This window comes from Chelonia mydas, chromosome 1 (genome assembly GCF_015237465.2).
Source record: "Chelonia mydas isolate rCheMyd1 chromosome 1, rCheMyd1.pri.v2, whole genome shotgun sequence".
In the NCBI taxonomy this organism is placed as follows: Eukaryota; Metazoa; Chordata; order Testudines; family Cheloniidae; genus Chelonia; species Chelonia mydas.
In genome coordinates this window covers 102,526,200-102,670,378 of record NC_057849.1, presented here as the reverse complement: position 1 = coordinate 102,670,378, position 144,179 = coordinate 102,526,200, and positions in this window count along the sequence as shown.

Below are 144,179 nucleotides of genomic sequence, written 5' to 3'. Positions count from 1 at the left end.
CTAGTTAACTTAAATTTTGAAACAAATAGTTGTTTTGACCCAGAAACCAAAATTTTTCATTTAGAAAATGTTGAAATGATACATTGACAATTTGAAAGCCTTTTCACCCACCATTTTTTCAGAGTCAGGAAATGTGTCATACTCAACCCTGTTTCACAGACAGTTTAGATTTTGACAAATTGGCGTTTTTCAACAAAAGCTATTTATCCAAAAAAAAAAAATCCCAAACAGTGCTAGTCCTTAGACTACATCTCCCTCCTGAGCAGAAACCTTGTGGCTGTGTTTACAATAAGCTCCTTGATGCACCCATAGGTTAGTCTGGCCATTTACATTTAGGACTAGATTGTGACTTTAGGCAGAGCCCCAAGCAAGGGGTGGTACATAAAATGCACCATGCCAGGATGTGTCTACAGGAGGCATTGTAGTGACTCAAAGGCTCACCTCTGAACCTCAATTTCTCCCCACCTTCCTCCTTGCTCTTAGGGGGAGTAATACCTACTGCTAACCTATACCAGCAGCAAATTATCACACCACCTGTTCCAGCTCAACTGCACTGATCAATGAATGTGAGGCTGAAGCCAATTCTTGGCCCTATCCCATTCCAGTATTTTAATTATGACACCATACTGCTTTGCAATAACTTTCCATCAAGATTTACATGTCTTAGTCATTTTTGGGACAAAAAATCCAGGATACAAAATGAAAGTATTTGTGATACATGAGGTAACATTTTGATTTTTCTTGTGTCCCAACAATGCTGTCTACAGACAAGGATTATAAAGATGGACAGTCATGATAACTGAGCTCCATAGTTAATATGATTTTGCAGAAATGCAGTGGCCCATTTTAGATGTTGATGGACTTTCCTATTCAAAACAGCTACCTTAGATTATGCTAAATAGATCCTTTAAATGATTTATAAATATTTCAGATAATTGGCTAAATCCTTTTCGCTTTACACATATTGACTTCATTGTTAGTAAGGCAAGCAGGATTTGACGCTTCATGCAACTTTGGGATTCATGTCATTTTTACAGATTTACCTCAATGCCTGCCTTCAAAAATATGCTATAAATCTTTAGCAAGAATGTTAGTTTATATTATTAATTGAATTTAGAAGAACAATTTTTTTTAAAAAACAACAACTTTATCAATACACCAGATATAGTGGGAGAGGCACAATTCATTACAGGGTTGATATGCATAGTGACCATCTCCCTAACCACAGCAATGAAACAGTTTGAGTTGAAGATGTCACCCATTAAAAAAAAAGAGCAACAAAAAACCCCCCTAATTATGAGGCACATTTTCCTAGATGGATTCTGTTTTATAGATTGGATCATAAAATGTCTCAATTTAGGATATTCCCCTATAGATATGGAGACCATCTGTGTGAAAAAACGTGTTTGGTCTGTCCCCAAACTGTTTAAAGATATTAAGTAGTTTGGGCATGCCAGTGCCAGTATGTTACTCTCCTCTCCGTAGACCTAGAAACATGTAAAGGAAGAGCAGCAAACATGAATCAGCCTCTGGCAACTGTGGAAAAGGAGATGAAGTAATATTGTTACAGCTACTAGGGGACCTTTGAAGTGAGAGCAGTACTTGTGATTGGATAGCTTAGTGGTTAGAGGGATTGAGTCACCCCTTCCAGTTGCGTGTGGAACTAAGGCCTTAAAAAGCATGTACGCTTCCAGTGGCTGGTGAGATGAAGGCAGCTGGGAGACTTAAGACACCTGATTTAGCCAGTAGAGGGAGGCAAAGCTGTGTGTTGTTTTTTGTTTTCTTAACTTGCTGGTACTTTATAATGAAGACCCCTCCCTGGGAGGAAATTGACACATTGCCAACACCACTGCTAGCTCTTTCTTTGCCTGAACTTGTGGGGGGCTCCTGCCAGACAAGCATCCTGACCCTGAAGGCTTCCACCCAGCACCTAGCCTTGACTTCCTGGGAACGCAGCCTGCATATTCCCACTAATGAAAGCCAGGCAGGGGGAACCACCAGGTGTGAGAGGTGGCTGTTGATGGAGTCTTACAGAAGCAGGTAAGACAGCACTAGGAGGAGATGGCTCATCTGCATAGCATCTGGGAGCACAAGGATTTTATTGACAACATGGAAATATCTGGGCTGGAGGGTGCTAACTGACTACATATTATTACCACAGCACCAGAGGAGGAAGAAGAACTGGATGCTCTGTGGGGAGAAGACTGGCTACTGGCCATCTTGGGCATTAGATGGCACTCTTTCCTCCACTCGGGTCTCTTGTCCATCAGAAGAACAAATATGCCGTACTGGCAACAGAAGGAGAGGAGCAGACCCCAATAGTTGAGGAGGAGCCATTCGGCCCCAAGGCTGCGAGGCTCCTGGCCACTGCACCTGAGAGGAAGAGATGTAGAGAGTGAATGGTTACAGATTCCCTTCTGAGGGGAATGGAAGCATCAATTGCTGACCTGACATGATGTCCCAGGAGGTGTGCTGCCTGCCTAAATCCTGTGTTCAAGATATTACAGAAAGGTTGTTGAGGCTCCCCTGACCCTTTGATTATTACCCCATGTTGCTCATCTTCATGGGTACTAATCATACTGCCAGGTCTGCCCCTGAGCAGCTCAACAGTGACTACAGGGCTCTGGAAACTAGGATGAAGGGGTAAGGGGTGCAGGTTGTGTTCTCATCCAACCTCCCCATGGAGGGTAAGGGCCCAGGCAGGGATACACACCTCCTGCCAATGAATGCACGGCTTTGCAAATGATGTCAACAGGAGGACTTCAGCTTTCTTGACCATGGGATTCTCTTTCTGGGAAGAAGGTCTGTGTGAAGAGATGAGGTCCACTTGACCAAGAAGGGGAAGATCAACTTTATGCACTGATTCACCAACCTAGTTAGAAGGGCTTTAAACTAGGTTCAAATGGAACAAGTGACAAAAGCCCACAGGTAATTATGTAAAAATGGTGACCTTAACAGAGAGTTAGATATTGGGTGGGGAAATGGTAAATTACAATAGGGTCATACTAACAACAAGTTGGAAATCGGTGCGGGAATCTGTTTAACATTTTAGATGTCTATACACAAATGCAAGGAGTAAGGGGAATAAACAGGAAGAACTGGAGGTATTAGTAATAAACTAAATTATGACTTAATCAACATCACAGGGAATTGGTGGAATAAGTCTCATGACTGGAATATTGGTATGAGGGATATAGATTGTTCAAGAAGGATGGGCAAGGTAAAAGGGGAGGAGACGTTGCATTATACATCAAGAATGTATATACTTGATTTGAGTTCCAGAAAGAGGTTGGAAGCAGTCCTGCTGAGAGTCGCTGGGTAAAGATAAAAGGGATAAAAATAGAGCTGATGTCATGGTAGGGATCTACTATAGACAACCAAATGAAGAGGAGGTTGAGGCATTTCTAGAATAAATAATAGATATATCCAAAACATGAGACCTGGTAGTAATGCAGGACTTTAAATACCCTGACATCTGTTATAAATGTACTATGGCAAAACAAAAATTTCCAACAAATTCTTGGAATGTATTGGGAACAACTTTTTGTTCCAAAAAGTGGAGGAAGTAACCAGGGGACAGCCATTTTTTACTTGATTCTGACCAACAGGGAGGAATTTGTAGCGACTCTGAAGGTGGAAGGCAATTTGGCTAAAAGATTTCAAGTCTAAGGAGAGGGAGGAGTGAGAACAGCAGAATAAAGACAATGGACTTTTAAAAAGCACACTTTCACAAAGTCAGAGAACTGGTAGGCAAGGCCCTGTTGGCGGGGCGCGGGCGGGGGGAACTAAGGGGAAAAGGAGTTCAGGAGAGTGATTAGAAATTACTTTTGATAACTCCTGGAGGATGGATGAGATCTCAGAAGACTTGGAAAGCGTAAACATAGTACCTCTCTTTACAAAGAGGACCAAAAAGGACCCAGGGATTTATAAACCATTCAGCCTAACTTTGATACACAGAAAGACATTGGAACAAATTATTAAATAATGAATTTGTAAGCATCTGGAGGGAAATAGTGTTGTAAGAAATCATACCAAACCAACTAATTTCTTTCTTGACATGGGTTACTGGCCTCATGGATGTGTGTGGGGGGAGGGGGCGGGGAGCAGTAGATGTGATATATTTTGATTCTTATAAGCAAACTAGGGAGATGTGGTCTAGATGGAATTACTATAACATGGGTGCACAATTGATTGAAAAACCATACTCCAAGAGTTGTTGTCAATGTTTTGCTGTCAAACTGAGAGGGAGTATCTAGTGGGGACATGCAAGGGTCAGTCCTGGGCCTGGTACTATTCAATATTTTCATTAATGACTTGGACAATTGAGTGGAGAGTATGCTTATAACATTTGTAGATTACACCAAGATGGGAGGGGTTGCAAACAATTTGGAGGACAGGACTAGAATTCAAAATGACCTTGACAGATTGGAGAAATGGTCTGACTTCAACAAGATGAAATTCAATAAAGATAAGTGCAAAGTCCTTTACTTAGGAAGAAAAAATCCAATGTTCAAGTAGAAAATGGGAATAATTGGCTAGGTGGTAATACTGCAGAAAAGGATCTGGGGATGATAGTGCATCACAAATTGAATATGAGCCAACAATGTGACACAGCTGAGAAAAAGACAAATATAATTCTGGAGTATATTATCATATGTAAGGCATGGAGGTAATTGTCTGACTAGACTTGGCACTGGTGAGGCCTCAGATGGATTCCTGTGCCCAGCTGGGTTCTACACTTTAGAAAGGATGTGGACAAATTTGAGAGAGTCCAGAGGAAAGCAACAAAAATGATAAAAAGTTTAGAAAACCTGACCTAGGAGGAAAGGTTAATAAACTGGACATGTTCAGTCTTGAGAAAAGAAGACTGAGGGGGGACCTGATAACAGTCTTCAAATATGTTAAGGGCTGTTATAAAGATGATGGTAAATAATTAGTCTCCATGTTTCCTGAAGGTAGGACAAGAAGTCATGGGCTTAATCCGCAGCAAGGGAGATTTAGATTAGATATTAGGAAAATCTTTCTAACTATAAGGGTAGTTGTGGAATCCCCATTATTGGAGGTTTTTAAAAACAGGTTGGACAAACATCTGTCGAGGATAGTGAAATACAGTGCAGGACTGAAATCAGGAAGGCCAAATCACACCTGGAGTTGCAGCTAGCAAGAGATGTTAAGAGTAACAAGAAGGGTTTCTTCAGGTATTTTAGCAACAAGAAGGAAGTCAAGGAAAGTGTGGACCCCTTACTGAAGGAGGGAGGCAACCTAGTGACAGAGGATGTGGAAAAAGCTAATGTACTCAATGCTTTTTTTGCCTCTGTCTTCACAAACAAGGTCAGCTCCCAGACTAATGAACTGGGCAACACAGCATGGGGAGGAGGTGACCAGCCCTCTGTGGAGAAAGAAGCGGTTCGGGACTATTTAGAAAACCTGGACGTGCACAAGTCCATGGGGCCGGATATGTTGCATCCGAGAGTGCTAAAGGAGTTGGCGGATGTGATTGCAGAGCCATTGTCCATTATCTTTGAAAACTCATGGCGATCTGGGGAAGTCCCGGACGACTGGAAAAAGGCTAATGTAGTGCCCATCTTTAAAAAAGGGAAGAAGGAGGATCCGGGGAACTACAGGCCAGTCAGCCTCACCTCAGTCCCCGGAAAAATCATGGAGCAGGTCCTCAAGGAATCAATTCTGAAGCACTTAGATGAAAGGAAAATGATCAGGAACAGTCAGCATGGATTCACCAAGGGCAAGTCATGCCTGACTAATCTAATTGCCTTCTATGATGAGATAACTGGTTCTGTGGATGAAGGGAAAGCTGTGGACGTGGTGTTCCTTGACTTTAGCAAAGCTTTTGACACGGTCTCCCACAGTATTCTTGTCAGCAAGTTAAAGAAGTATGGGCTGGATGAATGCACTATAAGGTGGGTAGAAAATTGGCTAGATTGTCGGGCTCAATGGGTAGTGATCAATGGCTCCATGTCTAGTTGGCAGCCAGTATCAAGCGGAGTGCCCCAAGGGTCGGTCCTGGGGTCGGTTTTGTTCAATATCTTCATTAATGATCTGGAGGATGGTGTGGATTGCACCCTCAGCAAGTTTGCAGACGACACTAAACTGGGAGGAGTGGTAGATACGCTGGAGAGTAGGGATAGGATACAGAGGGACCTAGACAAATTAGAGGATTGGGCCAAAAGAAATCTGATGAGGTTCAACAAGGACAAGTGCAGAGTCCTGCACTTAGGACGGAAGAATCCAATGCACCGCTACAGACTAGGGACCGAATGGCTAGGCAGCAGTTCTGCAGAAAAGGACCTAGGGGTTACAGTGGACGAGAAGCTGGATATAAGTCAACAGTGTGTCCTTGTAGCCAAGAAGGCCAATGGCATTTTGGGGTGTATAAGTAGGGGCATTGCCAGCAGATCGGGGGACATGATCATTCCCCTCTATTCGACATTGGTGAGGCCTCATCTGGAGTACTGTGTCCAGTTTTGGGCCGCACACTACAAGAAGGATGTGGAAAAATCCTCTAGGCTGAGGTTTTTTGGTAAACTGGGAAACATTTTGCCCCTTTTTTTCCTTTTAATGTTTTTTAAGCATTTTTTTTTTTAAACAGAGGCTTAATTATTTGGTTTGTCCTTCCATCTGTCCAACCAAGGTTTCTGAGATCAGATAAAATAGAGACATGAAATTTTCGGAATAGATTTCTACACGACAGCTAGATGATATTTGTCTGATTTCAAATAAAAATACATTAAAAATGTTACTTATAATTATTATTACAAATCCAAAATCATCCATTATGCTATCCTGCTTTAATTGCCATTATACCACATCCAATATAGAAAGAAATAAGAAAACTCTTCAATGAACTTTAACCTGTATTTACAAAGCACTCTGAATAAAAAACACTCTGTGCTCTTAAAACATTAAGTTTTGAAAATTCAGTCACTAGTTTTTAGATCCAGTTTTCCAGCTATTTCATGCTCTAGTGACATTGTGGCAAGTCCAACAAGTCTCTCTTGCACCATTGTTGAATGCAGATATGTTTTTATCAATTTTAATTTTGAGAAGCTATATTCCCCACTAGCTACGGAAACTGGCAAAGTTAAAAAATGCGTAAAGCTATAAAAATGTTTGGAAAACTGTCTGAGAGTTTATTTTCACAAACAAACTTCAGTACTTCTTCAGAAGTGGAATGTTTCTTAAGTTGTCTTGAAAAAGCCTGAGCTTACTACACAAATCTGTAGCATCAACGTCTTTTGAATTTTTACAAGTCAATGCCGACTCCAGTTTTATACAAAATTCTCTTATCTGTTTTGCTGTTTTCTTTTGCAAGCTGTGGATATCATATAGAAAGCCAAATACTAACTCTAGCTGCTGCATCGGTTGAAATCTTTTGTCAACCGAGTGAATAGCAGTATCAAGGATTGCGAAGTAGAAATGCACTTTGAACCTTTGTTTTGGGTTCTGAATGGGTGGGTCTCATCCTTCATACAAAAACTGCTGTTTCTTTTGCAGAATGTGAACTGGCTCTGGTTCAAATTCTTTCAGAAAGTGTATTTATTCAGCAAGCTCGAGAGAATCTACCAGCGTTCTTTTGAACCCTTCATCACTTCTGAATTCCTTGAGAATATTTTTAGTTTGCTGCAGTTTTTGAATAGCAGAATGTATGTTCAAGTTCTTTTCCTGAAGCTGCTTACTAGTGAGGTTAATCTTGAAAAGGATATTATACCACAAAATGAGTGAAGTCAGAAATTTGAACTTGGAAAGGCCATTTGCAAGAGCTTCTGCATCTGAACATGCCATATTGCCAGATGATCCAGTAGAGGTAGTATCATCAGAAATTTCAATTAGGGCATCATAAATGTTTCCAAGAGGCTTCAAAGCATCAATGTGACTCTCCCACCTTGCCTGACTAAGTGGTTTCACAGTTAGAGAATTCACATGGTGAGTCAGAATTTCCCAATGGCGTGTTGAGCCTGAGAAAAAACACATAAACACATTGCACCAGGTCAAAGAAACTGCTTGCCTCCAAACAGCATCTAGCAGCATCATTGACAACCAAATTCAGAGAATGCGGACTGCAAGGAACAAAAAAGGCCCTATGATTGATTTCCATCATTCTCCTTTGCACACCATTGTCTTTACCCTTCCTATTACTCCTATTATCATAGCCTTGGCCACGTAAGTTTTCAACAGATAATGACACTATTTCAAGCTCTTGTGGAATACTTTCAGCCATAAATGCTCCCATCATCTGTTTCAGTGGTACGAAACCCAAAAAAACGTTCCTTTATGAGCACTTCAACATTATCTTCATCTGCAGACTTTTCCATATCCACAAAACAAATGATCATTGTCATTTGTTCAACATGACTCAGATCTGGTGTACAGTCCAGTATTATTGAAAAGTATTTGAAGAATGGGCAGCTTCTACAATTTTCTTTTTAATGGCATTTGCTAGGATTTGAATCAGCTCATTCTGCTTATTTTTTCCTAAGTAATGAACCTATGTTTCATGATCAGTTACTTTATGTAGATGCTCCTTCATGACTGGATCAAACAAAGCTAGGTATTCAACAAATTTTTAAAAGTTTCCATTACCTGGAGTGTATAATTTTTCATTTCTACCGCGGCCGCAGAATGCTAAATTTTGCCCACTGAGAACTCTCACTAAATCAATCAGATGCTCTGATATTTGTTGCCAATATTCTTCCTTTTCCTTGATCACACATACATTTTCTTCATTGATAGTTTTTCCTTTTTTCAATTGTAATTCAAGTTCTTTCCAATTTTGAAAACATTCCAAATGTTCTGTACTTCTTTCACATGAAGAGAGAATTGAAGATATGTTTTTCCAGTCCTTCAAACTATTTTCAGTAAGTGATGTACCAATTGCTTGATTTCTCAACAACTTGCAGCAAAAGCAAAACACAGAGTCCTTTGACACTGAATATTGTAACCAGTTTCGATGAATTTCTTCCCCATTAATGAGTTTCCTCTTGTAATGCTGATCAGAGAATTTTCTTTTATTTCCATCCTTAGAGAAGGTAAATTCATGAACTTATTCGGGTCCATGTTCCATTAGAATTTGCCACACACTGTCATCACATCTGGGCCATGAAGCTGGGCCCCCGTACTGTAAATTGTTTGTAACTTCCTCATCCTTTCTTCCTTCTACTTCATTTACTTAAATATCTGCACGTATCTCTGAAGGTGAATACATTTTCTCCACTTCCATATCAGTCTGATGTTGTGAGCTGCCTTCATCTAGGAATAAGTTTCCATCATCTTGAGTTTCCAAACTGCTTTTTTGTGGATGTGAGCTAGCCTCATCTCAAAGTAATATACCTTCATCTTGATGTTCCAAATTGCTTCCACGTGGATGTGAGCTAACCTCCTCTCCAAGTAAAATTCCTTCATCTGGATGCCGTGAACTGCTTCCATCTTGATTTGGATTAAAGAGAAGATATTCCAGGAAGGATCCCTGCTGTTTTGCTTGGTCCTTTTTCTTCTCAGCCTTTCGTTTACGATAATCAGCTCCTGAGGGTTTTCTTTTTCCTTTTTCTGCCGTGGGGCATTTGAATATTGTTATGTACTGTGCTCCCAACTGCAAGCATTATAGTGTTAAGGATGGCTGACACACCACATGGTTGGCGATATAAACCACATTGCAGCCATCCCAACATGTCTTCTCACTGCTTAAATGTTCAATGATTAGTAACATACACTTATTTACTATTAAAACAGTTAGTTACAGCATTTACACGGAAACAAAATGACCTTTTTCGACACTATAACCCAACACTGGTTGTTTGGAAAGTAATCCCCTTCCTCACGGTTACCCACTTGGAGTATGTCTATTAAATGTATGTCCATAGTCTATTAAATGTTAACACTGTTACTTTTCTTTTATGGACCTTATTTATTAAATGCGAACCAGTTATACAAAGAAAAGTTCATAATTATACAGCCTGATAATAATGCTGAAGGTTTAATAATGCTTAAAGATACTCACATTTTGAATTTATAATGCTGAAAGACATTATTCTTTATTCTTTGGCACCAAGAAACACAATTTTTCACAGTATTCGCTCGATTCTGAACCATCTACCTGAAACATGTGTTAAAATGACCGTTTGACATGTATCAACTCGTGATATCTCTGCTCTACATGAATTTCCAGCTATGCGACCTTGATGAATATTTGAGTTAGGTGTCACTAGCATTGCAGTTCTTGCCACTGGCAGATGTGTTTCATTGTGGCTGAGTTATTGCTTATCAAAATTGTGGAGTGGGTCATCTTGACCCTACATCACAAACTGAAAAAAAATTGCTAAAATATTATTTATTTTTATAGTAAATAAAAGATTTGACATATTAATACATTCTCAGAAATGTAGAGAAATGAATTATAATTTATATTCCCTCTGTACACACACGGGAATTGAAATAATAACATCTTTGTAATTTTATTTGTATTTTTTTTCTTTGAATTTTTTCCTCGAATTTGGTGCCCCATTTAACTTGGCACCCTAGGCGACCGCCTAGTTCACCTATGTGGATGGGCCGCCCCTGTCAGGACAGCATAGTTGTTATTGCTATTGAAATGTTTCACATACAATGGGACACTGGTCTGCTTCTGGTACACTACTGTGAACAGTCATACATTGTTCTGTATTTTTCTTTTTTTCAGGTTGATGTGGCAGAAATGCAATACCAGCATTTCATAAGATCACTGGGTGAAGTAGAGTAGTAGATGATATTACCATATGGAGGTGCTGATGGTTATTCTAGGAATTAGGAAGATAGCCATTCAAATGGGTTTAGACTTTGTATTAATTCTTAAATAGGTGCCATTCTTGTTAGTTGACTTCCCACTGCAATAAATCTTAGAGAATCCAGAACCCTGTCTTCTGCAAACACAAACAGTCACAAAATAAATAAACGAATAACAAAGGCTGATGTTTTAAGGATAACTTGGTGGCTAAATTAAAGTAGACTTTTCATGCCATCCTAAGTGTTGTCAGATTTTCAACTAAATGCTGAGATCAGGCCTGAAACACTTAGGCTAAAACCACATAAGCCATGTCTGAGAGATTACACTATTTGGTAGATGTACTGCGTGAGAAGAGCACTTATACGATACTTGAAGAAGACAATGTAAAATAGGAAGGCACTAATAGAAGTGTTTATCTCTTTCCAACAAAGTATGTTAGGCATCCTGATTGTAAGCACATATTATCCAGATAGTATTGTATCATACATAAAAGAGGCTTATGTTATTCAACAAAAGACTTTTCCCTCCAGGCTATTTTGTGAAGAGAGGCTTCTGTAGACATATGTTCGTTAACTTTTTCAGCCTTCCAAAACTTATACACACACACACACACACACACACACACACATTCCCAGTAATTTATTATTCAATTTTTTTAAAATTTCTACTGCATTCAGGTGTCATTAGAGAGATAAAGAACATTTTACATAACATGTACTAGTATTTATATTATAGTCATTAGAATTTTTTTAATTTTATAATTTCATTTTTGTATAATAATGCTTAGTTCCTTATATAGTTCTCAGATTTCAGAACATTTCAGGGAGAGACGTAAAGTATCATTGTCTCTGTTTCATAGATAAGGCAAGTGAATGGAAGTAGGGCTTGACAGAAAACAAGAATTCCATTTTGCAAAAAATGTCCAGCTTCTGAAATTTGTTTTTGTTCTGCATGCCACCTTTTGATTTTTTGTGTGTATGAATAAATAATTAGAGAGAGCTCCCCACCCCAGAATAGCCAATGTCCCATTGATTATGGCACTCACCCAAGGTGTAGAGATCTCAGTCAAGTCTGTGCTGTGAATCAGGCAGGGAATTGAACCTGGATCACCCACATCCCAGCTGAGTGCCCTGCCCTGCCCTCTAGTTTTGACCAGAAATTCCACGCTACACCTGAAAAACCTGGTACATTGCCGCAAAAAGTTTTTGTTTGGCAAACTGATACTTTCTGACAAAAAAAAAAAAAGAAAGAATAAAAAATTATTCCTGATCAGATCTAAAAGGACGTGACATGCACATATTCGCACATCAAGCTCCTGGCAAAGATGAGATTTGAATTCAGATCCATTGCCTTCCAGTCCTGTTGACCTATCCAGCTGAGTACTCTGCCTTTTTTGTAGTATAACACTGTACACATGTATGGAACTTTAGAGAGATTAAGAAAATAAATACCTCAGGGCAGAGATTGTAATTGAAGTGCCAGATCATGCCTGTTTGACACAGCCCAGAGCAAGGGATGGTGAAGCCACACTGCCTGGGGGACGGCGTAAAGTAAAATGCCTCTCTCAAGCTCAAAGAAAGCACAGCCATTCGTGCGTTCTTTTCTGTTTTCACTCTGCTCTCCTCTGACTCCACAGTACTGGGACCATAGCTCCTTCTCCTCCACGCTCCCTTTGGACACCCTGTGACCTGAAGGAGTAGGAACAGAGTATTCGCTGATCCACCCTGAGTATAGGAATTGCAATTCTGCCTAGCCCTAATGTGGGCTAAGCAAGTGGGAGGGAAGGCTCTTTAAGGCACCTCCAAAAGATCCAGAAACAATCTGATCCTAAGTAAGATACAACATAATTTAATACTAGGAAAGGCAGGAGGAAAATAGGTTTACATAAAATAAGATTATGGCAAAGGTATCACACCAAATTGTGTTGGTTCCTTATAGTATTTCATTAGAGCTTTTAACTCTGTGTGTGTGTGTGTGTGTAAAAGCTCCAGTAAAAGAAGATTAAGGTTGCAAAGTGAATCACTCAAAGGTTAAATTAACTTTTACCAGCACTAATAGACATGACTGTAAAATGAAGAGAGTGATACTTGTCAGATTCCTAAAGTAGGCATATGAAGCTCTATTCAGTTAAGGCAGGGGTGAGGAACCTTTTTTCTATCAGGGGCCATTGATGCACAGAAAAAATAAGTCACTGGTCACACACAGCCCCGCGGGGGAGTGTGGAGGCTCGGGGCTTCCCGCCTGTGGCAGGACAAGCCATGCTCGTGGCTCCAGCCCTGCGCGGGGGGGGGGGGGGGGGGGCGGGGTGGAGGCTCGGGGCTTCAGAGTTGCCAACTTACTGATTGCACAAAACCAAACACCCCTGCCCTGCCTCTTCCCTGAGGCCCCGCCCCACACTCACTCCAGCCCCCCTCCCTCAGTCATTCTCTCTCCCCCACCTTCATTCACTTTCACTGGGCTGAAGCAGGGGGTTGGAGTGTGGGAGGGTGTGAAGGCTCCAGATGGGGGTGCGGGCTCTGAGGTAGGGCCAGAAATGAGGGGTTCAGGATGCGGGAGGGGATTCGGGCTCTGGGGCAAGGCTTGGAATGAGGAGTTTGGGATGCAGAAGGGGGCTTCAGGCTGCGGCAGGGTGTTGGGATATGGGAGGGGGTTCAGGGCTGGGGCACAGAGTTGGGGTGCGGGAGAGTTTTGGGGTGCAAGCTCTGTCCAGGTGGCGCTTGTTTCAGCTGGCTCCCGTTTACCAGCAAAGCAGGGCTAAGGCAGGCTCCCTGCCTACCCTGTCTCTGCGCTAATCCCAGAAGTGACCAGTATGTCTGGCCCCTAAGCAGAGGCGCAGCCAGGCAGGTCTGCACAATACACGCTGCCCATGGCCAATGGGAACTGCAGAGCTGGTGCTGGTGCTGGGGGCAGCACATGGAGCTTCCCTGATTACCCCTGTGCCTAGGGGCCACAGGGACATGCTGGCCACTTCCGGGAGCTGTGCAGAGCCAGGGCAGGCAGGGAGCCTGCCTTAGCCCTGCTGTGCTGTCTATCGGTCTTTTAATGGCCAGGTCAGCAGTGCTAACCAGAACTTCCAGGGTCCCTTTTTGACTGGGCATTCTGGTGAAAAAAAACCAGACATCTGGCAACCCCTGCAACCCCAGTAGAGGGATGTGGAGGATCGGGGATTTCCCCCACAGCAGGACGAGTAGGCACTTGAGGCTCCAGCCTTGCGGGGGTGGGGGGCGGGGATGTGCTGAGGCTCAGGGCTTCTGGCTATGAAGCATTTCAGGGAGGCAGAAACGAAGCATAGAAAATTTCACCTCAAACAGTTACAGTTTAGCATAATTATAAAAGCAAGGGCTTATATGGGAAAGTAGGACAACTTTAACTTTAAGCATCACTACCAGCTTTACCTATAATATTTCATTGTTGCTGAATTGGTACTAATATTACTGATGGGTTTGAAGATTGAGGATATTAGTGGTAGTAAACATAACACCAAAGTAGCCCCTTCCAAACAAGCCTCTTTTTCAGTGACTTTCTAGTCTAGTAACTCTTCTCAGTGCAGGGTTGTCCTTTTATGAGAAACTTTTTCCCAGTCTGCTTTTCTGGCACTGTCCCTTTATATTCAACAGAGTCAAGCAGCTTCAGACCTGAAGTAGCCATTTGTAACAGATACCTGCAGATGTCTGTCTTCTAGCTGGTAAGTACCTGCTATCTTTCCCCTTTCTTATTGCTAAGGAAAACATTCTCATAGAGTCATGGGGAGAAGCTGATTTTGAAGAAGGAGAGGGGTTGAATCAATGAGAAATGTGATGTTACTTTTTGCTTTATTGAAAGAAAGCACTGAAAAGTGATTTAGAAGAGAATGGGAACTCTCCTTGCTAGATGTTTACCACTTCAGCTTTACAAGTACCCTTCTTAAACACAAACTTTTTCTGCACATGTTTGTCTCTCTTTTATGGTTATATCTACACCTAGCAACAATTTTATTATAATGGTGTCTTCCCATGTATTGTGTGGGAAAATAAACTGAAGCAAATAGACCTATTCATCCATATAAATATACTAGTGATATATTCTGTTACAGATTTTTCTCATATTTTTGAAGTTTAATTTATCATTATTCAATGTGAAGTATCCTTCTTGAACAAAACTTAGCATTTCAAAGCATTCTCCATTTATTTTTAATTTTATGCAATGCAGTATACGTATAAGCTGGAGACAGCGCTCTGTTGGTTCTGTGTATCAGTCCAGCCAAGGCAACAAGGAGCACAACTCCCCTGGAATTGGAGTTGGCCCCACCAAATGTCAGCAGCTCTGGGTCCTGGTTCAATGGGAAGATCATTCTGCCTCTCCGCAGACTCAGTCTCTGTGCTATGCCCCTTCACTTTCCCAAACAAGAATGGGGGTTACTCACAGTTCCTTCACTGCAGGCCCACTCAGTCAGCTCTAGGTACAGCAATAGTCTCTGCCCTGGCTCCAGTGAAACCACCAACCATCTCCGAAGCTCCTGGCTTGATCAAAACCCAGCAGGCTCTCAGCAGAAGTTAGCAGTAGCTCCTGGTGTTGACAGACCTCCTCACCACCCATCTTGCTGCTCTCCCAAAATGTAGGCCACCACCTGCACTCCCTGGGAGAGGAAGTCTCTCACTCTTTCCCCAAGGCATCTTGGGAGTTGTGGTCTCTAAGGCTGGATTGCAGAACACAGGATCTTCCCAACTGGATCACTGCCAATTAAGTTCAGAGCCCCCATTAGTAAGGGTGCCTACACTTAAAACGTCTGTGAATCCTGAACATTTCTTGAATTTTGTGCAAGAATTATCATTTATCTGAAAAAATTATAGCAGTAATGCATGATTCATTGTTTGCTTATTGTTTATTAATCACCATTCTCCTATTTAAAAAGTTTGTCATCCAATCAGAGAGCAGAATCACTTATTTATAGTGAAAGTGGAGAGTTTGTTGTTCACTATTCACATGAACTATTTCCCCAAATATCCCAGAAGCTGAAATTTGCTCATATAAATTTGGTTGAAATTTGGTTGAAAACTTACAAAAAACATTATACAGTCACAGAAATTGGTATCAGTTTGAGAATATTATCCAAATATATAAAAAAATAAGTTAAATGTAGGGCAAATATTATTTGTAATAAATAATTTGACTCTGCTGTTGTCAAGAAATAGAGAAGTTTCATTCGCTCTGATGTTGGTACAATATCATTAACAAAAAGAAAGAATTCTTTGTTTGTTATCCTAGAATTCATGGAAATTAAGAGATGAAAAGACTTAGCAGGGTCCATCCACCAGTGAGTGCACAATTATTCCCTGCAGCCTATTTTCTAGCTAATACTTTGCCCATTCAAATTTTAATATGTTTCAAGCAGTGTTTATAACACTGTTAGCAGAACATTCCACAGCCTCAGTGTGAAGAAGCTTTTCCTGATATTAATCTTAATTTTCCTTTTAATTTCATTACTTACCTCTTCCTTATACTCCTTGACCCATGTTAAATAGCTCCTCTTCATTGCTGGAATTTCTGTCCTCCACATATATGTGAAAAATTATCATGCACCACCCCTCACCAGTCCTTTAATCACTGTTTCACAAAGTGGATTTTTTACTATGTGTATAAGTCAAACTGAGAGAAAAAACGCGCGGCACTGAATCTCAAGATGACTCAGGCTCACAGGGCACAGCCTGTGGGGGTAAAAATTGCAGTGCAAATGTTAGAGCTCAGGCTGGAGCTTGGGCTCTGAAATCTACCCCATTCACATGGTTTTAGAACCCAAGCTCCATCCCTACCCCGAAACATCTACACTGCAGTTGTTAGCCCCTCTGAGCCCAAGTCAGCTGACCTAGATCAGCCGTGGCAGTGCCATCGGTCCTTTGTTGCAGTGTAGATGTACCCTTTCCTGTTGTGTTTTTTTTTTTTAATTGTTTAACAAAGTGAACTAAATAGAGAAGTGCTGGGTGGCGGGTTTATATGTGGTATAATAGAGTGTGCAGGAGCTTTTAAGGCAGGTTAGAGCTGGTCAGGAACTTTAATTTCTGTCCTATGGGAAATTTTGCATTTCCAAAAAAAGTAATGGATTAGGAAAAAAATCAGAAATGTAATCTTTCCTGTAAAATGGAAATTAAAAAAAGAGCTGTTGATTAATCGCAGTTAACTCACTCGATTAACTCAAAAATAATTGTGATTAAAAAAATAATCACAATTAATTGCCATTTAATCACACAGTTAAACAACAGAACACCAATTGAAATTTACTAAACATTTTGGATGTTTTTCTAAATTTTCATATATATTGTATTCTGTGTTGTAATTGAAATCAAAGTGTGTATTATTTTTTTATTACAAATATTTTCACTGTAAAAATGATAAAATAAATAGTATTTTTCAATTCACCATGTAGAAGTACTGTATTGCAATCTCTTTGTCATGAAAGTGCAACTTACTAATGTAGACTTTTTTGTTACATAACTCCACTCAAAAATAAAATAATGTAAAACTTCAGAGCCTACAAGTCCATTCAGTCCTATTTCTTGTTCAACCAATCGCTAAGACAAACAAGTTTGTTTACATTTACAGGAGATAATGCTGCCCTCTTCTTATTTACAATGTCACTAGAAAGTGAGAACAGACATATGCATGGCACTTTTGTAACCGGCATTGCATTGCATTACGCACCAGATATGCTAAACATTCGTATGTCCCTTCATGCTTCAATCATTCTAGAGGACATGCTTCCATGCTGATGACGCTCATTAAAAAAAATAATGCATTAATTAAATTTGTGACTGAACTCCTTAGGGGTGAATTGTATGTTCCCTGCTCTGTTTTACCTGAATTCTGCCATACATGTTATAGCAGTCTCAGAAGATGACCCAGAACATGTTGTTCATTTTAAGAACACTTTCACTGCAGATTTCACAAAATGCAAAGAAGGTACCAATGTGAGATTTCTAAAGATAGCTACAGCACTTGATCCAAGATTTAAGAATCTAAAGTGCCTTCCAAAATCTGAGAGGGACGAGGTGTGGGGCATGCTTTCAGAAGTCTTAAAAGAGCAACGCTCCAATTCAGAAACTACAGAACCTGAACCACCAAAAAAGAAAATCAACCTTCTGCTGGTGGCATCTGACTCAGATCATGAAAATGAGCATGCGTCTGTCAGCACTGCTTTGGATTGTTATCGAGCAGAGCCCATCATCAGCGTAGATGCATATGCCCTGGAATGGTGGCTGAAGCATGAAGGGACATATGAATCTTTAGTGCATTGGCATGTAAATATCTTGCAATGCCGGCTACAACAGTGCCATGTGAATGCCTGTTCTCACTTTCATGTGACACTGTAAAAAGAAGCAGGCAGCATTATCTCCTGAAAATGTAAATCAACTTGTTTGTCTGAGCGATTGGCTGAACAAGAAGTAGGACTGAGTGGACTTGCAGGCTCTAAAATTTTACATTTGTTTTATTTTTGAATGCTGTTTTTTTGTACATAATTCTACATTTGTAAGTTCAACTTTCATGATAAAGAGATTGCACTACAGTACTTGTATTAGGTGAATTGAAAAATACAATTTATTTTGTTTTTTTTTACAGAGCAAAAACCTGTAATCAGAAATAAATATAAAGTGAGCACTGTACACTTTGTATTCTGTGTTGTAATTGAAATCAATATATTTGAAAATGTAGAAAACATCCAAAATATTTATATAAATGCTATTCTGTTATTGTTTAACAGTGCGATTAATCACATGATTAATCACAATTATATTTTAATCATGATTAATTTTTTTAATTGCTTGTGCAGCCCTAAAAAAATCAGTTTCAGAAAAAAAACAAAACAGAATTTTAAAAAAAAATTCTAGGATGGGGAGTCAGATGTCCGGCTGGTTCCCTAGCTGACTGACTGGCTTGCCTACCAGGAGGGTTGCCTGGGGAGCTGGCCAGTCAGAGGGCACTGGGAGCTTATGTACATGCATGTAAATATATGCATTTATATAAGACTATGCATAATCAGCAAGTTTTCTGTTGGGAGGTGAGAGGTGTCAGAGATTTAAAGGGACAGTGCTTAAGATATTAGATATGGGTGGGAAGAGGGGAGGAATCCCTGTTTGTTTTTTACAGTTTGAATCACCTATATTTCACAGATTTGATGCCACCAAAAAATATAGTAAAATATGATGATCTGATTACGGCAATTTGCTAGCTGGTAAGAAGTGTGTAGCTGTATCCATGAAATGTACATTGAATGGAGCCTTGGTAGGCTCCATTCAATGTACATTTCATGGGGTATTGCCATAATATACACAAACATATTATTAATTATAATCATATAAGAATTTAGTATCGTGTTATATCAGATTAATTGCATCTCATTACCTTGGGATGTAATGTAACATAGTATTGTACAATAACTGAGCAACACATTAGCTGATAATTATCAAAGTATTGCCATTGTGGGTTTGAACAATATCACTTGTTAAATGCAATTCCTATTTTTCCTGGTTTTTGGTAGAACCATCTTACTTACTGTGCTTGTGAATGGACTGACAATGTATTTCACCAACTGAAAAATTGTTTGGATGTAGACCTGAACCTTCTACTATTTTGAAAATAGCTGAAATGAGCTATTAAAGAATGAATACATTATTCATTATATAAGGCATGTGAATATTATAGTAATGTGACTTGTTTAGAATTGTTAACTATATCAAATGCATTTACAAAAAAATATCAGGACCTAATTGTGGAATATAATCTATTTATGTGTGTGCTGGAAACATACTTCTTCAATTCATCTGGTTTCTTTCTTTCTGCCCATAAACCTTTCTCTCTCCCTTTTCCCATGAACTACATAAAGCTGCCTCTTGATTCAGGAGCAACATATATCTTTTATCATTCTGTGGTGACCATTCAGATGACAAAAGTTAACCAATGTTAACACATGGGTTAGATCTGAGTGACATAGAATAGAAAATATTCCACATATCTCTGATACCACAGTTTGGAATAAGTAGGTACTTATTGACTTTTAAAGGGTGACCACTGGAGTAGCAAAATTTAGATAAATCATTATATATCACAAAACTGCCAGTCCATGTCTGTCCCAAATTCACTCTCTGCATGTAACCCTCTCTGCTGTGTCTTGCTGGTTTCTGACACTTCTATGTGTCACATAATTTGACATCCATAATTGTTTGATATTTCGTGGCTGCATCTTTTGTCATTATTCATATCCAGCTATGTTAGCATTGTGTAATAGTTCAAAAAATGGCACTTGGGTATTTTAAGATTTTTTTTTAATTTCATCATCTAGAATTTAAGATGGTGTGTATTACATCAGAGTAATAGTAATGCTCTGACTCAGATTTGTTGAAATGTATTTTTTCTGTGAACTTGTTTAATGTAATTGCTCAGTTTACATTCCTGAGCAATAAATTTATTATGTGTTCATACATGCACATACAGACACACAATAATATTTAGTTTATTATTAATTTATGTAGCAGCAAAAGGCTGAGAGGGCTTCAATTGCCCTCTTTTTTGTAGTCTGCTTGTGACAGTAGATGCCCAAAATATTGACATTTGGCTATTATAACTATTGGTAAAACAAATTCAGACAGTGCCGGACTTCTGGTAAGTAAGCTCCAAATGCTTTTGAGAACTCCCATTCCCCGCACCATATACATCAAAGCCAACATTTTTTTTTAACGCGGTTCTTACAAGTTTTAGAAGGATTTCACTAACATGTAACAAACATATTTGTATTGTGTGTGTATATATATGCAATCTTTGTAGTTTGACTTTCATTTGCATGACAGTGATCTTTTTCTCCATACTGTTTGCTTTACTTATAACTTTCTCTTCAAGTATAAGAGGCATTGGTTCATTATTTGTGAAATGGAAAAGGCTCATTTGGAAAAAAAAATCTGTGTTGTGTCTTTAATTTAAAAACTGCCTCGGGGCCCTATGGGGTATATTAAATCTGTCTCATTGCCATATATCTTGGTGTACATTTTACTTGAAACCAGGTGTTTTGTATATTGAACTTTTTAACACTGCGGGGAGGTAAGTATTCACAGCTGGAGTTTTATGCTTCGCACATTTTCATGTTTCAGAACAAGAAGCAACCCCTAGGAAAAACTCCTCTAGCATGAAAAGATGAAGAACAAAGCGCTTCTGTATCTGGTGGCAGGACATGGATATGATGAAGTCACAGATATAGGACTTGCATATAAAATAGATGCTAGAAAAACTGAGAAAAAAAGTTGCAAGCAATCAAAGTGTGTAGGTTTGCAGATCAATCACAACCTATGAGGTTGTCACTATAGAGTGGGATTCTAAAACTGAATCATAAGTACCAAAGAAGGGAGACAGCCTTTGTATTGTAGCCTAAGTTTTGTGTGTTTGTATTCTTAAATAACACTGGAGGCTAGTATGTATTAATTGTGAGTCACTGAGTTAATCTTTTACCAGTTAGTATTGCATCCCATATCATTTAAGGGAAACAAATAAGTTGACTTAGAAAAAAAAACCTTGTTTTTTTTCCAAATGTGAGAAATGTGTAAAAATATATATAACAAAGATAACTGTCCTTCCTCTTCTTTCCCTCCCCACCCGCACAAAGCAGCAGTTTTATAGAATAGCACCCTTTCTCCGCCTCAAATACGTTAACTGTGTAGGTAGGTTGAGATGGGTCTGTTTAAAAATCAAATCAATTGTTCTTGGTGGTGTTTCTAGGAAATTGGTATACTCAAATGAAAATGGATTCCCAACAGAAAATACATTCTACCAATAGTTCATGTCCAGATGGTAATTTGACAGTTAAGGGAGAGGTTCTTAATTTTTGGTGGGCTGGGGTGTGACTCCTGGGACCCAGTAACTGATCAGTCAGTATTACAATCCGTCAGCTCGTTGCAGTAGTCTAAGCAAAGGGTGTTCTATCTGCCAAACTTAGGCATTTTTTTCCTGTGTTTGTAATAAAATATGCATATGCTTTTATCATATCAAAGACTTAAGTAAATAACTTAATGTAAATTTTAACAGTGTCAGTGTCAACAAGATTTTTCTTTATCCACTGGAACGGTAAAGGCTTCTGGCAGTGTGAAAATCAAATCTTGTGAGCTTGAGTCAAATGATGGAATTCCACTCATCAGCTATAATAGTGTACTTACTGAGATTGTGAGAAGACTGCACCCCTTGTTAAAGTGTCTTGATTTGATACATGGAATAGCTGGACACTTCATGCCAGACAGCATTAACAACAGACACTATTTGATTTCATGAAAAGAAAACATAATAAACACTTTTTAAAAAACAGACTATCAAGTAAACATCAAGCATTAAATGTCATGGTACAAAAGTGATGTAGTGGCTGGTGATAGGGAATATGAGTGAGGTCTGTAATGTTTGTCTTAATTTTAAATAATTTTATCAAACATTTGTCTCACAGACTCCGTGCTTGCATTTTCATTTGGAACCTGATCCAAAATCCATTTAAGCCCAAGGAGAGTTGGGTTAGGTCTCGGCTCTCAGGAGAAACTGATTTTTTATCAGTACCAGCTCTTCTATGGAAATACCTCCAGTGGTAGTGATGCACAGCTTTGATGCTGTCCGTGGATGTTGCAGGCCCAGCAGGAAGTTTGCACAGGGGAGGGAGAGAGCAAACACAATGATAAATAGATATGTGCAGTCAGTATTATTATTTCTGTCATGAAGTGATTTATTACCCATAATATTTTACACAAATTGAACTTTTAAAAATAGAAGTGGAGGATTTAAAATTAACAATTTGATTTTCTTATGCTAGAACAGAATTGAGTGCAACCTCACTGGATACAATGGAGCTACACCAGAGATGAATTTGAATCCATGTATAAAAGACCCTGTTCTTCCTCCAATTCAAGTCAAAAGCAGAATTCCCTGTGCCTTGAGGTTCACGAATAAGTGCAAGGGAAACAGACCCTGGTCCAATAAGGCACCTAAGCACAGGCTTAGATTTAATCACGTGAGTAGTCCCATAGACTTCAATGGATATAAGCTCAGTGTTTTTATTAGATAACATCTTCATACATAAGACTGTAAAAATAATAAGGAGAAATAAGAAGGTTACACAAGTATTTGCATTGATTGAAAATAACCTTTTTTTTGTATATCTCATAATGCCTGGATATGGTTTTGGTGTTTTGTTTTACTGTGTCTGGTTAGATGATTTTATATCAGGCTTCCCGCAAATGCAAAATTTTATTAAAGATGAAAATTACCCAAGTGATAGACTCACAAGTTAATATTTAACCTATGCAATTGTCTTGAAAGAGGCTTGGCCACAGTTCAGAATCAGTGGTCGCTATTCCAGTCCATAAGCTGAAACAACAGCTGCAGCCTCCTTGCCTACCTCTGGTTTGGAGGATGGATTTCTTACTTCCTAACCCCCACAGTGCTCTCTCCATAAAGCCCAAGTCTTCTGGCTTTGTACTGTGTGTGTGTGTGTGTGTGTGTGTGTGTGTGTTTCAGTTGGAGTTCATAGTTATTCAAGCAAATAATAGTCTAATCCTGCAGTTCTTCCTCAAGCAAACTCTCACTGAATTATATGGAAGTTTTGCTTGTGTAAGGACTGCAGGATCAAGCCCAAGTTAATTTATAGTGAGTACAGAGGCAACATAACAGCTCAGCTACACAGGTATAAATCTGGAATAATTGTGTTTGCTTCAGCAGGGTTATTCCTGACGAATACCACTGCAAATGAGAGCAGAATTTGACCCACATACTTTTCTCATCACTCCATTATCCGAAAGTGGCATATTTTGTAACAATTAAATGTCCTCTAGGAATAACTGAAGTCTGAGACACAACCCATTCTAAGCTCTTTTTATAGATTACAATGATTTGTAAGGAAGTATAATAATAAGCCCAAATGTATTTGAAATTGCAGCAGACTTGTATTTGAGTGATTCTTATACACTAGACCCTGAGAGCAAAAGTACACATGGATAGGCACTTAACAAAATCCATAGCAGGAAATAAAATTGCTTCTTTCTGACATGGGTTCAGCTCATTAAATCTCCAGCAGTCTTGTTTCTGTAGCAGAAGTGATATTTTATGTAAAAATTACTATCTCTACTTTGGTAAATATCATGGCTCTGTACAAAAGGACAGCTTCATCTGCATAAGACAATGGAATGTTTCCACAGCATCTGACCCAGAGAGCTCTGCATGTGGTTTTCTGAACAAACAAATGTTTGAACTGTCTGAGGAGCACCATTTATTAGACGCTGAACATTCTCTGTTCAAATCTTCAGATATAATAGCTTGTGTCAATCATTCACAATCAAGTAAGATTTTACCAAGATAAAATGTCTAGAGTGCTAAAATTCTTTTTTCAACTATTTTCACACATCTAAAAATGATTCCAGATCCGTCTGAATCTTGGATTCTTGCCATACGTATGTTGCTTTTTTCACTGCCAACATCTTGGGTTTTCTTTTAATTTGTTATGTATAATATATATCCACATCCATATATATGTTAAAAGTTAAAGGTAGAGCTAATTATAAAGAACAATCATGGGATCCTCTTTGGGCGGGGTGCTCATGTTGCTGCGATCACTTTTCACTTCAGTTGGAAATCATTTGAATTTTAGCCGTAGGTTGTCAGTTTCACTGGATTTTTTTCATGACTGCTTTCATTTCTGGGAAATCTGTGACATTCATAGTTCAGAGGGGCAGCTTGACCTTTTTGTATCATTGTGTCCCTGGAATTTAAGTTTTCCACTTCTTCAAAAAGGCATATTTCACCCCTGGTAAAATTTCTATTGCTGAATGCTATGGCCTGGTAAAATCCATAAAGATAGAATTTTAATAAGTACCAAATGGCACCTCCAAAATAACTTATTGTGAAGTTTTACATATGTTTATGGTGTTGATTGCTCTATGTACACATCTTTTTAAAACAGTACAGACTGTAAACGATGTATGTAATCAGCTTGCTATCTTGTAGCTGGAGCACTTTTAAAGGACAAAACAATTAAAACATGCACTAGAAGGTCTCTTCAGCTTAATCTATTAACTACACTCTGTGCCAGACTTTGGTAGAAATGGAAGGTTCCCCAGTTAATTTCTTGACTTGGGTAAATGGGTCTGGGAACAGAGTTCATGACAAAATAATGAAAGCCTGAGGGGACTTTCCAAATAGTATATGTTCTATATTGAATCTCTTCATTGTGGGCTAGAGGTCATCATTAAATATTTAGTATTGGATGCAAATGCAATCTTTTGGGGATGTGATGATTTCAACATTTCATAAATTGGTTGATGAAAGGACTGAGACGCTGTTTACTTTTTTTAAACACACTTTCTTTTTTAACACCAGAATACTATTTGCCTACATGATATGTAGGAGACAAGGTGAGTGAGGCAATATCTTTTTATTGGACCAGCTTCAGTTGGTAAGAGAGACAAGCTTTCAAACTTACACTGAGCTCATCTTCGGGTCTGGGAAACGTACACAGAATTCATTCTGAGTACATTTCCCAGACCTGAAGATGAGCAATGTGTAAGCTTGAAAGCTTGTCTCTCTCACCAACAGAAGTTGGTCTGATAAAAAAAAATATATTACCTCACGCACTTTTTCTCTCTAATATCCTGGGACCAACATGGTTATAACAACACTGTGTACATGCTATGTGATGTCTTACTGGTCCTGTAACTATACATATTGCCTGCAGTTGATTGCAAAAAAGACTTCAGTTGAAATGTATTTTGGGAATCTCCATGGCTACAAATATGAAATGCCCTAATTTAATACATTTTATGAGCAGAAAAAGGCTCCTTCCTCCCCTCCCCAATCTTGGTGTATGACATTGTGTTTGTTAACATGAGATATTTTCCCTCATAATGATGTGAAATCTGAAATGGGGAGCATCCACTGATTTAATCACATATCCTCTAATTTATTAACAATATAACAAAATAGGTTTGATTTGCTTCATGTTGGCTCTTTCAATACATTAAATTGAATGACAGTCTTAACAACATTTAAGGGAAACGTAAAGATCTATGAAACCGAATTCTTAAATTATTGATAGGAAATAATTATGTTTGATATGATATAATCTGTATTCTGAAGGTGGGGCACTCATGATTTTTTCCCATCTGAAAATTTACACTGTTATTTGTCCAGGTAGTTTAAGCTAATTTTGAAAATGCCTTTCAGATTTAAAATAAAAAATCTTCTAAAGCAAAAATTACAGGCTAAAACCTCAGCTGGTGAAAATCAGCATAGCTCCAGTGAAATCAATGAAGCTATATTGATTTATGATTCATGATTTGGTTCTATTTCTCTTATAACCATAGTTACAATATGCATCATTGTAATCATAACAGACAGTATTTATTCAGTTAAGCCAACAGCTGGTGCAAAGCACTGACTGGCAGCGGTAATTAACTCCCTTTTTAATTTTTTTTACACAAATGTATATTAGACTGCAGTGTGTCTTAAAAATACAGTGACAGGTTATGATGCTCTAAAACAGTGGTTCTCAAACTAGGGCCGCCGCTTGTTCAGGGAAAGCCCCTGGCAGGCCGGTCCGGTTTGTTTACCTGCTGCGTCCTCAGGTTCGGCCGATTGCGGCTCCCACTGGCCGCGGTTCACCGCTCCAGGCCAATGGGGGCTGTGGGAAGTGACGCGGGCCAAGGGATGTGCTGGCCGCCCTTCCCGCAGCCCCCATTGGCCTGGAGCGGCGAACTGCGGCCAGTGGGAGCCGCAATCGGCCGAACCTGAGGACGCAGCAGGTAAACAAACCGGACCGGCCTGCCAGGGGCTTTCCCTGAACAAGCGGCAGCCCTAGTTTGAGAACCACTGCTCTAAAGTAATTCACTGTCTTTTACATTCTTAACAAGGATCAGTTAACTTCTTGTAATTGTGGCTTGTTTTGTTTTGGAATGAAAAATATGTTAAGGTTCAATTCAGTCATGGGCTTAGCTGCCTTCCAAAAGAGAGAACCTTGATGGTGCGTCTCTGGTGGTAGAAAGACTTCCTGGAAATAAGGTGTTTGAAGGTTCCCACAACCCCTGCTCTGCTCAGTTGTCTTAGTACCAGTCAGTTCAGCACAGAAAGTAGGTGGAGCCCACCAGAGAGGAAACCTAGGTACTGAAGCTGGGAGATGTGCTATCAGTCTCCCCAGGCAGACTCTCTCCATCTTTCTGTCCTTCTCTTCCACCACCACTTTACTTCAGCCCTCATCTTTCTTTCTCACCCAGTTTGGCTACATGATCCCTGTCACAGTCCAGGGCAATTTCACCAATATCCCATGCCCTACCCCCTTGATTCAGCAAGATTACCCACATTGAGGCACCGGCTCCTAAGCCATCACAACTCTTAGGTGGGAACGCGAATCGATCTTCTCCTGAGTGGAGGTATTCCAGGCTGCTTACCTCCACACTTCCCTGCCTACACTTTGAGTTCCCCAGCAAGTCAGACTACTTAATATTACTTTTTCTCCTCAGGGGCTATAATTACCTACAGTTATAAGGTACCGACAGCTTTTCCTAAACAAGCATGTTTATTCTTAAGGTGAAAGCATTACAGAGAAACCATAAAAAAACAATAAAAGAACCTACAGACATGCTACTAAGCTTGCCAGAAATTACCCCAACTCCAAGAGCTCAGGTAAGAGGAGTCAGTCCTTCAAACTCCACCAAGGTGGTTTTGCCTTGGCTCAGAACAAGAACACCTATGAATAGGAGAGTCTCCCCTTTATACAGCTTGAGCCTCTGATCTTGTCTCATGTAAGAGGTGATCAGCAGACATAGGTGGTCTCCTCCTCAAGGTGGAGCTTCAAAAGGCTGAGTTCTTAAATAATCAGAGGGGGGTACATTTGCATATACATCCTCCTAGAAATTTCCTTGGAAACCCACTTAAAATTAAGTGTTCATTTTTGTCTGGCACATTGTTTGAAATAGTCCTTTGGACCTCATAACACTTCCCTGGGTTTACATTATTCAAGTCTACAGACATTACATACAATCCCATAATAACACATAAACATTTGCATTTTAAAAACAATAAACTCCGATGATACTTATACTGAATTCAGTAAGGTTTACCAGGATATTACAGGAAATTGCCATGTCTGTCACAATCCCAGGTTTCTAAGGTCAGGTGTATGCTACCACTCACTTCAGTATCACTTATGTTCCTCAGGGGTGTGAATAAGCCACTCCGCTGAGTGATTTAAGTTACTCCAACCTGAGCACCAGTATGGACAGCACTACGTAGGTGGGAGAGTTTCTCCCCCTGACATAGCTACTGCCTCTCACAGAGATGGATTTATTATGTTGATGGGAGAGCTCTCTCCTGTTGGCATAGAGCATATTCACCAGATGCTCTACAGTGGTGCAGCTGCATCAGTGCAGCTGAGCCAATGTCTACACTAGTCTTAATTCTCCGTCTCTTTCCCTCCACGTCACGAAGATCCTCCCACGCATTCCTCTCTCAATAGTTTCATGACATGTTGGTGTGGTTCATATTCTGCTCTTTTGCCCACCCCCAACATCTCTCTCCCATCCCACTTTCAGCCATCCCAGCCTTGCCAGCATTCCCATTCTTTTTCTTACCGTTCTTTCCCACTACCTTCTTGAGAGATGGATCTCTGCACTCCTTGATTCTTGTGATATTCTTATCCTTGACTCCACTTTCATTAGAGCTGAATTGTCTGAGAAAGTTGGGGTTTCATTTAGAGAAATCTTCAGTATAGAATCTCCTCAGCAGAGAAGGCAACTCAGGGACAGTCCTAGTGATGGTGCTTAGCATGATAGGGAGCATCACAGCCTGTCTTAAACAGGTGACTTGTGTTCAAGAAAATGGCTGTAACTACAGTCAGATTCCTTATTCCTTGAACTTCAGTCTTGTCTCGCTTGTTTACCAGGGATTCTAGTGGCTGGATAGTGTATTGTAAGTAAACATAGCAATGAGTGATCACCCACAGAACAAAATTCAGAGTGAGGAGTTCTACTTCCCTGTGGGCTGGACAGTGAGTGGGAGTGTCCTTCACTTATTAGTGGTCCCCAAAGTTATTGGTTGTGGGGGTCACCAAACGAGCACTGTCAAAAAATACCACCTTTTTTTAATAAAGAGAGAAATCCTCATTCTCTCAATGAGAACATCCTCTCAGGTATACAGATTGAGGCAGATGTTTAACCAGTAAAATTATGCCTGAAAAAATATTGGGCCAGATTTGCCAGAATGCTGTAATGACTTTATGCTGCTGTACTACTGCAAAGCCAGCCTCCCATAAGCATAGTTTATGCTGTTCTGCCTCACCGGGGGGGACACAAAGAAGTTGGAGCATGCAGCTGGAGCATGGCACAGTAGCAACAGGATAAAAGTTCATTGTATATAGACATAACCCAATTAAATTATGACAATTGTTGTGAGAGCTGACAACTGCTGATTTCTTGGCAGAGCACATTTTATAGCTGTCAAAGCACCAGTAGCCCATTTGATTGTAGAAATATTATGTCACTGAGTTTGCTTGGTTGGTGATTCTAGAGTAAAAAAAAAGACTTTCTCTGAGTCTCTTTAAAAATATATATATATTTGTATATATGTATATGTAAGCAGTGTCAGGATGAGCTCCACCCTGACATCCGGTGGTGAGGTGTGGCAAGTTGTGGAAAAAAACTTCAGGGGCCAATCTCATTTGCATAGGCACACCCGCCTAGACTGAGGCCATAGCTGCCCAAATGGTCACTTTGGCTGCTGTGGGATCCCCAGTGTCTCTGTTATTGGGGCAGGAAGAATAAATTGTTATTACCCTGATTATGGGAACTGTGCTTGGAACTGTACTTGGCCTTTTGTTATGATGGAGCGACTCACCATCAACTAAGTAGCACTCGCTAGGCAAGGGTCATGGGTTCCAAAACTGTGTGAGGGGAGAGAGGCTGGGGACAAGTATTAATACTTGGTAGCATGGGCCCCTTGGTGAGGGCCCTACATGCTAATTGCACTTCCTCCTCTCTCCACTGTGGAATATCAGGGCTAATTTTGATTTCATTAGAAGTCTAGTTACAGGCTGCTGAGCTCACTTTGGGCTAATAGTGCACCAGCACTGAGGCTCCCCTACTACAAGCTGAATTCACCAAAGAGCTGAACTGACTAAGAGCTGAAATCACTGAGCATTGTGTTAAGTAGTGGGGGAGCCTGAAGATATACCGTGGAGCAGTTCGTGGGATGGCGGGAGCTGCTTGTGGGCCGCGGAGCTGAGCGAAGGAGTTCGTGGGGCGGCTGGCGGAGCGGAGCGAAGGCCTATGGAGCTGTGGGGCGGTCAGCTTCAGATCATGTAAGGTGCCTCTTACCCCCGTCCCATCTCCACCCAGGTAAAGGTAAAGCTCCGCAGATAAACTTTCGAACTCTGGGGCTGCCCTGACCAGGGACAGAGACTTTTGGGTCATTGGACTTTTGGGACTTTGGGTGATTTGGGGTTGCTGGACTCAAGAACCAAAGGGAAAGGGGCATGCCCCAATTTGCTTGGGGTGGGTTTTTTTGCTCATGGGTTGTGTTATGAATCCTGTTGGTGGTGTTTCCCCAACATAATGCCACATTGTTTCTCTCTGTTATTAAAAGGCTTTTTGCTACACTCAGACTATGTGCTTGCGAGAGGGGAAGTATTGCCTCTTGGAGGCGCCCAGCGGGGGTGGTATATATTTGTCCCAGGTCACTGGGTGGGGGCTCGAGCCGGTTTGCATTGTGTTATTGGAATGGATCCCCTAGATATTGAACCCGGCCCTTGTTGCTGCCAACTCTGACGGGCAGAAGGGTTACATATATATAGTCAACCATGGTTATAAATGCTTGAACTTTCAGCTAAACAACTATTTCTGCTGAAGCTGTTGTGGCTGTTACTATAGCTGTAATCTCTTACACCATGGGCTATTCCAGAAACATTTGTATCTTTTCTCTCTGAGGATGAACTTTGACTTTCAGTTGCTGGGAACAAAGGAGAAAGAAGACAAGGATGAGGATGATGGAATGTCCTCTCACCCTTTTGTTTGTGATAAAATCTTTCTGATGATATATGTTCACTCAGTGTAGAGTGTCAATTAGTGCCTGAGGATGGCTGAGAAGCCTGGGTTTTTGTCAGAACAACTGAATCGTTATGCAATTTTCTTGCTAGAGGTGTAAGTTCCAGATAAGTTGCAGCACAAGGCTCAGACAGTATTTGCATGCAAAGTACAATGAAGGAGAATCCGCTGTTCTCTTCCCATACATTTTCTGAAGGTGCTAGAAATAACATCCAATATTCAGGTACCACTAGCACATTTGCTCACCTAACCCAGTAGGCACACAAGTTTCTGCTGGGGTATGTACTTAGCCACCTAAATCCTGATGCTGCCCCACAACCAACAAGCAGTTTAGAGCCCTAGCACAAGCCAAAGCCCTAGCACCATTTTCAAACCATGTTCTCCAATGTATTTTGCTAGGGGGGCCCAATGCAATAGGTGTGCTGAGGCCCCACATAGAAGTCAGGTTAGGGTGTTTTCGGCTGTCTTCCAGAATACCCAATAGCACTGTGGTTTCAGGAACTCACCTGACATGGGGGAGACCCAGTTTTGAATCCTTCCTCTTCCTGATTTGGAGAAGAATTTCTAAGCTAGGTCTCCCCCATCTCAGCTGAGTACCATAACCACCAGGCTATAGAGGCATTCTCCCTCTCTCTGGCCCAATGAATATTTAAGGCGGAAGACCTGAGTATAAGTCCCTTTTCCAGAACAGGGAGTCACACCTCAGTATTCCATCCCAGGTGAGCTCCCTAAACATTGGACTATTGAGCATATTGGAAGTAGCATTCCTTCTCTTCCATGGTTTTATGAATGGCTCCTAAATGTTGGAGTTCTTTCTTTCAAAGTCCCCTTGAGAATCCAGCCCTTTTTTCCCAAATTTCTTTTGCATTTAGTGAAAAAAAAAAAAGTTGATATGCCTGAAATGGAAATGAAATATTTCATTTTGGGTCAAATGAAATGTTTTATTTGATCCAAAACATTTTTTCTGACTTCTCTGTTGTGGAAAATTCCAATTTTTTTGTTTCTGGTTGACCAGAAATGTGGTGGGTTTTTTTTGCTTGGTTGGTTGTTTTTTTAATTTTTCAGAACTGCCAGCAAACCAAAAGAATCAATCATTTATACAGCTCCAGAGATCACTGCATCTCTTTCTTTAATTGATGTTTGGTTACTACATTATGCTGACATTTTGTGTAACTCTAAATTTAGGAAAAGCTTGATGGTTTTTTTTTTTCTGGTGGTATCTGAATACTTCTGTTTCTGGCCATGATGCAGTATATATTTTCAGCACTTTCATTTCACTTTGGAAAACAATGCATACCAAAATAATGGAGCATGTATTAAAATATCTGGAGGTCGCTGAACTCATGTTCAGTCATAGCCAAATCTTCATTGATATACTCTACTCCTCTCTCATTTCTAAAGGATAATTGTTCAGTAATGCGGTCCAAATGCATTCTAATTCTTCCAGTAGGGAGATAGAATTCTCTGAACAAATAAAAAGAGCTGTCAAAAATGTGATTGCTTCTAATTTTACAGCCATATAATGGTTTGAATGAAAACATAAGTACCTGTCTATGTGAAGTATCAGAGGGGTAGTCGTGTTAGTCTGGATCTGTAAAAGCGGCAAAGAGTCCTGTGACTAACAGACGTATCAGAGCATAAGTTTTCGTGGGTGAATACCCTCTTTGTCGGATGCCAAAGTGTCTATGTGAGTGGATTTTCTTTAGACACTAAAGCTGAGAGTTATTTTCTGATCCACAGGGAACTTTATCAATCGATTTAGGTTGTTTAAAACAAGTAGATATTTTATAAGAGTCATAGCTATGGTGCCAAAGTACATGTGTGATATCTATTTATCTTAACCCTAATTTTAGAGTTAATGCGATTATGAAGGAAACTCTTTATTTCAAATAGCATAAGACACATCAGTGGCAATTGGAGGTCTGCTCTCATAATGGCAGCAATCAAAAATTATCAGGAAAGGTGAACAAAGCAATCAACTGAACTTTTCATACCAGGACAGAGAGCCACAGATGGAAAGCTCAGTCTGAAACTAGTTGGTGAAACAGAGCTACTGTACCTATGGTTTCCCTTTGCAAATCAATTTTCTTGTCAGGCACTTTTTTCATTAATTTTTTGTATTTAGAAATAACATTGATAGTTTACTTTTTATTTGTCCTTTGTTATCACTACATACTCAATTGACCGTGTTATTCACCATTCCTTGCACTGAAAGGATGACACTGTTATAGGACCAGATAATTCAGCTGTTTTAATACAACACATAATCAAAACATTTAACTGACGATGTTTGCTTTTTTTGGTTGGTTTTTGTTTTTGTTGTTTTTGATGATATAATGATATTCATTTAAGTGAGAATATATTGATAGGAATATCACACAGGTTGCTCTGAGGTCATTAATGTAACAAGAAACCAAAAAAAAATCTCTTAAAATGTAAAGCAATGAAAATTAAACAAAATCATCAGGTACATTAAAACATTAATTTATTCATGAATGAGTCAAGTGAGCTGCTCCTCAGGGCATAATTTGTGATGTCACTTTAATTCCAAAAAGCATGGAGAGAAAAGTTCAAGAAATTATGCACAGCATAACAGAAAACAAAGAATTCATTCAAAGGCAATGCTATGGGTGAAATTCATTCCAGAAGAAAGGGTTAGGACCCTGGTTGAGTATGGAATGCTCTACATACACAATGTTTTGTAACCAAAAATAAGTGGCTTCATGCTATATCAGAGTTTTGGGGAAAGGAAACTTACTGAAAACTGAGAAGAAGGGTACATGCTGCAGGCATAAACCTCTTACCTTTTAAATCTTTTTCCCCCTATTCTTCACCTTTTACATTTTTTTTTTTTTTTTTTTTTTATCTCCTTCCTGTCTCTGGTCTTCCATGCTTTTTTCTTCCATTCTCCACACTGCTTTTCTTTTTCCATGTTCTAAATTGTATACTTTTATTATTTCTGTCATTTCCACTCTCACAGGTCTGTTGCCTTGTTCTCTTCCCTGTGGTGAATCTGCTTTTCTACTCCTAAGTGGTCTAGAGGTGCTAAATCTAGCAACTATAGTTAAAAGGAGCAGGACTGATTGGATCAGTGATGAGTCTCATGACCATAATTTCTCTAACTTCCTCTTAATTCCTGACTCCTGTCTCCTTTTCCAAATTTTTCATCTCTCTCAACCACACCAATGGTTATACTGTGATCTTATCCTCACCTCCTGGTCCTTTTCCTCTTGTCAAACTTTTGCCTACACTGACCATTCCCCAGCTCTTCCTAGATGCTCTTCATAATCTATCAATCTTCAGAATATTACCCTACCTGATTCATCTTTCATCCCTCTTACGTTAGAGAATCAGGCTGGAGAGTATTTCTTGATCTTTACTCTGCTGCCCTATTCCCTCAAGACACTTATATTGACACCTACCATTCTCCCGCCCCCCAACTCGCTTTTGTGTCATTACACAAAGTAAAACTATTTCCCCATGTTTATTTTCCCTCACCCCCACCCCCCATCCCTCCTCGGACATTCCTGTTAACTGCTGGAAATGGCCCACCTTGATTATCACTACAAAAGGTTTTCTCCCCCCAGCTCTCCTGCTGGTAATAGCTCATCTTAAGTGATCACTCTCCTTACAGTGTGTATGGTAACACCCATTTTTTCATGTTCTGTGTGTATATAAATCTCCTCACTGTATTTTTCACTGAATGCATCCGATGAAGTGAGCTGTAGCTCATGAAAGCTTATGCTCAAATAAATTGGTTAGTCTCTAAGGTGCCACTAGTACTCCTTTTCTTTTTAGTTAATATTGCTTCCTGTGTTTTAAGTTCCCCATATAAATCAGCTATGGAGTCTTTATTTTGTATCTCACCAATTGTCCACCTATTTTTCCAAACTAATCGTAAAACATCTCTCCACTTCCTATGCATATCTCCCCCATTTCTTTTTAATTTTAAGTTAAAACGCTATACAGTTACAATGAAAGCCAGTACTCAAAATGCAATTGTATGGACTGTTTTACCGAAGATACAAAATATCACTAAATCCAATTGACCTCATAGAATTTGTGAGTTCTCAGCCACTCTGAAAATCATGCTACTATTATATATTAAAATTGCTGCTGCACTAGCTGGCTGCAGATGTGGTGTCCATTGCTTCAGTGTACCACAACCTAGTAGGAACATTTCGGTATTCTGCAGTGAAACTGTCTTTCCATAAATTTGTTTTTATATTGCTTTTTTGCTATATCTCTTTTTCAGTGATATTTTTGTTGTCTGTTGGAATATGGAAGGGTCATTTTCGTATAGTCCCTCTCAAATCATTACTGACATATAATGTTGACCTCCAGCAGAACTAATCTACCAAATATTATATTGCAGTGATAATGTAAAAGATTTAGGGTAAATTTTTCCAAATTCCCTACATCCCATTTTCAAAAGAGACGTAGTCACTTAGCTCTCAGTTTCATTGAAGGTCACTGGGATTTAGGAATTTAAGAGCCCAGGCCACTTAAGCTGCTCACTGAGGTGCTTTTGAAAATTTTACACTGAGTGATTTCATTGGAAATGTGAATATGCCATATGACAAAATCAGGGGGTACTATGCCAGTGATATATATAGACACTAATATAAAGAGGCCTAAAGGAAACAGAACATTTACTGTAGGCTGACAAACATCCAGCAATGAAAACACTATTTGATGACAGATTGCATATATTACCATGTTTCACCTTATAACAGTAACAGATGTCATTTGCCATGCAATCTGAATCATACTCAGTACCTTTTCCTGTCCAGGAAACAACAATTTATTATAAGATAAGCATCTATATAATGGGTCTGATTCTTCTCTGATGCCAGTTTTACACTGATTTAGCTGCACTGATTTAAATGCTGTTGCTTTTGATTTTTACCATTTTGAATGAGAGAACAATCCGGTTTCATTATATTTAAAATTACATTTATTTATTTCGTCTCCACTATGTACAGTCTGACATAATGTTTGATTTTATCAGATAGGTACTATGCAATCTTTGTTTAACTTGAATTTCACAATGGGAGCAAAACAATATAGATCCAGTATTTGTGGTCATGTTGACATAGTAATCCTCCAATAACCCTCCCCTCTTGACCTAAAGTTGTTATTTATTTTTTTTAAAAAATCCTATTTGGAAATAAATTCAAAGGACAGACATAGCTCCAGGTCATTCTAATACAGGGATTGGCAATGTTTGGCATGCGGCCCCTCAGGGAAATCCTCTGGCAGGCCGAGATGGTTTGTTTACCTGCAGCGTCAGCAGGTTCGGCCGATCGCAGTCCCATTGACTGCGGTTCACCATTCCAGGCCAATGGGGGCTGCAGGAAGTGGCAGCCAGCACATCCCTTGGCCCCCGCCGCTTCCCACAGCCCCCATTGGCTTGGAACGACAAACTGCAGCCAGTGGGAGCTGCGATCGGCTGAACCTGAGGATGCTGCAGGTAAACAAATCATCTCGGCCCGCCATCAGATTTCCCTGCCGGGCCTCATGCAAAGGGTTGCAGATCCCTTTTCCAATATAACCACATATTATGCATTTTGTAGAAAATGTATCAGTTCAGATTTGCATTTATCATGGGACAATACATGTTTAGACAGAGCTAATCACATCCAACTCATATAAAAATATTGGTACACTTGCAATTCATTGACTCATTCATGTGACATCACAGCTTGGAATTAGGAGTTGCAGCTAATCACATCAAGCAGTTCTCAGATTGTTGTCAAGGCCTCCTGCATACAGTATGGAGAGCTGCTTGGGAAACAGAAGGAGGAAGAGTAGTGAAGGTAGTACTTAAGAGGGAAGCCATTGGAAGTACTGGATGGCTCAGAGATATGATAACAGGATATAAAAATAGTGAATCTCCACTGCCCAGAACTAGTGTAGTCATTTATTGCAATGCAGAGGAAGAGTAAAATGGGTGTAAAACGCCACCATTTTGGTCTGGTAGCATTGTGCACCCACTTTACACAGGCGTAAATGACCACACAAAGTGCAAAGCAATAAAAAATGTGGCTCTCGGCCTGAGATGGACCACGCATACCCATGGTGCTGTACAAATAATAGTTATAGTGAAATCTATCACCACTAGGTCACCAATATGAATTCAGTCTAGGGATATAGGGTCAATACTATCCCAAGAACTATGGTCTTAAATGGGATTCTACTCAGGGTTGGGTATCCTCTCCCATAGCTCATGTCACCTCAGCTACCTTTCTATTTTTACCATGCTAGATGGATCAGAGATAGCATGGGCATGTCTCCTCAAGCTGAAAGTTACATCTTCCAGCTCTGGTGTAGACATAGCCTTAGAGAGGTAAAAAATTAAATTATAGACAATGAATGATCCACCTTTTCACTCCCAGAAGAGAGAGCCTCTTCAGAATAAGGTTATGTGCATATTGGCAAGAAGTGAAGTGAAAAGTTTATGCTGTTGCTGCCTCTACTAAATCTATGGATGAATTGGGGCCTTTGATGCATTGTGCGGCCAATGCAGCACCTTTCTGAGCACTAAAATTGAGTTTAAAAGTAAAAGCAGAAGCAGCATTTAATTACGAAGGGAGGCTATTCTCGAGGGATTTGTCTAGATGAGAATTTTCCATCTTGTAACTTGAGTTAATTTACTGCCTTGGCTGAGCCATGACCAGGAACATATAAATAATTGTGTCCTGGAACAAATGTTAGTGGAGTGTCTAGAGAAGCATTTTAGTTAATTTGAGTTAATGGGCAATCAATTAACTCTAATTATTATAAGACTAAAAATGATAGACAAAGCCAAGAGGATTAAAACAGATTTGAATGGTAGTCACCATTTTTGCAGGAGGTATGGGGAGGCAGCAATTGTGAAAATAGGAATAGGAGACACTGGGAACCAGGCTGAGACATAGCTCTGGGGCTTAGAGAACAGGATTATATCAAACTAAAAGTGCCAAATGTGTAATTTGAAGGCTCTCTAATTTTCGATTCTGGAGTTTTTTGATGATTGCAACAGAACCTCTCAGTGGAATGTTTGTACCATTATTTCATGTTACTTGTTGTTTGTGCTACATAATTTGCTACTAAAATCTGGATAATTTTACCTTTTGCCTAATTAATGTTGCCTAAGTATGCTATGTGTAACAGCACAAATACTGTGGTAACATTAATTACTTGCAAACAGCAATTATAAAGATTTTAATAGTAACACTGTCATCAGAAAGAGGGTGCACACAGTTCACATTTGGCATATAGATAATTTTGTAAAAATAATTATAATAATAAGTGTCATTTCACAATGCTGTTATCCCAAGTTTAAGTGCTGCATTTGTACATTTCAATTTCAGCCTCAGCAGCCATTTTATATATTGGCCATTTGTGAGGCATTTCCTCATGGAATACAATAAAATTAAATAAATCACAACTAATTTTACATAATTTAGAATATATCTTTTAGCATTATCTTTGTTGATGTATTATTGAAATGGCAAAAAAAAAAAAAAATCTTGTTCCCATATCTGTCTTCAAATTAATGCTTAACTGCTTTAGGGTCTTGTTTTGTTTTTCTTTCGCGTTTGCTTTGGTTTTTGTTTGTTTGTTTGTGTGGGTTTTTGTGTTATTTTGGGATTTTCTTCCTATCTGTGTCAGTGCTATTTTCCTGTTAATCTCTAATAAATTAAAGTGTTTCATGTTATTTTCTGTATTTGTAAAATAATACTATTTCAAGGGAGTGGTGAAATATAATCTTCCACACACAGGAAGAAGATAAGAAAAATGGAAGAACTCAGTTTCTTTATCTCAGTCATTTTGCTCGAGGTGTTAATTTGCCAAGGTATATCTAAATTACTTCTCATACTCTTAAGTATTGTACTCTATTATTGGATAAGCATTTATGAAGAGCTTTAAAAATATCACTAGTAAATGTTTACTCAGTGTTTCATGTTTGATCTTTTTTTGTACAATCTTTATACCAAAGCTGGAATCTATTTTCAATGACTACATATAAATGCAGCACACGCTCTGCGGCCTAACAGATGCCATCTGTAAAAGCATTTACTTTAAATTAGTGGAATAAGTAATCAAAAGGGCTTTGTACTTAATGCAGAACTTTTGGTGGCTATTAAATGCTCATTAGAGGGTGTTTTTGCTGTATGACTGTCAAAATCAGCAGGACGTTTATGTTAGATTTCCTGAGTGGGTCAAGATTGAATATGATTTTACAACTTAAATAACATAAATGAATGCAGGTTATTTCAGCATATCCAGATGTTCTTTAAACTCCCTACCCGTAAAAGCAAAATTTACAGCCAATTTAAATTATGCTGCAATATTACAGTGCAGATTTTTGCTTCAAACATTTAATAACTCCCTTATAATGTTCTACTGGTTTGTACCTTGAACCATTTACAAATAAAGAAGATGAACAGTACTGTATGGTAGGCATGTTTCTTTTAAAACATATTAAAAATCTGATGGTTGAACTAATCCTGTCACAAAAAGGCTTCTGCCAGGTCTCTCTTGTTTTTTTACAGAAGCAGGGTATCCGGTAACATGATAAGTATTCTAAATCATCTCACTGTGTTTCATTTAAATTCAAAAGCTATTTAACTATTGAACACATACTTTGAATATATATAAGTTTGATAGTTTGTGTAGAAATATATTACAACTTTGTTGTACCTCAAATGTCCTTGTAATCGCTTTGACTTAAATTAAGATACAACAATTGTGTCTTCCATAAGCTATATAATCAGTTGTACAGTTATGTTGATTTGAACACAGTGGAAGCTGGCAACCTCTGAAAGCAGGCTCAGAAGCTGTTTATAAAGTTAAATAAATACCCCCCCATTATCTGCCTTAAAACCAGGTCCACAGAGCTCCCCCCCCCTCCCCAGCCCTGCTTTCCTTGAGAAATGTCCATTGGTAAAGTGATCATGGAAAAACATTTGCAACATACGGAGCCTTTACAAGTATGTAAATGAAACTTCCTAAAGGGCTGTTAGGAAACCTCAGTGGATGTCTTAACTGCTCTTATGAAAACATTAAAAACAGCGGGCCGCCTTGACAATGAAGTAATTTTTTTCATATAACATCTTCACTCAGAGCCAAAATATACTCTGTTACATCCAGGCAATGCAACTAAAGTCAGTGGTAGTGGGCCAAATTCAACAGTACTATTGAAAGCCCATTGACCTCACTTAAGTGGGTGCCTTGCACCAGGGAGGAATTTAGTCCAGTGCCTTTTACATAGAATCATTGTCTGTTTGCTTCAACTTATAACTATGCCTTTATATTAAGGAGACAGTTATAAATGTTAATTAAACATCCCATGGTTATTGTCAAGGTTCCTTCCCCACTCTGAACTCTAGGGTATGTGAGGGATGTGGGGACCTGCATGAAAACCTCCTAAGCTTACTTTTACCAGCTTTGGTTAAAACTTCCCCAAGGTACAAACTATTTTACCTTTTGCCATTTAAAAAAATCAGAATCTAACGCATATCTAACTAGATTACTTACTAAGTTCTAAGACTCCATTCCTGTCCTGTTCCCTGCAAAAGCATCACACAGAGAGAGAAAGAGCCTTTGTTTCTCCCCCACTCCAGCTTTTGAAAGTATCTTGTCTCCTCATTGGTCATTTTGGTCAGGTGCCAGCGAGGTTATCCTAGCTTCTTAACCCCTTACAGGTGAAAGGGTTTTTCCTCTGGCCAGGAGGAATTTTAAAGGTGTTTACCCTTCCCTTTATATTTATGACAGTTATAAATACACATTTCCTAATGTTCCACATATTGGTAATGCATCTCTTTCTACATAGAGGTGGTCCCTTCGGGAGCACTCTGAAATCCCAATTAAGGTAAAATCTACCTCCTCCTCCTTCCTTAGTGATTCTGTATCCCACCTTGGGATCAGTGGGCCCAGTAGTCTCTGTGATCCCTGGCTTTCATTACTAGAAGTATACTGGATTCTCAGTGTGAAGTGCCTCCCCCTAGGGCCAGGTGAATAAATTATTAATATATACCCCAATTGTCCATAAAGAATTTCCAGGGTACAGGACCAACTGATTTTAAGGAGGAACAAATACTTCATTAGGGGAAAAGATTTGATTAAATTAAAGAAAGGGTAGAGATAGGAATTGGGGTAAGAGGAGCAGGCAGAGAGGAATCAAGGGAAACAGGTAAATGAAGGGTATGGGTATATCCACACTAATGATCACACTGTCTCACTAATAACTACCCCCACTAATAACTTGATGCAATTAAAATCCCCCACCAAAAATAAATAAATAAATAAAGCAAAACAATCCTAGTCCACGTGTTCAGGCTGGTTAATATGGACACTCTTCTCTTTGTTGGAGATCTGTAGGGTAGACTGAACATAGATAAACTGGAACTATAAAAATAATTAAATAAACATGGAAGGCCTGACCATCATTTGTGTGTCATGTGGAGCCAAAATACTCCTTCAGCTGCAAGTGTGCCTTCATCTGATTGTGCAACCTCTGACTGGGACTATTCTCAAACCTAGAGGCTTTCCTAGTTACCTCGCTATGGAGAGCAAATATCATGGTCTCATTGTCAAGGCATCCCACTGTAAGACAGATTTTTTTCTATGTGGAACAAACCCTGGATTTCCCTTAGCTTCTGGACTAAAGGATGTCTAATGAGTGAGGCAACAGACAATCCTCTCCCTCTGAATATGGAGTCTGGAAACTCCTCTCCTTGCTGAGTCCAGCTTGTACCAGGTGATTGTTTGGGTACCTTCTCTCCCTCTTGGATGTTTTCAGTAGCTAAGCTGTTTCAGAGACAGCTAGCTGATGTGAGCAATCTTTGAGAAGCTGGGTGTTTCTGGCTGAGCTGGGCCCCACTGGGGTAAGAGGCAAAATGGAGCTCATTCCACTATGCTCCAGACAGCAACTCAGAAACAGACCTCTTTCTGAAGTTCCAAGCTGACACTCTCCCCCAAATGCACTGTGAGTCCATGCTCATTGCATGGTAAGCCCTGAGGTAAGTGGGGAGGAAGCACAAGAGGAGACTGCAAATGGGGAGGCCTCCTGCCTCATACTGAGAAAGAGGGATGACTAGCGAGTTACCTTGAGTGCCTAGACACAACTGCAAGAAGCCTGGGAAATGAGCACAGAGAACTGGATGTCCTGGCACAGTCAAGGACTGATGATGTGATTGGAATAACAGAGATTTGGTGGGATAACTCACATGACTGGAGTACTGTCATGGATGGTTATAAACTGTTCAGGAAGGACAGGCAGTGCAGAAAAGGTGGGGGAGTTGCATTGTATGTAACGGAGCAGTATGACTGCTCAGAGCTCCAGTATGAAACTGCAGAAAAACCTGAGAGTCTCTGGATTAAGTTTAGAAGTGTGAGCAACAAGGGTGATGTTGTGGTGGAGTCTGCTGTAGACCACGAGACCAGGGGGATGAGGTGGACAAGGCTTTCTTCTGGCAACTAACGGAAGTTACTAATCGCAGGCCCTGGTTCTCATGAGAGACTTCAATCACCCTGATATCTGCTGGGAGAGCAATACAGCTGTGCACAGACAATCCAAGAAGTTTTTGGAAAGCGTAGGGGACAATTTCCTGGTGCAAGTGCTGGAGGAACCAACTAGGGGCAGAGCTCTTCTTGATCTGCTGCTCACAAACCGGGAAGAATTAGTAGGGGAAGCAAAAGTGGATGGGAACCTGGGAGGCAGTGACCATGAGATGGTCGAGTTCAGGATCCTGACACAAGGAAGAAAGGAGAGCAGCAAAATATGGACCCTGGACTTCAGAAAAGCAGACTTTGACTCCCTCAGGGAACTGATGGGCAGGATCCCCTGGAAGAATAACATGAGGGGGAAAGGAGTCCAGGAGAGCTGGCTGTATTTTAAAGAATCCTTATTGAGATTACAGGGACAAACCATCCCGATGTGTAGAAAGCATAGTAAATATGGCAGGTGACCAGCTTGGCTTAACAGTGAAATCCTTGCTGAACTTAAACACAAAAAAGAAGCTTACAAGAAGTGGAAGATTGGACAAATGACTAGGGGGGAGTATAAAAATATTGCTCAGGCATGCAGGAGTGAAATCAGGAATGCCAAGTCACACTTGGAATTGCAGCTAGCAAGAGATGTTAAGAGTAACAAGAAGGGTTTCTTCTGGAACAAGAAGAAAGTCAAGGAAATTGTGGGCCCCTTACTGAATGAGGGAGGCAACCTAGTGACAGAGAATGTGGAAAGCGCTAATGTACTCAATGCTTTTTTTGCCTCTGTCTTGACGAACAAGGTCAGCTCCCAGACTACTACACGGGGCAGCACAGCATGGGAGGAGGTGACCAGCCCTCTGTGAAGAAAGAAATGGTTTGGGACTATTTAGAAAAGCTGGACAAGCACAAGTCCATGGGGCCGGATGCACTGCACCTGAGAGTGCTGAAGGAGTTGGCGGATGTGATTGCAGAGCCATTGGCCATTATCTCTGAAAACTCATGGAGATCGGGGGAGGTCCCGGATGACTGGAAAAAGACTACTGTAGTGCCCATCTTTAAAAAAGGGAAGAAGGAGGATCCGGGGAACTATAGGCCAGTTGGCCTCACCTCACTCCCTGGAAAAATCATGGAGCAGGTCCTCAAGGAATCACTTCTGAAGCACTTATTAGAGGAGAGGAAAGTGATCAGGAACAGTCAGCATGGATTCACCAAGGCCAAGTCATGCCTGACTAATCTAATTGCCTTCTATGATGAGATAACTGGCTCTGCAGATGAAGGGAAAGCAGTGGATGTGTTGTTCCTTGACTTTAGCAAAGCTTTTGACACGGTCTCCCACAGTATGCTTGCCAGAAAGTTAAAGAAGTATGGGCTGGATGAATGGACTATAAGATGGATAGAAAGCTGGCTAGATCGTTGGGGTCAGCGGGTAGTGATCAACGGCTCCATGTCTAGTTGGCAGCCGGTATCAAGCGGAGCACCCCAAGGGTCGGTCCTTGGGCCAGTTTTGTTCAATATCTTCATTAATGATCTGGAGGATGGTGTGGAAGTTTGCAGATGACACTAAACTGAGAGGAGTGGTAGATACGCTGCAGGGTAGGGATAGGATACAGAGGGACCTAGACAAATTAGAGGATTGGGCCAAAAGAAATCTGATGGGGTTCAACAAGGACAAGTGCGGAGTCCTGCACTTAGGATGGAAGAATCCCATGCACTGCTGCAGACTAAGGACCGAATGGCTAGGCAGCAGTTCTGTGGAAAAGGACCTCGGGGTTACAGTGGACGAGAAGCTGGATATGAGTCAACAGTGTGCTCTTGTTGCCAAGAAGGTTAACGGCATTTGGGGCTATATAAGTAGGGGCATTGCCAGCAGATCGAGGGATGTGATCGTTCCTTTCTATTCAACATTGGTGAGGCCTCATCTGGAGTACTGTGTCCAGTTTTGGGCCCCACACAATAAGAAGGATGTGGAAAACTTGGAAAGCGTCCAGCGGAGGGCAACAAAAATGGTTAGGGGACTGGAACACATGACTTATGAGGAGAGGCTGAGGGAAATGGGATTGTTTAGTCTGCAGAAGAGAAGAATGAGGGGGGATTTGATAGCTGCTTTCAACTACCTGAAAGGGGGTTCCAAAGAGGATGGATCTAGACTGTTCTCAGTGGTAGCAGATGACAGAACAAGGAGTAGTGGGGGAAGTTTAGGTTGGATATTAGGAAAAACTTTTTCACTAGGAGGGTGGTGAAACACTGGAATGCATTACCTAAGGAGGTGGTGGAATCTCCTTCCTTTGAGGTTTTTAAGGTCAGGCTTGACAAAGCCCTGTCTGGGATGATTTAGTTAGGGATTAGTCCTGCTTTGAGCAGGGGGTTGGACTAGATGACCTCCTGAGGTCCCTTCCAACCCTAATGTTCTATGATTCTATGTCTCTGAGGTCTGTTGTGTTAATTTAGATGGAATATGTGGGGTAACAGTGTTTACTGTTAACTCAGTCACTGTCCAACATTAAACAGTGTTAAACGAGGCCTAGGGTTTAGTATACAAACACCTCCGCCTGCTAGTGCCCTGGCAAACAGACCAAAACATCATTTGAACCTATTATTAAAGATACAGAGAAGAAGGGAAAACAGCTAAAATATCTGAAATGTAAAATATTAAGTAAGGCTTTCATGGTAACAACATCCTTTTTTCTCTTTCTCTTTAGCTAGGGAGAGTTTTTAGCAGGGGGAAAAAACGCTCTTGTTTGACAGTCTCTTAGATGATATTAAAATGACAATAGCTGGCCCTTTGGGGAAAAGAGAAGAAGTTAGTTGAGATCATCTGGGAATGTTGATGCTGCTGTTAAAGTCTGATGCCGTTTCCTATAAGACAAACACAACATACAAAAGGGGAGATAAAAGTACAGCAAAGATAGAAAATAAAGTTTCTGTCTCTGGTGTGGACTCTCACTTGCAACCTCACTGCTGAAAAACAAAGGCCCAATACGGTCTGATCAGCCACTCTGAGACATGGCAAACTCATACCAGCATTGGGCTGTTTAGGGAATTGCTTTTAGTTGCCTCTTTCTGGTCACAGACTTACAGCTGTGATGCAAAACATGCAGTCTTGGCTTGCTAAGCCACTTTTGTTAGACAGAAAGAAAATGAGGAGGTATAGGATAGAGAAGAAATAAGGTGGAAAAGCAAAAGGCCACATGGGAGGAGAGCGAGACAAAGTCTCACATCCCAGGTGGTATTCAGAATTCAGCCAGAGCTGATAGAGATGGCAATATCATCTGTGTCCCTCTTTTTGGCAGGGTCTGGTCAGGACAAGACATCCCTCAGGATCAGATGACAAAGACCTGGAATCCCAGGGGCAGCCATGATAGTGAAGCTTGTTCCGATAGCCAGCTTTTCTCCCCAAAGCCTCTTTGTTTAAAAGGATCCTAAAAGGGAATGACGGGCAGAATAGCCCATCCCCTCATTAATTTGTCCACCAATTAGGTATATTTCTGACATACCAATTTTGGTTCACTGATTTCTGGTTCTACACCTTCTCTTGTTTACCAGACATGATCTTAACATAGTTCTGGAGTTATACCAGTAAGTTTTTTGGTTTAGATTAATTCAGTCTTTCCATCTCCCTTTTATACCTTTTACCATCAACGTTTGTAGTTGCAGGTGATTGTGACATCTGATGAACTTACCTTCACTTTTTACATTTGAACTCAGAATCAGGGTAAATTTTTAAGCCCAGTTATCACAACAGGTCTGACTAGAGTTGGTTGGGAATTTTTCGATAAATTGTTTTTCATTGAAAAATGCTGATTTGTCAAAATTAAATATTTTCATGGAAAGTTCCCTCAGGAGAGTTACTGAAGTCTAGCATGGAACTTCTGGAAGGAGAGAGATCTGAGAATAGCCAATATCCCTGTGGTTAAGGCACTCATTATTCTCTGTCTGATTCAGAACAGGGTCATGAACCTGTTTTTCCCACATCCCAGGTGACTGTCCTCCCTGTCAGGCTGTTCAGGAGTGGGTGTCTCTCATGTATGGCTTTTCTTGTGGTGGGGGGGATTAAATTTTTGGGTTTTGTTCCTATTGGGAACAACACCTTATGGTGAAACCTTAAATCTTTTAGTGAAAAATAATTTTTGTTTTCTGGTCAATCCTAGTCCTGACCATGTAGGCTACCTGGGTATGCAATTGGCTGTGTTTGCATGCCAATCGCATTCTGATATAGGAACTCCTCCTTTTCTTCTCAGCCCCAGTCCCCATTCCTGGTCTGAATCTGAGAACCAGGCTAGGCAGGCTGTTTCCATTTCTCAGCCTCTGTCTCTCAGCTCTTCCTGGTCTAAGGGAAATGTTTCTCTCAAGACCCCCAAATGGCAAGGTGGTTACATAGGTCTTCTTAAAATGCCCACCATCATGGTGTCTGTGCATAAGTGTCTGTCAAATTATTGCCGTTTAATGGCATAGTATGGGGTAGCTGAGATCAGATTTTTATCCTTCTAAGGCTTTGTCTGCATACGACTTGAACCTGTTAAACTAAAAGTACGTGTTTAAGCTTATTTTGTTAAACAAGTACAAATGTATGCGTAGACTCTCTTATTTCAGTTTAGCAGTTGTTTTATTTTAATTTAACTTAATCCAGTACAAAACAAATAAAACAAAACAAAACAAAACCCCAAAAGATTAAGTTAAACTGAAATAAACCAGTCTTATTCTAAAATAAGAATGTCTACATGGGATTTTGCATTAGTTTAATTAGTTGCATTAGTGCAACTTTTGTGTGTAGACAAGATCTAAGTGGAGGCTCACTATAACTGGGACTATAGTTTGCACACTACAGTGTATTCAACCAATTCAAGCCTTGTATTCTTCTTCACTATTATGATCTAAGTTCACATGAAGTGAATTTATTTGAGACATATTTTCGAGTGTGTTTGGTTATTTGAACTAGTTGCTGTACTGTCATATGTGAAATGTTTTGTTTGGGGAGGCAAGAGGGGCTTGTGCTTATGGCACTGACTTGTGAACTGGGAAAGGTGGATTCAGTTCCTAGGTGTGCTGCACACATCCTGTGCTATCTTGCGTGAGAATGCAAACCACTTAAGTCCTGATCCAAAGCCCTTTGTAGTCAATGGAAAGACTCCCACTGACTTCAGTGGACTTTGGATCTTTGATATCTCTGTGCACCAGTTCCTCATCTATAAAATGGGAAGAATCATGTAACTTTGCCTCACAGGGTTGCTGTGAAAATAAATTAATTTGTATTTGTGAGACTTTCAGATCCTACAGTCATGGGGGTGAGGGAAGTTTCATATAAATAGATAGGGTGGGATGTTAAATTGCCTATCTTTTACAAGTTTAATATGTGAATGATAAAAATGTGTGAGTTGTACGTTAGCATCAGATGCAACTTTTACATAAAGATGTGATGAGGAACTAGAGAAGTCCTAACTGAATATATTGTAAGAAAGAACAATTCTTATAAAAAACTGTTATAGGAATGTGAGCACGGAAGTGATAAATAGACCAGAATATTTAAAACTAACAAACAGACAAACAAAAAGAGTTCTCTTTGACATTTCAAATCCCTAAAATAAAGTTAGGAGTTATGTATGAGGCGGGTCTTGATCTAGTGAAATAACCAAGAGGAAAATGAGAGTAGAAAACAGCCCATTAAAATAAGATTCCAGAAAGAAGAAACACAATAATGATGAAGTAGGGTGCAACCCTTTCTTTAAAACAGAATAAATCAAGACAGAAAAATCTTATCTTTTCCACAGTAGTTGCTGTCCAAAAGTGTTAAAATGCAAAACCATTTGTTCAAGGCTAATAAAGAGAAGCAGCATACTTTGAAAAGTCCAGTCAGTGTCTATTAGTTCCTCGTGGGCTGATTGGTTTTGATCAATTTGCCTTCATAAGCAGCTCCACAGTTTGTTATTGCCTGTCAGTTAGTTTGTCATTCCATCGAATATTCAATATCAACATTGAAAATAAACTCTATCAATATAAATTTTCCTTTCTCTCAACATTATTCAATGTTGATATTGTTCAATGTTCATACTGAAATGTGGCAGTATCATCACATAATTTCCTTTACTGAATTATTTAAATTGCATTCAGACTCTTTTAATGCTTCAAACAGGCGACAATGAGTATTTTTATGAAATAAAGTCCTTCCATTTTATTTCAGAGGTATAATAAGCAAATTCTTTATGTGCCATTCCAGAGTGAAAATAGTTAATTAGTGCAGTAAATCTCCAAACCTCATAGCCATTGTGCCTAAACCATCTCCCACTAGCAATATAATAATTACATAAGAAGTTCAAATTTGAATGCATTGACATTCTACAAGCAGGACATTTGATGTTTATACAGCTTAGTAGTCTTTACCTCATTATGAACCAGATTCTGATATCCTTGCTTATGTTGAATAGCACCTTTTTCCAGGACTAATCACGCTAATTTCAGTGGGTCTATTTGTAGAGCAATGAATTACTCTACATGAGCAACGGCATCAGAATCCAATACGAACTGAAGAGTATGCAATGTGCTGTCCCTTATAAATGGAAAAAGAGCACACCTTACATAATCTTTTGAGTCCCTTTTCCCCCAAAGACTTATCAGGCCTAGCAAGGGAAAGGGGAAGTTAAGGCCTGATTAATACATTTTAAAAAACTGTTATTTAATTTGATTCCTATAAGTGTCACATAGTTCAGATGCTGATCCAACTCTTCTGAGCCTATAAACCTCTCTGTAAAAAGATAATGCTTGATATTAAATAACAAGTAATGTATGGAAGCAGGGGAGGTCTTTAAATAAATGTTCAATCATCTCTGATATGAGGCAAGGCCTATCCAAAATCTGGATTTGTTCCTCTCATTTTTTTTCCTCAGGTTAGTGTGTGGAATACCAATGACATTGCTATCAACCTTCAGTGTGTGATAGGAGGGTGGTGAAGCACTGGAATGGGTTACTTAGGGAGGTGGTGGAATCTCCATCCTTAGAGGTTTTTAAGGACTGGCTTGACAAAGCCCTGGCTGGGATGATTTAGTTGGTGTTGGTCCTGCTTTGAGCAGGGGGTTGGACTAGATGACCTCCTAAGGTCTTTTCCAACTCTAATATTCTATGTTTCTATGAAAATGTCATATTCCACTGGACAGAATGAAGAACCATGCCCTCCCTGATATCACTGAACATAATGCTTCTTTCTGACAAACATTTGTGTGATATGAAGGCTTGTTGCTTGCTTGCTTGCTTTTATTTTGCTAGACACTAGCAAAAGTCTCTCAAATTTTGGTAAAGTAACTGAAATGGGTGATAATCCTTATCCATGCCAGGAGAATCAGCTAGGAATGAAAGTGATGAATTAAAAACTATAGCTAAATGCAGTTAAATTTGTGATTTCTACAGAGGGTAATTAAGGTGCAGTATTGGATAATACAAAAAGAATAGTAGGGTAGGTATGGGGGATGTGGGCGAGAGAGACAGAGAGACCACACCTCTATAGTCAATAGTTCTGGCAGATCCTAGGGGAGTGCTAGAAAGTAGAAGGGGATGGTGGAGAAGGTTGAGGATCCTGCATGTCTGTTTTTGTGATGTACCTCAGGCAGGGCCGGCTCCAGGCACCAGCTTTCCAAGCAGGTGCTTGGGGTGGCATTCAGAATGGGGCGGCAGTCCGTGTCCCATGGTAGCAATTTGGCGGCAGCTCCACCGTTCTTCTGGGTGCGGCAGCAATTCGGGGGCAGCTCCGGTGCTGTTGTGGCAGCGGCAATTCGGCAGCAACTGCTTGGGGCAGCAAAACTGGTAGAGCCGCCCCTGACCTGAGGAGAATAAGTGCACTGTGCTGGGTGGGGCGGGGGGGGGAATGGGGGTGTCAACATACAAAACTCAGGCAAGCCCCCACATTTCTATTACAACTTTCCATGTGAGAGATAGTATGGTTGGATTATCTTAACGCTTTTTTTTTTTAATTGGGAAACCAAAAATGTCTGCCTGTGTTTTTTATTCCCCATCGCCTTTAGCTTTTGCCTGTGCTGGGTGTAATGGAAGTAAGATTACCAATGTGCTTGATTTTAAATAGAACTGTGTAAAAATGCAAGTAGACCATGTAGGTTTAGCATGTCTGTGCATGCAGCCCATGTTATTTGTTGGCATTGAGCTTACAACGTAAGTAAAGCTTCAGGATTTTGCCACTGCCCCCCATCTTCCTGTCTTACTGATAATCCTCATTACTGGATCTTGAGGCACAGGGCCGGCCTTAGGGGTGGGCCACCTGGGTGACCACCCAAGGTGCTGTGGTCATTGGGATCTGTGTGGCAGCGCAGAGGTACGCTCTACCAACTGGCAGGGAAACACCACAAACCCGCAGAGGCGAATGTGTGTGGAGTGCCCAGATTTCTCCCTGATTCCTCCTGGAACGGGGCGAAGGGGAGGATGAGCAATGACACTTCCACCCCATCGTTCCTCTGCACCCCCTAGGGGGCTATGCTGGGGTAAATGAGGAGCTACACCAGGGCTCCCTGCATCCAGGTCACTTTCCTCACCTGGGCTGTGCTGTAAGGCATCAAGAGCTGCTGTTCTCCTGCCCTCCCCTTGTGCAGCTCAAGTAGGGAAAGTGACTTGGATGCAGGGAGCCCTGATGTAGCACCTCGCTCCTCCCCCCCACTACCCCTTAGGGGGGCATGGAGGAGCAGCAATCTGGGGGGCAGCGAGCAGCAATGCCATCTGCTCCATGCATCCAGATCAGTTTCCCCACATGAGTGCAGAAGGGGAATGTAGGAGTTAGGGGTGCAGGAGGGTGGTGCAGGGGGCACAGTGCAGCACAAAGTAAGGGTGCCAATACACCACATGCCATGCTAGCATTACTTCTCTGCTGCTTCTGGTGGTGGCACTGCCTTCAGAGCTAGGCGCCCAGCCAGAAGCCACCACTGTCTGGCCACCTAATGTTTAATTTGGGTTGAGCCCCAGCACCTCTTTCAATATAAATTAAACATGGGCGGAGGCAGCGGGACCCTGGGGTCCAGGGGTGATGGGCAGGATGGGGCCCCTGCAGGGGCTGGAGCAATGATGGGACGCTCTGCCTGCAGTGGCCTGAGGCACCAAAATACGAGTTCACCCAGGGGGCCATTTTCCCTAAGGCTGGCCCTGTTGATGCGCCATGGTGAGACAGCCCAAGCTCCATTCTCGGTTAGAGTATGCACAACTGAGGGCACTGCTTTTACTGTTAGTTTTATTATTTTTATGGTATATGAGACTTACATGGAGCATTAATGAGATATAAGAAGACAAGGTCACTACATGAAGGAGATTGCAGTCTAGTTATGATGGGTAAAGACATCAAACCACTGTGGGTGAAGGCAAAAGTAGTGTGACAAAATGTGGGAAGAGTTAGAAATGTTCTTCAGTATCCATTCTCTGGGTAAATAAACACACAGGGAGCAATCACTTGACCTGTCTTACTGTGGTTTTTTTTTTTTTCCTTTCAATTTTCAAGGAAGAACTTACTCAGTGAAATCTAAAGCAATTAATGGGGAAAGAATGAGAAGTTTTACCATTTGTACTGGAAAAGGGAACTCAGAGAGGCCAAATCCTGCCCCAATTTACATAACATGAAAAAACACTGAATCACTGCAAATTTTGGCCCACCGCCTCTAGCCTGAGCATAAGAGAGAAAGGAAAAATTATATTGATAAAGTTTATTTTTAGTCCTCTTGACTCTGCACATAGAAAGTTCTGAAAAGCCAATTTGGATATATTCCTCTAAAGCAGTCCAGGTCAATTTTGAGTAGAGCACAGCAGTTAGGAAAGCACTTCCTTTTTCTGGAAGCGGGGATTTCAAAGTATGTTGAGATGGTTCCTAAATTGATCCTCTCCAGAGGAAAACAGGCTTCAATTACCAGCAAAATTGGTCCTCCAGGGCAAGATTAAGATGGTAGTTGAGGGAGTGTGGGGAAGTGCTATACTTGGCCTGTATTAATGAAAGGCTTCATGTTGCACAGTTAACTGTTCTTAACCTCTATCGGGTCAAAATGACAAAGAAGAAATAACTGCAGAAAGATGACATAGTATTTAGGTTCCAGGAAAACTGAATCCAAAGAGTAATTTTGCATTATTCTTCCAGTTAATGTCACTAATCTCCCATTTTTCTCTTTCCCAGACCTCAGTGAACATTTCATCAAGTCTCATATGCAGTGAAAGTGGAGTTAGTTAAGATGAGTTTGTCACTTCAGGATGCACTTTTTTGCAGATATTACCTATCTGCAAATTCACTTTTTGAAATAGTTTTGAAAAGGAAAAAAAAGTTTCTAAAATTTTATGCCTTAAAACTATTAATTGATTTTCCTGACAGACCAGACTATCAATGTATATAATTTTGTTGATAGGCCATTATGGGAAGTTTGACAGTCTTTCATGTAAATACTTGTAAATCTATATTAAATCTATATTAGGAACATTTTATAGTTTGTTATTTCAATCCATTGCAAGGTGTTGTTATTAAAAAGTGTTTTTTTCCTCAACTGACTTTCTAATGGTTCACTATATGAATCTATATTCACTATATGAATCTATAGTGTGAAGCAACTATCATGACAACCCACACAAGGATTTTTGGGGGGTGGGGGAGAAGTCAGGGAAAGGATTAATGAAAAATATTATGTAAACCACTATTCAGTGTTTGTTATGTGTCCCCCTCTGTGCCCAATCAACAGGGGATGTGAGTCTGTTACAGCCCCCAGTTAAAGCCGGGTTCTGCATCTCAAGCTATGGAGGCTCCTGCTCTTTCCTCTGGAAGTGCTCAGACAGCCTATCATAATTACACATAGGTAGGAACAAATTTTAAATTGTTCCAAGCCATGTTCCATGGCGTGGCCCAAACATCTCTGAATGCCATCTGGCAGGGCGTTACAAGAAAATCCTGATCCTGGTATGTACATTCTGATTCACCAAAGAGTGTTATGTAAGATCTTAAATGAAAGCCAAGAACATGCTGGCCTTTAATATCATTATGAAATGTATGTACAGATGTGTCATGCTGCCTGGACCATAGGTGCTAGAACAAGGGGTGCTGCTGGCGTGAAGTAGTAATAACAACCCAAATACATGGTTTCGGCCTTCAGCATCCCCACTATAAATATTGCTCCAGCACCACTTGTCTGGAGTGTGAAAACCAACCTCAAGGCAGACTGTTAAGAAGCAGGGCACAAACGCTAAACTGGTTGTAAGTTCTATACTTAGACTTCACCAACCAACAAGTGTAAACTAGTGTAAGTGTAAAGCACTACGTAGCCTTCTCCCGGAGTCAAAGGCAGTCCCCTTGGGCATTCCAATCTATCTGGCCACCCAGGAAAGCTTGACTCTGTGATAAGTGGTCACTTTACATGAAAAATAAAATATTCAGGTTACTCCCAGTCCAAAAGGATAAGTCACTCCAGGCCGATATGCACCTTAGATCTCAAACCAAAGACAATGCTTGTAGCCAATCCTGTAGCAAACGAACTAAGGATTTATTAACTAAGAAATAAGAGTTATTTACAAGGTTAAAACAGATAAGCATACACACCAATGAGTTGTAGTTTTAGGTTTCAGATGATGATAGAGCTGCTGAAATGTGACAGCTCTATATGCCCGTAAGGGCTAACCTAGATTAGTTCCGGGAATCTCTTGCTTGTGTTCGGGAATCTTTGACCCTTAGGGCACGTCTTCACTAGCAATGTTAAAGCGCCGGCCGCGGCAGCGCTTTAACGTGACTGTGTGGTCGCGGCACCAGCGCTGGGAGAGAGCTCTCCCAGCATTATAAAAAAACCACCTCCATGAGGGGAATAGGTACCAGCACTGGGAGCATGGCTCCCAGCGCTGGTGCACTATCTACACTGGTGCTTCACAGCGCTGAAACGTGCAGTGCTCAGGCGGGTGTTTTTTCACCCCTTGAACGAGAAAGTTGCAGTGCTGTGAAGTGCCAGTGTAGACAAGCCCTTAGAGTCCAAACAACATAAAGACTCTAATTCATTCTGTTTAGGGATTTTTATCCCCACCTCCCTAGAGTCCAAGCTGATGGGATAAGCGCTTCTGCATGTAATCTCTTCATGGGTGGGATGGGGGAGCAATCAACAAAGTCTTTGTTCCATAATGGCCCATTTGGATTCAATAGTCCTTCCTGATGGACAGGAGATAACACCTTCTGTAGAAATCCAGCATTTTGCATTAGGTGAAGTCTCCGCCCTCCCCCACCCCCACCCCCATTTGCTGAGTTACACAGTTTCAGAAGAAACATTTTATAATTATAAACACCTTACAGCATGGGGTACAAATATTATAAGTATGATTAACACATGCAGCATCCCACAAGCACTGCATGAAGTCTAAACACATTCTTATAACATTAATATCTATTTTAACTGTATTAACCCACAGGTAACCAGACTGATTTCCAGCCATGCATTTGTCAGTGTTCCGTGGCACCTAGGGCTTTGGCTTGGGCTGTCACAGGGTCTGCCAGTGTCACAGTATGCAAGGAGTTATGTATGACAATATATTCCTAAAGTCAAGGCAGAGTTGACCAACAGGTTTCAGCTAGGCAAAGAATGCATACTCACCTGTTTCTCTCAGGCTACATGTAAATTAATCATTGTAAGGCGACAAAATGGAAGTCCTATTTACATACAAACTCAGTAGGGTGATGTGAAGTCAGCAGAAAGACAGGATAACAGAGAATGAACCACAGGGGGTTGTCCTGTCTCTGGGAGCGGACAATGAGATTTGGAGACTATATGGGAAGTCAAGGAAGACATTCCTTTATCCTATACCTCAGAACTAAACAGTGCTTTTATGTTCATGAAAATGGGATCTCAACCGGACTTGGTTGAAAAATGCTGCAGAAGACATTTGGGGTGAGAGAAAATTATTTAGACTGGAGGTTAGCATGTTAAGTAAAGTTTAACTTCCAGAAAGTGTGTTATCATTTTGTTATCAAGTGATATCCATACTCACTATCTCCTAAATCTTTATCTTTCATAATAAGTGTATGATAGTTTTCACTATAAATATATCTCAGTGCTGTCGTATTAAGTTAAGTGCTGATCCTGAGTTGAATCACACAAGTTGGTGTGTACATTCTCACCTTGGCTGGACACCACAGGGGAAGCTTCAAAGATGCACCTTTTGTTAACTTGCAAGGCAAAGCAAGAACTGGCATAGTGCAGAGAAGATTGTCTGAGTGGTTAACAGGCTGGTGGTGTCAGGGAGCTGACACCCAATTAGGCACAAGGATGTCACACTCTTGCTGGAGGCAGAGGTGTAACAAAGTGACTCACGGCTTTGGTACTCCAAGAACTGCTACACCTGGACGTTGGACTGAACTACAAATTTCAGATCTTGATAAAGGAGGAGATTGTGTTTGAACACCATAGCTCTGAAATTCAGAGTTCATTTTTTTTAAACCAACTTCTCCAAAAGCTTTGGGGGTAGAGTGGAATTTGATTTTCCTGTGGTTACTTAGGCTATGTCTACACAGGGATTAAAAATTCATGGCTGGCCATGTCAGCTGACTCAAGCTTGCGGGACTCGGGCCCAGGGACTGAAAAAATCACTGTGTAGATGCTCAGGCTTGGGCTGGAGCCTGAGCTCCGGGACCCTGAAAAAGTGAAAGGTTCCAGAGTTCAGGTTCCAGCCCGAGCCTGAAGGTCTACAGTGATTTTTAGCACTAAGAGCCTGAGTCAGCTGACCTGGGCCAGTCACAGGTCTTTTATCCCTGTCTAGATGTACCCTAACATGCCAGGGTCCCTGCTCACTTTTTGGTGCAGGCTGTGGCAGGACTCAGTGCAGCTCTGCTGTCTCAGAGTCGTGATGTATCACAAAGATACCTTCGGGGACACCTTCAGTCAGGATTGCTTTTGTAAAATCCATGTTCTCCTCCTGCATCTGTCAGCTAGCTGGATAATATTGATTTAGTTGGGGATTGGTCCTGCTTTGATCAGGGGGTTGGACTAGATGACCTCCTGAGGTCCCTTCCAACCCTGATATTCTATGATTCTATTATTCTAATATAAATCTTGCTGTGATGGTCATAAATCAAAAGGAGTAGCTGGGTCACAGCTTCTCAGACACAGTTCTGAATCAATCAAATCCAATGGATTTGTTAAACGAAATCCAAATACTGCTTCCCATTTGGAGAAACCCTATTCTACTAGATGATGCTGTGTTGTTTGAGAGGTCCTTTGCTTGAATGGTAATGACCTTTTTTGGGAAGAGGTTGGAAGGGGAAAAAAGGATGTTGACTCTTCATTGCAACAGCAATTGATTTTAGTGGGTTTTCTGTCCCTCCAAGTTTTTGAGGACGTGTACATAATAAGTGCCATACTGTCTCTGAGAGGTCGTATAGTGTACTGTGTAGTTTGCACAATGCTGCCAAAAATCAGCATGTCTACTTATTTGCATAGTCATTTACACATATGTGAAATGCAACTTGTTTCTATTATGGCAGATATTTATGTGCAACTCTGAGCAAAATCTGGCCAATGGAAATTATATAAAAAAAAGTGGTTTGGGAATTTTTTTAGCTAACAAACAGCTTTTCTTTTAGCTGTGTTAGGATTTTAGTTTTATGTTCTAAGTTTTGGGGATGAGTCAAGATAGAGGTCAAAAATGAAACAAAACTCTTAACAATATAATAATCCCTCTAACCATCTGGATTTCTTCTCAACCTGCTTGTCCATGGATAGTTGCTCTGATGGTCTACTGGTGTCAAAATGTACAGTTCAGAACTAAAAAACTGTATCTTATGTGAACATTTATAGTCCTTTAAATCTACCTTACTGTGGATCTAGGATTATGTTTGGGAGCCAAAGACAGACTGGTTAATTTTAACTGAGTTTTGCACACTACAGGTTTACATAATTTACATGTTTATTAGAAATTAATCTGAACCTAAATGTTTATTCTGAACACTCTCTTCACAACTGGGAGAAATAAATCTAAAAATACCAACATGAGTACTTTGCAAGTCACAATAAATTATTTTGTAGCGTATTAATATTATTTTTTTAAATATAGATTGTTCAAATCATATACATATCTCTAATATGAGATGTAAGCCTTAGGTTTGATTGGCAACCTAGATCATAATTTACTGTTTCTGTTCTGTGATTGGATGAATGTAACTCTAGGGATCAGATTTCTGGTGCAAATTCTTATGATTACACATTTAAAATTCACTTTCTATAAATATTCTCTAACATTCGTTTAATACTGTTTATTTGAACATATATGCAAATTAATTTATTGCCTAGAGTTTTCATAGAAAGCAAAATTCATGCAAATACAGGCAAAGCAAAATCAACCTTGTAATTGGGGGAGGGGGGAAATTCAGAGAAGAGTTCAGTTATTTGCCAGATTCTAATAAAGTTATTTTTATTAAAGAAGATATAAAAGATACAAAAGAAGCTGTTTTTAACATAAAGGACATTGCTGAACCTAGAGAATTCCACTATGTTATACCTGAATATTATTTCATTCATATGTTACTGGTGAGCACTTTTTTAACACATGCAGGCTTGCTTTTTGATTACTGTCTGTATTTGCACAGTACATGTTCTTTTGCATTTTTAATTTCTGTCCAGTTATTTGAAGATTTTATTTAATGTCTGTCTTTAATCACTTTGAATTTAAGATGTTTATATTATAGGACCAAATTACTGATCCCTGGCAAAACTCCCATTGAATTCAAGGGAATAAGGATTTGACCCCCTATGAACAATAAAAGCCACTTTTGTAAAGGGACTCATTTAAAATGCTTTGTGAAGTTACTTTGAAATGCCATATATAGAATTATGTTATAAATTAACAAAATAGCAGTTATTTAAAGATTTATGAGTTAGTCCTTGAGGAGGCACTGGAGAAGTAGTATTATTGAGACTTTGATTTTTTCTCAGTGAAACACTATACTATACCTCTCATGATCATCAAAATAAATGGTGCATATATACAACAATGTAACCAGTGCTTCTATGAAACAATTTGTAGTTTCTTATTTTATGAGAGTGCATCCCCATTTCTTTCTTTATGGGTGATATGTTCTGACCAGAGATAGGTGGGTTACACCATACCTTTGCTTACTATAGCAAGAACTCATTTAGACAGTAATAATTTCCACCATACTTCCAGCTTTAGGAATTTAACAGATGTGCAGCATCAATGAAACAATAAATAAATAAAATCCACATTTTTTAAATCTCCTTGAATGGACTTGATTTCATGTTCCATTGCCAATGTCTAACCCAGGTGTTGATTTTAAAATTCAGTGGCAAAAAAAAGAGAAAGAAATCTGACTATTATGCAATTCTGAATTATCTTATTTTTCATAATTGTTGATTCTTCTCAGACAGCAGACGCCTGAACGTTTCCTTTCCAATTGACCATGCAGCACATGTAGCCTTCAAAGGCCCTAGCTTCATTTAGAATTTCATTCTAAACAAAGATTTCTAAGTGTATGTTTCAGCAGCTGTCTTGTCAGGTTTCTGAAAGGGAAAAATTAAAGCTACTATATTTATTCCAAGTCATCTTTGCAACTGATCTTGCATGAGAGTTAATTTTATTTTCTGTTTATCAGGAATAAGGCTTATCAAAGACACCGTATGTAAGTAATTATGAGACGCTATCACACAGATGGTGGATAATAACAAGTAGCTGTGGAGGATAATTTCTTCCTTTTGACAAGCAAAGAAAAATGGTATATGACTCTTCACTTCAAAAAGGATAAGACTCAGTGCTTGGAAGTCCTGTAGGCTGCTTCTACTTTCCTATGGAAAGAAGACCCAATGTCCATATTCAACTTATCCTTCCTAACACTAGAGATTGCCCATCTTCAATGTAATATTTTATTAACGGTTCCAAACTCCTGGATGATTCCTTTAATTTTATGACATCATCTTGTCAAGTTGAGTTTGGGATAGGACTGACAATCCCTGACCTACCCATTTTTCCATTGTTTTCATTGAGAGAGGGAGAAAGAGGAGATATGAACTTACCTTTTCTGTTGCTTAAATATCTACTTTCTTATACTCGGTTTACTGTGGACCTACTGTACGATTTGCAATCCTTCAAGCTGTTTGTATAATTTTATGTTTCCTGAATGCTATCATTGCCAAATGTTGGAAAGTTAAAACCGAGTCAGCAGAAGTGACCACATGTCTAAGGTAATCTATATGACTGGAGTGTGCTCAGTAATTATGGAGAGATGCTAGTCTCTTCCATAATTAAGGTTGAGACAAGTCTTCCATTGACACCCCCCCTCCACTTCACCCCCAAAAGAACCTAATCTGGCCAAACCAAAAACAAACTGCATGAATTTTCACATGTATCATTTTAAAACAGTACAGGAAATTTCTGCCAAGTTTTAAGTCAAATCAGACAAAGCATTTGGGAAATACAGGGGTTCAAAAAGAAGGTGTTCTTTCTAAAAAAAAAAAAAACAACTTTTTTAGATATTATAACTCAAATGCAGTTTAGATATGTATTTGACTTTGATTTCCCTGGTGATCAAAGTTGCCTTTGAAATGTGGTGGGGGCTTGGGATGGAGAATTATTTATCAGTTGTGGTTTCCACATACGTATGGAATTCCAGAGTTGCTAGATACTCATTCTAGTCTTATTCTTCCTTTACAAAGTTTGCATAGCCTTGATGTTGAGGGCAAACTTTACAATGTCTGTATGGCACCTTTGCGGACTGTACAAACTCTCAAATGAGCCAACTCAAAATCTGTGAAAAGTCACAAGGCACTTCATAAATTCCACATGGCCTTGATGCCTGAAGAAGACTTTAAAATATTTTAAATTACTTCCATTAAAATCAACATGGCCCTCGTGCAAAGGGTTCCAATGGAGGCACACATATCAGGAAGGTCCATGGGCTCACTTAAAGGCAGGCAGGAGTGACAGAGACACATGCCTCAGAGGTTTATTAGTGCTTTACAAACAAATAAGTGACAAGCACCTGCCTTAAAGAGTTTTCTGCATATATCTAGAACAAATGTAATAAGGAAAGATTGTTAACAAGGGTAGGTGTATGACAGGGATCGGCAACCTTTGGCACGTGGCCCATCAGGAATATCTGTTGGCGGGCCGGGCCGGTTTGTTTACCAGCAGCATCCACAGGTTTTGGCGATCACAGCTCCCACTGGCCACAATTCACCGTTCCAGGCCAATGGGGGCTGTGGGAAGTGGCGTGGGCTGAGGGATGTGCTGGCTGCCACTTCCCGCAGCCCCCGTTGGCCTGGAACGGTGAACTGCAGCCAGTGGGAGCTGTGATTGGTTGAACCTGTGGACACTGCAAGTACCAGCCCACCAGTGGATTTCCCTGATGGGCTGCGTGCCAAAGGCTGCCGATCTCTGGTGTATGAGTACAGTATCATTTCTGAATTACATCACCACCTCTTCACCATACTCCCTAAACTTTGGTTCACACCCTAGCCAGCTCTTTCTCTATTACTTCTATTCTCTCTTCTTTGCTTTTCCTGATCCTTACATTGCACTGACATGCTACCACTGAAACTTTTCCTCAGCCACAGCTGTGATTATCATACATATGCCTCATGGAGTCCCTACATGGGGTTTCAGTCTCATTATTAGCACATTTAGTACCTGTATTATCACATTCAACATCTTCCAGAGCTCCACACCTGCCTACATTTTTTTGTTGCTGCTTCATACCCTGGGTTATGACAACTCAGTTTGTCTGGATGGGCCCCTTGTTTCTTCATTTTTTCTACACTGCCCTTTGCATGGGTCAATTCTCCCTGGCCCTGTGTGCCACACAGCCTCTCTATTTTTTTTTAAATCTCTCCTCAGAATTTCCTTTTATCCATTAGTCTTCTATTAGTGACATCCGCCCCAGCTCCCTTTCCAGACACGATCCGCAAATATTTGATAAAACCTGACAAAGGTTAGGCTGCTGGTGTGCTGAGATCACTCCCTATCATGCTGCCCATTACTGTTCCATTGCTTCCTTCAACTACCCCATTTGTCAGTCTGTATTCATCTTTTGTTTCTTGTTTTATACTTAGATTTTAAGCTCATTGGGGCACAGACTGTCTTTTTTGTTCTGTGTTTGAACAGCATCTACCACAGGGGGTCATGGTCCATGACTATGGCTCCTGGATTCCACAGTAATTCAATAAATAATAATGATATTAATATAGAATTAATAATATACTTGGAAAAAAATCTACCTGCATAATAATAAGCTGATCTCATGATCTCTTGCTTTTGCAATGTTTGTCCTCCCATGGCCTTGCTGTTTATTACCATCACTTTCTGTGTTAAGTGTATTTGTGACTAAAATCCCTTGAGAGAGGAATTTGTCAGTTTTCAGCGCCATCCAAATGGCACAATATGTAAATACCCGTGATTTTTATTAGAAGAGATTCTGAAGTGACTCAATAGAAGGGAATACTACAGAAGAACAATGGAATGTATTCATGATGGCAATGGGTCCAAACACCAGGAATGACAATCTCTGGTAAAATATAGTGAATTAAGAATATTCAAAAAATCTAGGTAGATGTTTATTTAAAACAGCATATAATGCACATATAGGATAAATTTCTAAGTAAGGTGATCAAAGAAAATAGTTCTGAAGAAAAAAAATTAAATAGTTCAGTATAATAAATATAAATAGCTCTTAGTGTGCCTGTCCTTAGAGTTACTTTGACATTTTTACATTGTGGAGAGAGAACCAAGTGGTAGAAAAATGGAAAAAACAGGAAGACAAATAATATTTTCCTGTTCACCAATAGCACACTGATATATATGCATAAATTAGAACATTACTTAAATGTAAATTTTGGGGGGCTGAGACCATCTTTTCATTATATATATACTGTGCTTAACACAATAGGAACCTGCCCCCCCGTTTTGGGCCTTTAGGCCCCATTGCAATACAACACAAAAATGATGAAGAACTCTATCCTGGGAAGCAATGACTCTCAAAAAAACTGGAGGTCATGGTGGATAATCAGCTGAATACGAGCTTCCAGTGTGATGTTGTGCTCAAAAGGGCTAACCCTATCCTTGGATGCATAATCAGGGGAATCTCAAATAGGAGGAGAAAAGTTTATTTTACCTCTGTATTTGGCCCTGGTACAACCACTTCTGGAATACTGTGTCCAGTTCTGCTGTCCACAATTCAAAAAGGGTGTGGAGAAATTCAGAGAAGAGTCACAAGAATGATTAAAGTTTTCAGAACATGTCTTACTGTGATAGACTCAAGGAGTTCAATCTTTTTAACTTAACAAAGAGAAGGTGAAGGGGTTACTTGATTATAGTCTAGAAGTTCCCTACATGGGGAACACATATTTAATAATGGAGTATTCAGTGTAGAAGAGAAAGGTATAACACAATCCAATAGCTGGAAGTTGAAGCTAGACCAATTCAGACTGGAAATAAGGCATAATTAACCACTGGAAAAACATACCAAGGGTTGTGGTGGATTCTGCATCACTGACCATTTTAAAATCAAGAGTGGATGTTTTTCTAAAATATATGCTCTAGGAATTATCTTGTGGGAGTTCTGCCGCCTGTGTTATATAGGAGGTCAGACTAGATGAACACAATGGTCCCTTCTGGCCTTGGAATCTATGAATAATGCAAACAATAATATCAGGAAAGGCAAATGTTTAGACTTATGCCAAATATGCTTAGAATTAAGCCTAAATTGTATTGTATGCTGAAGGAACAAGCATGACATATATACTGTGATGGGGCTGCTAAACAGAAGACTATAACACCCATTAGCCTCCTCTCCACTGCACATCCCCTTCCTTCTGGCAAGGTAAGGGGATGGGTCCTGAACCAGGAAGTGGCCTGGCTCTTTGAGAGGCAGTAGGTGCGGGGAGGGATAGCTCAGTGGTTTGAGCATTGGCCTGCTAAACCCAGGGTTGTGAGTTCAGTCCTTGAGGGGTCCATTTGGGGATCTGGGGAGTTGGGGATTGGCCCTGCTTTGAGCAGGGGGTTGGACTAGATGACCTCCTGAGGTCCCTTCCAACCCAGAGCTAGGAGCTGCACAGAAGCTGGAGTCAAGGAGGAAACCCCAGGTATTGTGGACATAGCCATGTGCACAACAGGCTATGACTACTGACATTACAGCAGGGTGCAAGTCTGGGTGGGACTTATGGGGCAGCAGCAGAGGGGCCCCAATGAGAGACACTCAGTGTATGTCTAAGCTGCAATTAGACACCCATGACTGGCCAATGCCAGCTGACTTGGGCTCGTGGGGTGAGGCCTGTGGCGCTGTTTAATTGCCATGTAGACGTTCAGGCTTGAACTGGAGCCTGGGTTCTAGGACTTTGCAAGGGGGCTCAGGCTGCAGCCTGAGCCAGAACCTCTACACCACAATTAAACAGCCCCTTAGCCTGATCCCTACATCCCTGAGTCAACTGGCACAGGCCAGCCGCGGGTGTCTAATTACATACATCTTGACATACCCTAACTCAGTCAATGCTAGAAACCCGGAAGCTCCTATTTGCTTGACTTTATGAGCCCTGACTCTTGATTTGACTGCCCCCTTGGACCCAAACAAAAGCCACTACTGCTCACTTTGAACCATAACTGTTTAAGATTCATGTACCTAAGGTATTTGCAATGTTTCCCTCTCCTACCAGCAAAACACTTTTTGACTTAGCCATGTGTCTGAATGGCTAAAGGGACCCACCAGAGTAAGTGCCTACAGGGCCTGGCTGTTGAAGCACCTACAGTGCTTGCCTCCAATTTAAATGTACACCTGATACACTGCTGGCACCATAAGAGGTTTGGTGTACTCCAGCCCTGAGCATCCCCAATAACTATAATACATTTTAAAAGTGCTTTCTATGCCCATCTTTGATTTAGCCACCAAGCTTAGTGCAACGGTACTGTAGTCATGTTCTAGAATAACCATAAGAGACAGAAAAGCTGAGTGATGGAGGAAGGTGCTTCCAGAGTCATAAACAGGTTCTCTCATTGTGGACTGTAGCCAACTTCTAATAAAAAAAAAAGTTACAATATTCATCTTACTTTAAATGTTTTGAATCAGATATAAACCACAGGTACACAGCCGGGGGTCATACACAGAAACACAGAAAACTTGTGATTCACAAAAGCCAGTGCACTAGGTGGGGAGCCACATAACCTAGCCAATGGGAGATGCCAACAAGAGGGGTGTGCTAAGCCCTGCCTCTCTCATGTCAATATGCACCTAAATCCAGGCTGCAGGGTGGTGTCTATTATTGCTTGAGATTTTCAGCTATGAACCCTTTTATGGATTTCAGCAACCATGATCTCTGAGGAGGAGGAGGTGGTTGTGGTGCTCACCTTATAACATTTAGCCCAGTTTAGTTCCCCCTTCTCTGGCAGAGGCGACGATAGGATTTGAACAGGGCTCTCCCACCATGTTTCTTGTAAGTGGTATTATTTGTTCATATGCAATGCTGTGTCACATTTGCTGGTACATTACTATTACAAAAATATATTTTTCAGCCACTTCAGACATAGTTGATTTCATAATTTTACTAAGTTGTCTGTCTAACAGCTAATAATAGATGTTTCTAATGCTTTTAAAACTCATTGTCAAGCTACAACAATACCACTTTGGGCCATGACCTAGTTAGATTTCACAAACTAAGCAGAGTCCTTTTATCAGAATAATTCTTGGGTATTTGTTCTTGATTGGCTTTATACAGCAGAGGTATGTAATGCCAAATCCCCATAGCCATGCTCTATGACTTTATTCCAGGTGTTTAAAAACTTCCAAGAGTTACTACTGATCTGATGCATCCAGGTTAATCATGGACAACCATGTGACTGCCACCAGTCGTGACCGGGCAGTACCCACTCCTGACCTCAAGTCTGATCTTCAGAACTTAATGTGCAAGGAGGCAAGGACTGTGTCTCCGAGAAGGGAAACGTGACCAAAAAGGGCCAGCCAATGGCCAATGATTGCTTCAATCTTCTCAAGGCCAGTTCTCAAAGATACATCCTATTATTGATAAAGTCAAACCATCTTATACCAATTAGTCATGGCTGGCAACACATATGGAATGCATCCAGCCACCTGATGTCTTGTTTAAGCATCATTCATATTTCAGATCCATATAATAGGAAGGGGAGCACACAGGTTTAGTAAATCCATACGTTTGTATACAGTTTCAACTTCTTCTAAACCAATTTTCCTTAGGATGTCTGCTTGGCTGTGCCCAACTAATGACAGTTTACTGACTAGATCAGTGGTGGGCAACCTGCGGCCCGTGGGCTGCATGCAGCCTATCAGACAATCTGATTGCGGGCCGCGAGACATTTTGCTGATATTGACCATCGGCAGGCACAGCCCCCCCCCCCACAGCCCTCAATGGCCACGGTTCACTGTCCCCAGCCAATGGGAGTTTCAGGAAGCGGCGGCCATCATGTCCCTGAGGCGCGCCACTTCCCACAGCTCTCATTGGCCAGGAATGGTGAACCGTAGCTACTGGGAGCTGCGGGTGACCATGCCTGCAGACAGTCTACATCAGAAAAATATCTCACGGCCTGCAATCAAATTACCCTGACGGGCTGCATGCGGCCCACAGGTTGCCCACCACTGGACTAGATAGATAAAGTCATCCATTACTTCCACAGTTTGCCTGGAAGCACAAATCTCTTATATAACATCATTTATGCCAACACTTTAGATTTTTGTTTTTGCCCAAGAAATCCTTAGCCCAAGGATAGCTGCCTCATGTTGGAAACTATAGTGCATCTTTGAGGTTGTTATGATCCTGACTTAAGCAGACAACATCATCCACACAACCCAGGTCGGTAAAATATGTTAAACTGACCGTTCTACCAATATTTGTGGAGATATGTTCAAGGAGCCAATCTGTTGTGTGGTACAACAGGGCTGAGGCCAGGATATATCCCTGCTTCACCACAGATCAAGTGTGAAACCAGTCAGAACTATAGGTCCCCCAATGCACCATAATTAATGAGTCTCACCTCGGTTATTCCAGCAATTGCAGCATTGCATCTTTCCAACTCACAGATTAATGAAACCTTGTACCTGGATCAGACCTTGATTAGGGTCAGTACATTCCAGGTGGCAAATCTGGTGGATTTTCTCAAACCAATAATGGGCATTATGGAGTTTGGCCGAAAGCATGGATCATGTTTTATTGGATGTCCCTTAATTCACTCTATCTCGTTGGGACAAGGAAGATGTAGAGTGGTGATAGTGGGTGTGGGGGGGACCTCTAACCCCCTTCCTAGAAACCCTTCTGTGCATAGCAGATGGTTTCTGAGATAGTAACTCATCAGCTTTTACTACCGTTTGTGGATATTTTCCCCTTCTCCATTAGGTCCACCATTGGCCCTTACTCGTAACCCTGAGCAGGCAATTCCTTGTCAGATACTACTGATTGGAGCCAGACAGAACCAAGGCTCACTTTGGTAGGGGTGACCACACCCTGAAGTAGCACAGCAAATACTGCTGCCGTACCTGCTACTTCAGCCGACCTGCGTAAGCCAATAGTCCACTGTGAACCTAGAGCTCTTTATGCTGTTGGAAGCGCTGTCTCTGATGAGGTATATAGCCAAGGTCCTCATCGTTTGTGGCACTTTTCCAAGAGTAAAGACATTATCCCCCAAGTCCTGGCCAAATTTGAGAATTTATTTTTCCTTTTTTATTACAGAACTTTGACATACTGCCACTTTGGGCTGGCCAGAAAACAAGTGTTCCATTTCATGAAAAATTTAGAGGTTTTAAAGTTTGTTTTTGTTCCAATGCTGAACTGCCATTGAAGCCAATAGGATTTTCCCCAGATTATGAAGTAAGGATGACCAGAAGTGGCAGATGAAATACCATTACAGAACTGATTTCTCTTAATATAGCATGTCTAAATCGGTTGGGTTTTTTTTACTGTTCCAGTAAATTCAGAAGACTTAGCACTGTATGTTATTTGCAGCTGAGAGATGGTGCGAAGAAATTCAACACATGCTACAACAGCAAACTTCAGTTCATTTGAGCTGTTAGATATTTGTGATTTATCTGAGTAACAGAAGCAAAAATTCTGAACAGATTTGTTTGAACTAAAGTGAGGAACCTTTCTGCTACTCAGGGGCTTTTTGTGGATTGTGTTCAAGTCTGCTATACTGATCCCTGGTAAATTAGCAACTGTGACAAGCCAAGTCACTTATATTTTGAAAACATATCTGTTCAATAAATAGGTATTTAACTATTTATGCTTCCTAGTCTATGAGCCCACAGTATAATAGGATAGCCCGGCTTCTTACAACTACAAAAATCCAATTGTGAATAATCAATTTGTCACCAAAAACGCAAGACAAAACCTAACATTGACCTTGAAGGTATAATGAGCCAAGCAAGCCTGCATGCCAGTTTGCCACATAAGGAACGAGATGGAGGGGGTGGACTTAGAACACCGCAAAGTATAAGGTTTTATGCTTTACAATTTTGATGCAATTTTTAAATGATGCAGAGCAATAGAGGAATCAATAACATGTTGGCTCACCTGATTGACTCCTTGGCAAACAATTCCATGTTTCAAGAGAAGCTTTTATGGAAATAAATGAGGCAGTCTTACAAATGTGCAGTTTACTATCTGAATATACAATTTATGAGATTTATTATTTCAGTTTAAAAAAATAGCTTGTAGGACAGAAGGCAGCATTACCTATCCAAAATACATCCTATTATTCACAGTGAAATCAATATAAGCAATAAAACAAGCAGTTTACCTTTTACACTTCAAAAGCCTCTCAATCCTAAACATAAAAGATTTAGCAAGGAAGGGAAGTATTACTCTGACTGTACCACAGTACTTCAGACACAGACCAATGCATGAGTTGTTCAGATCATCTGCAGTGATAGAGCCACATTCAGTTGCAACAATATAATAATAGAATAGCATACATTAATGTAGGCCCTTTCATACTGAAGGTTGTCAAAGTGCCTGACGAAATATCAGCCTGAGGCTGTGTGGTGTTGAGTTCCTAAGGGCAGAAAGTATGGTGTAGTCACATGTATGTTAGTGACCGGGAAATCATGACATTTTGGGTTTTATACCTGGTTCTGCCACTGACCTGTTGTGTGAGCTTGAACAAGTCACTCTCCTCTGTGTTTCTCCTCCCACCCGTGGCCTGCCTAACCTATTTAGGGCTAGATTCACAAAGGGGACTTAGGCATTGCAATGCCTAACTTTTGGACATCCTGATGCCAATTAGAATTCACAGCTGTTAGGGGGCTTATTCCTTCACAACTTACTTCCCTGGTCCTTCTCTCATGAACAGAGAACAACAATACCCAAAGTCGAAAGGTGCAAACAATCTGATGTTTATTGGGGTGAACTTCCAGCAAGCATGATTCCAGTTACCTTCCTTAGTGTCCCCCTTCCCAGCTCTGACACCACAGAGCCTTACCTGTGGCCCTGTTCCCATTCCTGCCCTTAGCAAAACATGATTCCAATTTCTCCACCCCCATTCCCTGTTCCCATTTCCCCCCCTTACTTCCTGATTGACTGCAGACTATATAGTAAAACTTGAGTTCTGCTCAGCTATACCTTAACCAATCATTTTCCTGAAATTTAACTAACCAATCCTAACATATTGTAACATGATTATTTAACCAATTATATCCCACCACCTTAATTAGTTTACATCCAGCAAAATTAACTATACAGCAGAGAGAAACAATCACAGAACCAGACAGAGATTATACAGACAAACAATAGGGAAATGGGGACTACAGTGATAGAACAACAAAGAAATGAGGATTTCACATCCCAGCTATTGATAAGTGAGTTCTTGCCAGACAGGATGCTATCAAACTAAGTTTCCTTTTACATCTTCTAGGCACTTCCCTTTCTCTGGAGGTGATAGGCACTAGCAGGACAGGATTGTATTCCTAACAGCCCAATAGCACCTTATTTCAATGTGACTAGTTTGGAATGTGAGGATCTGACAATTCGCTTCCCAGCTTATGGCTGCCTCTGCTGCTTAGCCAAAGATCTTAGCCTAAGCACAGGGCCTCAGACTGTTATAGTAAGAGAAGGCCCTTACACCAGCAGACAGTGGTTTTTATTCTCTCTTTTATACCTCTATAACTAGCTAAGTGATAAGAATACACCTACATTCTTAGAGTATTGGCCTTTACAGACAAGCCTGAATATCTATATCCTAACAACTGCCCTTAGGGGTCAACTGCCTAGACCCCCTATACAATGCATGGGGAGAGTTAGGTGCCTAACAATGGGACTCACAAACACCAACAAGTTCATCAGGAAGCTGTATAAAAGATTTAGCAAGCAAAGGAAGTCAAAAGAAAATGCCAAAATGCCATGGTCTAAGCCTCACCCCTTAAAGGGAGTTAGGTTCCTAGCTCCATGTGAGATTCACAGCAATTAATCCTTTCCTGGAGTTAGGCAGAGGCAGAGGTGATGCCTCCCCTTATAACTTTTATCCCATACGGTAGGGTACTCACGCAGGGTATGGGAGACCTGGATTCACTTTCTCCATCTACCTGATGTGGAAAAGGATTTGAATGTGGGTCTCCATCTCCCAGTCCTCTCCGCTGGATTATGGTATGTGGTTCTCTCAATCTCTCCTGTTGAATGTATTCCACTTTGCTGTAAATAAATACTCATTGCAGCAGAGACTGGAATCTGGATCTCCTAGGTGAGTTCACTAACCATGGTGATAGTCATTCTAATGAACACTTTGATCCAATCAACATTTATTTATACACAGTGGAATAGTTTTCACTGGAGAGACTAAGAGAGTCCTGCCCCAGAATAGCCCAGAACCCAGTGGTGCCTCCTAGTGAGTGCTCTAACCACTTGTCTAGAAGTTACAGAGGGACCTAGACAAATTAGAGGATTGGGCCAAAAGAAATCTGATGAGGTTCAACAAGGACAAATGCAGAGCCTGCACTTAGGATGGAAGAATCCCATGCACCGCTACAGACTAGGGACCGAATGGCTAGGCAGCAGTTCTGCAGAAAAGGACCTCGGGGTTACAGTGGACGAGAAGCTGGATATGAGCCAACAGTGTGCCCTTGTTGCCAAGAAGGCCAATGGCATTTGGGGATGTATAAGTAGGTGCATTGCCAGCAGATCGATGGATGTGATCGTTCCCCTCTATTCGACATTGGTGAGGCCTCATCTGGAGAACTGTGTCCAGTTTTGGGCCCCACACAACAAGAAGGATGTGGAAAAATTGGAAAACATCCAGTGGAGGGCAACACAAATGATTAGGGGACTGGAACACATGACTTATGAGGAGAGGCTGAGGGAACTGGGATTGTTTAGTCTGCAGAAGAAAAGAATGAGGGGGGATTTGATAGCTGCTTTCAAGCACCTGAAAGGGGGCTCCAAAGAGGATGGATCTAGACTGTTCTCAGTGGTAGCAGATGACAGAACAAGGAGTAGTGGGGGAGGTTTAGGTTGGATATTAGGAAAAACTTTTTCAGTAGGAGGGTGGTGAAACACTGGAATGTGTTACCTAGGGAGGTGGTGGAATCTCCTCCCTTAGAAGTTTTTAAGGTCAGGCTTGACAAAGCCCTGTCTGGGATGATTTAGTTGGGGATTAGTCCTGCTTTGAGCAGGGGGTTGGACTAGATGACCTCCTGAGGTCCCTTCCAACCCTGATATTCTATGATTCTATGATTTATATATGGAGGGGGGTGGGTAGCACTACTACTACCTCTTCCACCAGCCATCTTGTATCAGTTTAGATGTGCTCTTAGCACACTTACCAGATTGGGCCTCAAAGACAAGATAGGTAGGGAAATGTATACTTTGTGAATCCTGCTGGGACTTTGGAATGAATTAGGCAGATGGTGTCAGGACTGAGGCAGCTGTACACACACCCAGCTGCCCAAATGTAGGCACCCTGGGGAAATTAGTGGCACAAACATAGGTGCTTTAGGGACTTTAGGCACCTACAGGTTTAGATGGCAGCTAAGTGGGGGTTCCGTGAATGCCAGTGGTGACTAAATGTTGGAGATGGGGACCTAACGTGATGTCAATTGCCTAAATCCCTTTGTGAGTTCCACCCCTAGGTTGTAAACTCCTCAGGGCAGAGATTGTCTCTTACTGCATGTTTATACAACACCTAGCATAATGAGGTCCCAATTCACTGTGCCTCTAGGCACAATAAGTAACTCTGGATGTACTTAGCACTATGTGAGGTTCTCAAACAGAAGAATCACTGAAACTGAAGCACTTCTTAGGTGGGGCACAGCAAGTCTTTAACAGCGAACAATACTATGTCACAGAAAGTAAAGAAAAATACATATTGAAACTGCTGAGAAAGTAAAATATGATCAAATAATTTCAGGAAAATGTTAGCATTTGATTTGGAGGTGAAAAACTCCCACAGTATTCAGTGAGTGAAGAAACAAAATAGATTAAGGTAAAGATACAAATTAAGGAAAAGCATCTGCTCCATGAATGGAAATCAAGGGCTAGCTTCAATGAGAGCATCGCAGGAGGCACAGCACAGAAGTTGAAGCATATGGTATGTGCAGAGAGGAGCAAGGTGGCTTTAAGACATAATGTATGTCTACACTTAAACCACTACTGCAGCACAGTTACAGAGCTGCAGTGCTGTAGTGCTTCAGCGTAGACACTCTGCCCTCAACATAGGTAATCCATCTCCTCAAGAGGCAGTAACTAGATCGATGAAAGAATTCTTCTGTTAACCTAATGCTGGTCTACACTGGGGGTTAGGTAGCTATAGCTACCTCTCTTAGGGCTGTGGATTTTTCATAGCCCTGAGAGATGGAGTTATGCTTTTGTAAATTCCCAGTGTAGACCAGCCCTTAGACATGGTTCCCAGAGTCGAGTCTGCTTCAGGGGCCAGTGTAGCCTCTGTGCCGTATAAATTAGCTGCACACACACACTTTATACTCTGTATATAGCTCCTCAAGTATAAAAAAAGTTACACTTGCGACATTGAGGCATAGTTGGCATTAAAGTGGCAGCTGTGGGGTCACATTGGCTTCCAGAACAAGTTACAGCAGCTTTGGGGACGCTCTAACTTGCGTCAGCAGTAATGGCCTACAACAGTCATATCCTTTACAACCGCAAGGATGACTTCACGGCTGGAGGCTATTGGAGTGTGTGGCATAAAGTCAGCTATCATAGCTCTGTGCCACACAGGAAATTCTGCTACACAAGAGAAGTGGACAGCTGACTATTTAAACAAACTTTTCATCCTTTTTGAATTGCCAGAGCAGGAGCCAGGATGTGGCCCATTTTGTACAAGTATAAATGGCTACACAAGATGAAAGTTACCTCTGCAACAGGGAGGGGGGTACAGGAAGGGAATTTTCTACATCTATCAAAACTGCCATACACAGAAAACAAACAAAAACTAATACAAGTTACAGAACATGCACCATATGAAGCAAGAGAGATGATACCCCAATTTGATTGTCATCAAATCATTGCATTACTTGTCTGTGAATGAAAAACAAAATGCGTAAGATTTTAAGGAGAAAGGGAGAGAGGTAGAAACTAATAAAGAATAGGTAGAGTATTTCTTTATAATTTTAAACAATTGTCTATTTTTTAGCATTTGGGGTTTTATAAGTCAAGATATATTGGACAGCCTGAAAAGGTAGCAGCGTCTTTTAAGACTGCCATTAGATTGTTAAAATTAGCTCAAAATTATTTCAAAGACTATTAAATTCATATGCTTTTTTTGGTTCAGTTCCTTATGATCTGTAAGAGATAAAACATCTTAATTTTCTACATAGGATGGTTGACTTTATGTAAAAGATTAGAGGAAATTGTTTTCTCTTGGGGAGGGAATGTTTAATAAATGTGTTTAGAGATTACTTCATGGTGTGCAAAAACAGAAAATTGAATGAATAATATATAGGAATGAGAAAGATTGTAGATATATAGTGACATCCTGTGAGATGATTGAACTGGTAGAATGAAGCATTGGACTCACCCATTGAATCGATTATTAGAAATGTAGACATAAGTAGCCTATAACATAACTGTGTCAATAAAACATGAAAAGGAAATAAAACATGTTCCCCTCCTCTCATGTGAAACAAGAATCTGTTCAAAGTAGTTATTCAGTACTCAGCTCCTGCCTAGACAGGTGATGGGAGGAGAAGAATACTCTCACATATGTGTTATTTCATATCTTATACGTTTGCCACTTTGATTGTGATTTGAAGTATAGTATCAAAGTGTGGCCCAGCGTAACCCCATGCAACAAAGCACAATGACAGTTTACAGTATGCTCTCTTTTCACCTTTTTACCCATTATAGGTTAAGATAGAAATTTGCATTCATGAGCAATAGGTAATGTCTGTTTTGCAGCTGCAAACAATTGACAAGTACAGATAGTATAATACCTGCAATATCTATGACTGCCCAGCAATCAGTGAGTCACAAACTCACTGACACCCAAAAGAAGGCTGCTGTAAATATGAATCAGATAACATATTAATACTGCTACACTTAGTACATTTTAATTTCAACCACATTTTTTAGAAAGTCTGGGCCTACATATAACTCTTAAATAAATTATACTGTAAAATTTAAACAAAGAACTTTCCAGTCCAAGTAATGTTAGGGGAAAAACAGGCTTGGGAATGTGGCACAGTCTTGCATGAGTACAGCTGTCACTTCTGACAAAAAGGACTTATGTATAAGTTTCAAGCACACCAGTACTGAAGTACAAGTATGGTGCGGAATAGTACTTATGTACTTATAGGTAAAAGTAGAAGTATAAGCACATGTACTTTCAACTCCCATATTCTCTTCAACTGTCTGGTCAATATATGGACAACAACCTAAATAATAGTGAATAGTGAAAAAGCAAATAGTGAAAAAGAAAGAAAGAAAGAAAGAAAGAAAGAAAGAAAGAAAGAAAGAAAGAAAGAAAGAAAGAAAGAAATTGCTTAGGCTCCAATTTCCCAAAAGCCCCTTCACCATAGGAGTGTGCCTAGTGACTGATAAGTTGTTTCCTACCCCAAACTTCCCCAGATGCAGCTACTGGGCTTGTTCAATGCAAGACACTGAGAGGTATGTGTCTTCCTGTTCTCCCTCATCCCACTGCCCATTTCCCACCCCTCCGCTGGGCCAGGCTGGGCAGGGAGTCTTCCCCCTGCCAGTTGCAGTAACCAATCACAAGTGAAGGGGTCAGGGCAGCCACCCTCCTGGACTGGTGGAATAGCAGAGGCAAAAAAAAAAAAAAAAGTCCAGAAGCTGGAGCTCAGGGCCTGAAGCTCTCAAGCCAGGGCAATGAGTTCCAGGGGGCCAGTCAGAATCCGGGACACTTGGGAGAGATGTGATAGTTTAAAAAAAACTATTTTGAAAAAAAAACTACTAGCTGAAAAAATAGTTACTTATGCTTTGAGTGCCTTTAAAATGTACTTAAAGTATGGAAAAAATCAAGTACTGAAGTACAAGTATATAGAGTGCTTCAACGTGCTTAAGTACATAAGTACATGGGATCACTGATGTGAGAGAATCCCTGGACTGGGATTTTGGCACCCAAATATAGATTTATGTGCTTATGTGCAAAAGGGATTTACATATCCAAGCAACTTTTCAAAAGTTGATTGATCAAAGTGCCTGGTGGCTGCTGGCTTTTGGGAGGTGCACATTTTTGTGGCTATAGCCTTGGGATTAGGCACCCTACAGGGATGATCAAATTATGTAGGTGGAGCATAAGAAACATTGAGCAATGAAAGATGAGGACATCATAGAGTCTGTTTAAATAAACAGGTGCAGGACTGCTTTGCTCCAGACAGTGCTGGAGTCTACCTGTGAGAAACTGCACCAATATAGCTACAGATGAAGCAGAGTGTTAGAGTAAGAAAACACAGGCAAACGTATGTGGTATAAACATTATTTTAAAACTATTATAAACAGCAGAACTACAGAAAAGAAGAAAAGCAAAGTGCAACTGTAACCCACACACCTCATGAGTGTGGTGTTCTGTCCCATCTAGTGGCACCAAGACCGCTTAAAGAGAGGGAGATTCATGAGTCTGCTCTATAACCTTAGCTGAGAGCCATATGGATTTTAGCTCACGCAGTAGAGGCTGATGCACTAAGCTCCAGAAGTCCCAGGTTTGATCCCGCCCGCTGACGACTGGGTGTTACAAGTGGGGACTCATCTGGGATTTCAGCAGGGAAGTCTCTGAAACTCGGGATGTGTTTCCTCAGCTAGGGAAAGTATATAACCAATACACCTCATCGGTGTGGTGGTCTGTCCCATCTAGTGGCATCGAGACCACTTAAAGAGAGAGAGATTCATGAGTCTGCACTACAGCCTTAGCTAAGAGCCATGTGGCTTTTAGCTAATGTAGCAGAGGCTCATGCAATAAACTCCAGAGACCCCAGGTTCGATCCCACCCGCCAATGACCGGGGTTTGATGATTGTTGGTGTTACACAACTAATTTTAATTTCTCATTGATATTAATGGGAGCTTCTGGGTGCTCAGCTCTTTAGAAAATAAGGCCACTAGCTAAGGCAGTCAAATAAGGAACTGAGGGCCTATTTCCCCTCTCCCACAACTTGTGCTTTTGCAGAATCAGCCACACTAATTTGGGACCTCCACCACTGTACGTACAGAGCTAGAGACCCTTGCTAATGCTTTACAGTCACACAGGCCCTGCTCACCAGTTTCTCGCTTCCGAATGCCCTCCATTTCTTCTCAGTATCCTTCAGTCCGCTCTTGCATCAGCTTCCACCACATCAAGAATTTCCATTCACAGTATCTCCTTATAATGTAACCAGACTTGTCATCAAAGTGCTCCTTGGTCATATGAGTCAGTATTTTCATCTCCCTTTGGGAAAAAAAATTGCCTTCCACTTCTAGGCTGAGTCTGAGGAGTTGCCCTCCCTGAAACTTCCCATAGCATTAGGTTCCACCAGCTGACATAGCCACTGAGCATCAGCTAACAGCCTGTAAAATTCTGGGTTGGACTGACAGGTAGTTAGCGTATGCTAATAGATCTAATTAAAATATGTTCATAATGACATATTGTGTTGGATCTACACTTATATCCTAGGTATATGTGATTAATTTTTTTTTAAATACCAAGAGAGACTGTATGCTGAACTATTATGCTCCTGGATAAAAACCTCTTGTACCGTGTCAACCTGCTTGGAGGGATTCTTGACTCAGTTCCTATACAGAATGGCCACAGCAACTATCATGATGGAGTGGACAGAGTTGATGAACTGCAGTTAAACTCTTGGCTTTGAAGTTTGTGTGTCCTTGAAGCCCCATATTTATCCTGATCATCCATAATCAGTGCAGCCTCCACAAGTCCTCCCTTCCTCTGTTTGGAACTGAAACTACCTCCTCCCCCTTCCATTCCTTTTCCCTCTGGAGAGTTACCTGCTCCTGCAATAACCTCTTTTTGACGATGCCAGGTTGAAGATGTAAAGGGCTACAGCATGTAAATGCTAAGTATTATTGTTATAGACTCACACTGTACATATACTCATCTCTTTGGTATAATTACCTTTTTATGTTTATTGCTTAGGATGTTAAAAGTGATGTAGAGCTAGTATCAAAACAAGCAGGTACATGAATACAATATTAGCACTGAGGGGAGCACAACATAATTCTCCCTCCAGGAGGGAAACTGAAGCTTGAGAGGACATTTTCTTAACACAGTAAAACTGAATGAGTAGGGGTAAATGATGAGGTATTATTTTTTCCATAAATACATTCTCATATATGCTTGCCAGAGTACTTTTTTTAATGGAATAGCAACAAAATCCATGTTTACACATGGATTCTTTGAGTTGAGTCCACTCTACACCTTCTGAGTAAAAACTTAACCCTTTGAAGTCAATGGGAGCATTGCCACTGACTTCAATGAAGCCAGGATTTCCAACCTATGAGTGCATTTCTGAATGCCTAAATAAATATGGTTCTGTCTGAGAGAAAGGCGGTGGGAAGAGAAACTAAAAATAAAATTCTAAATATTTCTTTCTCTAACTGCTGAAATGATTGATCACAAGTAAACTCTTTTTTCGATTTTATTAAGAATGTATATGCATTAAACTATTTATGAGCTTCAGTACAATTGCACAGAAGACAATTTAGACTCCCCAGTGCTATTTAAAAAAATAAACTCATACATTTCCATTAAACTAATAATTTCCATTGAAAACAACAGATTTTGACAAAGCACTGACTTTCAAAGGAAACTCATTATTATTGTGCCCAATAGGCTAGTTCCTGAAATCAAAAGATAATCCATAATTTTTTTTGTACAATGTAAGCTTGCATTGCATTGCATTGCATATTATAAAAAGCCAGTCAGCTGCGAACCAGCTGAGCGGCGAACAACAAAGAGGCTAACAGAGGGAGTTTGCCGGGGATCTGTCCGAGAGGAGGTAAGCTAAGTGCTGCATTAGGAGGGCTGTGTTGGTGAGTATCTGAGTGTCTGTTGCGGGGACAGTTTGCCAGTCTGACTGTGTGCTTGATTGTTTGAAAAGTGTGAATCGGGAGTGCTTTGTTCCAGGTGAGCCTTGAGTGTGCCAGTCAGCTGCGAACAGCAGAGAGACTAACAGAGGGAGTTTGCCCCGGAGTTCGCCTGGGGAGAGCCCACTGAGGCTTTCATCTTGCAGGCTTCTCTGAGTAGTTACTACGACAGCTGAGAAAGCTCTTAGAAGGAATATGGATGGTGAGCGTTCAGCTGTTGTTACCTACACAGGATGTGCCATGTTTGTCTTTCTTCCACAGGACAGAAGCGACTTTGTCTGTACAAAGTGCAAGCTGGTCTTCATATTGGAAGAGAAGGTTCAAGGTCTGGAGAAACAAGTATCGACCCTGCATTGCATAAGAGAAACTGAATATTTCCTGGACAGATGTCAGGATATGCTTCTTTCAGAGTAGCAGCCGTGTTAGTCTGTATCCGCAAAAAGAACAGGAGTACTTGTGGCACCTTAGAGAGTGTTAGGATATAGATATTCAGGCCTGTCTGTAAAGGCCTATACTCTAAGAATTTTGGTGTATTCTTATCACTTGGCTAGTTATAGAGGTACAAAAGAGAATCAAAATCACTGTCTGCCGGTGTAAGGGCCTTCTCTTACTGTGACAGTCTGAGGCCCTGTTCTTAAGCTAAGTCCTTTGGCTAAGCAGCAGAGGCAGCCATAAGCTAGGAAGCGACAGGTCACATCCTCACATTCCAAACTAGTCACATTGAAAGAAGGTGCTATTGGGCTGTTAGGAATACAATCCTGTCCTGATAATGCCTATCACCTCCAGAGAAAGGGAAGTGCCTAGAAAATGTAAAAGGAAACAGCATCCTGTCTGGCACGAACTCACTTATCAATACTGGGATGTGAAATCCTCACTTCTGTATTGTTTTGTCATTGTAGTTCCCACTTTGTTATTGTTTGTCTGTATAATCTCTGTCTGGTTCTGTGATTGTTCCTGTCTGCTGTATAATTAATTTTGCTGGGTGTAAACTAATTAAGGTGGTGGGATATAATTGGTTACATAATCATGTTACAATACGTTAGGATTGGTTAGTTAAATTTCAGGAAAATGATTGGTTAAGGTATAGCTAAGCAGAACTCAAGTTTTACTATATAGTCTGCAGTCAATCAGGAAGTAGAGGAGGGGGCCTTGGTGGGAGGGGGTGGGCGTGGGAGAGATGGGAACAGGGAATGGGGGTGGAGAAATTGGAATCATGTTTTGCTAAAGGGGGAAATGGGAACAGGGAATGGGAGTAAGGAAATTGGAATCATGTTTGGCTAAGGGCAGGAATGGGAACAGGGACACAGGTGTAAGGCTCTGTGGTGTCAGAGCTGGGAAGGAGGATACTAAGGAAGGAAACTGGAATCATGCTTGCTGGAAGTTCACCCCAATAAACATCGAATTGTTTGCACCTTTGGACTTCGGGTATTGTTGCTCTCTGTTCATGCGAGAAGGACCAGGGAAGTGAGTGGGTGAAGGAATAAGCCCCCTAACAGAGACTAACAAGTTTATTTGAGCATAAGCTTTCATGGGCTACAGCCCACTTCATCAGATGCATAGAATGGAACATACAGTAAGAAGATATCTATATATATACATACATACAGAGAACATGAAAAGGTGGAGTATGAGGCTAATTAATTAAGATGAGCTATTATCAGCAGGAGAAAAAAAAAACTTTTGTAGTGATAATCAAGATGGCCCATTTAGACATTTGACAAGAAGGTGTGAGGATACTTAACATGGGGAAATAGATTCAATAGATGTGTAATGACCCAGCCACTCCCAGTCTCTATTCAAACCCAAGTTAATGGTATCTAGTTTGCATATTAATTCAAGCTCAGCAGTTTCTCCTTGGCATCTGTTTTTGAGGCTTTTCTGTTGCAAAATTGCCACCTTTAAATCTGTTACTGAGTGGCCAGAGAGGTTGAAGTGTTCTCATACTGGTTTTTGAATGTTATGATTCCTGATGTCAGATTTGTGTCCATTTATTCTTTTGCATACAGGCTGCCAGGTTTGGCCAATGTACATGGCAGAGGGGCATTGCTGGAACATGATGGCATATATCACATTGGTAGATGTGCAGGTGAATGAGCCCCTGATGGCATGGCTATTGTGATTAGGTCCTATGATGGTGTCACTTGAATAAATATGTGGACAAAGATGGCATCAGGCTTTGTTGCAAGGATAGGTTCCTGGGTTAGTGTTTTTGTTGTGTGGTTGCTGGAGAGTATTTGCTTCAGGTTGGGGGGCTGTCTGTAAGCAAGGACTGGTCTGTCTCTCAAGATCTGTGAGAGCAAGGGATCGTTTTTCAGGATAGGTTGTAGATCTTTGATGGTGCACTGGAGAAGTTTTAGTTGGGGGCTGAAGGTGACAGCTAGTGGCGTTCTTTTATTTTCTTTGTTGGGCCTGTCCTGTAGTAGGTGACTTCTGGGTACTCTTCTGGCTCTGTTAATCTTCACTTTTCAATCTTGTCAATCACTTGTCAATCTTCAATTTTCACTTCAGCAGGTGGGTATTGTAGTTTTAAGAATGCTTGATAGAAATCTTATAGGTGTTTGTCTATGTCTGAGGGATGAGAGCAAATGCAGTTGTATCTTAGAACTTGCCTGTATCTTAGAGCTTGGCTGTAGACAATGGATCATGTGGTGTGTCCTGGATGGAAGCTGGAGGCATGTAGGTAATTATAGCAGTCAGTAGGTTTCTGGTATAGGGTGGTGTTTATGTGACCATCGCTTAAGCAGATACATCTGAGGGAAGGGAGCAGAAGGAGACTCCGCCAATTGGAAGACATGAGATTCACTGTCCTAGGGATGGGAGTTCCATGACCACCACTCCCAAGAGAAGGAGGTGGGTGGTGCTGGTCGGGGACTCCGTCCTCAGGGGGACTGAGTCATCTATCTGCCGCCCCAACCAGGACAACCGAGATGTCTGCTGCTTGCCAGGAGCTAGGATTCACAATGTGATGGAGAGACTTCTGAGACTCATCAAGCCCTCAGATTGCTACCCCTTCCTACTTATCCATGTGGGCATCAATGATACTGCCAAGAATGACCTTGAGCAGATCACTGCAGACTACATGGCTCTGGGAAGAAGGATAAAGGAGTCTGAGGCACAAGTGGTGTTCTCGTCCATCCTCCTTGTGGAAGGAAAAGGCCTGGGGAGAGACAATTGAATCATAGAAGTCAATGAATGGCTACACAGGTGGTGTCGGAGAGAAGGCTTTGGATTCTTTGACCATAGGATGGTGTTCCAAGAAGGAGGAGTGCTAGGAAGAGATGGGCTCCACCTAACGAAGAGAGGGAAGAGCATCTTTGCAAGCAGCCTGGCTAACCTAGTGAGGAAGACTTTAAACTAGGTTCACCAGGGGAAGGAGACCAAAGCCCTGAGGGAAGTGGGGAACTGGGATACCAGGAGGAAGCACGCGCAGGAGAGGGCAAGAGGGGAGGGCTCCTGCCTCACACTGAGAAAGCGGGATGATCAGTGAGTTATCTTAAGTGCCTAGACACAAATGCAAGAAGCCTGGGAAAGAAGCAGGGAGAACTGGAAGTCCTGGCACAGTCAAGGAATGATGATCTGATTGGAATAACAGAGAATTGATGGGATAACTCACATGACTGGAGTACTGTCAAGGATGGATATAAACTGTTCAGGAAGGACAGGCAGGGCAGAAAAAGTGGGGGAGTTGCATTGTATGTGAGAGAGCAGTATGACTGCTCAGTGCTCCAGTATGAAACTGCAGAAAAATGTGAGAGTCTCTGGATTAAGTTTAGAAGTGTGAGCAACAAGGGTGATGTCATGGTGGGAGTCTGCTGTAGACTCCCAGACCAGGGGGATGAGGTGGTCAAGGCTTTCTTCCGGGAGACTTCAATCACCCTGATTTCTGGAAGAACAATACAGCAGTGCACAGACAATCCAAGACGTTTTTGGAAAGTGTAGGGGAACAACTTTTTGGAAAGTGTAGGGGACAAGTGCAAGTGCTGGAGGAACCAACTAGGGGCAGAGCTCTTCTTGACCTGCTGCTCACAAACCGGGAAGAATTAGTAGGGAAAGCAAAAGTGGATGGGAACCTGGGAGGCAGTGACCATGAGATGGTCGAGTTCAGGATCCTGACACAAGGAAGAAAGGAGAGCAGCAGAATATGGACCCTGGACTTCAGAAAAGCAGACTTTGACTCCCTCAGGGAACTGATGGGCAGGATCCCCTGGAAGAATAACATGAGGGGGAAAGGAGTCCAGGAGAGCTGTCTGTATTGTAAAGAATCCTTTTTGAGGTTACAGGAACAAACCATCCCAATGTGTAGAAAGAATAGTAAATATGGCAGGCAACCAGCTTGGCTTAACAGTGAAATCCTTGCTGATCTTGAACACAAAAAAAGGAGCTTACAAGAAGTGGAAGACTGGATAAATGACCAGGGAGGAGTATAAAAATATTGCTTGGGCATTCAGGAGTGAAATCAGGAAGGCCAAATCACACTTGGAGTTGCAGCTAGCAAGAGATGTTAAGAGTAACAAGAAGGGTTTCTTCAGGTATGTTAGCAACAAGAAGAAAGTCAAGGAAAGTGTGGGCCCCTTACTGAATGAGGGAGGCAACCTAGTGACAGAGGATGTGGAAAAAGCTAATGTACTCAATGCTTTTTTTTGCCTCTGTCTTCAAGAACAAGGTCAGCTCCCAGACTACTACACTGGGCAGCACAGCATGGGGAGGAGGTGACCAGCCCTCTGTGGAGAAAGAAGTGGTTTGGGACTATTTAGAAAAGCTGGACGAGCACAAGTTCATGGGGCTGGTTGTGCTGCATCCGAGAGTGCTAAGGGAGTTGGCGGATGTGATTGCAGAGCCATTGGCACTATCTTTGAAAACTCATGGCGATCAGGGGAGGTCCCGGATGACTGGAAAAAGGCTACTGTAGTGCCCGTCTTTAAAAAAGGGAAGAAGGAGGATCCTGGGAACTACAGGCCAGTCAGCCTCACCTCAGTCCCTGGAAAAATCATGGAGCAGGTCCTCAAGGAATCAATTCTGAAGCACTTAGATGAGAGGAAAGTGATGAGGAACAGTCAGCATGGATTCACCAAGGCCAAGTCATGCCTGATTAATCTAATTGCCTTCTGTGACGACATAACCAGCTCTGTGGATGGGGGAAAAGCAATGGACGTGTTATTCCTTGACTCTAGCAAAGCTTTTGATATTGTCTCCCACAGTATTCTTGCCAGCAAGTTAAAGAAGTATGGGCTGGATGAATGGACTAGAAGGTGGATAGAAAGCTGGCTAGCTCGTCGGGCTCAATGGGTAGTGATCAATGGCTCCATGTCCAGTTGGCAGCCAGTATCAAGCAGAGTACCCCCAAGGGTAGGTCCTGGGGCCGGTTTTGTTCAATATCTTCATTGATGATCTGGAGGATGGTGTGGACTGCACCCTCAGCAAGTTTGCAGATGACACTAAACTGGGAGGAGTGGTAGATATACTGGAGGGTAGGGATAGGATACAGAGAGCCCTAGACAAATTAGAGGATTGGGCCAAAAGAAATCTGATGAGGTTCAACAAGGACAAGTGCGGAGTCTTGCACTTAGGACGGAAGAATTCCATGCACTGCTGCAGACTAAGAACCGAATGGCTAGGCAGCAGTTCTGCAGAAAAGGACCTAGGGGTTACAGTGGACGAGAAGCTGGATATGAGTCAACAGTGTGCTCTTGTTGCCAAGAAGGTTAATGGCATTTGGGGCTATATAAGTAGGGGCATTGCCAGCAGATCGAGGGATGTGATCGTTCCTTTCTATTCAACATTGGTGAGGCCTCATATGGAGTACTGTGTCCAGTTTTGGGCCCCACACAATAAGAAGGATGTGGAAAACTTGGAAAGCGTCCAGCGGAGGGCAACAAAAATGGTTAGGGGACTGGAACACATGACTTATGAGGAGAGGCTGAGGGAAATGGGATTGTTTAGTCTGCAGAAGAGAAGAATGAGGGGGGATTTGATAGCTGCTTTCAACTACCTGAAAGGGGGTTCCAAAGAGGATGGATCTAGACTGTTCTCAGTGGTAGCAGATGACAGAACAAGGAGTAGTGGGGGAAGTTTAGGTTGGATATTAGGAAAAACTTTTTCACTAGGAGGGTGGTGAAACACTGGAATGTGTTACCTAAGGAGGTGGTGGAATCTCCTTCCTTTGTGGTTTTTAATGTCAGGCTTGACAAAGCCCTGTCTGGGATGATTTAGTTGGGGATTGGCCCTGCTTAGAGCAGGGGGTTGGACTAGATGACCTTCTGACGTCCCTTCCAACCCTGATATTCTATTTTATGTTTAGCTTGCCTTTTTAAATTGTAGATCTTTTTCATCTTTCTGCAGTGGTGATTCATCAAAATGATTTGTCTCAAGGTTGCTTCATAATTTGATTCTTTCCCCCTATATATTCATCTCTTGTTATCAGTGTCTTGTTTAAAAATATCATTTTTTCTGTACTATAAATCATATGTCACAATATGGTGTAGAATGAGAGGTATTGTGCAGAATCCGTGTATTGTAAGGTGTCATGACCAGCCCAGAAATATGGGCATCTCTCAAGTATCAGAGGGGCAGCCGTGTTAGTCGGGATCTGTAAAAGCAGCAAAGAGTCCTGTAGCACTTTATAGACTAACAGATGTATTGGAACATGAGCTTTCGTGGGTGAATACCCACTGCATTGGATGCATGTAGTGGAAGTTTCCACTACATGCATCCGACGAAGTGGGTATTCACCCACGAAAACTTATGCTCCAATACGTCCCTTTGTCTATAAGATGCCACAGGACTCTTTGCTGCATGGGCATCTCTGTGTATCAGGATACTTTGAAATAAGAGATTTATCGTGTAAAATGTGTTTTAAAATAAATTTACTGGAAAGTAAGTGGGTTATTTCACCAACTTTCACTTCAAATGAAAAGTATTTTGTGGTTTTCTTCTAATTCATGTTGCAAAATCATTATGGTCATGATCCAAAGCTCACTGAAGTCAATGGGTGACTTCCCCATACTTCCATGGACTTTGGATCAAGCACTACATTATTTGATGCAAGCTTCTCAGTTGAGGCCATGATTAGTGATGCAAATCAACATTAAAGTGCATTGGCAGAGCTATATGAGGAAGCTTGTACTGTACATCACTTACTCACCTTACATAATTATTATCACTCCAACTAGCACTATTAGAGTCTTACTCAAAGACTCCCATTAACTTCAGCTTTGGAACATACCTTTATTACCTCAACTTCATGAGTACTTAATTCACTAACAAGAAAAAATTAAAAATAATGTAGGAAAATTAAATCTGGTAAGTCCCTGGTAAGATTTATTTTACCTTAGGGTTTAATAATATTCAACACTGAACATTTTTAAGTGCTATAAATATTAACTCATACTCGTAATGTCCCTATGTTATGTATGTAAACATTATTGTCCCCATTGTATAGATGATTAACTGAGGAATAAAGAGGAAGTGATTTGCCAAGTGATGTAGCTGGCATCGATATTCATTGGCATAATTGGGATTAGCATTTGGGTGAATTGGAACATATTTTAGCCCACACGGCCTCTCTGAGGTATTTGTATATAGCATTTCAAATCCCATTCAGTTACTATGCAATTACATTTACTTCACTGGGGTTTCCCAGATGTAATTGAAAGCATAAAATACCTCAATATGATGAAAGCAAAGGGCCAAATGATATGGAGAGTAAATCAGTGTGTAATTCATTAGGATTAATGGGACTGTGTGACAGGGTCCCTGGGGTGCAACTTGGATTATGGGAACACTAAGCCCTCTGTCCCACCAATCTGGGTTGCTCCTCACTGTGATACTGATGTCAAGCTACAAATCTCTGACAGGTACTGCACTTACACAGACATCCACAGGCAGGGATACACCCAACTGAGTGACATGAATGACCTTCCAGCCACTCATGAACCCACAATAGAGAAGCTCCAGCCAATTGCCCCCAGCTTCCCAGTCTCACATCCTAGGACTGTAGCTTCTTACTGTGCTCAAGGCTCCTTTGGACAGTGCAAGTTCAATAAATAGTTTTCCACTCCCTCAGTGTGGAGCGGACACACACTAGCCTTTCTAAACTGACCTGAGATTTCTCAAGCACTTCAACCAAAACACACAGTTTTAGGTAAAATATAAAACAGATTTATTAACTAAAGAAAGATAGCTTGTAAGTGATTATAAGTGGTAGGCATAAAGGTCAGTGATAGTTACCTTAAGAAAATGAAAAGTAAACACACTTTCTAAATCCCAAATTTTAGTCTAAGCAGGAGTTGAATCATGCAGCTTTTCTCACCCTGACAGATGGTACAAACAGGTTACAGTTCCTCAACACACGGGCTGGGACTGCTTTCCAGCCTGGGACCACACTTCCCCAGTTCAAAGTCTTTGTCCTCCAGACATTCTTCCAGGTACTGAGTTGCGGGTGGGGGAGAGGCCAAATGGTGATGTCATTTCCCCTCTTTTATATTTTCTTCCAGCTTGCTGGAAAGATCTTTGCTGTGAGGTGGGAATCAGGGAGTCCCCATTGGTCAAGCAGTCTCCATTGCATATATGCTTTCTCTGAGAAGTCTCTGGGATGGCCATTGGGAGAGTGGATTCTTTTCAATGAGCCATCAGCACACGTCTGGCTGGTCCTTCGTTGCAACTGAAAGATTGGCGGTGGGCATCTCCTAAGCTCACAACATATTTCAGTAACACATATAGTAATACTTCATAACTTCACATACAATGATTGCACATACAATGCAACAGGATACTAATATTCAGCACATCAGCACTTTTTAAATGATACCTCACATGGCATACTATGTACAAAACATATCATCACCACCATCACCGCGGTGAATATGGGGGTCCCAGGGAGCTACTTTGAGGTACAGAGTGTCACAGACTGTATGGCTGTTTCCACAAGATGTAAATTAATTATTTGGCCCTGAAAATCTATAGGCCAAATTAAGCCCTTCTCTCTTACCCTCCACTGCCTTGCAGGACCACACTCCCAGCCACACGCTGTCTCAAACATACTGCCTTTGGTAGGTCCTGCAGGGAGGACTGTGATTTGAAGCCACTGTTTAACCTCATAGCAGGCTTTCAGAAAGTCACCCCCTCAAAGTAGAGTGCCAGGTCACTCCCCCGACAGAAAAACCCACAAGGAGGAGTGATTATTGGAGAGGGGAGAGGAAATCCTTGAGGTTTCCCTTGTGGACTTTCCCCCAAATTATTCATCAGGGGCTGGGATTTATCTTCCTTTTCCTGTGGAATGCCTCCCCCCCAACATGGCAGAAGGATCTCGGGAAGCTAGAAATGGAGGACTGTTTTTAGCAGAGAGATATCCATATACAGGAAACCGTCTTGGTGCATCTCTTGGGGCCACGACCAGGGAGCCAAAAATTTTGTCTATGCAGGAACATATGCATTGCTAAAATGTAGGGAGAGGCCAAATGCAACTGAGCTGTCCACTTTTAACAGTATGGGAATTCTGCACCAGAGAAGAGCATTTTACTGAAGTTATGAATTTTCTGAACACTATGGCTCCCCTTCCAAAATATAGTAAACTACATATCAGCTGTGCCATGACTGAGGGTACATTCAGCTGAATAAATTGTTTCCCTTGTGTTTTCTGTGAACTTTGTTTCCTCAGGTTTCAGAGTAGCAGACCTGTTAGTCTATATCCGCAAAAAGAAAAGGAGTTCTTGTGGCACCTTAGAGACTAACAAATTTATTTGAGCATAAGCTTTCGTGAGCTACAGCTCACTTCATCAGATGCATAAGTGCATAAGTTCATCAGATGCATAGCTCACGAAATGCTCAAATAAATTTGTTAGTCTCTAAGGTGCCACAAGTCCTCCTTTTCTTTTTGTTTCCTCAATGTTTTTTTTAAATAAAACAACAAGATTTCTTTCTCAGTCTCTTCCCTCCCCCTCCACCATTCTTTCAAATTTCATTGTTTATTTACAGTGTGAGCGAGATGGTCAGTGAGTCCCATGGAAATATGTTGAAGAGGGTGGAACCAAAAAGATAGTTTCATCTCTTCCTCTGTACTAGTATTTTATGAAGATTCTCATGCCATTGTATAGCAGATTGATGAACATGAAGCATGAGTCAGAAAAATAGTCCTGTTCTTTCTTCAGTGTCCTAGAATCCAGTGTCATCGAACCAAGTATACTCTTTACAAATACAACTAGGAATGCTCTGAGGCACCTACTATAATATTAGGGTACCTTCAGTATTCCAAATGCTGATGGAGTTAAATTCTCTGGATTGAAGCATCAGTAAAATGATGAATTAGACCTTATTATATCAGGGATATCTTTCCAGCTGTATGCTCAAAAACCTGTATTCTCATAATCCTTATCAGATTACCATGTACAGCTTGCCTAAAGAGGCATTTAGTTGTTGAGGCAACCAACTGGTTGATGTCAGACACTGGAAGCCCACCCTGTTAAATGTTTGTTATCATAGGCATTGTAACCACTTAGTGTCAACGCTAGTTTGCCCAAAGTTCATTTATCCAAACACCTGGAGTTCATCCTCCCTTCTTCTGAAAGCAGTTCTCATGGGGTACACTTTGGCTGCTAAAACTATAAGCTTGAGGCTTTGCATCTCAAGGCTTCTGGCAAATAAATACTGCTTTTACTCTATAATTGTCCTTTTGTTTTATTTAAGTAAGCAGGAATCACTGGTTAATTTATTTCTATCAGCTAAAAATCAGATAAAAGTCGTTTAAGGTTTAAGGCAAAGCTGAGAGAGCTTAAAACTAATTGATCCTCAAATAAATAATAAAATAAAAACAGTAATAATATCACTTTTGCTATTATAAATATTAATTTAAAATAAATTTAAATATATTTTTAAAAGTATAGCAGTTTTACTTGGAGATCAAAGAGGTTTCTTAAGAGTTTTACAAAGACCTGTGTTGATTTGTAGGGGTAGAATTCTGGGGATTAGGATATTGTCAGTCGCTCACAATGGGAACCATTTGATGGAAGCCAATAGCAACGATATTCATCCCTCATTATCCTACCTACATCAAAAAGGCTGATTTTGTAATAAGCGTTTGTTGCAAGTAGAAGTTCATTACTGGGTACCATTATGGATGCTCTCACTTCATAAAGATTGTAATAATTTATACACTGAAATTATTGTCTAAATTTAAATTGAACAATATAGTGTGATCACTACAGGTTGTATCAGTTGTTACAACTCAAACACATTTACACTGAATGATTGCTCATATCTGAGAGCAATCCAAAGCCAAAATCTGATATAAAGCCAAATTCTGCCCTCAGGCAGTCCCATGCAAGAGAGATTGTAGGTGATTGAATTGGGTGGAATGGGTTGTAGAGCTCTTTTTCTGGTCTGAGAGTTGAGGGTGGGTTTTGTGGGACAGGAGAGGTGGGGGCAATCCTGTGGCAGATGGCACTTTAAGACTGCCTTGATGATCTATTTGGGAATCCAGCAGAGGCTGTTCTACTTTGGTGGTTGCCTCTGTTTGACCAAAGCACTTGGACAATGTTGATGTGAATTGGGATATGGCAGTTTCTTGGGGGAATGGTTGTAGGAGCTTGAGTCTTTCATTTCCCTGTCTTGAGAGGAAGGAAAGGAGTAGGCAGAAATAGACTATTAGGCATTCGCCAACCACGACTGTGACATTTTATACTGGTCCTATTGGTGATGTTTTCTTTCATGAATGCTGGGATTTGTCAACAGTGATGATGAGCTCTTTAGTTCATCTTGTGGAAATCAAGGCCAGACGCTAATGTTATGAGTTGATTAAAGAAGAGAACATGACCTCACCTGTATAACAGAGACCAGATTGGATGGTGCAGTGGGTCCAGTTTGGAGTCAGCTAACTACAGCTTGTAATTGGTCAGCATGAACCAAGGGAGGGTTTAGGCAGGTGACATTTCTGTGATATTTATATTTGTCCCTAAAGGAAGGTGATCTCCCACCCAGAACTAGAGCTGCTAAAGCATGGCCATCTTGTGATTGAGCCCAAGGATATAGTTTATATTGGCACACTGCAAAGCTCTTCTTTTTTCTCCCAGGCTTTCCCTGAGGTGAAGGAGGGAACTTACTAAGAGGAGCCAGCCAGGTATTGAGCAGATAGTTAGAAAGTTTTTGCTGGCATTTGGCCACTCTATTTTTCTTTAATGTCTTGAGATTTTGAATATAGTCTTAGAGACTTGTGATCAGCACTGAGAAGACATTCAAAGAAATAATAAATTCATCAATTTTTGCAAGTCTTTGGCAGCAACTACTGGGCAGCCATCTACAAAGCAAAGCCTGTAGAGTGATCATGTCCTTACAACATAGTGACTTTCTATATAGGGAGAAGCAGTCACATTAATTATAAAATGGCACTGGCCTGTGGACTCTAAAAAGTGAATAAGAAAAGCATTACATTAATCTTGTTGAGACATGACAGGATAGATTTAATGGCTAGTATCTGACATCTGATTATATCAAAATGATCCCTCTTAGAGATTTAGTTAAAATATAGAAATATGATGACATCAATACAAAATGACAATGGAAAAGGCCTTGCTCTAACCACTGGAGGAGTTAAGCACCTTTTTGCTATGGGCCAGAGAGAGCTTGTTTAATGTGTTTTTATGATCTGAGTATCACATTCAGATTCTGGAGATTCTAAACTTCCATGTAAAAAAAAGTTGTGAAGATAACCTGGAAAACATGAACTAACTATAAACCCAAAGCTATGTTTTTTTTTCCTGAGTCTACAGCCAGCCTGAAACAATGTTTCAGGAAAGTGTTAACTCCCATATCCCTATTAGTCTCACTGGGGCATTGACTTTACGAATTAATGATAAAAAAACTTTAAATGTTTGTATTAACTATTTAATTGCTGGTTGATTAAGCTGGTGGAATATAAGAGGGAATAGAGAATCAAGCCCCTGAAGGTGGAAACATGGAGCTGCTTCAGAGATGAAAATGAAGAGGGAAAAAAGGAAGACAGAAATAAAGAAAGGAGTGGGGGGTGGAGGGGAGAAATAGAAAGGAGGATGGGCAAGAGGGAATGAACAGAAGTAGTGATGGTCTTAATCAGAAATATACTTTCCATTGAGTGATGCTGAATGCAGCAATAACATATAATAAATAACTAAAGTTTATTTACTATATGAGGATCCTATTCCACGTTGATATTTCTGCATTGGCATCATCAGGAGTTCAACCATGGACTGAGGGGAGTATGTAATTCTGAATATATACCCCAATTCCTGGACTAAGATTAAAAATAGTATATGGCCCCTTTTTGACACCGCAGCTCTATAACTTTCCAAGGTAGCCATAAATCACAAGAATCCTGAATTGGGAAATCTGTGTCAGTAGCTGTAGCTTTTGTGAGCCTTAAACTAACTAAACAAAGGAAATCTGATAAAGGACTGTATCTAGGGACCCTCAGAAGAATGCCAGGTTTCCTTTAGGGGTTTATGACTTCAGTGAACACTGGGACTGATGCATTTCTCCTTTGGAAATGTCATTGTCATGGCTAATTGATAGCTATAACCTACTGCAGAGAAGCATATAATTTTTAATGGGAAAGTCTTAGCTAGAGACCAATTAGAACCATGGCAAATGATGAGCAATTTCAAAATCAAATGCCATTCAGAGTCTCATTATGTCCCTGTCCATTTTTTATGTCTTTTAATGCTATAAAAATAGCATTATTTTAAAGACTTGTATATCATTAAAAATAGGTTAAAATTCTGGTTATTCATATTAAGGTAAGTGAAGGGACTATTAATATCAACATGAGGCAGGACTCAATACACAATTGTGACATCACAATCACAAGTTTGCATGGAAGTTTGTGAATATAACAAAATAAAAAAGTGTTAGGGCAACATTACCCTTCTCATAACACCTACTGAAAACTAGAAAATTGCCATTTGGGGACAAATCTTCAGCTAGTATACATTACATTAGGTGTATTGACTTCAATGAAGAAACAATGATTTGACCCCGAACCATGGAACTGGCCTGTTGTGCAACTGCATTCTAATTAGCCATATCTTGCTGTACTTTTTGTTGTGCAATCAGCTCCTTGTGTAAGCACGCTCCTGCCCATGCAGGTCTCCACTGGGCTCTGTGGGGTTTCTGGGATCCACTCCTGTGGATCCAGCGGTGGGATTGGGGCTCTAGCTTATAGATGTAAATTGGTGATGGTTAATGACTCACAAATAGGCATTTCACTGACATTTAATCAAGCAGTATGCAAGTGTTTATTAAATACCAATTAATTAAAAATACAAAAATTGTATGGTGTGTAAAATGAATAAGTGCATTTTAGATGAAATTTAATTGCCGATTTAGTAAACTCTATATGCACGAGTACTTTATTACCAGCATGTTACTTTTCAAAATAAAGGTTGTATTAGCTAGAAGTTTAATTGTTACCTGTTATATGATAATAGAGAATGGGTCTGATCCTGTATTGCTGCAACAAAACAAAACACGGGGGGCTTGGGTAATGCAAAGAATGCCGCATTTGACCTATGTGTTGTATTTATCTTGACTTACTTTTGGGACCAACTAAATGCATTTTACACAGCAATGAAAATCTTCATAAATCTAGAATACTGATACTTTTTATTTAATTCCCAATTTTCCTTTCTCAGGATGTATTCATTATGTTCAAACTGTTTGTTAACATTTATTATAACAAAACAAACAATAATATAGAACAGGTGGGCATAATTTAACAAAAGAATGACATAAGAATGGAAGGAAATAGCTTATACTACTTCAACTTGGTATAACTTGACCATTGACTATAGCTACATTTATCCCCTGGCAACTTTTTTATGCCAAATTCTTCATTCATTAAGCCTCTTAACTTTTATAGTAAGGACACAAGGATTGATGGATCAGAAACTATATAGCTAGCTAACTAACATACTTCAAATTAGAAGCCAGGCAAAACAGCAGAATCCAATCCATCCCTATGACAACCTCTGCCATTATACCAATAAGTCACAAAAGGGTGTTTTTTAGTAGTCTATTGGTGTCCCTTTTATATACTGTGGGGTTTAAGGCCTCACAATCTTGTTCTTCTGCCAACTCACATCTCCCCTTTGGTCTTTTGGATTCTCTCCTATATTTATCTGCTACAGCCCTCTGTGATACACATTAATGGGAGATACATCTCTGTACATTCCCTCTCTGACTGAGACCATAACTGAGGGACTTGGCTCAGGAACTCCTTACCTGTTAGCTCTTTTCCTGAAGGATTTTCGTCTCTTTTGAGGCAGTCTGTGTGAAAATACCCAACACAAGAATAGATTTCTTAAAATAAAGAGAAAACTAGTAAAATAAAATGAATTATTTGCATAACATACCCCTTCTGCGTACTTTGTAAAGATGAGTGAAGTAGGCTCCCCTTAGTTTCAGAGAAAAGAAAAATCTCACATCTCCAGAAATCAAGTCCCTTTCCGGTCATTCCCTGGTCAATCTGACAGTTCTTTTCCACTTTCCTTCCCTGACCCAGCCTCCTTATGAAAGCTGTTTTATTAGAGTTCATTTTCATATTAGAGTAAGCTTCCATCAACATTTCCACTATGTATTGTTTTATCAGCACCATCTGGAGTAAATGCCATTATCTTTGTCCTCCGGACAAGATTAATGACTCCCACTTACCCCTGGGAGATTCACTCACTTTCTTGTCTCCAAGTCCAGCATTTAATAGGCCATTTGATCTCTACTTCTCTAGATGCTCCTCTCCAGTCCAGGAGATTGACTTCTGATATGAATGTGCATACTCTTAATTATAGGACTTAGATCATGCCCCCACACTGGATATATTCAGTTTCTATTTTAGTGGTTACACAGATAATATAGATTCATCAGTTTTCTCTCATCATGAAACAGAAACAGTCCTCAAGCCCTCTGTCACACTTTCTACCCTTGAAGTTGGCACTTGTGGGAGACAGGGGAGCAGTCACTTTTCTTTTTCAGATTCTGCTTCTTCTCCCTCCCCCAAAAATCTTGCTTCTCATCAATGTTTACCTCCACAGGCTACCCTTAATCCACTTTGTTCCTGTCTCCCCTCATTTACTTGTTTTCCTCACATGATTAATATAATACACATTGGGATTTGGTGTGTGTGTTTCAATGCTGAGGTCTCATTTGTTCAGTGCTGGGACTAGGTTCATCATCCTGAAAAACCCAACTACCCAATCAGAGCAATCAGGGTTCACAGCCATATTCTAATATACCCAAGTCACCCTCTGCTGGAAGTGAAAAACCTTTCAGTAAAGGGAGCTGCAATAGGCAGGAACAAGTCAACATTTGAATTCCCTGCAATTCCTAATGTAAAATAACTGATATGTAAAAAAAATACATGCTTGCCCTCATTAGGATTAATTAAATTCTCTTTAGAAAAATATAATGCATAATGTCAATATCTGGATATTGGATAGACAACACTGCCATATTCTATTACAGTATCCTAATTAGTCCAATATTTACATTCATTTTCCAAAAAATGAATAATGAAACATCTGAAAAGCTTTAGTTACACCATTTAACTGGCTTCAAGTGTGGCAAGTTCATATATAGTGTTGTGTGTACTTTTGTGATATAGCAATACATTTGAATTTATTGCCTTCATTTCAAATGAAAAGCCCACACTGATAAGCCATTTGTTACTTTTACCTACATATGGTGGAATAATTTCACTGGCATTGGTTTAAATTCACTGTGTCTATTGGACTTTCATAAAATCACAAGGTGTCAAACAGGAATGTTTATAAACTAATTTGCATTACACATGATTTATGACTGTGTGAGAAAGAACTAATATAGCCATATTTAGTGGTCGGGTAGTAGAATGGGAAAAACTGGAAGTAGGCATTATTATTGGCTCCATTCCATACATACCAAATGTGCATACCTATATTTTTCCCACAAAATATTAATTTCTTCACATACAGTAGACTTTATTCTTTCACCATGTTTCAAATAGCAGACAGCTCTTGTTTTTCACTTATGTTTCCCTTAACAACAGTCATTAATTTACTGATATGCTGTCTATCAGGCCTACATCATCTTGATTAGAGCTGTTATCCTAATCAAAAGGCTGATAATTAAGACCATCCATCTGTAGAGTTCCAAGTGCTAAGATGAGCTGAAGATCCTAATTAAGATTATTTAGGTGTTACTTAAATGCCATCATTTGATTCAGCTAATCATACCAGCAGGTACATTAGATTTGCATTAATGTTCTGCTGAAGCCAGCAGCTATTTAAGCAGATCAAAAATGTAGATTAAAGACACCATTTCAAAGATGTTTATATCAGTGAGGTACTGAGACAATGCATTCAGGTAAACTGAATGTTGGAGGAGAGAGGCTATTTCAGTGTGCCTCAAGCTATGTTACGGTAATAAGAGAAGTATTTAAAATAAACAGTTTATTTATTGAATTTATTTATTGTTATTACTTATTGATTGATACTTACACTCACTTTTTTGGTATGAACCCCACACTTTGATTCTCACTGTTATTTGGAATTCTCACATTACTGATGCTTTCCAGCATAATATATACTGTAGAATAACTGTGTTTCTTATTTCCTCTACAATGACACTTTGTGCATTTTTGGGTTAGTTATCACAACTGAATTGTGATTTAAGTATTACAGGAGCCCTTTACTGGAAGACTCACAATGCACATCTCTTTGGAAATACACGTGACCTAAAGCGACAGAAGGGTTAAAATCATAGAATCATAGGACTGGAAGGGACCTCGAGAGATCATCTAGTCCAGTCCCCTGTACACATGATAGGACTAAGTATGATATGCTTTATAAATGATTTACTACTTAAAGAAAAGCTGTGTTAAACTCAAGTTTAAATTTCAAGCTTAAACAGAAACAAAATCTCATGAAACTGGACCCAAGATCACTCTAAAGATTTGTGGCAAAAATGGCATGAAGTTTGAGTCTGAAATACCAAATCTGAATTTTGAAACTGTTTTTGAGTTTGTGGGTTGGGGTTCCAGGAAGAATATTTAAAATACTTTTAATCTGTCACATTTGAATGTGCTATATATGGTATCTATTTCATCACTGTTCTGTCCTCCCCAGTCCCCATCCCTTGTAAGCTTTGAACACTTGTCTGGAGAAAGGGGAGGGTTACTTCAGACTCCATTATGGGGTAAGGCAGGTTACTGAACCAGATGAACCTCTGATTTGTTCTGACATATCATTGTGTTTGTTCCTTAAAAGACCATAATTCCCTCATTAAAGGCCAGGTCCAAAGCCCACTTAAAACTGTAGAAAGACTACTGACTTTGGTGGGTTTTGAATTAAGTTCCAAGTCTCTGATTCAGCAAAATACTTAAGCATGTGCCTAACTTTGAGCACATGCTTTCCATTTAAGTAAATATAGTTTAAGGATGTGCTTAAATGCTTTATTGACTCAGGGCATAAATTTCAATCATGAGAAGTCCTGGGGATGTTTAGGACCTCTCAAGATACACTCTATGATTATGTATGCAAAACAATAGCCCAGTTGTCATTTGACTAGGTCTGGGCAACATTTTTTGACAATTTTTTTAACTGAAAAAAATGGAGATTCGGGTTGACCAAAACATGTCATGAATTTATGTTGAATTCACCAAACTGTTAAGTCAGGAAAAGCAATACCAACAAAATTGAAATGTTTTGTTTTGACATTTTCACAGCAAAACATTGATTTTTTTTTTAATTTGAAATGGCTTTTCACTGAGAATTTTGTTCAGCTTTATTTTTCAAAATAGGATCCCTCAAATGCAATGAAATGTTTCATTTCTGGTCAGATAAAATATTTATTTTGCCCAGAAACATTTTTTAACCTTTTTATTTCAACAACAACAAATTGTTTGGGGTTGAACCAAAACTATTTGTTTTTTTTTTTCAGTTCAGCCACTGAACCAATAATAATAACAATAATAATAATAATAATAATAAAATCATGTATTTGCACAGCTCCCTGTTTGACTCACAGCTAGCATGTCTACAGTGGAGACATGAAACCCAGTATAAACCTATGCTCTGTGGTGCACATTTTTGATGTTTCACTAGAAAGCTATACAAGCACAGTTGCTGTTCAAGGCATAAGCTGCACACTTCTTAAAGTTCTAGAATCCTACAGAGGAGCAAAAAACAGTAACAAAGGAAGGAATATGGGAAGCTGGGAACTCTAAGGAGGCAGAGTTAAGGTAGTTTGGGAATTTTAACTGTGAGTTTTCATATTTTGAAATGTTTAGGTTTCTTGTAAGTTTAACCTTTAACACAGTGCTTCCTGGCTTCCGCCCAGCTACAGTGTTCGTGTAAGAAATTTTACCCTCAAGCTACTTATATGTACTGCCAACCTTAAATTCACCTTTACAGAATTTGTCATCTGGGATATATCCTGCACCAAAACGGAAGATGAATGGAAATGTTAATATAAAAATAGAGTGGTTGCATCAGAAGAACAAAGACTAACGCAAAAAGAAAAGGAGGACTTGTGGCACCTTAGAGAATAACAAATTTATTTGAGCATAAGCTTTCGTGAGCTACAGCTCACTGCATCGGATGCATAAGTGAGCTGTAGCTCACGAAAGCTTATGCTCAAATAAATTTGTTAGTCTCTAAGGTGCCACAAGTCCTCCTTTTCTTTTTGCGAATACAGACTAACACGGCTGCTACTCTGAAAGACTAATACAGTGTATTTTAATGGTTACACATTTAAAAAGTAAATCTTAAAAATGCCTCCTATTTTATAATCTAGTTTATTTGCATATCAACAGATATTCATACTACATTTGCATAGAAATAAGCACATTCAGAATGACTTTGCAACAATCATGGAATCACAGATGTAACAGATATATTTGTTTTGATTTTTCAAAGTGGCCATCCATTTTCTGAGACTGACTCTGAGCCAATCACCCTGCAGTTTTACATTTGCCCCATTGATGCCATCATTGAGATGTTTTGTTTAGATTCTGCCCACAAATTAGGTAGTTGATGACAAATTTTATTAAGTGTCTATGAAGTTTTGGGTGCTTTGGTTTTTGAAGTGCCCAATTTAAGACATCTAAAGTCGTAATTCCAGAATTTCTGAGCACTCTGAACTCCATGTGAAGTCAATGGAAAATAGAAACACTCAGCATCCTTGTACAACTGGCTGTGGCTGGCTAAAAGTTGGACACCCCAAAATAAAGGCATCGAAAATTAGGAAAACACTTCTGAAAATGTTGCCTTAAATATCTGTATGGTAATATTTGCCATTCATTAGAGACACACTATTGCAAGTGGATTCCTGTTCTGAAAATGAAGCCCACAATCTTTTCTCCTTACTGGCGACTTCTATACTAAAGAAGGGGAAGAGAGATGCCATCTATACAATCAGAATTTTTTCTCCAATAAAATACTTTCTAAAGTTTTCCAAAATATATCTTTAAGACTTGTATGTATTAGATGCCACTATCACTGCTGGTTTGATATAAACTCTTCCTAACTTTTCTTCACTGTTAGTGTTCTAAAACTCTATCTATCTTTATAATGAATGGAAGCCATGAAAGAAACATTAATTAGATGGAAGCATTTGAGAAGAAAACACTTTCTTCCAGTTTGTGATTGAGGGTGATAATGTCAGTGATTAGTTGTAAAATATTTCTGATGATGATATACTGTCCTCAGTCTCAGTTCAGTTCTTACTCTTTCTTCAGACTGCATCAACTGTAAGCAATTCTTTGACTGCCCATATAGATTCAAAGGAGAAATCACCCTACAAAGCAGATTACCAGGTAGGGGGCAGTAAAAGAATAATCTGATAATATATGACATTGCTTTGTAAGGTTTTAGGAATGTAAGTGACAACTGATAAATCATCTTATTGGCTGTAGAACAGGTGTGACATTGCTTCAGATAAGAACTAGCTAGAAGAATGGTTAACATGCAGATGCTCCTCAGATTCAATATATTGGTCAGTGGAAATATAGTACTACGATTTCTCCTACTAGCTTTACTTTTGTGATGATAGTGGCCTCTGGGCACATTTACTATTGTCCTGTATCTAGGTAGATTGAGAACAGCTCAACTGAGTGCCCTAAGACCCACACTGCTAACAGCTTAGCATTTCATACAGTTCCATTTATACTATCCATACCAACCCAGGAAGGCAATATGTTCCAGAATAGGACTGGCAATGAATAAACAATGGAATAAAAGGTATTATCTCTACCAGTGCTTAATATCCTTGATGCTGGCTAGTAGTGATGATGGAAACCCCTCTCTCATCATGGTTGTCTGCCAGGGATATATGGAAATATTACACTGTTAATAGAATCAAAAGACATGGTTGGACACAAGGAATTGGTAAGATTTACAAGTCAGAAATCTTTACAATTGTATGTTTAATAGAAATTCTTTATTTTAGTATAGGGAATGTGTTCTACAATATTACCTATAACAATACAAAAGTGCTTTAAAGTGTTGTAGACATTAAAGTACTATTCTTGCACTCCATTTATACCTAAAACCAAAACAGAGCAGACTTCCCTTTTAAATAGGGAAGCGAGACAACCAGAAGATTCTACTAATAGACATTATAAAAGTTCCTAAAATAGAAAAACTGTCTATCAACTGTACCTGGCTATTTCCTAGTAAATGCCTAAAATGCCTTTAATATTTCACTTCCAGGCTGTGGCTCTTGACAGCGTTTCCTATTCTGATAATTTATTCATGCTGCTATTGTTGAGTTGGTTAGCTGTTACTATGGACCTTCTTATTGCGATTTTGTTTTATTTTCTTCTTCTTTCTTGCTGTCTTCAACTTTAGACAGTCTCAGCCCTGAACCTGCAATTTTCAATGTGTGGGTGAACTGTTATGCCTGCTTGGAGTTCCATTGACTTCAGAGGAACTCCCTGTGGGTGCAGAAGTCCATCGTCATTTTTTAAACTACCGGATTGAGGCCGTAGGTTGTAAACTGTTTAAATCAGGGATCATATATTCCTTTTTTGTTTGTACAGCATCTAACCAACTGGAGGTTGAAACCTCTAAGAGGTAGCATAATTGAAGTATTGAATAATAATGAAAAGAAAATTGGAACTGCCCTCGAAAGCCTGGGAGAAAAGAATGAGAGACAATCTTTGAAAAGCCAACTAGTCAAATAAGAAACAGCTCTACATGTAATTGATTTTAAACTACCATCACATGGGTACTTTCAAATTTTGAAGTAATTTGCCTGTTTGTTCCTTCTTAGGGACTTGAATTTCAATCTTGAATTGAGGAGGAAGAAGCAGAATGTTAGATCCGAATTCCGATAAGTTCTTGATAATTCAGAAAGAGTTGAATGATAGAGTTTTGACATAACATTCTATGAACTGTGAATTGATGTGAAACGGAAAAAAAAAAGTGTCCGTTTCTATGACTTGAGGTATGCCATAAATATGTTGTCAAGTTTGGGAAAGATAGTGAATTGAACATTTCATAATGAGTTAAATGACTAATGGAAAAAATCAAAATAGTTTAAAATATATTTACTAGGATTCACAACTGGTTAAATTAATTGATTTCAGGGCAAAGTGTTGTAACAGGAGCTTTAGGCTATCGTCTGAAAGCTGACAAGTGCAACTGCTTTACATACACTATAAACCTCTCCAGGGGAAAGTGATTACTTAGAACAACATAGGTCATATAGTGACTTCAACAACAACTCTGATTACTTAGAACAACATAGGTCACATAGTGACTTCAGTGGAGTCACTCAAGACTTGCATTGTGCAACTATGAACAGAATTTGCCCTGTATTAGCCAAATAGCCTGGGGTTAATTCTCCTTTTACTGATACTGCTGTAAATCAGGAGTAACTTTGGTGTAACCTTTGGAAGTGAGAGGAGAATTCAACCCCCTTTATTATTACCTGTGCAGCACAATTAGAACACAGTCAATCTATGACCAGCCTCATTATGCACTTAAGCACCACCTCCGCTATTGCCGGTCATGATTTGGACTCATTGTCTAAATTAATTCGGATGTGTGTCAGGCATCCACTGACAGCTCATGATATTCTATGAAAGTTTAAGGTTCAAGTACCAGGCATAAAAATACAAAAAAGGGTTTTGTAGTTATTCTTACCCACACATTTTTGTCTTAGCAACAACATGCAACACAGTATTACCATTATTACACACTCATCACACATAAAACAAATAGATTCAATACAATTGAGATAGTCCTTTTTTCTGCTATTCAGATGCTTTCTGGCAAATATTCATAGTGCTGTTTTATTTGCAGAAAGAAAAGCATCTAAATTTGAGATCTCCACTAAATGAATTCTTCCAGTACTTGGTTATCCAATTCTAACAAAGGAATGCTTGTACGGGGAGAAAAAAAATGCTTCAATGAGTTTGAAATAGGCTAGATTTAGGGCACCAGGACCATCTGCACTAAACACTGACATTGCAGTGACCTGATATTTTGCAGCATTTGTGATGTGGCTTTTCCTCTGCTCTTTCTCAGGTCAAAATAAAGATGAATTTCAATATTTCACTTCCTTGCATAATCTAGTATCATTTTCCAGACTCTTACCTTTCCCACATGTTCCCCATTGATCTATCACTTCGCAAAATCTGGTATGTTGATATTTTTAGCATTTCCGGCTTCTTCATATGCTTCTCCATGATGGTATTGCAATTACAAAACCCATTAGAGAGAATATAATTGCTGTTAGTGCACAATATTTGTAATATATATATTAGGGATCAGATTATCAAAAGGCATGCATATTTAATGAACCAAGTTTGAATGCAAGGTTACTTATGTTTAATAGCTCAAAAAGACGTGAAAAGCAATGTGCATTTCCCCCACATCATTATATACTACTGAAAATAATTAAGAAAGCATGGGGAGGGGAGGAAGAAATATCACAGGGGACAGGAAAAGAAAATAAGATAGAATCATGGCATTCTGTGATATTATACACACAAAAAGAAATTCAGTAGGGCCCAGTTTCAACAATAGATTAGACAGATCCTTCCAGCAACTGCAGTACAACCCTTTTCGTCATGCTTGTGAGAGATGGCCATATGTTCTTGAAGAGATTTCATCAGGGGCCTGATCACGTATTTCAATATGTATAGAGCAGCACCAACTTTTATTGACATTAGTGGGATTTGAGGATACTCATCATGAGGGACTCCTCACTTTGTGGATTCAGTCCTGATACGGTTACATTTTTATCTGAGAAGGGTTCTTTGGGAATCCCCATATTTTCCCAATCCAAAAGGCTGCATGTCAGGGCAGCCAGTCCATCGAGGAAAGGACTGGGTTTGACTTTAGCAGGGGGTTACTCAAGTGCGATATCCTCAATTCCTAACCAGCAACAGAGCACCTTACCTCTGAAAAACACCAGCACTGGAGGTGAGGAACCAATCTTAGACCCACATTGGGACCCCTCAGCTGCCATTAGTTATTGGTCCAGCCCTATAAGAGTATATTTTAATAGGCATTTTTATCCTTTTCCATATGTTCTACATTTGTGTTCTTGAAAAGAGTCTCGGGAAGAGATATTTACAGTGCAACAAGACCAAAATAACGTATTCAGTATGTTTTGACTAAACATACACATTTGTGCACTAAGAACTAAGATTATCTTGAGCAGACCTAATGGTTTGATGGATCGTGCAGCATATTACCTTGTCAGATACTGAGATTAAAAATGAACCTTGGTTCTTACACACAAGCCCCTATTATACTGTGCTGGGCTGTGAGTGCTTCAACGTGCCTTACCACTAACACTTACCCATTAATGACTGTCTGGAGGAATCTTACCCACTGCAGCTGTGTCCAGAGTGAAGCTTTAGTAAAAGGAGGAAAAATGGTGGGCATTAAATATACAGAACTGAAAGAAGGCCCCATTACATCACCCCTCCATTCAAACCAGCCTAAATGTTTTAAGTACATGTAATATCCCAGGCTTGCTTTAAGTAGGGTGGGAGAGATCTGACATCCAAACATACAGGGAAACTTCACAAAACTTTTATAAAGCAAGAAGAAAGAGACCTAAGATGATCTTGATACTCCTTATGAAAATGTCTATTATTTTCTAACAACTGTCATTAATAGATTTGTTTATCTATTTATTGTAGCACCCACTATGTCCAAACATTCCAGAAGAAATTTACTTCCAGTCTAAGAGAGAACAGCAGTACCGTATCTATCATTATTATGGAAAATCCCCAAAAGGATATGGCTTCCTTCCAAACTGAGCATCACCCAAGTCAGTCTCTGGCAAGGTGCTTAATGTGGTCTGGTTTTATATTCAGTTTATGTCCACTACTGGCAATCTGGTCATGACACCAAAGCTTTTGGTGCCCCGGTGATCTCCAGTCTTGTAATGGCATTTCTTTGTACAAGTTTTGGAATTTATTGATCTTCGATTCTTATCATATGCCCAGATCAAGAAAGCTGCTGAAATCAAGCCACTTCTGCTGGAGGTGGTTGCTGGGTTCAGCTTCCAATATTCTTGTTTCTGATCTTGCTCTGACACCTGATATGGAGCAGATGACAAAGAAAATAAGAATTGAAAACATTAATTTGGTACTCTTCTGCCTTCTTCAGAGCCCACATGTCACTTCCATGCAAAAGAGTTGGTATAACTGCGGTTCTATAAATCTGCAGCTTCAGAGCAAGCTTGATGTCACAACATCCCCACAGAGGCAGCCGAAGGTCCCAAAACATGGCAGTATCTGTTACTATTTGAACATCCACATCTTTTGAGCATCCTCCAGCACTGTCTGTAACATGACCCAAATATTCAACAGCTGCAACCTGCTCAATGTCCCATCTGGACAGATTACTACTGAGCTGGTTGTAATCTGGAGCTGGAGGCTGTTCAGTAGTAATGGTCAGGGACTTAGTTTTATCCAGATTAATAACCAGACCAATATATTCTGTTTCTTGCCCAACCAGATTGTCCATCTGCTGCAGCAGCTCACCAAACTGGGTCAACAAGGCAATGGCATGTATTCAACATCTCAAAGCATAATGGTGTTCTGCTCAGTGTCACTGACAGCTGCCTCATCAAGATTATCCATCCATCAATGTTCAATATTGACCAACAATGGAGACAGCACATGGGCTTTCCAAACCCCCCTGGAGATGGGAAACCATACTATGTATCTGTCATTGATGCAAATGCAGCTTTCAGTTCTAGTATAGAACTCTATCAAAAGCGCTATCTTCCCAGGGATGCCTAGATGCCTCATAAGATCCCACAAACTTGATTGATGCACTGAATCAAAGGCCTGATGAAAGTTTATAAAAAGTGCTGCATGTTTCTTATTACATTCAGACATCTTCTCAAAAAGCTGTCCAAGATAAAGATCTGGTTGACAGTGGAATAACCAGGTCTAAAACTGCACTTAGATTCCCACCTTTTCCATGAAGTGAGTTGTTGATTAGAAACTTTAACCCAGAAGTAAAGACTTTCCCTGGGACCAATAGCATAATACCTCTATCGTTGCTACATTCAGCCTTACCACCCTTTTGGAAAAGAGGCAGAATAACCTCCTTCTTCCAGTCATCAGGGATGATACTAGTAAGTCAGATGATCTGGGAGAACCTATGCAGCCACCATCCAAGAATACTGTCACATGTCTTCAGCAGCTCACAAGTAATGTTACAAACCCCTGGTGCCTTCCCAGACTTCAGCTTATGAACTTCGATCCTGATCTCTTCTTGATTGAAGAACGCTGGCTCTATCAGAATATCCTGTCCCTCTTCAAGTGGAATAAGAACAGCAAACGATGAACAATCGAGAAGCATCTTGAAATAATTTTCCCATTGATGCAACGGATCCTGCAGGTATTGGCTGATGATGGTATCCCAACCCTTTACTGGACAAGCTGGTACTGCCTTCCCCTGCAAAGACCACAAAATTTAGTAGATGGTGTGGAGATTGTACCCGGCAGCAGCCTGCCTGGGTCAACCATCAGGATTCCATATCCACAATGACTTGACAACATTTCAAAGTCAAACTCATTTACTTTTATTTTTGCTCTTGACAAATGTGCCTTGGAAGACTCAAATTGTAACCCTCTGTTTTTTCTTAGCTCCAATTGCCATGAGCATTTCCTCATTGATCCAAGCATGACGTCTGAAGGGCTGAGGCCCCAGCATTCAACTGGCTGTGGCCAGCACTGATAACATGAAATGACACCATTCCTCATCAGATGACAGAGTGAGACTTCAGTCCCTAATCCTTCAATGGCCCTATGCAATCCATAAAGAAAGCCATCTGATAACTTGGCTGTAATAAGAGCTTTTGGTTGAATCGGACTAATTTTGCCCAATGAAGTGGCTATCTTTGAAGACAAAGGTGCCCTTTTATCTACATAAGCCAATGGTCAGTGTCAAATTCAGCACCTATGCAAATTCATACATTCATGAACTAAACTGGGAGGAGAGGTAGATACGCTGGAGGGTAGGGATAGGATACAGAGGGACCTAGACAAATTAGAGGATTGGGCCAAAAGAAATCTGAGGAGGTTCAACAAGGATACGTGCAGAGTCCTGCACTTAGGATAGAAGAATCCCATGCACCGCTACAGACTAGGGACTGAATGGCTAGGCAGCAGTTCTGCAGAAAAGGACCTAGTGGTTACAGTGGACGAGAAGCTGAATATGAGTCAACAGTGTGCCCTTGTTGCCAAGAAGGCCAATGGCATTTTGGGATATATACGTAGGGGCATTGTCAGCAGATCGAGGGACGTGATCATTCCTCTCTATTCGACATTGGTGAGGCCTCATCTGGAGAACTGTGTCCAGTTTTGGGCCCCACACTACAAGAAGGATGTGGAAAAATTGGAAAGAGTCCAGCGGAGGGCAACAAAAATGATTAGGGACTGGAACACATGACTTATGAGGAGAGGCTGAGGGAACTGGGATTGTTTAGTCTGCGGAAGAGAAGAATGAGGGGGGATTTGATAGCTGCTTTCAACTACCTGAGAGGTGGTTCCAAAGAGGATGGATCTAGACTGTTCTCAGTGGTAGTTGATGACAGAACAAGGAGTAATGGTCTCATGTTGCAGTGGGGGAGGTTTAGGTTGGATATTAGGAAAAAAAATTTCACTAGGAGGGTGGTGAAGCACTGGAATACGTTACCTAGGGAGGTGGTGGAATCTCCTTCCATAGATATTTTTAAGGTCAGGCTTGACAAAGCCCTGTCTGGGATGATTTAATTGGGGATTGGTCCTGCTTTGAGCAGGAGGTTGGACTAAATGATCTCCTGAGGTCCCTTCCAACCCTGATATTCTATGATTCTATGACTGTTGGACACCAAGGATTGTTAATGAGTATATGATCAATAGCAATCCTGGTGAAACCATCTGGGTTGTACCAGATTGGTTTGTGAATCTCTGGCTGATGGAAGAGTGAGGCAGTGATCACCATGCTCCACGTTCCAGCATTTGCTTTCCATTCCTTTTCTTCTGTCTGATACAAAATTTCCTGAGTGTACTTGTCCAGGTGTCATTGTCCTTTCCTATCTGTTCATTAAAGTCACCCAGGATCATGATGATATCTCTTCACAAAGTTTTATTAAACACTGAAGTTGGAGTACAAAATATCTTCAGCCACATTGTTGGCCTTGGTGTTGGTGGGACCATATAATGCAATGATGGTAAAATGTTCATGGCTGGTATGGAATTCAACACTGATAAGTCACTCATTAATCTGCCATCAACTCTGCAGTGCCTGTTGGGCATTGAATGAAAGTACGATGGCCACCCCTTGCTGGAGCAACCTATTGGAGTGGCCTTAGAACAAAAATATATAGTCCACAATTTTCTTTTCATCGCTTCCTGGAGAGCACATTTCAGATAAAGCAGGTCTCAGTGTTAAGTCTTTTTAATTACTTGACAAGGAGGACGGCTTTACATCAATAGTAAAAATAAACAAGAAGTTCGGCCGTTTGGTTGTGTGCAACCATTTACATGTGTGCAACACTGTAACTGTGGTGAGATGAAGCAAAGATTATAAAGCAATTAATAACTGTGACTTGAGAAAACAGCAACCCAGCCAGGTTGCCAAAGCTACAAATTAGCTTTCTGCACAAAGGAAGGGGTTCTGTCATGTGATCTCTTAATCAAAGTGGCAGGTCCTGCTTCACTTCTCTTCATTGACATTAATGTTGATGCATTTCTATTTTGATTTTCTATGTGCTTCTGCGTTCCATAGATAAGAGTTTGCCCACAAATATGGAGCTTTACTCACATATCATCTGGGTGATAAGCAGCTAGGTTTTTGCAGGGGAGAAAGCTGGTTCTTGTTGATGGTATTTGAGATAAATGGAAAAAAGTAAGCACAAGTGAAAGTTCCTTTGTTTTTAAGCAGACATTCCATTAAACATGTAGCCAGATATAAATAAACAAATTGTAAATTCTTCCATTTGCCACCATGTCAGTTTTAAAGACAGAGGGATATTTAACATTTACCTTCATGTGATATCAGCATTCAATTAATCACCAACTTATTCAAAGCTGCTGTAACATTTCAAAACATAGCAATTATTATATTTTTAGGCTTTCCTATTTTATCTTTGCTCACTTGTAGGTGCACATGTACAACACACATAAGCAAATAAGATTTAGGGGTAAGATAAAAGAGAATGAAATGTCAAAAAATGAAGTATTACAATGATTATGATGTAGGAAACTGTCTAAAAAGTCATTTATGGCACAGCAGAACAATAGAACACCAAGTATTATAAATTACTGTTTGAAGTATGAACATTGGAATAAAATGTGATTATATGTGGCAGACTGTTTATATTTGCAGCATGGCAGGTGTTCTGTTCTTTCTTTTTTGAATGCTGGTTACTTAGCCAACCAATAACCACAGCTACCTATTGACTATTTCATTTGTTTCATTTTTCACATGAAAACACACACAATACAGTAAATAAAGGCCTGGGAAATGAAAACTTAACCCAAATAGCTTGGCTGTGATGTGTTATATGTATCATAGAGTCACAGAAGTTAGAGATGGAAAAACCTGTTAGGCCAATGAATCCATTTCCTTGCAAATCCAAGATTGTTTCCTATTGTACATTTTGTAGTGCTTTGTCACAGTATCCTATTTTCAGTTCACTGTCTAAAAGTTTCAGGAAGTAAATTAAATTAGGCAAAATAAATATGTTTTTCCAATGCATTTGCTTACACCAAAATATAAAGTTTTTGCATTGACTAACCCCCAGATCCTTTCATCATCTGGGCCTAGATGCCTGCTAAAATCCTCAACTAAAAGAGCATTAAGTAAAAAAAATATGAAATGGATAAAAGTGCATTATGAGACAAAATATAAGATATTGCGGTCCTTACACTTGCAAAGTAAGTAAATGATGGAAGACTCCCTGACTTGATATGCACCGGAAGTGAATAAATTCGGCGTGAATTGTTAATCTCAAAAAGTACAATATTCTCAAATTTTTTGATTGTATGGACCCCAATTAACTATCTCATGAACTCCTCCTTTCTTAGCTGTTATAACATAAGTTTCCTGTGGGAACAGGAGTTGTTTACATATAGGTAGAATTAGAACAAAATATTATGTATGTTCACCTCTCCTTTAAATAGAGCAGCTGGAAGCAAAGAGAAGATCCATAACCATGTGACCTACCAGCTCTCCCCAGATCACCAAGTAATGTGCCGTAGACAACAGTTGGAGAACCTCTACAATGAGATCCTAATATGAAGTGATGAAGGAATACTTAATTACTAGCCACAGGTACATGTTAGCCAATAACACACGACAGTAAAATCTGTTTTTTTTTAAATGGGTAATATAGGAGGTGCTCTATTTCGGTAATTCCATATTCAGCTGCCCCACTGTATGGGAGTAAGATACCACAGATGGACATGTGCATGTTCTTTAGAAACTATTATGTCATAAATATAAAGGGAAGGGTAAACACCTTTAAAATCCCTCCTGGCCAGAGGAAACATCCTTTCACCTGTAAAGGGTTAAGAAGCTAGGATAACCTCACTGGCACCTGACCAAAATGACCAATGAGGAGACAAGATACTTTCAAAAGCTGGGAGGAGGGAGTAAAACAAAGGGTCTGGGTCTGTCTTTGTGATGCTTTTGCCGGGGACAGAACAGGAATGGAGTCTTAGAATTTAGTAAGTAATCTAGCTAGATATGCGTTAGATTATGATTTCTTTAAATGGCTGAGAAATTAATCTGTGCTGAATAGAATGGATATTCCTGTCTGTGTGTCTTTGTTGTAACTTAAGGTTTTGCCTAGAAGGATTCTCTATGTTTTGAATCTAATTACCCTGTAAGGTATTTACCATCCTGATTTTACAGAGGTGATTCTTTTTTACTTTTTACTTCTATTAAAATTCTTCTTTTCAGAAACTGAATGCTTTTTCATTGTTTTTAAGATCCAAGGGTTTGGGTCTGTGTTCACCTATGCAAATTGGTGAGGATTTTTACCAAACCTTTCCCAGGAAGTGGGGTGCAAGGGTTGGGAGGATTTTGGGGGAAAAGACGTTTCCAAACAATGCTTTCCTAATAAATAAACCCAGATAAAGTTTGGTGGTGGCAGTGGAAGTCCAAGGGCAAAGTGTAAAATAGTTTGTACCTTGGGGAAGTTTTAGCCTAAGCTGGTAAAAATAAGTTTAGGAGGTTTACATGCAGGTACCCACATCTGTACCCTAGAGTGCAGAGTGGGGAAAGAACCTTGACATATGACCTTTCCTATTGTGTAGTGCTATGTAGCCATGCCCATGTATGTTGGACAGTGGGCTTTGCAGAGGCCCTACACCTCTCCCCTTGTGCAGCTGAGTAAAAAGGGGAGGAGAGTGGGTGGAGTCTTGGAGAGTGTAGCTACTCCAGTGGATTGGGGAGCATAAACTGCACCATGTGTAAATCTGATCTCATATTAGGACTCATGCATTCTCTCTTATATAGTGGCGAAACAGTGAAGGAGATTGTGACTCCTAAAGTCACAATCACCCTCTGTCTGCTCCAGGGGAAGAGTAACCATATTCTATTCAGAAGGGGTAGACCGTAATGTCGCCCTGCATAAAAGAGATTCTACATTTAATAACAATGATAATAATTGTCATTTCTTATATAGTGCTTGACATATTTTCTCAATGCTTTACAAACTAAATCATTATGAACACTGATCCATAGAGTAGATAGAGAAGATAAAAAAATTATTAAACTGGAAAATCTGGGTTCAAAAGGTGTTCTGCCTTCATCTCTCTTTCCACTCCAACAAATGGCTAGTTCTCGTATCTCGATGATAGGATTTGCCTTTTTGACCTTTATGGCAAATTATTCCATGAGTTTATTGCTATTTAAGTGAAATATTTCTGGTTCAGGCCTTTGTTTACTTTTAGTTTCCTGTTTAGACTATGTCCTCTGGATGTTTAATCCCTAACTGGTATGAGCATTTTATCAAGTTGCACTTTATAACTCCTTTATCAGACAGAATACTTCCCTCACATTCCTTCAAAGTCTCTCTCTTCTCCATTGAGATGACTTCTCATAACACAAACTCTTGACATTTGAATGCAGAATTCTTTAGTTGTCCTTGGGTCCAATCTTGTGATCTCTTATTACATGAGTAAAGGGTTAGTGCCTGTTTTATAGCTTCCTTTTCCTGATGGATGCAGATTGCTCTTGCTGAACCAGTGCCCTTCTTGGGGAAATTCTGCTTGGAACCTTCTCACAGAGTCCAGGGAAGGTAGTTTCCAGAAGGGTCAGTTGTGGTTTCTTTTTCTTTTAATCCAAGTCTCTTCATCAAAACAAGATCAAAACTTCCCCAAGTCTGTCCCTCACCCCCATAAAATTCCTCAGCCCAAATGTTCCTGGCTCTTAGCTCAGAGCCTTTGTGATAATAAGACTTCCCACAGTCTCCATTCTGTCCATTTTGTTTCTGGATGCAGTTCCTCCCAGCAGTAGTTCCAGCCTTTGGCAGGTATTGCAGCCCTCTCTCTCTCTCTCTCTCCATTTCCTGCTTCTCTTTTTATAAGATTCAGCCTTAAGCTGCAAGTTTTTCCCCAAGGGCAGCAGGTAGAGCTAATCAGTGAGCCAGCTAAGTGCTGGCCTCTGATCCCAGATAAATGCTATCCCTTGTACCTTCATAGAATGCAAGTAGTCCCATTGAAATAAATGTTTTCCTGATCAAGCCCTTAAAGACAAGACTAGACTGTGTAACAATCAGGGTCATCAAAACACCACAGTCTTCACATGAAAAGTGGCCAAAACTAGAGCTGTGAGAATAAATGATTTATTTTGGTTAGATGGCAAATCTGAAAAGTAAAAAAAAATGTTTCAGATTGAATGAAATGTTTCATTCCACCCAAAACACAATTTTTCATTTTGATTGTGAGAGGGTTTTTTTTTTTAAATAAAACTGCAGGAAATTTCTAAACAAAAAGCTTTGAATTAAAAACAATAAACATTTGTTTTTGAAAATGTTGAAAAAAACTTTCAACTTTTTCAGAGTTTTTTAAAAAACACAAATAGTTTGGTCAAACAGACACAAATTTGTGAAATGTTTGGATAGGACCAAAACTGCATATATTGCCCAAAAATGTTTTGATTGAAAAATTTCACCGAGCTCTAGCCAAAACTCAGTATTTTAGATTAGATATACCAGTGCCTAAAAATAATTAACTATTATTTCTTTTGATTCTGCATTTGAAAGTACTGTTACTTCTCAATTAGATGCTGGAGCTCAAATCCAACATTGGAACTGTACCTTTACGGAAAGGTAAAGCACACTTCTCACAGGATGCTACATTATTCAAGTTGTAATCTTTTTTACAAGACTGTAAAAGAACACCTGCTCTGTAGCTCCCTCTTCTGGCCAAGCATGCCTCTGCATTGGCCTTGTTGCCTCATTTTCCCCACAATTTAGAGCTTCCATATCAGAAATACACCAAGATTATCTGTGTTTATGCCCAGCTAGACTTCTTTATTGGTACAACGTCACCTTATCATGCCCCCAAATAGGAGTTCACCTTGCTCTAAATCCCAAAGTCCAGTAACAATATCAATCTTTCCTTCTCCTTACAATTCTTCCAGTTCACCCATTTCTGGCATCCTCTTTCTTGAAACCCTCTTAAGCCATGGTTCTCAATGCTTAGACATCCCACAGGCCTCTTGGCAGGGGGGGGATCTCTCCAGGCTCTCTTTCTGAAGATAAACTTCTTCTCTAAGTATATTATGTATTCTGCCATCTTTCCCCAAATGGTGCCTTCTCTGGGCTCTCTCCCTGGAGATAATAAACTTCTTCTAGCCCAGGACTCCAGGTGACTCTTACCAGGCTCACCCTCTTCCTTTTCTTTTTTGTGTTTCCTGTCAGGGCCCCCCTTCATAAGGTCCAGATGGCTTCTCTTAAACCCAGATGGGAATCAAGTAATCAGTCACTGGACCCCATTCCTTCTTAAAGGGGCCAGGCACCCTATCACAGAGACATTTAAGTTAGTCAAAACTGTTCACATTTCAATGACATTTTTAAAGTTGAAGAAGAGAAAATTTTACAAGTCCATGATCCCCCTCTCTGCCTGTCCTCTCCCTCCCTGGTTATCAAGTACAGTAGAACCATTTGAAAATTTTGAAATTTGAAAAACCATGCAACAAATATGTCTGTATTTCTACCAGTTCTAATTTAAACAAGGTTCCGTTTCCTCATCAAAGCAGTGTGCACAAGTATAAGTTAACAAACCCATGCCACTTTTCAGAATGGAAAAATAACACCCACATTTTGGCTTTGTTCAGTAAATTCTGTCCTCCAAGCCTGTCTATAGATTACTATTGAGTGCATAATGGCTGTCCCCCATCACAATAATTATACTACCAGCAGTATTTAATTTATAATCTTATAAAGTATTTTCAAGTGAGGTAACCATGAGACTGTAGTTATTCTTCCTGCAATCTCCTTTTCAGATCTGCCTCCCCTTCCTTCATCCCATCCCCTACCCCAAATCCTAATCCACCTAGTCCCAGTGTCCTCCTTCCGGCCAGCTCCTTATCCAATCTCAGTGCTTCCCCCAGACAGCTGGTTCTCAGTCTCCCCTGCCCCCCATTTCCCTCACTGGCTTTCAGTCCCAGTCTCCCCCTCAAACTTCCAGTTATCTCCCTGCCTTCTCCAGTCCCCTTATCACCAATCTATTCCTTTCCTTCTCTCCTGGTCTAGCTCTTGTCCCTTCTGCATTTGAGTCTGGTGGCTTCTGTCACAGTGACATGGTTAACTGTTTCAGAGTAACAGCCGAGTTAGTCTGTATTCACAAAAACAAAAGGAGTACTTGTGGCACCTTAGAGACTAACCAATTTATTTGAGCATAAGCTTTCATAGCTCACGAAAGCTTATGCTCAAATAAACTGGTTAGTCTCTAAGGTGCCACAAGTACTCCTTTTCTTTTTATGGTTAACTGTACCTTTGACTCACCTACATGACCTATTTGAAGGTATTCACTTAAAGTTTCAGGTTCCCTAGCTGTTACCTCTCTTGGGCAGAGAGATCCATGTCTCTCTCCTTCCAGACAGGGAATTTAGCATGGAAGCCTGTGACAGGTTGTGTCACAGAAACCCCCTTGGGACTGTCACCTGATGTGCTGAGACTACCTCTGAGCCTATTTTCTCTGCCAGTTTGGGCCTCCAGATCCCTCCCTTGTTGAGCCAGACATGCCAGTCTGCTCCAACACAGACCCAAGGTCTGAACCATGTGCCCAAAGTTGTAGACTTAACTGAAAACAGCTTAAGAAGTGCTCCTGTCTCTAGCACCCAGACACCCAGCTCGCAATGGGATCCAAACCCCAAATAAATCCGTTTTACTCTGTATAAAGCTTATACAGGATAAATTCATAAATTGTCCTCCGTCTATAACACTGATAGAGAGATATGCACAGTGGTTTGCTCCCCCAAGTATTAATTACTTAATCTGGGTTAATTAATTTTATTAAGTATAAAAAGTAGGATTTCAGTGGTTCCAAGTAATAACAGGCAGAACAAAGTAAGTCACCAAGTAAAATAAAGCAAAACACACAAGTCTAAGCCTAATACATGTAAGAAACTTATTACAGATGAAATCTTACCCTCAGAGATGTTCCAATAAGCTTCTTTCATAGACTAGACTCCTTCATAGTCTGGGCCCAATCCGTTCCCCTGATACAGATCTTGTTAGTTCCAGCAGGCATCTTAGGTGAAAAGCAAGGGATTTCACATGACTGGAACCTCCTTTGTTCTGTTCCACCCCTTTTTATAGCTTTGGCACAAGGAGGGAATTTTTTGTCTCTCTGGGTCCCCACCCTTCCTTCTAAATGGAAAAGCACCAGGTTTAAGATGGATTCTAGTACCAGGTGACATGGTCACATGTCCTGTAAGACCCCAAGCCTTCATTCTTCCCAGCCTGACTCACAGGAAGGCTTGCAAGTAAACAGAGCCATCTACAGTCAATTGTCCTAGTTAATGGGAGCCATCAAGATTCTAAACCACCATTAATGGCCCACACTTTGCATAACTACAGTAGGACCTCAGAGTTATATTTTATATTCTTAGTTTCAAATACAAGAATGATACATTCATACAGATAGGATGAACACACTCAGTAGATTATAAGCTTTGTAATGAAACTTTACAAGAGACCTTTTACATGAAGCATACTCCAGTTACATTATATTCACACTCATTAGCATATTTTCATAAAATCATATGGAGTGCAACATCACACAGCTCATCTGTACCTCACTGTAATTTCCCCAGCAGATGTGACCAAGGTCCAGTAACCGTGCTTCGCTCTTTCTCTAGGGTTTACAGCAGTGTACACCAGCCTTCACAAAACAAAGTACATTTATTCTTAGGGCAAAAATTATCACAGAAAAGCATATAAAACAATAAACAGCATACTACGAGCTTACCAGAGGTCAGCCTAACTTCAGCATAGGACTCTTGGAGGTGTCTTTCAGACCTATCTCAATTGGGTTTGTTATTTTGGTTACACATTTATGTCAAATTTCAGATCAAGAACTAGAACCCCCTTTGGACACTTCAGCTGTCTCTTTTTAAACTTTGATCTCTGGCTTCCTGTAACAGGTAATCACCAGTCACTGACCCCCCCTCCCCCCCCACCTCAGGAGACAGTGGTTCAAATGCTGTGTTTTTGCATAACTGCTGTTGGAGAATTCACTGTAACCACTCCCCTCAGGAAAGCAACTCAGACTGAAAACACATTTGATGCTTATTGTCCCAAAAGTCTATGCCTTCTGGCACACTTCAATATAATAGTCTTTCAAATACTTTAAGATTCCCAGGTCTCACATCTGTCACATCTTCCTTCACTGCACTGTCTGGTACCATGTAGACTGGAAACCAATGACTGCATGAAGAATATACAGGAAGTGTGGCATCTCTACATTTCCTGGAGGACTTACAGGCACCAGCTGGGGGTCATTGGGAGCACAGGAGAGACAGACTTCCTGCTGTCAAGTCCAGTGCCTCACTCCACCCTTTGCCTGGAGTAGCCAGGAGCAGAAGTGTGTTTTCATCCTTGTAACTCTGGGCTGGAGCACAATCAGTGTTGTCATCACTAGGGGCTGTGAGAGGCTGGAGCATGTTCAGTGAGTACTGAACTTTCAAAGATTTTACTTGCTAAATTCTAAGAAGCCTCTCCTGAGCATGTGCAAACAGTGATTTTTCAGAAGATTTATAACTTAGCCACAACAATGGGAAAAGACACATCTTGACACAAAGGCCATGCCCCTGCCAAATTTCAAGTCCCTGTTACAAAGCATAGGTGTAATATAATTTTTGAAAGAAAAGATCACCAACATTTTCTAACATGGGCCAAGCAATGTATTTTCCCCTAGTCTTTTTTTCAGATATGGCTAATCCATTTTGGCTGAAATTAGTATATATTGGCTGCAATTAATATATAACTGTTTAGGCTGAAATTTTTCTGCTGGGCATCTGCCTCTGAACAGTTATATTTGGGAAGTTAAGCAACTGAAAACCCGGGTCCTTTTAATGATAAGTGTCAAGCAATCTTAATAATAGGGAGTGTGACTAGCTCTGCCTACACTAATAAACCAAATCCTAGGCTAAACTCTTGTTGATTTCAATAGGAGTTTTGCATGAGTAACGACTGCAAGATTTCCCCAGTCAAAACACATTAGACTCCTCAGTTTATTCCTTTTCCACTATGTTGTTTGCTTTATTCATTCAAACCATATATTAGGCAGACATTTTCAATACTTGTTTGCACTATAAAACTGTTAAATCTCTTAGATCTCAACTCAGTATCTCTGATCAGTATACATGCATGATTTTAATTTAAATAGGCAGTCTAGGCTAATTACTAGTTACCTGTAAACTTAACAATATACTTGAGATATATCCTATACCTGAATATCCACCCATATTGTATGATGTTCTCATTCAAATTCTTACATATATTCAGAATGAGGAGGCCTCCAGTCTGATCCCTTGCACACTGCACTGATAACATTTCCATGGCTAGAGAAGCTACCATAGTGAGCACTCATTTCTTGTTTTAAATCCATTTTATACTCTAAATTATTATAGCTTTAGTCTGTGAATCTTCACTGTGAACCTCTATCAGGTCCCTTTTTAATCTATACACATAGAATAACTTTGTCATAGTCTTCTCTGAGATTGTTTTATTCTTAAAATAATTAAATAATTGTGTTTAGTACTTGAGAAAAGTTATTGAACTCACAAGGGTACAAGGGTAAAACTCACAAGCTGTACAAGTTTCCCCACTTTGCCCTGACAATGTACCTCAGTCTTGATCTGGAAAGATCATCTCTACAGGCCAGAGAGTAGTTCAATCTCCATGCCCATTCAATCCATGATCTCTGTTTAGACTGACAACAACAGTGTCAATTGTGATAATGTCTTTTGTGATGTGGGCACCGTCCACTAGCACTGGAAAGAGACGTCCAACCTATTTCACATAGGTCACTAAACAGCCATAAAATAGTAATAACTTTTGGTTACTGCTGACCAGGCCAAATTTGAAATGGTGACCCAGAGGTGAAACAATCTATATCATATTACCAATGCCTGAGCTATTCAGAACTCCATGACAATAATATCTTTGAAGAGTGTTTTAATTTGCTTGAACACAAGTTTCCTCTCTTAAACCTGTGTTGACTCTCTCTAATCAAATTATGTTTTTTCACTCTGTTACTTCAATAACTTCTTAAAATCTCCAAGAACTCTTTCTGACGTTTTTTTCTTCCCCTTCTCCAACTGATATTGAACTAACTAGTATATAATTGGTAGCTATTTTTGTGACCCTTTTTAGAAGGTTGATATTTTGGTTTCCTAGTTCTCTTCTTTGAGAATTAGACTTGTAATTGGAGAAGGTGTAAGAATACCAGTCAACTGCTAGTTTTTATTCAGAATTATTTTAATTTTTCCACTTTCTGAGGTAATTAAACCACATGAATTTTATATAAACAATAGGGGAATGGGAAACCCATAAACTTTATTGTCACTGTCTGAGTTGGTTTAGTGATGTATGGCAATTTTATTATTTTATCATATTTAAAAGTATTTATTCTGTGCTGTAGATTGGGCTTCATTTCTTTTGAGCTTTAGGAACAAAATTAAAGTTGTTTCTAGTGGTTTAGTGGAAAATTAGATTCTGGATGTCTCAATCCTTGACTCCCTGGAGCCTTATAGCAGCTTCCATTTGTTGTCACTTTTCCTTGAAATACGAAGGCCTTTAGCATCTCTCTGACAAAAAATACAGTAAGCATTCTTTTTCACAAAAAATAGACACCTTAGATGGAGTCACATGTGAGATCTCTGAGAAACAGTGGCAAAACTGGTCCTGATTAAGCAGTCTTCATGTTATGTCTGCAATGAGTGATTGGGATAACCCACAATTGCAGGGCATTTTTTAAAAACCCCTGAAATTTACTCATCCAATAAAATATTAGGAAAAAAGAGTAGGATTCATTCCTGAATGATGTGGTGGTGGTCTGTAGCTGGGTAAGGGGAGCATTCTGGATCTGTTCTGATACAGTGTACCTTTCCAGCCCTGCTGCAGTTGTAAGAAATATTGGCTGATTTTCCTGTTAGGATGGTCCTTCAGTTTAGTATTCAATTATATAAGAAAACAATGAAAATTAAATTATATTTAAACAAACAAAAACATTAAAACTTGGCTTTAATTTACTGCTGATGACAAATGGGAGGTGGCAAAAGGCAGCTTACTACTCTGAAAATGTTGTCAGTGAATTAAGAACATTAGACTTACCAGCTAGTCCATTTAAAATTCTAGATTGAGGGAGGAAATGATACTAGATGACTGCCCATAAAACATACACACAAGGTGAGCAGAGTTGCTCTCAAAAAGGCAACTTGAAGGTAAGTAATGTCTATTGCAGAGAAGAATGGTAGGAGGAAGTGAGAGTCCAGAAGCTAGCTGGAGAGAGGGAGTTCGTCTGGTAGAGCAGAGGTAAAACTTGATACGTTTTGTCACAAGACCAGCCAATTTAGCAGGGTTTGCTCCAAGTTTACTTGGAGTTTTTTGATTAATGAGAACCTTGAACCCCAAGGGATGCAAACCTCAGCAAACAGAACCCACCAGTTTGGATTTGTCCAAACCTTGTGAATGCTCATGGATGGGTTTCAGATATCCTGAGTCAGAAGAGGAAGTGGTTCAGGCAGCCAGACTAACCAAGGAGACAGAAACGCATCCTGTCTAACTTCAGTGCTTACTTCATCCTTTTACTACATTTCCTCCCATAGCTGCTGTTTTCTACTCACTTCTCTTTACATTTATATGTTTGTCCTGTGCAGTATCTCTTACACACTTATCTTGTAACTGCATAACTGGTTCTACACTGTGCTCTACATTCTAAGTCAAAACCCTGGCATCTGTAATGAACTAACCTCTCACAGGCATTAACTTTAATGAGTTCATCAACCCATTTCTGTAGATTTGCTAAACAATCCCTTGCCGTGATGAACTGAGAGATAATGTATACATTTTTCTTCTCAGCAGTGACAATCAAAGGTTCCTTACACTCTAGTAATGTCTGCACTGATTGTTAAACACTTACGTTTATTTATTTAGTATTAAGGGCTGGTATTATTCTAGCTTCTGAAAAGCTAGAATAAGTCCTTGGATACATTGGTTTTTTGACTCCAGTGCAAACCCCTTACTGTTCATGCAATTTACAAGGATGCCACATGATTTCTACCAGTGCAGCTTAGCCCAGATTCAAAGTGGCACAGATGTAAATTGTGCTGCACTGAGGTAAATCATGTTTACACAAGGGATTTACACCAGTGTAGCTAAAAAGGTTATTGTCACCCTACACCCATGTCACAGAGAGCCCAAAAGCAGGAAGTCCACCTGAGAGGTGAAGGAGGTGTGACAGTTCAAAGTAATCACACAACTTTTGCTGCAGTAGAGGGCTACAGGAAGCCAGCATAGACTGAAAAGTAGATGGCTGGCCAGGGGGCCCAAAAGGCTGAGTGAATTCAGTACATACTGACTGCTTTCTCCAGAAATGGGGAACTAATTTGGTTTACAATACCAAGTTCACTATAGCTAAGTGAAAGTCTCTGCATTTTAAAAGAATACATTTCCTCACGTTTTTGTTAAAAATCCCTCCCCACTACAGTGCCATTATTTTATATTTGGTATTAATTTCTGATTTACCGAGTTATCATCGACCATTTCAGTTTTTTAATCAGCAGCTCCTTTTATTGCTCCCATTCCTGAATGATTCTGACAAAAAGATCCTCACTGTTCCATTCCCTTACAAGAGCCTCTTAGACTGATTCACAAAAGCCAGCACAGTAGGCAGGGGGCCACCTAAGCTAGCCCTTGGGAGATCTGATGAGAGGGATATGTCCCAAACCTTTCCCCTCTCACACATGGAGGCATCTCTCTCTGCTTGTGATTCACAACCAAGAACCCTCTTTTTAGCAATAAGCCAGGAACAGGAGGAATTGCCCCATAACTTTTAGCCCAGTGGTTAGCGTACTCACCTGGGATGTGGGAGTCATTTGGGGCAGAGAGAGAGACAACTAGTATGAAACTGTTTCTATAGCCTAGTGACACTCACCCAGGATATGGGAGATAAAGAGTCATTGGGGCAGAGGGACTGTATCTCCCATATCCTGGGTGAGTGTCACTAGGCTATAGAAACAGTTTCATACTAGTTGTCTCTCTCTCTGCCCCAATGACTCTTTATTTATCCAAAGTGTAACAACTTCAACAGGATAAATGGGGGACAACCACAGGAGAATATCCCATAGTTCAGTGGTTGGAGCAGTCTCCTTAAAGATGGGAGACTCCTGTTCAAATCTTTTCTCCCTCTCAAGTGAAGGGGGATTAGGCACCTAAGTATCTTTGTGAATCTAGCTCATGGTCTCTACAAGGTCAAATAAAGACTGCACATTTGTCCTTGTAGTAGGTAATATATTCAAGCACCATATACTTAACATTCAGTTTTTGCTGTAAAGCTGAATACATGTTTTTCCTTGTACTTCCTGTGGCTGATCCCTTCGGGTTGGAGACAGGCATGCAAGATATATTATTTTGGGCCCTTCTCTAATAAATGGATCATTGGAGGACATAACTGACATAGTGCTCCTACACTCTTTCTGCAGCTGCATGCTTAAATACTGCTTGAGACAGTCTTTCCCAAACGCTAGTACATTTTATGTGTATTCCCTTCATTCTCAGCATGAGCGCACAGAAGAATTTTTTTCATCTACCCACATGGAAAAGTTACATAAATATGAAAATAGGCATAATAAAATATCTAAATAGTAAAATATTAATGAATAGAGCCCTAAATAATTGGGTTAGCACTATTTCTGGTGCAGAAGAATAATATATTTATGCAAACTTTAGGGTAACAACTTTAGATATGCTTGAAAATCTGAATCCTTTAATACTGGGCAAGCATTACTTTTCTTTAGAAAAAAGATAGATTCCAAAATGACTTTAATTAAACAGAGACAGTAACAGAATGGGAAAGATTAGGATTATCTCTTTAATGGATGCATTATTTCTAATGAGATTTACACCATTATTTGTCTTAATTTATCAAGCCACAGTATTATTCCTTCTAGGCTAGCCCTCTTGCAGTGAGGCTTCAGACATAGCTGGAACACTGGGAAGATAGCACAGCCTATTTTGCACATCCATATGCACAAAGTAATAAATACAGAGGCAAATGGTTCAGTAGAAGAGTTTGTCATCAATGCACCTAAGAGCTGCTGCTGCTACTATTTCTAAAAAAACCCTGTTTTCTAAGCTCTGGCTCTTATAAGGATTTAACTAAAAGAGCTATAGGACCTATTTTTGCAATGCTTACTCATACAAGTAGTCCCACCAAAATCAATGGGAATACTTATATTAGTAAATTCTGACCAGTGTCAGCAAGGGCTGTACAATCTGGTCCCAAATGCATTCGTATTTGTTCAGTCTTCTTTAAAAATGTTCTATTTCTTTTATTGATTAATATGTTACGGGTATCCCCTATTGTAGGAAACATTTAATAGTGTGATTATTTATTTCTGATGGGGAAATGGGTCATAGATTCTATGGGATCTGTGAAAGTACTGAAGAAGAATGCATCCTCCATGCAGAATCTATTACTGAACTGGCTGCAGATCTTGGCTTAGTAGTTTTATTTCTTATAAAATAAAGAGCTTTTTTCTAAGCTCACTGCTCTTATTTTATCTACTTCACATAGTCCTTTGCTGTTAGAAGTGAGCATAATAGACACTGATGTCTTGGTAGATGGAACTGCCAGTACAAGGATGCTACGCTTATGCTTTTTCACAATATTTTGTGTTGAATACATTAAGAGAGAAAATATTAGAATGAAATCACCTTTGATTTATCCGACTCATGCTTCATATTAAAATAAAATAGAATTCAAGGTAGATGAAGGGGAGTTTATGCATCATGCTCAGAGTTGACCAGATACAAAGTAGAATACCATAAAAGTATTTTTTCTTATTTATTTTTTTAGTGCTCAGAATGCCTCAAAGTTTGTGAAATAAGGGCTGCAAATTCTAATCTGACCCATAGGAATTGTATTTATTTCCAATCCAAGTGTGTAAGCTACTCAGCATTCTTCCCACTGCAGCCAAAAGGGAAAGGGGTTCTGCAGCCAGGAAGGAGAAGAGAACTGGGTGTGAGGGTTCTTCACTCCATTTCACCTTCCTGAAGACTGGGGGAAGGGATCTCGCTCCACTCCTCAAGGCTAGTGAGGTAGAGCATTTGCCAAGATCTTAATTGTACGTCCTCTGACAAGAGGAAAAAGGAAGCAGCTTATTGAATTGTGGCTCTTCATTCAACTCTTCCTTGAAGATCAGAAGGAGGAGACCATTGATCCAACATCCAGTCAAGGATCCTTGATTCCACCTCACCCAGATTCACTGTCTGGGAAGTTCACCTCTTAACGACACAGTCCCCAGTGGGCCAGGTGAATGATAGATGAAAATTCTTAACTGCATGGAGTTATCCTTCCACACCCTGAGGTCATCTGAAGGGGAGCTAAAGGAATCACTTACTCTCTTCTCTGAGGCCAAGAAATTCAGAAGGATAGGGGATGGCAGCTGCTTCAGGAGGACTTTTCATTCTTTTTCCTTGGGGACTGCAGTGAGAGGAACATCAAGAAGGGGAAGGAGTCCTTCACTTCCCTTTTAGAGCCAGGAGAGGAGATTTCCAGTGGAAGGGGAAGCTGAGGAAAGATTCCTCACTTTATGTCTCATGGCTCAAATGGGAGGGAAGCGTGGGACATGGTATTCAGTCTTTGCCCCAGTGCCAGCGGGAAGGGAAAATAGTTTGTCACTGCCCCTCCTGGATGACTAAGGTGTAGTTAGCAGCATACCCCACCTCTCTACATTTTAAGGGTGGTGTCTGAGATCCCCAATTCCCCCTTCATTATTTTCAGGGAGTGGTTAGTGGTCCTGATTTCCACTAAGTCTCCTTTGCTACTAAATTGTCCATGTGCTCCTCCATTCTAGAGTTATGGGTCCCAGAAACTTCCTTCCTGGGCCATGTGCTGTTCTGGTCCTTTGAACATATCTGGAGTTAGCATATTCCAGGTTGCATTGAATGTTACTCCCTCAAGAGACCCCCCCCCCAGAGTGGTCTGCCTAGTCTAGTAACTTACTTGTCTGTTTTGGTAGGTGAAAGGAGATGGCTTGTCCTAGAAGAATTGCCAGGATTATACCACGGGTTCCCCTATTCCCTTCAGGAAACTCCCGAGAACAGAATAACCCTGTTTACCCTTGGGAGGACATGGATATAGCCTTCTGCTCAAAGGACTGATTCAGGCAGTAATCTTCGAAAACTAAATGTTCTTTATCTAACATACCAATGTTCCTTAATACAATAGATCTTAAAAGGGTACATTAAGAAACAGAAACACAAATCCTATTAGCACAAACATACATATTAAAGTACCCAATATCGTAGTGTCATACAGTTGGAGGTGGCTTAAGTGATCATGTTCTACATGTGGTGATCAATCACATGTAGGACACTGACAGCAATTTTAATTGAACACTAAACTTTATACATAGTAACAAATACACATATGCAGAAATCCAACTTTATTATCCCAAGCATACACAACCCTGAATCTTATTTCCATTTTCTATTTTATAGTATAGTTGTTATACTTACTTTGCACAGGCATCTTTCCCCTCTGATCTGTCAGAAGGGGTTCTTCTCTTCTATTTCAGCAGCAGGGATGCTTCTCAGCTGCTGCTGCTTCTCTGTCACTGCTGTTGCAGCTTGTGGTGGTTTCTTGGGCCATTGCAACAACCTAACCCTCTTCTTCCCTTATCAGTGATTTGGCTCTTCCTTCTTCTTCTCCTGCTTCTCCTTCTATTCCTGATTTCTTGCTTTTACTGACTCAAGCCTGCCAGGTGTCTGCCTTATATACAGTTTTTGGCCTATTTTGATGGGTTATTCCTTCAGTCCTTATTATTAGCATACTTATCCTCCAATCATCTTTAAGCTCTTTCTGATTGGTCTGCTTTTATAAAGCAATCACAGCCATTAGATCTGTCTGTCAATCAAAGCCAGACCTAGTTGAAAATCTGCGCTATGCCTGACTGACCCCTTCCTTCAGGGTTAGTGACCTCTGTCTAACCTCAGTCTGCTTGCTAGCTATAGGCTGAATTACGCCAAGACCGCAATCTTAGTGTTCCTGGCTGTGATCAACCAAGACCGCCATTTTACTATTCCTAGCTTTAACTGCTTGAAACTGCCTTTATACATTATTAAATCCGTATGACTATAAACAATTATCTTATTTCCTTAATATATAACTGATGATGATTTACGTCACCCTATTTATTACCAATTTAATTAATTTTATTTTTATATTTTCCTTGCTTCAGCTAATGGTGACAGGGCACTGTTCTTACAATACAGAGTAGAGCAGCTCAAAAATCTCTCATATCATGGAGAATACAGAAACTTATGATCCTATACGATCAAGCTGCAGAGAGTACTCACCCACAAAGAAAAGGGGTGCTAGGACACAGAGATGTGAGCCATTCCCTGGCCCACCCCAGACAGGGTGAAAGCGTTCCCTACCTATTTATTTATATTTTTATAATGTACTTAACCATATCATCATATTTAGCTCACAGGGATTGCTCACATGTGTTTGCATGATAGGGGCATAAGTTAGAAGTCAAACTAGTGTAAAACCTAAAAATACTTACCTGCTGGAAAGGAAGAAGATGCCGTCTGCAGTAGACAGATGCAAAATGGCTACAGCGGTTGATCCTTTACACCTTTAAAGGGCCAGCTATTGGAAGACTGAGCTCTCATAAAAGAGTGAACCTTTTGGAGATCTGAGCCATCACAGAAACAATAAATTCTAGGCAGGATGCCAAATCCTCATCTTTGTTAAAGTCAAGGATCTGCATGGAAAACATTCCTAGTGTGTTTGAGATAATGGTAATGATGTCCTTATGTTTCCTATCACATTTTGTTTCTATAAGTAAAATCTAGATTCACTCTGAAAATCCGGTGCTTCCAGAATTCAGTTTCCCACCACTGCAGTCACACTAAATCCTACATCTCCATCTGTTTTCCTCTTCAAGTCCCCACCCCTTTTCTCTGGTCAGGAAAAAGTCCTCACATACAGTATATCTAAATCCAGTGTACGAATTCAGTAAAGTGGTATTTCAATCCCCAATCCTTCAAGCTATTTACATGTGGTAGACCCCTGCATCCAGGCAGAACAGATTGCAGGTTTAAAGCCTTAGCTAATAACTTCTTATTAGAAGACAAACCGGACTGTTGACAGTATGAATTATTTTCTTACAAAAATATTAAAGAACAAATGTAAAAGCAAGGAAATATGGAAGAGTTATAAGGGAGCAAGCAAGATAGGATTTAAGTGACTCTCTCTCTTTAATTAACTTGAAGCACATGGATAAAATGCTTATTCAGTCCTTACTCAGACTAACTCCCACTGAATAAAATTGAATTAAAATTGAGAAAGGAATTCAGGATTTGGACACATTTATTTAGGGGTAGATGAGGTTCTTTTGTTTTAGTGCAGGTCTTCTCCAAAACTCGAAAGAGAACGTATAACTTAAAAGGCTGTTTTTAACTATAACACCAAATATAAGAGGCCTGATTCTGAGCTCAGTTACCCTGGTTTTAATGAGTGTCTCTACACTGACTTCATTGGAGTTAATCCTTCATAACAGTGTAATTGGAAGGAAAATCTGTCCCTTTATCATTGGAACCAAGAAAAACATCTACCACATTTTACCCTCAGTCTATGATAGACTCTGTATTAACATCAATGGGGATTTCATATGTGTGGATTAAGGGCAATGTGACCCTAAATTTGCAGCTGCCTGTCTTTTTGGCCAAATACAACAAATGCTATTGCGGTATCACAAGGGAAAATCAGGTTATTTTACCATCATGTTCTATTCAGATTCCCTGAATACTTCCAGTGTTTGAGGATGCTCATGAAGTGCTATACTACATTCAACTTGTTTCACAATTTAAATTTAAAAAGCCGGAGGCACATCAGACTTCAGTCTGTTAATTCTAATTATTACAAAATTACACTGTTATCCTTAAACATGTAGAAAAGTGACAGAGAGAAATTCACACACTTTAAGAAAGGAAGCGTGAATTGTTTTAATCAGGTATAGTAGCCTGTTTCAGTTTTTATTAGCATGATACATGAGAGTAATCAGTGCTGTCCTGGATTATCTAGGTACACTTCTTATGATAAAACTTACTGATGCCTCCAGTGGTCTTCTAGAAGTACCCAACGTTAACATGCTAAAACAACATTATATTAGCTAAATAAAATAATGCCAACAACAGAGTTTTCAGATTCCTTAGCTCTTAAAATATCTAATCAAGAGTCCTGCATTAATGAATTTTGGCACTAGAGTTATAAATTATACATAACACGGCATAACGTTAAACTATTAACATAATTTAACAATACCAATCTATCACTTTCTAAATAAAAAAACAATGAAAGGTGTTGAATCTGAGTGCCCGGACTTGGCCCACATGGCTTGTTTAAATTCACGGTAACAAGAATAAGAATTTAACTGTTTTAAACCTTTCTTTCCTTTTTAAACTATATACTAAAATGTTTTATGTACAAACCCTCATTTTGTTTATTATTTTTGTTCCAGTGCTCCAAAAGGGGATTTCCTTATTTTTCTATATGGGAGCGAAGACGTTAGGCTAAAACTAGTCTCCCCAAATACAAAAGGTATTGGAAGCAGGAGATCATATCAAATTTTGCCCTGTTCTTTGTGCCTAGAGATTGGAGCACATATAGATTATAAGGCCAGAAGGGATCACTGTGATCATCTAGTCTGACCTCCTTTTCACGTTTGTCCAACTCTAGCTATTAGTTACCAATATACCCTGGGAAAATTATTTCTCTAGTATGGACTTAGACATAATAAATATGTGCATTTTTGCACTATAGCATTACAACATACTTACAAATGATCCCTCAGGATTTGTAGTATCATCTTATGTTGTGATACTCTCAGAAAGAGAACCATATGTACTCCTATTCCGGGGAACAGCTGGGTTCAGGTGAAGGTTATATGCTTGCCTTTACCTAGAAATTCTTTGTTTCCCTGGGTGGTCCTTAATATCAGTGCTATCCAAGGGTAGTGTTATGCTAAATACATACCTATCAAACATAAGGTGTGGATTCTAATTTTAATTATGTATAAAACAAATATAGGAAACCCTTGGTCATAACCCAGGATATTTTATATTCTTATATCTGTCTATAATAACATTGATTTCAGAAGAAGGAAAATAAAAATAAACAGTGTTTATGTTTCTTCTCTGTAACAGGCTGCAGCAGCAAGGAGAACGACTCTGCAGACTGGCTGCATTAAAGGTACAGTAAATCTCAAGCTACATGCCTCACAGATATGCATTTATAATCATTAATTGGTAATGATCATGATCATTTACTCACATGTCATTCCATTGACTCATAGGATTATTCAGGAGGTTAAGGAATGCATATCTATTTCATCACACAATTCTGCTGTTCTGCTTGCTATGCTCACAGACATACCAATTTTCTTTTTAAAAATTGCTCAGTAAAAATACATCAGCATAGAACATATTATGCCTCAACATTTCAAGTAGAAATATACCTTCACAATGTTACAAGAAAAAAGAGATGAGGGTCTGAATCCTGTATACAATTGCCCAAATGCCTAACTTCATGCACAGGAGTAGTCTTGTTGACTTCATGATGTTAAGCATATGCCTAAATGCTGGCAGGACTGGGGCCTCAATTCTGTAACAAAAATCATCCTAGGATCTTGCTCTGCAACAACATTCTAGGTTGCAAAGTCATTTAATGACAAAAGCAAAATTGGTAAGTGTCAAGGGTCCTTCCCCACTCTGAACTCTAGGGTACAGATGTGGGGACCTGCATGAAAGACCCCCTAAGCTTATTCTTACCAGCTTAGGTTAAAAGCTGCCACCACCAAAGTGTTACACAAAGAACAGGGGAAGTGCTCACTTGGAAATATCTCTCCCCCAAATATCCCCCCAAGCCCTACACCCCCTTTCCTGGAGAAGGCTTGATAAAAATCCTCACCAATTTGCATAGGTGAACACAGACCCAAACCCTTGGATCTTAAGAACAATGAAAAAGCAATCAGGTTCTTAAAAGAAGAATTTTAATTGAAGAAAAAGTAAAAGAGTCACCTCTGTAAAATCAGGATGGTAAATACCTTACAGGGCAATCAGATTCAAAACATAGAGAATCCCTCTAGGCAAAACCTTAAGTTACAAAAAGATACAAAAACAGGAATATACATTCCATTCAGCACAACTTATGTTATCAGCCATTTGAACAAAATAGAATCTAACGCATATCTAACTAGATTGCTTACTGACTTTTTACAGGAGTTCTGACCTGCATTCCTGCTCTGGTCCCGGCAAAAGCATCACACAGACAGAGAGAACCTTTGTTTCTCCCCCTCCCAGCTTTGAAAGTATCTTGTCTCCTCATTGGTCATTTTGGTCAGGTGCCAGTGAGGTTATCTTAGCTTCTTAACCCTTTACAAGTGAAAGGGTTTTTCCTCTGGCCAGGAGGGATTTAAAGGTGTTTTCCCTTCCCTTTATATTTATGACAGTAAGATTATTTAAATCAAAGCTAAAATTGCCACAAAAGTCAATTCTCATATAAGCACCAGAGAGAATGTCTGGTGGAGTAGCATGCTTATGGTAACTAGCCACTTATTTTAACCAGAATACAATATAGTCAATAAATGTTTGGACTAAGCATCTTAAAAATACATAAAGGTATGTTAGCAGGTCTTACCTCACCGAGGCATCTAGATGGAGCTGTGCCTCAGTTTCCCTTCTTCAGTGTGTCAGTATCCTTCAGTTGATCAGTAAACTATTCAGGTTTAGGCAATAGGGTCCTATTTCCAAATCAAAACTCCTCCTTTCACAGGGTAAACAGAAGACCAGTGAACAAAAAAGTCCAAGGCACCAGGTCCTTTAAGCCAAACAATCCTCTGTACTCCACAGGCTAAACAATTCAATAGTCTTGTCTTCAAAATTCACCCTCATCTTCTTCCATGTTGCCGAGGACTAAAGAGGGCTTCCTGCCATCCTCTCTGGAAACTCTGAAATGAAGGATAGGTTTAAACAGCAGGTCCAAAGCCCACACCCCTACTAGGTTGTACTGCTTTTCCTTCACTTGTTTTATATATATATATCCTGCCTCAAGGCTTCCTTCCAGACTCTTTCATCACCCAGACTTCCCTGATGGACTCTAATAAACCCCACACAGGCCCCAGGTCTGGAAAGATCATACAATCAGTGCTGTTCATTCAACCCTCTTCCTCCTTTCAGATTTGCCACCAAACAAAAAAGATCATAGCTGTACAGGTAACATATGAAGGATTTATTTGTATGAATATGGGATGTCTTCCTTACTCGCCTGTGGCAAAGCTATTAATGAGTTCTGCATATCATTTCAAAAGAGGGTCAGTAAAAACTTTATACCACATCATCATGTACTTCATGTAGCTTCATTGATTTTGATGGAAGCAGTGGTAGGTAAACTGTATGTACACAGAGAAAGATTATATATGTGTGTGAAATGTGCATGTTTGCATTCATACACCTCAAAAGGCATACAAAAGAATACATTAAAAGAATGTTATGGTTGCAAAATCAAGCACTCAGAAGGTAGAAATTCCAAAATTAAAATTATCCATGCAACCTCAATTTTCCCACCTTACATGTACATTATGATATAGTTTTAACTTCATGGTTATATGCTATTTTTCCATAGGACTGCTGCCTCATTCTGTGCACAGAACAGACTTGCTCTGGAGTTGAATTAGGGCTGTGTAGTGAATGAGGCTGTGATCTATATGATTCCTGCTTCATTTACTGCAGACACATGAAGGCATGTAATGAACAAGTCAGGGAACTGTAGGAAGGGAAAGATTAGTCTCAGAGTTAAGGCAGTTGAATGCCACCTGAGTATTGGATTCTATCTCTGCCTCTGTCTGAAAGTTTCTGTCTGATGATGGGCAAGTTATATGAATCAAACTTTTCACAGGCAGTCACTAATTGTGTGCTCTTCATTTTCCAAGCACCCCAACTTGAGACATCTAGGATCTAATTTGCAGAAGTGCTGAGGACTAAGCTGCAACTGAGATCAATGGGAGCTGTGCTCAAATATATAAAATATGATATATTAGTAAATACTCTGAAAAATCTGATTTTATGAGTCTCAATTTGGTCATGCAAAATTAACGGACACTTTTGCCTTTAATTCGTTATCTCATTCCCCCATGCATAAAACATGGGTGTTGTGAAGATAAACTCATTAATGTTTTTACAGAACTAAGATATTATGATGTGAGCCTCACAGAAAAACCCAGAAGGACATTAATAATTCCATACTCAGTAAAGGGTTTTATAATTATATATAATTAAATAATTCATGGGGCCACATACTGAAAGATGAGAATAAAAACAGATAAAAGGAATATCTATTCACCCATTCAGTGAGTACTGTCCTGTGCACTGAATAAGACAATGGCCCCGAAAAAAAAAAAAAGCGTGTGATCATGTAATTAAAGACTGTATCATAATGCATATACACAAGGGGGGCAAATTAAGATTACATGGACAACCTTTCTGGCATTTCTTAACTTTCGAGTATTTGTTCTTAACTTTGGAATATTAATGTTCTTTTAACATAGTTTTATTTAATGTAATAATATACACAGAGATTTAGATAGATTACATATTGTCTATGCACACTAGCATACTAAACTGTTTCTACAAAGATTCATGTCACATCTTTCTATATATGCTTCTGATATAAAACTTTTATTACGTTTCTTGGAAAGAAAAAAGGCCTATTTTTTGTCAATGAATCAAGCTTGCTTAAGAAAGAAATATGGCTAATGGGAGCTACTGTAACTGAGGCCTCAAACGGGAGAATTAAGTAATGCAATTCCTTTCCCTAAAGACAGTTTTCTGGCTGTTTCTTTAGATCCACTTGGCATGAAAACTAAACAGCGATATTAATTTTTTTCATTCTATGTTCACAGCAGCTTTTTTATCATCTTGAAATTAACTTCTAACTTAATTTTCCATTACCAGTTTGGCATCCAAACCATACAATTTCAAGGAAATGTGGTTTTAGTTCAATCTCCAATTTTCTGAAATGAGTTTGGTGGCCTGAGCTTACTCTTGAGTGGACAACAGTTGATGTTAAAACAGCATTGCATTATAATTCAGCAAAGTCCTTTAGAAATGGAAGCCTCAACACTGGAATAAGCTGCCATGGAGACTGAATTACTTAACACTACTAGTGCTGATATTGCAGCCGTTTCCAATATAACTTGTAATACAAAATTTAATAGGAGTTCCAAATATAGCTAACTGATTTGTGGTAAAGCATGGGGACATTTGAATTGTAGCTTCTTGTCTGTACCTGGGTGTGGGGCTGATTAAGCAATGTGGATTTTTTTGTAGCTGCTGTACTAGCTGTACACTATACTAGCTAAGTGTTATGAGTAGACACATCAGCCACCCTAATTTTCCTAGAATGTTTCTGAATTCAAAAAATGTCTTCTTATGTTTAGTCTAATACTTTAGGGCGGGGTGGGCAAACTTTTTGGCCTGAGGACCACATTGGGTATGGAAATTGTATGGCGGGCCATGAATGATCATGACATTTGGTGTTGGGGTATGGGGGTGAGGGCTCCGACTGGGGGTGCAGGCTCTGGGGTGGGGCTGGGGATAAAGGGTTGGGGGTGCAGGAGGGTGCTCCAGGCTGGGACCGCGGGGTTTGGAGGGCAGGAGAGGGATCAGGGCTGGGGCGGGGGGTTGGGGCACAGGAGGGGCACAGGCTCCAGGCAGCACTTACCTCAAGCAGCTCCCGGAAGCAGCAGCATGTCCCCCCAGCTCCTATGCAGAGGCATGGCCAGGCAGCTCTGCGTGTTGCCCCATCCACAGGCGCTACCTGTGCAGATCCCATTGGCCGTGGTTCCTGGCCAATGGGAGCTGTGGGGGCCACAGCACGCATGGAGCGGGGCCAACCCCTGACCCTGCTCCCCAGCGGGAGCTCGAGGGACAGATTAAAACATCTGAAGGGCCAGATGCGGTCCCTGGGCCGTAGTTTGCTCACCCTTTGTTTAGGGAGACAGCTCACACAAGAGCATAACCATGTACAAACCCTCAGTTTGTATAAACTGGTGTAGTTTCACTGATGACAATGTATCTTTACCACTATACATGAGCAGAGGATCTGTTCCAGATCATAAACAGTATCAGAACAAAGAGTCCTGAAAGAAATACATAAAGAACAGACCACTGAGCCTTAGTTAATGGAACCTAAAACTGGCGTTAACATACAGAGAACAGAAGGTTGTTTCAAAAGAGGAAGCATGAGGGAGAGAGAGAAATGGATAGAAAGGCTTCTGTTCTTGTAGTAACCCTAAGGTCTTCTTCACATGCTTAGACTGTCTCTACTGTAGAACTTTCTCACCTAGAGAGAGTGAGCATATCTGTTAAATATGGAGGGCAGGTTATCAGTATTGGAATAAAGAATGCCCTCCTCCTACACACACACACTTTAAATAAGTATTAGTTGTTAATATTTATAGAATGTTATGTGTTTTACAAACTCATATGGAAATACTGAAATTCTAATTATTGAAGGGAGCTAAATATAAATTAGATTTTCTTCATATTTAGAGACTTCTCCAGAAAACACCAAAGTCTTAAAAAAAAACATGTCAACACTTCCCTGATAAAAAAGAGCTTTCAGGAGTCATTATTTATATGAAGGGAAGGATACAGTTGTTGAAGGAGAAATTCAGCTCTGAGAACATTAGAACCCAGGTGCATTAGCAGGCCCACTGGTAGGCCAAGGACTATCACACCCCACTTCTAGAGCTTGTGCCACATCACACTAAATGTGATCTCTAGCGGAATTACCCATCTACAAAGATACAAGGCTTCATGGCACTACAATATGACAAAAAAAAATGTTCATGATCAATTTATCCCTGTGAAATCAGGACCCTAGAAATATTGCTATGACAGCTGTGACTGAGTAATGCCACTCATGGCATCAAAATGCCTGGAGGCAGCCTTAGAATAGTAACCCAATTTTCCTCAGTCAAATCATGTGAAAATCTGAGCTATATTAAGCATCTGTAAAGGTAGGTCAGAGGCCTATGGGTACTAGTGCACAATGGCAGCAAGGTATCTGAGAAAGCAAGCCATTACAATATAATAATTTAATATTGCCAGTCCCAAGTGTTCGGATATCATGAGTCAGGCCCTCCGAATATCATGAGATGGGCTTAAAAATCATAAATACAAAAAAACAATAAAGTTTGTGTTCTTTTTATTTGCCTTCTGGCATGGGTGCCTTTATGAATCATGTTTTCAAGATTTTCTCCACAACCATAAGGGTTAGAAACTTTTGTTGTTGTTTTTTTTTTAAATAAAAGCTGAGATTCTCACATAATTATAGGTTTCAGAGTAACAGCCGTGTTAGTCTGTATTCGTAAAAAGAAAAGGAGTACTTGTGGCACCTTAGAGACTAACCCCCCACACCCCCCCCTTTTCCAAAAACCACACACACAAACTCATGAGAAAACCTGGATTAGTGCTGGAGGTGACCCACCTTGATTATCATGCGCATTATAAAGAGGAGTTTCAAAGGGGGATGGGCTGTTGCCAGCAGGAGAGTGAGTTTGTATGTGTATGTGTGTGTGTGTGGGGGGGGGGGGGGGTGGAAGGGTGAGAAAACCTGGATTTGTGCTGGAAATGGCTCTACTTGAGGATCACTTTAGATAAGCTGTTGCCAGCGGGGGAGTGAGGTGGGAGGAAGTTTTGTTTCATGGTCTCTGTGTGTATATAATGTCTTCTGCAGTTTCCACGATATGCTATGCATCCGATGAAGTGAGCTGTAGCTCACGAAAGCTCATGCTCAAATAAACTGGTTAGTCTCTAAGGTGCCACAAGTACTCCTTTTCTTTTCACATAATTATATAACTCCAGGAGTTGGAGCTTTAAGAAGAACATGAAATATCATGAGATTCATGACAAAATCTGGCATGATCTGATACTGATCATTTTTGTTCCATATCAGGTAAATAATGCAGATGTCCAGCATTAAAATAAACCCACAAAACTAATGTTATACGAAGTGAAATGTAAGTAAACGTGTCAAAGCATAGCTCCCACCATCACCTCTATATAAAACTAACAGAAGCTGAGATCATAAAAGGCTCGTAGGCCTCACTTATTGACATAAAATGAAAAGTGGGTCTTGTGCACCCTATGATGGTAGCTTACCACCCCAGGAACCTACCTGTTTAATTATTCTCATCCTTGGTAGTGTGGTCCCCAGGTGCATGGAATTGCTCAGCCTCAACAAATTCTAAAGCATGGTAGATTTTGCCCGAGTGAGTTGCTACAGCTGAAAATAGTTTTCACATTAGCATACCATGCTTTGTTGTTTTCTGGTGCAAAGCCATGATTTCTGCATTCTTATCAAACTACACATAGGACATCACATTTGCATTTCGCGTGACATGTTTTTAATTTGCTTTTCATTCTCATAGTGAACTTCTCAACCAAGACATGTCTAATTGAGCTATTCCATGCTATCAGTTTCTGAGGCACTGTTCAAGCTTCTGTCACATACCAAAGCACCGGTCACTTGCAAAGCCGTGGCTGGTCCAGCCCTGGGAATCTCCTCATCAGAAAATTTTAACTGTGATGATCTGTTTTAAATAATGCATTTATGTGGTGTCTACAACAATATGTTTCTTGTTACAATATGTGGAATTTGAACCCAAGCTCACTCATTTTAATGTTTAGCGTGTCAGTGCATTATTTTAGAAGTTATTTGTTATAGCTGCAGCTCTGTTGTTTCTAGTTCCAGAATAGAACATTATTCAAAATGTAGATGGCTAGTTTCTATTCTGCACCTCCTGCGTATGGGTGATCACTGTAATGGCCCCTGATGCAACCTTATGCAGTCTCCAGCTGCCTATGGACTGCTCTGTAAGCCAAGAATCCCTGAAAAGCTGAATACTATGAGCACACCCATTTCCTACCCTGATTCTCCTGCTCAGGTTGAGGCCTGGACTGCAGGGCAGCATAAAGCCCCTTATATCAGCCACGTACAACTTCTTTGTCAAGAGAATTCTCCCCTGGACAACTGTGGCCCCTATTTATCCCATACATTGCTGGGGTGTTGTGTCATTGCTAGAGTGTGGGCTAAAATCTAGCTCAGATTGTGGAGACAATTTTACATTAGGTACCAAAAATATTAGATAAACATTCTTCTTTTACACTGATTCTGCACCAAACTCTATTAACTTCAATGGAATTATTCCTGATTTGATTTACACCAATGGACCAAATTCTGCCCTTAGATATGTTGATATAAAGCTATAGTAATTCCATTGACTTCAGAGGAGTAACTCTGTGTTAACATCACTATAGGCAAGATCAGAATTTGGCCAAATAGTCTCAGAAATGCACCCTGTAAATTGGTATCATCTTTAATTTCCAAATTTACTAGTTAACTGAAAAAATAAATGCTAAATTAAGTAGATCAAAATTGCTGGCAAATCATTCAGAAAGAGAAGCAGTAAGGTTTAGATGAGTTTGGTCTTGAATCTGATGCCCTCTTGTACCAACTTGTGGCCGGACAAGGGAATAGACTCGTAGAATCCTCTACCAGGTGCCTGGACTCACTAAGGAGCCAATCCAATCCCCATTAAAGTCAATGGAAAACTTGCCATTGATTTCAGTGGGTGTTGTATCATGCATGACAACCCAACCCTGAAACTCCCTCAGATGAACTCTAAATTACTTCTGTGGGAATTCAGTCAGTGCAGGGGAGTGAGTGCAGAGGAGTGAGGAGGGGAAAGCTGTTCTAAGTATGATTATGGCATGCCACCAAAATCAAGATAAAAATGAGGATCCTTCTGGTCCATATACTAAAGAGTTCTATTTTCAATTAGGGCCCATCCGGAAATTTTGAGTACATAATCACAGAATTGGGAGGAAGTCGACAGTATTTTGATCAGAAGTAGCTATTTCTTTGTTGGTTTTATTTTAAGAATTATGTGATCTCAGATAAAATACTGTTGTCAAGGTCTAAACTATAAACAAAGGAAATAAACATTTGAAGAAACAGATACCTTCAGTTTATAGGATGTAATGGAATAGACTTGCTATTTAATATAAAAACAGACTCTCATAAAATATTGTTTATTACTTCCTGATTTTGGTGCGGTCTGAAGTGTCACCAGAATAGCTCCTCTTGCTGCATTTCCCCTTCTGTTCCCAACTTAAATCATTAAGGAGGAGCACCAAATAAAATACATAGTGCTGTAAAAGTTTCCTAAATTGTCCAGACCTTAGGAAAGGATTGAGCCAGTTCCTGAGACAGGCACAGACACACAATCCTGGACCAGTAATAATGTATGTGCTGCTCATTTTATCTGGGATTATACATCTCCGTTCATTTAATTTACTGTTCATGAAAAAACAAACACAAAAATTTAGCAACTGTCACATCATGTTACTTATGCTATGTATGAAAACACTGAGAAGACATAGATAGGATTATGATTTTAGCATAGGGGTTTTTGTGCTACTTGAAGAGAAAAGTTTGGCGATGTAACAGATCACGGTTTTCCAAAGTTTAATCACAAAGGGATTTGTGCAGTTCTAATAAGTTTTTAGCATTTTAAAATATGATTCAAAACACTTTTTAAAAAGAAAAAGTAAAAAGTACTGCTGTGCCTGTGGTGTGGAGGGGACAGCTCGCGTGTATGTATCTCATGCAGCAGGTGTCTGACGGACTATTTTTTAATCTTTGCTTTGGGAAAGAGCAATCGAACGGTAGCTGTTGGTATTTGTTTAATAAAAACTCCAGATGTTGACAATGTTTCCCTGTGGTTATTGCTAGATAATAATTTGCACACAGCTATTGAACCCCGCCAACATGATTCATATGTGCAGCTTACAATAGGATTCTCTTTTTGTGAGCAAGACTCAAAGACTTTTCAAGTATTAACCTGAGCCAGCCGCACAGTATTTATTCAAGAGGCACTGGATGCTGTGACAGGCTGGGGCCAGATGGCTACAGGAGAGTATTTTGAAGCAAAAGATATTTTTTATTTGCATAACACACTTACAAAGTAAAAACAGCAGCATATGCAATGTGTAACACAGCAACCAATCACAATTGTTTTCTCATTAGCTTCAGGGGAGGGAAGTGTTCAAGCTTGCCTGGGCCCAGAGAGGGAGGCTTTCTCGACTCTCGTGGTATTCCACCCTTCCGAATTACCTGGTGGCCCACAGCGAGGGGACTTCATCGACTCTTGTGGTATTCCACCCCTTCAAGTTACCTGGCGCCACGCCCAAGTGTCACCAACAATTCCCTCCTCTGAAAGCACCCCACAAGAGGGGCAGGCTGTGGGGTTGACAATCCAGGGGTGGGAGCACGTGCACCCACGTGTGAAAGGACCCTTCTAAGGTGGTGGTGTCCGCAGCAGCAATGGCTGGGGTTGGAGTCCCTTACTCTCTTCCCCAATCAAAGGGTCAGACAAAGGGACCCAGATGGGGACACCAAGCAGAGAACCTCGGACAGCGCCCACCGCTCCTCAAAAGCATCAAGGGAGTCAGTGGACGCCGCCCAGAGGAACTCTGCCCGGATACGTGAACGGACCGAGGATCGGAAAACGGCCCCACAGTCACAGGAAACTCCATCGGCCAACCTCCTCTCTCTGGTTTTATAGATGGCTGTTTTAGCCAGGGCCAGGAGGAGGTTAACTAGGAGATCCCACGACTTTGTGAGGCCACAGATGGGGAGTGCATAAATAAAAAAGTGAGGGGAAAAATGCAACCAAAAACGTAATAGGAGATTTGTGAGGAGCTGGAACAGGGGCTGCAGCCTGGCGCACTCCAAATATACGTGCGCCAGGGTTTCCCTCACACCACAAAAAAGGACAAGTATCTGGGACGGGGGTGAACGGCGCCAAATACGTGCCTGTGCTCACAGCTCCAGGAAGGAGCCGCCAACTGATGTCCCCGATAGGCCTCGGAACCAAGGTGGAATAAAGGCTGGCCCAGCGGGGCTGCTCACCCTCCAAAGGTGGCAAAAGGTCTCGCCACTTTGTGTCGGGGCGGGACACTAGGGTGAGGGCATGAAGGGTGTGGAGCACGAGCGTGTATAGATGTTTCCTTGGCACGGTTTGGAAGTGTACCGGCTGCAGTTCATGCAGCTGGCTCGCAGTGAAGGGGTGAGGGGGTCGATTGGGTCTGCGGGGCAGGGGTCCAATTAAAAGGTCTGGGGGGCCTGGGGTAGAGGGTGGGTGGGGCGTGCTCTTGAGCAGGACCTGGTCGAGGTAAGCTCGAGCAGCAGGCAGCAAAGCGGCCTTCGCCTCCTGAAGTACCCGCCGGGGGGTGCGAGGTCTGGAGAGCCCCATGCGCCGGGCAAGCGTCAGGGGATCCAGCCAGTCTCCCCGGTCGTAGTCCAGGAGGTCTCCAACTTTCGTGACTTCTGCCAGGACCAAACTCTGGCGCACCGAGCAGGACTCCGCCACCTGCACATGGAGCTGGGGGTTGTGTAGCAGGGGCTCCGCGAGGAGATCTACCCCCTCGGTGGCCACCACAGACCTGGTCGTTAAAAACAGTTTCCAAGTCCGGAGGAGGTCCTGGTAGAAGACCGGCAGCCCCGAGAGGTCACGCGGAAGACCTCCCGGACGGAGATAAAAGAGCTGCCGGTCATATCGGAGCCCACGGATGCGGCACAGCATGGCATGCGCCAGTGTGCTTCACGCCGAACTGCCTGCAGCATAGAGGAGCCTCTGTACGGCCTGGAGGCGGAAGACACAGACCTGAGTGTGTAGACACTTCAGGCCCTGTCCTCCTTCCTTCAGGGGTAGATGAAGAACCCCTAAAGGGGCCCAGTGCCTTCCTGACCAAAAGAACCCCAGAATCGATGTCCGGAGGTTGGTCAGGAAACCCGGGGCCGGGACCAGGGTGTTGAGCCGGTACCAGAGCATGGACAGGACTAGTTGATTAAGCACCAGTGCTCTCCCTTGGAGGGAGAGACATCGGAGTAGTCCCATCCATTTCCGGAGCCGCTCTATCACCCCGCCCTCTAAATTTTCCCAGTTTCCGGTGGAGAGGGATGTGTGGCAGAAAGGTAAAAGCCGAGGTAGAGCAGCGGACCCGCACTCCACCGGATGGTCTGAAGTGCGGGTGGGAGGGAGTTCGCCTGCCACCAGTCTCCTACCGCCAAGCCAGAGCTCTTGACCCAGTTGACCCGGGCAGAGGAGGCTGCCGAATAGATGGCCTGGCAAGCCTCCACCCGCGCCAAGTCACCGGGGTCCTGGATCACGAGGAGCACATCATCAGCGTACGCTGACAGGACCAGTTGCAGCTCCGGCTCCCGCAGCTCCAACCCTGTCAACCTCCTGCGGAGGAGACAGAGGAAGGGTTCGATCTTCAGAGCGTACAGTTGCCTGAGAGGGGGCACCCCTGCCGTACTCCTCGCCCGAAGCTGACCGGTTCAGTCAGGGTCCGGTTGAACTTAACCAGACACGCTGCGGAAGTGTACAGCACCCGGAGAAAACCCACAAACTGGGGTCTGAAGTCAAGCGCCCGCAGAGTGCTCAGGAGGTACCCGTGGTCCACCCTATCGAACGCCTTCTCCTGATCTAGGGACACAAGGGTGAACGACAGACCGTCTCTAAGCCCGAGTTCCAAAAGGTCCCAAACCATAAATAGGTTATCAAAGATACTGCAGTCCAGGACGGTGTAGGTCTGGTCTGGGTGGATCACATCCGCCAGCATAGACCCTAGCCAGCGAGATTGCTTTCGCTATGATTTTGTAGTCCGTGCTGAGGAGCGAGACGGGACACCACTTTCGTAAATCGCAGAGGTCCCCCTTCTTCGGCAATAAGGCGAGCACAGCTTGCCTGCACGAAAGAGGGAGGACCCCGCTCTGCAAAGACTTGGCCCAGACGGTGACTAGGTCTGGGCCGAGGACGTCCCAAAACACATGGTAGAACTCCACGGTCAGCCCGTCCATGCCTGGAGACCTATTAGTGGGCATACGACGGAGGGCTTCCGAGAACTCGGCCAGAGTGAGAGGCAATTCTAGCCGGTCTCGGTCGCTCGCGCTGACTGTAGGGAGCTCCTCCCAGAGCACTCTGCAAGCGCTAGGGTCGGTCGGATCCGGGGAGAAAAGACTTGCGTAGAAGGCTCGGGCCCTCCCGCACATCTCCGCCGGTTCCGTGAGGGGGGTGCCGTCTTCTGCCAGGAGGCAGGTGACATGTTTCTTAGCCCTCCTCATTTTCTCCAGGGCATAGAAGAAGCGGGAGCCGTGATCCATCTCCTGAAGGAGGGAGATGCGGGATCGAACAAAGGCGCCCCGGGCCCGATGGTCCTCGAGGGCCCAGAGCTCCTCCTTCTTCTCCCGGCACGCTCCACAGAGGAGCGGGTCTTCGGGGCTGGTGGCCAAACGCCTCTCCAGCTCTAAGACCTCCCGTTCCAACTGCTTTATTGCCGCATTTCTCCATTGGCTGGTGCCCTGGGTGTAGTCGCGGCAGAAAAGCCGGGCGCGCACCTTCCCCAGGTCCCACCATCGCCGCGCCGAGGGAAAGGCACGCTGCTGCCCTCGCCAGGCCAGCCAGAATTCCCGGAAGGACGTCATGAAGCCTTCATCCTCCAACAGGCTGTTGTTAAAATGCCAATAGGCCGGCCCCGGCTTCTCCGCACAGAGGGAAGCTGTCATGGTGGCTAGGTGATGGTCAGAAAATCCTCCGAATGCTGGAGGAGTGGGCTCGTGAGAGATGGAAGCGTGATAAATAAATGGGGTCCAACCGGAAGTGGCTCAACTGATGGGCTTTCACTCGGACAAAGGTGAACGTGGAAGTGTCATCTGGGTGGTTGTCACGCCAGATGTCCACTAGGGAGCGATGTTCAACTATCTCCCGGAGGGTACCTGCGGCGGCCGGGCTCTGCTCGGTCCCCGAGCGGTCTCACTCCTCGAGGGTGGTATTAAAATCCCCTCCCAGGACCAGGCACTCGTGAGAATCTAAGGTGCCGAGGAAGGCGGACGCCTGCTGATAAAATTGCAGGCACTCTGGGCCCGATGTCGGGGCATAGACGTTAACGAGGTTAACCACGAGCCCCTCTATATGGACCCGGAGATGCAGGAGGCGACCCGGCACGGCCTCAGCGACCCCTAGCACCTCGGGCCGTAGGTCGGGGGAGAACAGGGTCGCCACTCCAGCCTGCCGAATCATGGAATGGCTAAAGTAGACCCTGTCCCCCCACTCCAGCCGCCAACTGTCTTCGGTGGTCGGATCACTATGGGTCTCCTGCAGGAAAATCACAGAGTACCCTTCCTCCCGAAGGAAGGAGAGCACCTGGGACCTGCGGAGAGCCATCCTACAACCCCGGGTGTTCAACATTGCGATGGTGAGAGGTGTCATGGGGGGGCCGGAGGGGGATCCTCACTGGCAGGGATGCTCGCATCCCCCAGCGGGCCGCGCAACAGTCCTTGACCGATCCCATAGGTGAGTAATTGGTCATGGAAGACGCGGACCCGACAGTAGGCCATGGTATCCTGCTTCCCCGTCCATTTACCTTCCCCCATGAGGGCCCTTGGGGCCCGGAGGATTTGAAAAAAATCCCCCCATCGCTGGAGAGCAAGCTGTACCTTGTTGTGGGAGCCACGGACATCCTCTAAAACTTCCGCAGCTCTCCTCACAGCTCATGGGGGGGTGGGGTTACGGTTTCCCGGTTGTTCCCGGCGGGGCCCTTGGTGCAACCCCATGGTCCACTAAAACGGACAAGCAGGGTGCGGACCCCTGATGGGGTGCCTGATGGGCTGGAGCTTCTAGGCCCGTCTCAAGCTCTGGGGCGATAAGGGGCGGTGGAGGGAAGATAGCAGCTCCTAATGGGTCGGGGCAGGAGAACACAAAGGCCGCTTCTTGGGGGTCATCAGTTGGGAAAGGGAAGGAGACAGCCCCTGTGGCGGCAATAAAATTGCAGGAGGTAAATTGGATAGGGATAGGGGCAGGGGCAGGGGCAGAGGCGAGGTTCTGGGTTTCGGGAGGCAAGCAGCTGGACGGTGGCGTCTCCCAATCAGACTCAAGGGTTAAGGGGGTGGGGAGGGAGCTCTTAGTGATACCAGGTGCAGGCTCTATGGTGGATTTAGCGGCCACAGCACCAGGAGGTGGATTATCTTCTATTGGGCCCCCGCCTGGGAAGGAAATTGATTGCTCCGCACCAACGGGGGGTGCCCCTGGCGACTCGTGTCCCGGCCGCGTGGCGCCGGTTGTCACCTGAGCAGGCTCGGTGGTCGTCAGCGGGGTGCCATCAGTGGCCGGGTCAATGGAGGACTCCAGGGGCTCCTCGGAGGTGGGAGCAGAAGCAGCAGTTAGGGGGAGGGAACATGGGGAAAAGAGGGGTGGAGTGAGGTCGCCCAAATCGAGGTTTGCTGGCAAAAGGTCATCCTCCCCCAGGCGACCGGGGTCAGATCTAGGGCCTCGATCTCCTCGAACATGGAGGAGAGGACACTTTCCATCGCCCCGAGGTTCTCCCTGCTGGCACCCACCACGACGGTTGCCTCGGGGTTCAGGGGGCTTCGGGTAGTGTCAGGACAGAAGGGGCTTCCTTGAGGGTCTCAGAGGGGAGGGTCTCCTGTGGAGGGGAGACACTACCTTCCGGTGCTACCACGTCTTTCCCGGCTGACACCGGTGGATGGGACGCACTCGTGGGCAAAGCGGAAGGTTCGGCATCAGTGCCCCCCTTCCTGGTCTTCCAGGGGGCCTCCGCCTCAGGTAGATGAGGCGGAGTTCGAGCCTTCCGCTTGCCTCGCTTCCCCTGGACTAGGGCCCAGCCCTCCATGGCATCATCTGGGGGCTAGTTAGCAGGGGTCATGTCAGGGGGTAAAGGCGATGGCTCGGGGACTTGGAGGGCGGGACGGTGGGGTGGCATAAGGGAGGCAGGATTCTCCCTGGGGCAGGCTCTCTCCCATGCCTGGTGGTATCTCTGCCACACCCTCCTCCATAGGCCCCGCCAGATTGTCAGCAGCGAGGGCCGGGCTCTCCCGCTCGTCTGGGCATTGTAGGGGAGGGGCCCCTTGGGCCTGAGCAGGAGAAGCGGTGGTCCGAAGAGAAGGGGGGGGGTGGATTCGTGTATCGGGTGGCCAGGGGCATCGGCAATGACGGGGCCGATGTCCTGCCGGGTCTCGGGGATCCCAGATGCCCCTCCTTGCCGGGCTAAGGGGCAGTCCCTCCGGACATGCCCTGATGCCTGGCAGAGGTAGCACCGGGCTTCCCCCATGGAGAAATACTCCCGGTAACGGGCCCCCTGGTGGGGGACTAGGAAGGACCCCTCGAGCGCCTCTCCGTCACGCACCGCCGACGGCAGTAGAAGCTGCACTTGCTGGCAGAAGGAAAAGATGTGACAGAGGGTGGGGTCCTTGCAGCCCAACGGGAGAGGGCTGATGACAGAAACAGGTTTCCCCAGGATGTAAAGGGCGGGTAACAGGGCAGCACTGGGGAGAAAAGGAGGGACAGAGGTCAGGACCAGGCGGACGCCCAGGACAAACACTCCCCCGACCACCAGGCCCCTCTCCACCGCCTCCTGGGCGGCAGCCTCCGATGCTAAGAAGACGACCTTCCCATACATTTTGGAGGCCGCCACAATTGCCGAGGGCCCCACCACCCTCGCCAACGCCTGCACGTAGGTCTCCACGTGGGGCGAGGCGGGCACCAGGAGGCATCGGACACCATGCTTCCTTGTCATGGTGGGGAAGGGGCCCCGGCCGCTGTTGATGGTGGTGGACGCGGTGGGTGGGAGAGATGACAAGGCGGCAGGTGTGGGGGCTGCCGCCGCCCGGGCATACGTCCTGGAGAGTGAGGGAGGGACACCTGCAGAGCTGGTTAAGGGGGCAGCGGTGAGGGATGCCATGGTCAGTGGCGGGGCCGCAGCAGTGGGGGTGGCCCCGCCGTGGAGGGCCTGGTGGTTTTAGTGGGGCCCTTCCCCTTCTGCTTGCCCTGGCCTTTCCCACCGGCTTGGGGGGCTCCCCTAGAGTCTGGGGAGGCGGTGGGCTTGGCAGCGGCGGAGGTCACCCCGGTGCCCTCCATTGCCGATGCCCCAGCGGGGGCGGTGGCAGGTGGTTAACAGGAGTTGGGGTCAGGTAAAAAGGGACAGGCTGTGAGATGGGCAGTTTGGGGGGGGGGGGGCGGGCACAT